Source organism: Lichenostomus cassidix, chromosome 7, assembly GCF_008360975.1.
Source record: "Lichenostomus cassidix isolate B80296 chromosome 7, HeHo_3.0, whole genome shotgun sequence".
Taxonomy (NCBI): domain Eukaryota; kingdom Metazoa; phylum Chordata; class Aves; order Passeriformes; family Meliphagidae; genus Lichenostomus; species Lichenostomus cassidix.
In genome coordinates, this window is record NC_139488.1 from 21333979 (window position 1) to 21478157 (window position 144179).

A 144179-nucleotide genomic window follows, 5' to 3' on the forward strand; every position below is an offset into this window, starting at 1 on the left:
CAAATTTCCAGTCACCTTCACAGATGTTTACCTTAAAAAAGTAGCTGCCAAGAAATATTCGCTCTTTTTTTCTTGCCTACCCTCATGGAAATACAGACATCTGTAAAGGACAGAACAGATCCACATTTACAATTGCTGTGAAAGACAGTTTATTTCAAAAGTACATCCTTTATGACCATAACAGAATTAAATACTAGACAAGAATCAATTCAGCTATTATTTTTCCATAGAACTTAAATGCTGACACAGGAGCTAGTCAATGTTACTAGCCAAATCTGCTAAATTTCTCAAGATTAAGATGGGAAAAAATGGAAAATTTTCACATTAAGGTGGTGGGCTATATTGTAGCTTAATTTATAATTTCCAGGCGTATAAGGCAAGCATAGACAGACCATATGTCTTTTCTTGGCCTTTAAATGCTCCTATTTTCCACTAGACTTGCCTTTTTCTCCATCTATTGGCAACCATACCATTTGCTATTCAGGTGATTGGCTGTAATGAGCCAACTCCTGTTTCCATATGAATAACCACTTTTTTCCCCAATTACTTAAGCTGCCAGCAAGTCACTGGTGTCATGTTCTTTGATGCAAATCTGACTGTCAATAGAGAACAGGACTACATAAAGGGAGAATTTATGATGATACCCTTAGCTTAATATTTTTTGTAAATGCTATTCAGTATAGCTTCCAAGGAACATGGGGAAGGCAGCAATGGTCCACAGTAAGAAATAAGAATATCTTTAATTGGCTTTGTGCTCCACATGCCCTTGTAATCAGCCTTCCCATATGGTAGTCTGAAATAAATTTATCAATCTCAATTTATGTATTTATGTCATTTTAAAAGGTCCATTTTAGTCAATATCAAAATCTAGAAAATGTCACATTTAATTTTAAAATTGTAATTAAAAAAGTTAGGACACTGAATACATAGTTTGATATTTATAATTTTATGAAATAAGCAGACACACAGAAAAGCATGGGAGAGGGGATATTCTAAGGCAAATGAACACCAGTTATTAACAATTCAAGAACTAAATACGTAATTTTAACTTACTTTTTTTAAAGGACACTTCTTATTAAATCATTCTTAAGTGGGCTTGGGTATTTTTTCCCTTAAAGGGGAACAGCTTACATTTTTCAAGCCAGGAGACCTTATTCATGAAATGCACCATGATAAGTGTGATCATGGGGTAAGGGGCAGATTCCTTGCTAGTGTTGGCACTCCTGACTGCAAGCACCACGTCTGACTGTAAATAGCTACAGACTGAACTATTTTCCATTTTAAAAAACTGTGATATTAAAATTCTAATGCAGAGCAGTAAAAGCAATATTACCCACTATTCAAAGCTTTGTCTATTTACTGCCTACCTTCAAACCTGTATCATTTCAGGATGCCTCTCCAGATCTCCCTCAAGTAGATTTTCCAAGTGTTGCTCGTTTTTTCCAGGTGATTCCAGTTAAACACCAGTTTAAGCAGCTGAGTAATTTTGTGAACACCTGCTTCTGTAATATAGACACCAGCAGCCAATCTAAAGAGAAAGACAAATTCAGTACATATTTAAAACTGCTATTGGTACTACAAACCTCAGTTTCAGTTCTGCATGTTTCCAGGTGCTTTCAACTGGGACTTTACCTATGAACTAATTAGCTCCTGTAGGAAGTTCTTTTGTAACAGCAGGTGTCCTTAACAACCACTGCTCTTTTGCTGAAAGGGTTTCTGGATCCATTTTTTATCATTGAAAACACAATAATAAATTATTGTTTACATAAGGTTGACAGCACTTTTCACAGAGCTGAGACAAAACAAGAAGCCAGCAAAGGGAAGAAAGATAAAAAGTAAAAATATTTCTTTAACAGTCTGCTAAGAAGTATATCATCTTTGATTGTGCTCGTTTACAAACAGGAAAAGTCCTGTCTAAGCTCTGTAAGCAAAAAGAAAAAACAACTGCTAAAACTGATATTCATTAGTGAAATAGATTTAATACCCAATGAAACAAAGCAGTAAAGTTAAATTCAGTGGTCTTAATTAACCTCAAAAATGGAAATATCTTTTAAAGTTTAAAGTTGTTGTTGAATGACAACCTGGTTTTATTACTATTATTGGGCTAAAACCTGATTTTAGGAGCACATAAAGTCAGAGCAGCTCACAGGTTCCTCTGATTATTCAAGACCAGGATTGGATTTGACTCGGTACTCATCAGGGTTTTCTCCCCCCCATGCAGAATAGCACATAAATAAAAATGTATGGATGTTGTTATTCATTAACTTTGGTACAGAAATTAACTAGGATTTGTACAAGTAATTTTCTATAAGCTTTTTCTCCAATGTGTTTTCAAAGGTGCTTTAAGAGTATTGCCTGTTATAAGGTATATACTCAAGCAAAGCTGGCGGCCACAAGCTCTAAAGGAGCACTGCTGATCAGGTACCAGAGCAGGGGCATTTAGGCCCTGGAAGGAACAAAGAGATGCCTGATTGGATTTCCCAAAATCAAGGTACCTGCCTGCTCTCTAGTTGCCTAAATGCTTTCAAATCTTTTAAATACTAATGGACTAATGCAAGGCACAGACTAGCTGGTGCCTACATTTGAAATCTGCTCTCAAACCTCATTTGCAGATTGGCCAGATGGTCATTAGTGTGGAGGTGTTCTCCAGGCAGACTTGCTTTCAGGGCAGGGTTTTTTAAATTTTGGAGGGGGTTGGGGAAGCAGAAAAGGAAATCTTTTTTGGGGGTTGATTTGGTTTTGTTTTTTTTAATTGGGGAGGAGGGTTTTTGGGTTTTTGTTTTTCAGTTAAGATTAGTAACAGCTAGGAAAGGGTGAATAAAAGCTGAGCTACAACAGAATATTCTCTAGTTTGATGTATTTTAAAAAGTGCTTGCAATTTAATCCAGAGAGACCAATAAACAGAAGACTAAAATAAAAAGGCAGAAGGCTGCAGTGTCAAAGTGCTGTTAAAGTACATGAGAAAAGCAATTCACTTGGGGTTCACTGTAACACTTCTAATAATGAGCTTCCCATATTTAGACACAAGAGATAGCAAATTCAAACCCCCTGGAAAGGATACAATACAGTTATACAACAACATAGCAAACTGTATTTGTTTTGTTATTACTACCTATGCACCCTATGGTTTCTTTAGGGAAGATGATATGATATCTTTATACCGTAGTGTGTAAAACAGTCTGAAATCTCTCTTTGACACCAGTAATGCACCAAAATCCTTCCTAAATATTGAAAGACCTCCAACTTGATGCTAAGCTTGATCTTACTCATCACTTAAAAAAATAAATGTTTTGTTACTGCATTTCTCTCTGAGAGGTTTTCAAAATCCTTCCAGTCAGTACATGAGATAGGATACATATTGTCGGGGATAAGTTGTTAAAGTGAATTTGAAATGTGCTTCTCAAAATATCGTTTACACATTTACCAGATGGTAAAATAAACATGTAAATTGTTATCGAGTATACACCAACTTTATACTACAATTTTACCCACTGTAGAAATGGTGTAAAAATGTTGAATATAGTGTTACTTGTTCATTTAATAGTTTATTAACATTTTAAATACATTTGGAGAATAGGTTTACTTTCCCAAAAAAACCCCAATACTTACAAAAGCAGCATTTTAAGCCATTAATCAGGCCAAATTAATGTACTGACTTCTACATTTATCATTTATCTTATCAATAATATGATTAACATAATTATAGTAGGTTTCTAAGTATTTGTATATGCATAGATGTTACACATCTTTAATGGTATGGGTTTTAAAAGATAAATTTAAGTTGAACAAAGTGCTAAAAAAGGAATTTTAAGAAGTATAGTTACCAACATCTTAGTTAAATGGTGTGGGTTTTGGGGGTTCTCCTGGGGAGACTCAGGATTTGGACTCAATGGTCCTTTTGGGTCCCCTCCAACTGAGGATATTCTATGATTCTGTGATTCATAGGTAGCTGCTATTAGACCAACAGGTCACTTTGTCACTGGAATTCATTCTTTCAAGACCCACCATACACATTGAGAAATAGGAAGATGTGAATACTTTATGTGTGACAAAGAAAGTGTGTGTTAAAAACCCTCTCTCAAGGAAGAGAGTAATGCAACAATTTAGTAAAAGGCAGGAATTAAAATCTTCAGGTCAAGGAGTTACCATTGTCCTTCTCTAAAACAAGAGGTCCCATGCATGTAATCACTTGCTAGTGATCCTGGTAGAAGACAACAGACAAAGGAGTTGGATGGAAGACTGTTGCTTGTACTAATTATGATTGCTCTCTCTTTTTGTAATTCTATTTCTACCAACCCAGCTCATCAATCACTGTGTTTTAGCATTTTCTTTCTCACCTTTCAGACTGTGCCAGCTCCCTTTTTTCAGAAAAATAACTTTATTATTTTGCTGTCTTAGATTTGGGATCTTTCCTCACCTATGATGACATATATTGACTCAGCATATATTCAGACTCAGGCCCCCAGCAGACTCTGAATTATTTACTCCTTAGATACGAGTGTATCAACCAGTCTTCAAAATATCTAATGGCTTCTTTGGTCATTCCACGATAGGGGCTTAGCTTCTCACACATCTTGTGGGAATTATTTTTTTCAGAGGCTTTTCACAGCACCTGAATTCAGTCTGACACCTGCCATGAAGCTCCTGTTTATGTTACATTGTGGCTTTACTATCATATGCCCTCAGCAGTAAGGGGTTGCCACATAAATATAAAAGGTACATGATTCTCAAAAGTACTAGCACAGAGCTAACTTAAGAGATAAGTTAAAATTATTAATGAATTCTGGAGGAACTTCCATATCTAACAAATATCCTCTATTAGTAGGTGTCACAACTCTTAACCAAAATTAGCTTTAAATTATCTTTAATCACTCCTATACGGAGCTAGCAGAAAAGTAATAGACAACAGGCTTTAACTAACCTATCTGGTTTTCTGACTCAGACTAGGAAAGTTTTTAATTTAAGGTTCAGAAGTCAACAGCTGGTCCACACTGGTGCTTTATCAGTGCTCCAGAAGAATGTTCTAGGGAAAGCCAAAAAGCAAACCAGTTGCCACGTGAGCATTTTTAAAACACCACTTGGAATATCCTGCTTCACAGAATCACAGAATCATCAAGGTTGGAAGAAACCTTAAAGATCATCTGCTGCAATCACCAACCCAGCACCACCGTAATCACCCCTAAACCACAAACCCACGTGATACATCCTGACTCCTCTTGAGTATTTCCAGAAGCAATTCCACCGCCTCCCTGGACAACTTATTTCAATGCCTAACCACTATTTCAGTGAAATTTTTTTTCCAGTATCTAATCTGAACTTTCCCTGGTGCAAATTAAGGCCATTTACTCTCATCTTTTCACTTGGGACATGGCAGAAGAGACCAACCCCCACCTCACTACCACCTCCTTTCAGGCAGTTGTAGAGAGCAACCTACCTTTTGGATTACACTCTGTGGCTGACGTATTTTGCAAAAATAAGCAGAAATATTTGAAGATATTGAAAAGACTGCAATAACAAGCGTTTCATATGGGAACAAATTATAATTTAACTTAAATACCCCAAAATCTTTGGAAAGGGCTGGTTTAGAAATCATTAGGCAGAAACACAATTTCAAACTTGAAGAAATAGTCTAAGTGGAATAGGGAAAAGATGGATGTACAGAGAAGGGAGGTGTTCAATTGCACACAATTACCAGTATACTTCTATTATGAATCAAGAAATACATGGGGAAGCTTAAGAGTCTGAATACCAAAATCCCTCATGCATTCAAGGCATGCATTGGCTTTGGTGTACACACAGGTACTATAGGCTGAAACACTAAACATGAGAGGGAGCTGCTGAAGAAAGCAAAGCCTTCAAAGCCTGAGCCATGGAGCACCAAACACCTCTGCCAACTAACTTCGAAGCAGAGCCTGAGCCAACACTTCTGTAAAGACAGGGTGAGCACTGAAAACTTGTAGCATATGCTGCTATTTACATAACTAATTGTAGCATGCACAGTCAAAAAACAGCCTCTAGCTTTAGCATATACATGCAAAATAATTGATTTTATTATGTACAGAAAATTAGAAGCTGTCAGAAACAAAGCCACTAGTAACAGCCGCGAGGAAGAATTTCGAAGATTCATCGCCTAGATTGCAGAGGCTAGTCTTCACACAGTTGTGAGGTTTACAGCTAGAATATAAATCTAGACAAGATTCAGTGACAGCTGATACCCTATCCAAGCTTTCAGTAAAACTGACATACACACACCATAGACTGATGGTGGAGACACTCAAGGAAAATATTCCCAGTCTCAGACTAGCTGTAGTATGTCATTGCAGGCATTGTAATACAAGAGGAAACTTTGTAAAGGATATTGCAAATGGAATAACAACAACCTAATCTTACACAAAATAAAAAGGAAGAAAAATGTGATGGCATGGAATAAAAGCGCTAGCTGAGTTGCTCCTAAATCTCCTTTATAAAAAATAGAAGGACAGCAAGATGGGGAAAAATATGGAAGATAAAACTGCATTACACTGAGTACTTTTCTATGGAAAAAGAAAACAAACCAAAAATCTCAGTATTTCTCAGGCAAAACAGTGCTTACTTGTGCCAAAAAATGTGGGCATTAGTTATAGAATGTTCTTCTATTATTCAGTAATAATATTATTTGATCCAATATTTAATCCTATAGATTAATTCTATATTGGCTAAACTTGACACGCTTTTCTTGCAATTACAGAGTGGACTAGAATTTTTACAAGTTTAAACATTTTTATATAATATTAAATTTTAAGTAGGTTATTTTAAGATATCCTCTTGCCAGTAACCTTCTTGAAAATGGTGTTAAAATTCTAATTTTCTTTTTTTTAATCAAAAAACTATTACAAATCAAAGTTAGATGAGCAGAGGCCCCATAAATTATAATGCAACACCCATAAAAGTAGGAGTTCACCTGTTACATGCTGCTGAAGGAAAAGCTCAGAAACGGACACTGATTATACAACTACAAAAAACTGTTTTACATTGTAGCTTCTTAAAAAATGAGTAATGTTAAATATTTTATATGAGTTAAACCTTTTACAATCACAAGAAAATGTACGTAGATGTGAATTTAGAAGTTTGGGTACAAAAAAAAGCAGCCTTGCATGGATCTCATCCTCTTCACTAATCCTGAGCAAGGCTTTCCTTGTTTGAGCATCCTCCGCAGCAGGAGTTAAAGGAGAAAGCACTCATCTACATGCTCAGGTCCTAAACACAGCAAGCCATGGAAGAGCCAGTGAAATGCACCCAGTAAGGAAAAGGGTGGTGGAGAGAAAGGCAGAGGCTGGTGCTCCTGGTTCGGAGAGCTACCAGGGGAAGACACCAGAGGCTACCTGGGAACTACTGGTGTAGATGCATCAGCTTGGAGCTCTCCTGTTTCACCACCCAGGAATTCAGCGATCGTCTGCATCATCCAAGCAACTCTCAGAGAGGAGGTTTCAGGTTAGAGATAAGCCCTTCTCCTACCTGCCTGTGAAAGGGATCACCAGCTTCCTGCTGCCCTGCCCTTGCACCCACCAGCCTGGCAGCCTTTCCCATGCAATAGCACCATCACCATCCAAGTGACTTCAGAGAGCTGAGCTGACAGCAAAACAACCCTCGTGAAAAGGGTTGAGTACACAGAACTACACTTGAAATCTCCTAGATCCTTATCCTGAGGCAACTGTAGATATTAAAACAAAGCCAAAATTAAATATAGCTACTGTTCAGCACGTTGTGTATTTAGCACAGGCATCGCCCTTGTCCCTCTATAACTGGGAAATGTGACCGCAGTGACAGAACTGCATTTTAATTACCGGGTGGGAAAAAACCAAAACCGCCCCAAAACCCACAACAAAGAGCGCTGCCAAAACAGAACAGACTTGGGTCCTGATCCTACAGAGACTTACTTGCACACATACACTAAACTTTACACTGTTACAGGACAATCATTTATGGTGTTTCTCCCATTACAGTGTATTTGGAATATACTGGTAATGGACTACTTGGGGGTTTGGCCCTTCATGTTCACCTGACTAAATGGCCTATGGGGTCATATAGTCCTGAAGAAATCTTACATTCACATGTCATAAAAATAATTTTTATGTTAATTTTTATAGGCCCATGTTTTATTTCTGCCATTACATTTCACATTACTTTAGTTTACATCTGCTTATATGAAGGAACGAGTTTGTGACTTTAAAAAACCACAGTTTTAAAATAATTTGCATTTTTATCATGATCGAGAAGTTATAAGTGAACAATATATGGAAATAAAACAACTTAAATACTGAAATGTTTAAAAATACAATACTAAATGTGAACATCAGAGTGGTTTTTAGTATATAACACAAAGGAAAAAATGAGCTACACTAGAGAACACTTCAAAGAAGGTGAAAAGGATTTGGGCATTACAAAATCCTAAATACTTATAAAAAGAATTGAAATATCTGGTTAACTTCTTTCCATTCAATTTCTGAACAATGATTTTATATTAAAAGAATATAGCTGGGCTAAATATTTCCCCCAAAAAGGGGACAAATTCTTGTATTGCACACACCAAACAAATTGCGTTTGATTCAATTATTAAGACAATTAAATCATCAGAATCAACCTGGACAATAAGCAGAAAGGAAGCTTCAATTATGCTTACAATCTAAATAGAGAGAACAAAAATGTAAGTAGAGTAAGATATCCATTGATATTTTCATAATTATTTTAACACGGGAGAAACAAATTTGTATATCAGTTTATATATCAATTAGTACTTGGTCCTATTCTTTCCATCAAGCAGCACCTGCTTTGGATAATATCTAAACCACAAGAGGAGACAATCAGATTGTTTCAATACAAAGCATCACTGAACCACTGAAGCCCATGAAATAACATAACTATACACCAGCTGAGGATTTAATCCATGCTATTCTGACCCTAACTCTGCAACAAATGCCATCCTCAATGCATAACTGAAATAACTGCTCGATGATGTGCCCAAGAATAAAGCCGTAAAAAGTGTGAAAGTCATTTAGAACCACAAGCACTGGAGATTTTTCAGTGAGATTTTCATAATTTCTAAATACAGGTGACTAAAGCACTTGGAGATTTTTGAGAAATGTCCCTACCCCTCATCACTTATGCACGGTGGATTCCATAGGAAAGTCAGGAACTGACAGCAGAAAGCAAAGCCTTTTACCTCTTCCTCAATACCTTGCATCTAATTCAAGGGAAATGTCCCTTCTCCTAATGTAAGTGTAAACTGAGGTTCCAGGAGAGAGCTTACACAAAGCCTAAAGCAACACCAATGTACAAAACCCTCACACTTTAGAAATATAGTGGGAAAGCAGTGGGAATGTGGGGAGAAGGGAGATGCCTCAAGGGTTTGCTGAGGGGGGATGCAGTGAGAGGAGCAGTTCTTTCTCTGTGTCACTGCACGGCAGATCTCAGTTAGTGACGTGCAGGCACTGAACACAGAGCAAGAGGCAAGACAGGAGGTGCTCCTGCCAGGCCCTCGAGTGGACTCCCCAGACAATGTGGGATGAGCCCCAACTTTCCCCAGGGCCAGAGAGCAGCCACCATATTTCCGTAGTGTCTCCAGCAGGAGGTCTGGGACTGAAGGGTGAGGGAGCAACGCCGATATTTTGAGTTGGACGTCAAAACTGTGACAGCAAACATTTCCACAAAGGGAAATAAACTGTAATCAGGGTGTTGATCAATCGCAAAATACATTTTTTAGCTTACATTTCTGATTTCAGTTTAATTCTCAGTGGGTGGGTGGGTGTCTTCATCTAAACTAGGACACCTTTCAGCAGCATAAAATTTCTCTCAACTCAAAATATCCATGCTGCTCTTTCACCCTTCAGTCTCAGACCATTATCTGCTTTCTGGATATACAAAAGCAGCCAATGTGTAAATAAATGTGGTTTAAGAAAGAAGCTTACTTACAAAACTGAATCCCATAGCATGGCACACAGAAACTGACATGACTTTTAGAAAGTTTAAATTATGTGCCAGTGCCGTCAGCTAAAAAAAAATTACCTAAACAAGCCAAAAAATTATCTTTCGAATTACTGAAGTGGGAGCTTGAATGATGTGCTTTGGTAACTCATCAATGCAATGTTTCTGCTATATTAAAAAAAAATCAAATTATTAAGTGTATCTTAAATCAGTCAGTCACTTCAAGGTACATGACTATCACAATTATTGAAAAAGGCCTTGATCCTGAAAACATTTATGTCTGTGAATTTTTAGACAAGTGAATAGTCTTTGTAGGACTGACCTCTTACTTTACGTTGTTCACACATATGAACTTGTATGCACGATCAGAGACTAAGGCAGAAATACACATTTACAAGCTATCAACATTTTACCTAAAATGTCTCTTAAAACAGATTCAAAGTCATTACCAGCTGTTTCTTATTTAAAGCTTAATATCAGTGTAATAGTATAGACAGTTTTACACAGAAGTAAAGTACCTGAAGTTTACATCCTTTTTGCCTTCGGTTTAAAAAAAAAAAATTGCCTAAAAAGTCAACTTAAGACCAAGAAGATCATTCATACTCATATCAGCCCCTTAGAATTAGAAACACTCCAACTATGACAAATCACAGTGATAGCATGAATAAAATATCACAGGTTTTATTGTGTAATATATTTTATAAGGTCAAAAGTTACATCAAATCAGCAATGGCAGCCTTGGATTCTAATGGATTCATAATTATTCTACATCCAAGAAGTAAAATATTATGTATGCTCAAAAATTCAAGAGTTACATATATATATTTCAACCAATATCTGTTTTTTTCAGACGTATATATTTGAACAAATGGGCAGCTTTCAAGGGACCATGCTCTGAAATAAGCGATGCTTTTGTTTGCATTTCCAGATAAATACGCATTCTGATAAAAGCAGGAAATGTTACCAGTAAGTGGTGAGGCTCTCTAGACCTACAACAAATATATTATCTGGAAAGAGCTCGGTACTGAACGCAAACAGTCTGCTGCCTTCCCTCTACTTATCACTCTGCTGTTTCAGTATTTTTTTCTTTGACTTTGCCCCCATATCTCAGCAAGTGACACATTCCCTACTGAAAACCATATTTATGACAAGTTTTAATACTTAGAATGAAAACTCGTGTCCATTCTGCACAGAAAGCACCTGGAAAGTGTACTTTCATGCAAATTTTTTTTTCTGCTTTTCCCAATACACACACATTCTTTTTTTGTATCACAGAGATTTAAAAATTGTCCTATGCAATTTAAATAAGATTTCCAAAAACAGTAACCTTTTTACAGGGAAAAATCAGAGCATTTTCAGTTGACAAAGTAATTTGCGAAGGACATGCAAAGCACCTGAGAAAACAGACTGTGAAGAAAACCATTTTAACTATAGCAACAGCACTCACTGCATAATGTTAAAAGGAAAATTATGCAATTAGGTCTCTTATCAGACTTATGAAAATTCAGATTATGCCATTTGGGGAAAAAAAAAAAAAAAAATCATTGTTCACCACGTCTCTCTTGAGCACTACCTAGGGGAGGGTAGTGATGACCAGACAGTGAAAATTAAGAAGAACGTGTCCCACCTTACGCCTATTCTGCCAATCTGTCGCAGTTGTTCTTCTAAGCTCCATAGGTTTACATGATTTTTTCCCTAATTTTTTTTTTTTATGACAAGTAATACAAGACAGATTCTTGCCTTCTTAGGATCTTGCAATCTAGTTTAGACATAGCACGTCAAGTGGTGATGAAAGAAGGTTAGGGTGGGTTTGAAAAGATGAGGATTCCAACAGTAAACGATGCAGAGACATCAGTTTGGTAATGTACACATGTTTTGCATGATTCATTGGACCAAAATGGCCAAAGGAACTTAAAAAGCTGTCAAAGGCATCTTTACCTCTGACCTACCTAGTCATCCATCTGCTTCCTCATACTGTCAATCAAAACCCTCCCATCCTTATCACTATTCTATTACACACATTTTCCACAACCATTTCTCCTCCAGCTCTTAAAAAATATCTTAGCAAACATTTCAATCAGTCATTAAAAACCTTGTTAAAATATGCAATGTGTCATCAAATATGCATAGCGTACTCGTGCAAAATCTGTAGAGCGTAAATCACTGTATTACATTTGATATAGTATTAATGTGAAACATCATAGAAAGTATTACCAATAGGAACTTTGATTTACTTTCTACAGATTGGAGCTTGATTTTATGTTCTATTAAATAAAGGAAGGGCAATTGAATATACTGTTTTACACAATAATCAAATTAAAACCCATTCAGCATGCCTAGAATAATGATACAAATTATACTTCTCATAAAATTCATGCAATTAATTGCTGTTCTAACAAATTCGTACACGGGGGTTTGCTTCTACAAAACTGCACACGCTGCAATTTATACACACTGGGTCAAAACCCGCGCATTTGCTCTCCGGTGAACGGAAACGCTTTAACGTGTTGGTAAACATATGTTTAGCAGATACACAGGTGCACCTCTAAAAATAATTTTCTAAAAAATTATAATAGTAGTAAAGTGACCTACCGACAGGAAATAGCCTTTTTAACTTCTGCAGCCCTTATCTCTTCCAGTCTCTCGCACAAATAGTTATGGAATTATCCTGTCGAAATAGTTATGGAATAACATCAACCACTCACGCACTGGAAAGAATTTTGTTCAGACCTGTCACACGTTACGTATTTATTCCAGACCCGCTGGATAACCCCCACTAAATAAAGCCTGGCGGAAGCTCCCCGAGGAGCGGTCTGCCCGGGGTGACTGCCCGACGGGCGCGGCGGCAGCACCGGGGAGGCGGGAGGGAGCGCCGCGGTGCCTCGGGCAGCTCCTTTGCCCACTCGGGGGGCAGCGCGGCGGGACTGGCGGCGGAGGGGGGAGAAGGGGCGGCTTTTGCTGGCCGAGAGAGGAGACGGAGGGCCGGGAACATGCCATGGTTTATTTGGGGTGCGGGAAGCCCGGGGAGGCGGCCGGGACAGCCCCTCACAGAGCCGCTGAGGGGGCAGCCGGGGCCCGCGGGAGGCGGAGAGGTGCGGGCGATGCGCGGGGGGACGCGTGCGGCACCCCGGCCCCCGCCGCTCGGGGAGAGGCGGCTGGGGAAGGGCGCGCACCGCCCGCGCTCCTCCGAGGGGCGTTCCGGGGGGCACTGTCCCCACGGCTCCTCTCCCGGAGGGGTCCCGGGGCAGCGCCTGGAGCCCGACGGCACGGCGGGGCCGGCACAGATCGGCGGGGGCTCTGGGTGCGCAGGGCCCCGCAGCTCGGCGGGAGTGGAGCGGAGGGGAGGCAATGGGGCTCCTCAGGTGTCCCCCGTCAATACCGCGGCAGGACAGGATCCTTCTGACGGCTCCGCACCGCGCTCACCCCACCGCGGTATCGAGAGCAAACCAGGCCTGCTACCCTCAGCCCCTGAGGCCTCGGTCCACGCAGGAGCCGGGCGGGCGCCTGCTCCAGAGCCCACAGGTGGTTGTCTCTGAAGGGGACAGAGTCCCGGGGAGGTCGCAGAGGGAGAGGCAGTGCTGCACGAGTGGGGACTCCGCTCCCGTGCAATGGGGCGAGCTGCTCCCCCGAAAGGGCGCCCGCCTCGGGGGCACCGAGGGCCCTGCCAGCGCAGCCCCCGCCCGGGGAAGGCGAAGGGAGCTGAGGGCGGGCAGCGCTGCGTCCCTCGCCTCTGCTCTGCCAGCGATGGCACCCCCCGCCCCGCGCCAGGCACCTCTCCCGCCTGCAAAGTGCTGTCAGGGTTTTTAAGCGTCAAACACAGGGATAATTATAAACCTCTCAAAACCGACGGGGTTTCATCTCCCTCTTTCACCGACTGCAAACCTCCACGCTTGGCCACGCGGTGTAAGCACTATCCCCTACGCTCTTCCACCCCCCCAAAAAAAGGACAAACGCGGGGCAAGCGGACCAGCTCCGCCAGGGAGGGCGGCGGAGGGACTCCCGCTGCAGATCCCCGCGGCGGGCCGAGAGCGGGCGAGTCCGCCAGCCCTTCCCCTCGGCCTCATCCGATCTCTTACTTGCAAAACGGCGAAGCGCCTTTTCCAACACGACGTTAACGTTTTGCCAGGTTTATTTTACTTGTTATACACAGACGATACAAACGGGCAAAAACCGAAACATTTCTCAATGGAGCATGTACTGGTATAAATTATTCAGTTCCACAGACGTAACAGAACAAATATAAAAATCACAACATTCGATTTACAGGAGAGTCAAAAATATACACACGTTTATGACCCTGAATTTCTATTAGGAAATTTCCCCGTCGAGTGTAATCTAGACTGAATATTAAGCCTGATGCATATTTCAGTTTGTAATTTTTTTTTTTTTTCTTTCTTCCATATAAAAACGCGTTAATTTTATAGATTTGCTACTCAAAATTCGAAGACTTACTATTCTGCTTCGCCGGGGGGGGAGTCCTGGAGGGATACTAGTTCTCCTTCAGTAGTATAATAAGAGGTTTACAAGAATGATCACTCTTACTCGATGTGCATTTGATTCCCCAGGAAGTCAGATCTCGGTTAGCTACTTTATGAAAAAGTCAATTCCAAAACTAAATGCAGTAAAATATACAACTCACAACTCATCTTCACTGGACTACACTATGGTTACCAACAATTCAGTCGTCTATATCTTTTTTCTTTTTTTTTCTTTTTTTTTTTTTTTAAGATTATTCATTACAAAGATTTACAGCAATATAAAGAAAGAGGGGGGAACTGCAAAGAAATTTGAAAATAGTTTGTCAGCATATTTGGCACCTGCGGGGACCAGTAATGGATTTGGCACTTGGGGGCAGGGGAAGAGGGATATCACAAAAATAATAATATTGCTGATACCGAGCTATTCCTTTTAAAGAAAAATAAGAGGCAGTTAATTTTGGGTTTGGAAGGCGTTATGCTCCTTTAATCGACTTTCCTATGAGACGTATTTCTGTTCTTTTGAAGGGAAAGCTGAGCTATTCCTTAGCTGTGTTAGCCCAGGGCACTGCGTAATTATTTCATGCGAGGAATTGGAGAGAAAGTGAGAAACCCATTACTCGCTGCTACAGCTATGGACCACTTACATTTCCAGAGGCATTTAGGAAGTGTTTACCTGGGGAGGGGCACAAGGAAGAGGGAGCAGAGAGCGGGGAATGGGGTAAAGAAATTTAAACAGGATCTAAGTTTTCTGACTTAACAATGAAAACAAAACCAAAAAAATCCAAACAAATAATAAATAAACTGAACCAAAGAAAAGTAATCTGTTACAATAAAATAAATACTATGTACAGGCATTTCACAGGCTGTTTTCCCCACTATTACTGTTTCCCCTACAATCCATCCGTGGTAAAAGGAAGGAAGCGCTGTACGGTTTGAGAGTCTAAGCATCCTACTGATCAGTGGGTTTCGGTGCGGCAGTGCCCCCCACGCCCCCGGGGCGCCGCCGGACCGGGCCGGGCGGGGAGCGGGGCGGGGGGGCGGCGGCGGCCGCGGCTCAGCCTGCCTGCCTGCCTCCCTGCCGGGCCGGGCCGGGCCGGGCCGGGGCACGGATGGGGCAGCTAGGGGCGGGGGTCAGTGCGCTAACGCGGAGGAGTTATTGTGCAAAAGGACGGCGGGCCGGCGGCCGCGCCTAGCTGTGCGAGTAGAAGCCGTAATAGCCGATGTCCTTGGCGCAGGTCTTTTCGCAGTCCCGCTGGGTGAGCACCTCGCTCTTGAGGGGCGAGGAGCTCTCGGACACCGGGGTGTCCGAGGGAGAGATCCGCCTCCTTTTGGCCTGCTCGTAAATCCCAGAATCGGAGGAGTCGATGGACTTAATGGACGACGGCGTCTCGATCCAGCTGGAGTCGGACAAATCTTTGGGCTTGGAGTCCTCGGCGCCCGGCAAGGGAGACCGCTCGGGGGCCAGGCTCTCCGCCTCCTCCCCCAGGTAGGGGTTGCCGGCGGCCATGCGCGCCGCCGCCGCGCTGTTGGGCCAGCAGGAGAGCACGGAGCCCGACTTGCTGCAGTACTGCGGGGGGCTGCGGGCCCCCCAGCCCGAGGGGTCGGCGTAGTAGCCCAGCGGCCGCCCGGCGCAGCCGGCCGCCTGCAGCGGCAGCGCCTTGACGCCCGCGGCCGCGTAGGACAGCAGCGTGGCCGCGTTGCCGGCGAAGTCGGTGGCCGTGTCGTAGGCGGAGGCGGCGAAGTCGAGGCGGTTGTTGGCGGGGGCGACGAACCAGCGCTGCGGCGAGGGGGCCCCCGGGTCCTCGGCTTGCTGTGGGGAGAGCAGCCCGTTGGTGTGGGGCACGCTGCGGTCCGCGCCGGGCCCCGGGCCGGCTCCTGCCCCGGGGTGGAAGCGGGACTTGGCGTAGTTACTCACGAACTGGTCCTGGAGGAAGGAGCCGGCCATGGCGTAGCGGGCCCCGGGCACGATCTGCGAGCGGGGCGAGTCGTTGGGGGAAGGTGTCAGCCTGTCCATGTCGCAGCCCGTGTAGATCCTGCCCAAGAGAAGGGGAGAGAGCTGGGTGTCCGCCGCAGCCCGGCGCCCTCCTCGGCGCTACCCGGCCGAACGCGGCCCTCGGGGGACGAACGGGACGGCGCCGTCCCAGCGCGCTTCTGCCCGGCCCGGGAGCCTGCGCTCCTCTCCGGGCTTGGCCTCCGGCATCAGTAGCGCCGAGGGCCTTTAAGGGGGAAGAGGAAAGACGGGGGCAAGCATGGGGAACAAATCATTCGGAACCGGATGGCCATTCCTTGACGGGGCTGAGATGCCTCTCTCCGGTCCGAACCCACAACCCAAAGGCGTGGAATCCCGCGCGGTGACACATTGACCGGTCCCACCACATGCGCAACAGGCAGCCCGGTCATTTGCCGCGAACAGCATGAGTGGCAGACTACGGAATTCTATCGGCTGTTTAACACTTATTATTGGGAGTCACAGACGAACCATCAACATTTTACTGAGTTTAAATTAAGCTAATCTTTAAACACCTACTGTAGGAAATGTAAAGCCAGACACTTCCAGTGTTCCCTGCGTGGCCTATATATAATTCTCCCATGCTGGGCTGCAATTTGCGATTATAAAAACTTTAATGGATGAATAACTACTATCTGTATTTAATTCAGGCTAAAACTGTGCTTTAATTAACCCTCCACGCCTCCTGGAATTTCTTATCCAAAATAAACTTGGCCCTTAAACAAATTCAACGTGCTAGACAACATTGAAGCTTCCCCCTCCCCCCGTCTCCTTTCAAGTGACGCCCTATAAAGTTTTTTCCCTATCAAAAAGAGAAGAGCACTTTTGCCTGGGGGCGAAGGCCACGCCGCCTTTCCAAAGGCCTCACATACTCTCGCAGAGCCCCCGGAGAGCGGGCACGCTCGGTTGCCTCCCTCCGTGGCACCGGGGACCGCCGCTGCCCTCCCGGCGGCGGCCCTGCTCTCCGCCACAGCCTACGCGACCCCCTCCCCTGAGGGAGAGCGACCGCACCACAGGCTGCTCCCTGGGGAGAGCTGGAGCTCGGCCCCTGGGCTCTCTCGCACTAGTTCAGCTCTTAGCGTCGTTTCCACCCTTGTCCCGAGAGCCTGCTGCTGGTGGCTGCTGGACCGCGGTCCGGCGGGTGGAGGCTGGAGCAGCCGCTGAAAATACGCTTGGGATGAGGCGCTCGAGGCCAAGTGAGGCCGCTCCCCGCCACAGTTAAGAGAGGAAAAGGTTTTCCTCCTCAAAGCCAGGGGCCCGTCCCACAGACCCGAAGCTTGTGGTGAGACAGGCAAGCTCACAAGCCGCCTGCTCCCCCGGGTGTATGGGCCGTCCTTGCGGCCGCCACATGCCGCTGCCCCAAGCTGGGCAGGGGGATACCAGGCGGGCATCCAGGGCATCCCCCGGGCCAGAGGAAGCCTGCCTTCAGGGCCTGCAGGCCGGGATATCCCCGTTTGAGTCCCGAGGGCCCGGAAAGGCGACGGCGGGGGCCGAGTGTTGATGCCGCACCGGAGCCGCACTCGGAGGAGCATCAGCCGCGTGTGGCGCGGGGGTCACGGCCGGGGGTCAAACGGCTGGGAACGCCTCGGAGGCGGCCGGGCAGAGGCAGAACAGGGACAAACCGCGGTTAAAACTTCAGAGGTTTTCGCTCCACCCAAAAGGGAGAAGGAAAAAAAAAATCCAACCCCGGAGAAGAATAAAACGAGACGAAGACATTTCCCTGCAGACAGCGGCTCTGCGTACCCCGGGATGATGCAGACCCGGTGGGTTGCCGGGGACTGAGCCCCTACTGCTCGGGTGCTTCTTTCGGAGCCCTTGCGCGCAAGTGAAACGGAAGCTTGGAAAGAGGCGCCAAGATACGTGCCAGGAAAAGCCAACAACAAAACCGCCGCAAGTGCCAAAGCGAGATGCGGACTCAGGTGCGGGCAGCGCGGCCCCAGGCGTGGAAGCGGCCTCAGGGCTGCGCAGGGCCTCGCCGCAGGGACAGCCCCTCTGCGGGAGCGGGAGTGTGCTTCCCTCCCGGAGGGCTCTGGAAAAGCCTGACACTACACATCTCGGTGTGAAATGATGCCCTCATCCTGAATATCCCCCCCTCTGACATGTGTGTGCAGCCGGCAGAAGGGTAGTAAAAATCCGGTTTACTTACGTGTCATAATTGTCTCGGAATCCTTTTGCGAAAGGGTTGTGATCTATTTTCAGCTGTGTGATCTAGGGAAAGAGAGAAGCAGAGCACACGGTTTGAAAGCCTGAAAAAATACCCCACTGCAGCCAACACATTTTTAAAGGACCAGGCTTTACTCTAGTCAATCATATTGCCTTTAAACCGTGAAAAATAAGCTCTGGCATGCTTATAGACATCACAGTCTAATTTTAAGATTTACGTTGTAAAAAGTACGAAAAAATTCAATATTTAACCCCATGTTTTGAGGCGTGTTCACCATTCCTAGTGCATGGGTATATGAATATGTTGAAATCTAGAAATTAGGCAAAATGTACCGCAGAACGGTAACTAGGAGTTTGCATTTGCATCGAGCAAAATAATTAAAGCGAGAATGTGGACTGAACATATGTCATTTGAAAAGGGGGCACCAGTCTGTAGCAAAGCCAGACCACTCCGAAACGCATCCAGGCATTAACGAGCTTTTAATTTGAGGAAGTTGCTCCGTCACCCCCGGCGCAATCAATGAGGATGTTAATTGATCTTTGCAGACTTATAGCTTAAGCTAACAGCTTAACAGCTAACTAAGCTGTTTCCGACCCGGAGAGAAACGCCGCGGGCCAGCGCCTAGCCCCGGGCGGAGGGGCAGGATCGCGCCCGTCTTGGCAGGGAGGGCGATGCCGCTGCGGGCGCCCGGCGGGGGCTCCTGGGGCGAAGGCGGCCCGAGCGACTGCGGCCGCCCTCGGGATGGCCATGGAGGGATGGCTCAAAGTGGGGGACAGGGAGCCCCATGTCCCAGGGAGCCCCGGGAACCCGGGGCAGGGTGAGCAGCAGCCGGGCCGTCCCTGGTGGGATGCCGTGCGGGGAGCGCGGGGATCGCGAGGGGAATAAACCAGGGAGCTCTTTACATCGGTGTTTTGGTAGGCGGTGACCGCAATGAACTGCGTCTCGGGGAACGTGAATGTCTGCACTCTGCCCGGCTGGTTGGTATCCTCTGTCCCGTCTTCGTTCACCTCCACCACATGCAAGCGAGGTTGGTACTTGTGAAGGGACTGCAAAACCACCATCTGTCAGGCATGGCAAAAGGAGGGAGGGGGACGCGGGGAAAAAAGAAGAAATTAGAGCGAGAAGGACGAAGAGAGCGATCCCCGCTGGTCGCCGTCTCCCCGGGACGGTTGCGGACTTCCCCGGCAGCACCGGACAGCGGTGTCAGCTTGGGCAACGTGCTCAGGGCCGCCGAGGCCCGTGGCAAATTAAAATGGGAGGACTTTCTCACCACCACCCCCCTTATATTTTCACCTAACGACATGATCTAATAATAAAAAAAATACACGTCCTTTCGGAAACGGTAGGATTTTAACTGCAGCAATAAAAATAATTGTGGCAGCGTCTGCGTTCCCCCACTGACCTGCCCGTTGTTGTTTGATGCTCCTTTATTGTTCGTAAGTTTTAGTTTCCCAAAGGAGATTTCCTGACGCATCCAGTGGGCTCCCGTGTTGGGGGAGTCGGGATGCATGTACACCCGGTTTCCTAAGCAAAACAACAAAAAACACAACCACATCACAATTCTCGCCGGTACCCCGGTTCTGCCGCTGCACCCGCACACGAGGGCGAAGGACCCCGTCAAGTAACCGATATTTTACTGCCAAAACTCCCTTCATTTTAAACGAAAAAGATTAAAACAGCTTTTTCCGAACACCTATTACTTTCTCCTCCACCCTCTTTTTTTTTTTTTATTTAATATAAAAAAAACATCGTTGGCCCATTCGCGTTTAAGAAGTCGCCAGAGCCAGTCCGCAAAGGCATTAATTAATCATTCTCACCTACATATGTGTCGGGAAAAGTGTTAATTGGAGGAACTTGCCTTGTACATTGGTGTCCGCCTTGCCGCAAGGAACCCATTTGCCTCCCTGAAATCTCCAGTGATTGGGATCCGCCAAAATTACATCCACAAAAATATTGTAGTGAGCCGTAGGGTCGAGACCAGAAATATTAAAGCTTAGGAAAGGGAACATGCGCCTATGAAAAAAAAATAGAAAAAAGAAATGGGGAAAAAAAGAAAAATAAAGGGAAGAAGGAAAGCGAACCACCGGCAGCGACAGGCACACGCGGAGGAAGCAGCCGTTGTGCTTTATCCTCACGGCTCCCGATAGCGACCGGGAAATAAAAATCAAAAGAAACCCCCTCCTCGCAGCGTCGAGCTTTCCGCGGGGAAGGGATGAGGGCAGCGGGCGCGGGAACTTGCGGGCAGGAAGAGAGGGCTGCCCCGGCTGGAGCCGGCTCAGGCGGGGACCGACTCCGGCGGGGAGCGGCACCGGAGCTCCCGGCGACAAGGGCAAGGGCCCCGGTGACGGGCGGATGGCCCCGCCGGGGCGGCGGAGGCTCCAGGCGGCTCCCCCGGCGAAGTCCGCGGCTCAGCCCCGACACCCAGAAAGGTCCGCGCGGTGGCTTACCTTCCCTGCTTCGTGATGATCATCTCCGTCTGGTGCCGGTGAAATTTCAGCCAGAGTGGCCTGTTGCACAGGTAGACCTGAGCCTTGCCGGGAACCAGCCCCGGCTGTGTGGAGGAGAACTGGTAGAAAGGTGCCCCTTGGTAGGAATGGCCATACTGCTGGGGGTACGGGTAGCCCGCCGTGGGGTAGCCTTGCGGAGAAGAGTTGGACAGGAGGCTGTTATAAGCTCCGTTGGTGATCACAGGATGATGAGCCATGTAGCGGCTGGGGCTGGCGATGGAGAAGGCTGGGTGAGCAGGTCCATGCTGGCTGGGATAAGGGAACATGGTACTAGGAGCAGAGGCAGCAGACTGGGGCTGGCTGGACTGAGAGAGCAGATAGCGATCTGCAGCAGATCCATCGAAACTGTGACGAAGCTCAGAGACCCCGTCCAAGACGGGAGAGAGTTTATTTCTCTGGACGTCCCCTGGTGTGTCCTTGGAGTCAGGAAAATTGTCTGTATCTGACTGATTCGTCATCCCCCTGGTAATTTTTTTCAAAGGTGAACTTCTCTCCAGGTTGTCAGTGGTCGAGATAATGGGATGATCATGCAAGGCAAGCTCAGATCCGCCTGCATGTGGGTAACTGCTGCTCACATTGAGAAATTTCTTGGAGAGCATGATAGAGGGAGAAAGACAATGCTCCAGCTGCATAGCTCTAGCACCACAGTAATAACCCTTCAGTCCCTGGATCTGAAAGGGCTTCTTAGTATCAGAAGCTAGACATCCTGGGACCCACACTAGGCAGAAAGCACTTCATCTACCAAATGCTTCCCAAACGTTTGATTTACTTTTTTTTTTTTTTTTTTTTTTTTTTTTTTTTTTCTTCCTCCCTTCCCAGGGAGAAGAGATTGGCCAATTGACACTATGCAGCAATCAGGAAAGACTCACTTTTGATCTTGCTGCTTGTGGAGAGGATGAAACGGCTTCTGCCATTGGTTAACCGCTGACAGTAATTTAATTAGATAGACATTAATTAGGATAATCACCTGGCTCCTGGTCGCGACGATCATGGCAAATTGAAGGAGATGATTTTATTGTGAGATAGAAGGAAGGGAAAGGGGGAAGGGAAGAGTGTGTTTGCTGTGAGAGCTCATTATTATGTGACCTTTCTAGCTTTTTTGCTTTTTTTTTTTTTTTTTGACTAGGGCTGGAAAATAAATCCAAACCTTGCGATTCCCCAAATATTGCGTCCATGCACCCCACCTTTGTGCGCCAGGGAGGAAAGCGGGTCCTGGGCGCTTTGGGGAGCGATTGCGAGGGGAGCGCGGGGCCGGGCGGCCACTGCCCTCGGCTCACCCCCGCCGTTTGTCCCCAGCGGGGCGCAGCCCCTCTCCCCCGGCTCTTCTGAGCCATCCCCGGCGCATCGCCCCCACCCTTCCCACCCGTGCCTGTTTCGCGGGGGAACATACACCCTCCGTCCCCGCTGACAGCGGCCGCGTATCATCTCTTTTAACTTCTGAAATAATCATAAGCTCCGCAGCCGAAGTGCCCTAATGTATTTGCCGCGATGTTTACGGGTTCTTTAGTAAATAAATATTTTATCTGGGAGCCGTAATGCCGGAGATTATCAGCAAAACAGCGTGGAAGGCATCCGTCTCCCCATCCGGCTCCGGATTTCTTCCCTCTCGGTGCCCGCTTTCCCTCAGCGACTCAGTCCCGCGGGCACCTCTCGGGAGGGGCAGATTTTTGGTAGCACCTTTGCCAGGGGCCGCGGCCCGCCCCGACAGCGGGGCGATGGGAGCCGAGAAACGCAAAGCACGAAGGTGCTGCGGCAGGAGCCGCCGGCACCCTCTGCCCGGGGAGGTCTCCGGGAGAGCCGCGGCCCGGGCTGCGCTCCCAGGCGGGCGGGGGCGAAGCCTGCGAGCCTTCGGGGGGGCTGCGGGCACTCCCAGGTAGCGGAGGGCTCGGCCGGCAGGGCCCGCGCTGTGCCCGGGCGAGCCTCGGGCTGGTGAGAGCGGGACCCTCCAAGGCGCCAAGATGCCCCTGGAAAGTTCAGGGGGGCCCGCTCGCCACCCCGCCTTTGCCAAGCACCACTCTCAATTTCTCTTCCTAGAGAAGCCTGAGAATTTAAAAGCACGGGGTTTGTTTTTCGGGGTTTTGTGGGTTTGGGGTTTAGCTGGGTTTGGGATTTTTTGCCTGGGGAGGAGCTCTCCTGTTCCATTTTTCTTAATGTTGCCCCCTCAGTGGTTTGGACTTCAGGTATTTTACAGACCACATCTCTTCCCAGGTGACATCAGCAGCCGGCTTCAAATTTCACTGACAGATAATGCAGCCTGAACCACCACATAATAAAACTAAACCACTGTATAACTGCCTGAAGCCAGACTGAAACTTTGAAAACTCAAATCCAGAGAAGACTAGAACCGTGATGACTTGTCAGAATGTGTATTTCAATGCTCTCAGATCCCATGGCCATTTATTTTGCTGTTGCTTAACCATGAGCTATTTCGGTTTTTTGGTATTTCATAGATGCTGACTTACACACACTCTCTGCAAGGAAATTATTCTAATAAGATAATTTATGAAGCAAAAAGCAAGCAGTTTACTGTTCTACTCGAGTGGTACAGCACATGCAACTTTCCATACACCACCTTCTTTCAGTGCTAAGAAAACAGTTTCATTATTATCAGTTCTAACTAATGTTTCCAACACTTATTTCACCAGTGCTCACCCTTCCCCTGTTTGAAACACCAGAACCATAATGGACTTATATAGGCAGGAGATGGATCGAAATGCAGATAAACCCTCAGAAACGCTGCCCTGAATTACAGAGCTACACCCATATAGATGCGGAGCTGCAATGAATTCAGTGGTATACTGCCAATCACATGGAAGTGCTAATATATGCCAAAAATCTTCAGTGCACAACTCCTAAACTGGTATAATAGGGGGGATATGCAATGGCAGGTGGTGTTACAGAATCGTCATAGAATGGAGTGAGGTTTGCTAATACAATATGCCCGTCCTTCGCGCTGACAGGTGACAAGGGGTCACGCTGCTAATGAAGGTCTGCTCCGTTGCGGCTGGAGGCTCAGAAGGTGGCTGCTTGAAAATCTCTTTCTTCCTCCAACATGGTATACGGGCTGCTGCTTTTCGGGTTACGGCATACACACATTCTTCCAAATCCTCTGTGTAGCTCCTAAAGCACTGGACAAAAATAAGGAAGAATGCCCCAAAAAACTGCCTTTTTATTATTCATGTAACATCTTGGTAAATGGAAAATTGTGCCTCCAAGTTAAACTGAGGATTGAATAGAAAGCAGGGTACCACAGCACAATCTTATACTACGGGAGATCTGCGTCTCCAACAGACTCCCTTCAGCTACCCTCTGCAAGATGTACATTTGTCAAAATTAATTTAGAATATGTAAGACTCACTGGTTTGTCTCCCTGCTTACACCAGCCTCTCACGCATGTAAACACTGCAGCACTGCGCTAGCTCCTCTCCTGTTCTGCAGTGCCATGTTACCCACGACCTGCCAAACTCTGTCTCCCTCGTGGTGTTACACGTGTGTGTGGGAGTAGAGAGCGGCAGGGATGCAGAGCCCCCCTGGCAGACGAGCCCCAGGGCAGGTCCCTGGATCAGCTCCTGCCCCACCTCACCCCAGGCGTGCGCATCTGGCAGCGGCGAGGCCCAAACAGAGCCCTCCTCAACCACCCGCAGGTTTGCCGTGGGAATCGCCAGAAAGAACTTCCATTTAACTACATGCAGGCAAATGTGGTTTGGTATGTCTCCATTTTGCCAGTCTGATATTCCACTGCCTACTGTGGGGGCAGAGGGAAGGCCATAAGGAGGGCAGCTGCAAAAATCTGCATGTTTCCCTCTGAAGTAAGTGCACGCTAAATATACTTTAAGAGAGAGTTAGTCTAAAATAGTAAATTAAAAGGCCTAAATAAGAAATTTCAAACAAAAGAAGAATCTTTGAATGGCAAAGAGTAAGTAAATATGGGCATAAACTGGAAAATAAGACAATTTATGGGTTATTTATTTAGTATGCAAATAAGAAGTCAATTTTTTAAAAATTATCTTTAACAAGAGATGTAGATAGTTTTAAAATCTTTGCCTGTCACTACTGTTGCTGTTTATTAAAAAAATCCCCAAACCAACAGTAAACAGAAAAACTTCTGCCCAGACAAAAGAATCAAATCAGCCTAGGCAACATCCAATACTTGAAAAAAAAAAAAACCTAACAAAAATTTCCAATCAGCCTCTGCCCAAAACCCAGAGCTGCTCCCCAAACTCAGTTATTTGGCTTTGCCTGCTTCAAACCAAGCAGCCAAACCTCCTGTCCTCCTGCGAGTGTTTCCAGTCTGTGGAAATGGTTTTAAATGTCATACTCTAGTTGGGACTCTTTCCATATACCCATATATATGGACATCTCATGTATGTTCTCTTTCACAGGCGGGTGGGTTCATGTAACCTAGAACAACCTCTGTCACTTTAATGTTTATTCTCAGAATACTGCTATTTATGACACCGCTTGTGAGAGTTCCGTGATTCAGTTATCAGCAACTGAATTAATTTTCTTAAGGTCAGTTGTCTTCTGTAGATATTAGGGTTTGAGTAATATTCAAAGGGAGCTGACAGAGGAATTTTCAGCATTTTTGGTTTTGTACATCCTCAGAATTTAGCACTACAATTTTTTTGTTTTAATCTCCACGAGGGTAACTGGTAATCAATGGAAGCCAAATTCCAGTAGAGAATTTTTGCATTCCTAGCAATTAGTATCTCAGTAGCTTTACAGTGGGGAGAAACAAATGTTTACTAGCACTTTTTCTAGTCTGTTAATTCCTGCTGTCTTTGCTCAAAAAAGACTGTCCAGACCTTGAGACAGATTTGTAAATGTATTTTTATTATGTGGCAACAATCAAAATATATATGTACTACTGATTTTTTCCCCAAATATTAAATGAAAACGTAATACATTTTTCCCACATTGTGTTCTTGAATGCTTTGGAATCTGTGAGGACCCTGACATAAAGAAACTGAAGCAAATGCACAATTAGAGACTGAAAGGTGTTATAGTGCTGCACTTACATTGCAAATGAAGTCAGATGTCTCCGTTTAATCAACTAGAGCCTCAACAGTCTCTGTTTTGTGAGAATGAGAAACAATAAACAAATATACACAGAAAGCATCACAAACGGTAATTCCGTTATTTAAATACAACTGTATCCAACATAGCAGCTAAACACTGGACAATGTTTGAGGTCATCAGCACATCCACATGCTCTTCTAAATGACGTTTAGGGTCCTGAAACACAAAGGATGCCATGAGAGGAATGACTGAAACACATCTCTGAAAGATTTCATTTACTTCAAGTCTATTTAAGATGTCTGTGAGTTAATGAGCACAGGCCAGTAACGCTCCTAAGTTTTCCATTCTAGGAAGACCTAGCACATGACTGAATTTCCATGAACATTTTATTAATTCATACTAACAGTTAGGTTTAGGATAGGTTTAGGAACTAAATTTCTATCCAGCATATTAAGAGTAACTGTGGCAGCTGTGAGTTAGTTTTAAGGACAACACACAACATGTGAATTTTACTATACATCTCACTAAGGCGAATATTTTAATCTTAGTTCTGGTACATTGCAATTTGTTTTCAGATCTTTGCACAAATGTGTGTTCTAATCCTGTAAAGTTTCAAGCATCATCTAACACAGTTTTTGAATAGTTGTGTTGACTGCAAGAAAATTAGCATATCTATACCCATAAAACATGCAATGTCCTGTTTAAATGCTCTGAGGAAGTGAATGTTAAGCCTGAGCAGGTTTCTGAAAATACATATCCCTACACACTATTACTCAATTGCATTTGTTGGCATCTGCATGCAACAATAAGATTATTTCTGGTTGAAAATCATCCCCGTGCACTTCTTCAGTTTCACCATTGATATTAAATAATTAATCTCCAAATACTGCAAAAATATCAGGCATATCTCAAAAACATGTCTAATCTTTATTCTAGTATTATTGTAATACTTCTTGTGTGCAAAGAAATTAAAATATGGAAGACAATCATTCATGGGAATTGTAACTTCTTTAAAAAATGGAATTATTGTCAAAATGTAACAATCCCATCTAAATTTATACAGAAGAGTGCTACTAAATCTGTGTAAGCTGTCCTTCTTAAAAAACTCATTTTCAAAGATCAGACAGTTCTCCAATATTCTTTCTGTTTGTAACAAATTATACACTTAATAACATAATATCCCTATTGTGAGCAGCTACTTGTTTACAAAGTTTTTTATCTACGTTGCATAAAAAAGCCCACTTGAAAATTACTTCACTGAACAATTTTTTAAATTTAAAGAAAACTTAAAAATTTTATCAGGAAAAGAATTCTTTTCTTTTTGAAGAACTGTATCAAAACAGAGTTTTTTCATGTATGCGTAACAACTAGTGAAGCTCAAGTTCTGTTTGACATGACATCATAACCCTTAAAATACAACCCTTCTTACATATTTTATATGTATATATTTATGTATGTGTAGGTGTGCATAAACTCCATTGTTCTGAATGCTACAGAAATACATGAGTGACTGAACAATAGTGCAGATGTGTTATGACATTGCTGCTAGAAGCTGACACATAAGAGCAATCCAGAATCTTTTAAATGCTTCTGCTGTTACTAGCAATACAATAAGTACTGGTTCTTTAAGGACACACTAGATAATTTAAGAGCTATTTTTTGTTTCCATTGCTCTTCTTGAACTTGAACACAAGCTCTTACAAATTTGCTTTGCTCTCCTCTTGCTCACAAAAGCTCATTTCCTCAACCTTTATGTTGAAATCAAATGTAGAAATAGTTTCCTGTTGAGTCTAAAGACATTATATCCTGACATTGCAAAGGGATGGAATGAATTGAGTGGGTGTTTCTGGTTTCAGCTGTGGTCCTAATCAGTTCTCCTCAAACACCAATACAAAGGAACTCAGCCTACCTGCCTAGGTGTGTATGAGAACTAAGCACTGCCAGTATGTTCATGAACTGAGGGTAGGGGTGAGCTGGCTCTTTAGCCATGATAATGTACGAACACCTCCCCCTCTGTTTCCATGATTGCCATATTTTAGGTATCTCCATAGTTTGAGACTCTCTGACACAGACTTGGATATCTTTATGGCTCTTAGAAGAAGTTAAAACAAATGAAGAAGGGAAAAGGAAAAACTACTAAATCTCAACATTCATCCTCAGCATGTAATAAAAACACACATATAACATGGCTTGCAGATATTCTGCCAATTACCTACAAAGGCCCTGTTCCTTGCACAGCCTCCAACAAAAATAAATTTATTATCTGAAGCATTGAGAATATCATGCACGTAGAACTAAAATCACCTACGTACATGTAAAAAATTAGTATTTAGAATGAACGAAGCATATCATTCCACCTCACTCTAATTCATCACACCTCACCTGCTTGCCAACATTTTTTATTGCCAGCTGTTCAGGTGTCATCTTATCTTCTTCTTCAACAGCCTGTGAAAGAAACACAGAAAAGGTCAGTGTTTCAGATTTCGTTTACTTTTTCCCCAAGCCACAGATTCTCAAAATACAATTCTGTTCCTAAAAAAAAAAAAAGAAAAGAAAAAAAATCTAACAGCAACACATTTCAGAAAGTCAAAAGGAAATTTTAATTACTGAGTGTTAGTGCAAAAGATCAAGGCAAATACTTATGAATGGTTTTATTGTCAGATATTCACCAAAATGTTATTAAGCAAAAAACTTAAAATGAGTGGTATCAATAGTTAAAGACAGTTGAAAACAGTTAAAATAGTAAAACAGAAGAAAACCCAACATTATCTATACTGCTTAAGCTACAGGAGATTTGATATCAATACACGCTTACACTGTTCAAAGTAATTTATTTTAATACATTTTGATACTGTTCTATTGCCTTCAAATACAGTGCCTTTATAAAGTTCATCCACTAACTTAACAAGAGAATGTAATACTGAATTTTGGTTTTAAGGACATCTAAGGAGCTAAAAAAATAACACTTGTTAAGAAATACTGACATGATTACTACTCATAGAATGCTTGTTGAGATCTAGTGTTTGTAAGAAGTATTTTTAAGTGTGTCAGTATTAAAACAGTACAAGTAGGTGTGATTCCCTTACAACACCAATAACAAATTTTTAATCTAAACAGAACACTGAATTGGGCTCTGGAATGTGTTCTAAATCCTTATAACCTATCTGCTAGACTGACACAGGTAGATAACCTTTACTCTGCTACAGTGATCAAACAGTCCTTGACTGAAGGATTGAAAAGTACGACTAACTGCTCATTTTGATCTACACAAATCTTATATTCTCTTCACGAAGCAAAAATACAAAATCAATAAATTTCAAAGCAAAGCATATAACTAAACACTTTGACAGTTTAGGGAAAAAAGTCTGGTCCTGCTGCCTGAGGAGCTAGTGTGGCAACTTCACACAGAAACCATATGTAGTCGATTAGTAGGAACTACAGTCATGCTGAACAAAGCTTGTGATAATCAATCCCTTCTGAAGTTAAGCAACTAATTTCTTCACTTCATAAACACAGCTACAGTTATACTATCATTATGGGATATGAATACCTTGTTATAATTCTTAGCTAATTCTAACATCTCCTTCACTACTGTTTCATTGAGTTTGCAATGTTCACTGTAGTCCTGAAGTGTCAAACCTTCCATCCAACTCTTCTTATGCAAATTTAGCAGCATCTGCAAAACAAAACCTCTTTAGAGCATTCATCATAAAATACTTTCAGAATACTGTGAAGATCTCTTTGACAGAAAACAAATTTATAGTAAGAAGAATATAATAAAAAGATATTGATCTCACAATGTCAATGTTTAAATAGAGGAAATACAATCATCAACTATTCTGCTAGAGCAGATGATAGACTCTGCATACTTTTTAAAGATTGAACTTCTTGAACCCTAAATATGAAAATGAGGCATGGAAATGTGGGTCACATTTACTTTGACGGGAATATGTAGATTTGTTTTCTGTGATTTGTTATTTTTGCTGCAGGTTGAGAATACACAATTGCCTTGAAGCAGGACTAAGAGAAAATTGAATATTTTAGCCGCCATATGAGGAATAGTTGAAGCTTTTGGCCTCTGACGAAGTTGAAAAATATTTTAATGCTTGGATTAAATTCATTAAGTAGTTATTTAGGCTTCACTGATTATCTCATCTGTATGCAAGCAACTGACAGAGTTATGATAAAATAAACTTTGAAAGTGACCAAAGCATGGCTTGTGTGTCTTTGCCTCATACAAAACAAACAGACATAAAAACAGTAAGATAAATTGTATAGAGACTTGATGGTGATAAATGCAGGCATTATTACAATATTTGAAAGGTTTTACTTGATACTTTGATGTCATTCTTGAAAGAGTAAAGGGATAGCTACAACGGCAATTTATTTTGATGGATAAAGAAAGTGTATTTTGTGGATCTCCTGCACACTTGATGACTGTAGGGAGGACCCTTTCAGCAAACAGTTTCAGCTTGCCTTCAATTTGTGAACATTTACTAGACATTTTTGAGAACTGGTAAGCCCTGTAATTGTTATCACCTGAATAAAAGTACCTGTTTCATCCTATGTACAGCTTTCAAAGAAACCTGGCTTTGGAACACATGAACTGAGTTGAAAGTTAGTGTCATAATTTGTGTTAGCAAGATCTTAACTACTGACAGAAGGAGTCGTAGGCAAACTGCATATGGACAGTTTAGCTAGGCTATCTTGATTTTAGAATTATGGTTTGGTGTGATGAGCTCCTAATCTAATACATGAAGCATGTACTCTTCTTACTACAGATGGAGATAACAGATCACCACCACCATGAGGGGGGTTTGAGATATGTCTGAAGCTGCCTTATGAAAGATGTGAGAGATGGCTGTTGCCTCACAGATTAAAGTTTTCCTAACTTGGTCAAGATCATTTGCCTACTTGCAAAGGTAGTAACTTACTTATGTAAAGACATTGATGAAAATACACACTTGGAACTTCAAACCAGACTGGATTTGCCACATTGTTGCACTTGAATGGAAACATAACCCCTGGAAGCTTCCTGGACATTTCCTGAGAGAGCTGCTTTTGTTGAACCAGTTGCTCTTTTCAGTAACAGTGAGGTCTAAGAAGTCTGATACTACCCAAAAAGGGTTGTGCATTTCACACATTCTTTCAACTCCCTGATTTGCATACATATTCCTCCATTATTTGAAACCCTTTTTTTTTTTTTCCACTATTTGTAACTCTCTAAAAGTCCAAATTCTATGAATAAACTATTCCTACCATTAGATCATAAACTTTGAGATCAATTTATAACCCTAACAAGACCATGAAAATGCACAGATGTATCAGAGAACATACACAGAGGACAGAATCTGGCCTTTCAAGAATTAACTTCTGTAGATGATACCCTAAGCCTTTTTTCCCTGTTTGTCTTCTTGGTTGAGACTTAAGCTAGATTTTGCTTGTAAATTGAAGAATTTTGATGCAAAACTAACAGACAACATTCGTTGTCAGTAACTCCATAATATTTCTCTGTTAATGCAGGACATCACTTCTTCCTGATACTCAGTGATGTCTTGGGGAGTTCCAATCACACCAACTGGAAGTACCTTCTGTCAAAGTGATTATAGAAAATAAAACCCCAACATCCCTTGGTTATACATTCCATTTTGGAAAACACTGTCTCAGTAGCTTCAGGAATTCCAGCCTGAGAAAACTGAAGGCAGCTAGTATGTCTTTCAGCTTCAGGACTGAAAACATGAAACTTTGGACAAACTTAAGTACAGAGAACAGCATGACAACTTTCTATAAGGTGGACAAAAATGTCAAACTATTCACTTGGTCATTAGAATGTGGTTTTGGAAAGTTTCATCACCATGACTATACATCCAAATGCTTTCTGGAAGAACAGCCACCTACTCCAGGAGAGTTAAAACAACTACTGAAAGTAACAGCCATTGAAATCAGACTATTGCCACAAATCATAATAGTTTGTATAATATTCCTTGTACTCTGAATTACAGCAGAAACAATTACCTTCTGTTCTAGCTCATTCTTCCTGTAGTTGATGGTGATGGAATAGTAATGTCTGTTTAGTCCATGGATTAGTGCCTGCATAATTTAGGGGAGAAACTGAATTAAATCACCCACCACTGAAATGAAGAAATATTAGAAGGAGAAAGTTAATTTTGATACAAACATCTTTAAACATCACTCAAATACAAGAAAAAACATAAAGAAAAAAAAATACACAGAAGCTATATGGAGATAGGAAGTAAATATACCTGGTTCTATTTCCCTTTTCGTGTTCATTAACTAACAGTTACACTTTCTATTTCTAAACCACAGACTTTTTTCACACAGTAGCAACTATAATAAGAAAAAATGGTAACTGCCTGCAAACATTTGACCAATACATATGGACATATTTTTCTCAAATCTCTCAATAAATTTGGTTATCACTCCTATTAAAATATTCTGTTAAATCTTCTGTTACAAACAAAAGACTATTTGCTACCTATTTCTTTACAATCACTGTCAACATTCCCAAGGTACATTCTTCAGGGTACAACATGAAGAGAGAGTAACTGAAGCAAGTAAAAACCTCAGTTAGACAATGTGCGTCCAATTAACCTTGAATATTAAAGCTAATTTTATTTTTTAACTTTAAATGAAAAAAAAAAACACAACTCACCTTTTTCACTATAATTATGCCCTCTGCAAATCTGTTAAACTTGTAGGTCACATTCTGATCAACTGAGATTAGTTTTGGTGATAGCTTTATGCATGTATTTCCTATTTTGTTCATGTGTATTAGGTATTTCTTTTTACATTTATGACTTAGGGGTGAGTTGTATTAATATTGGGGAGTGTAAAATTCTATGATCAATCTTCATCACAATTAACAGTCTATTTTTCAAATAAAATTTTACATATGAAGTATGCATTTACAAATAATACAACAAATAATGCATAAAATATGCTGAATTAGTGATAATACTTCTGTTTCAAGCATTCCACCTACTTATGTTTAAATATATATTTAGAGCTATACAGAATGAATGTGTATTTGCTTTTCATGCAACTTAATATTTCAGCACTACAAAATTATTTACACGAAAGCTGAAAATGTTTTCATACATACATTTTAAACATTTCTTTTGCAGACACATATACAAAGATAAAAAGCTACTTGAAAAGTTATATTTATGAGAACCAGCACTTACAGAAAACCATTACCTGTGCAACTTATTTTAATTAAATTTGTAAAATACAGGTTTTATCATCCATAAAGAAATCTTTAGTTGAAACTATTAGCAGTAAGTAGTTTCCGTTGCCATTTTCTTATCACACTCAAAATTATTGCATATGAGGTTTTGGTGTTTGTGTATAAACTCATGTATAGATATTTAGGAAGCTTTCTCAAGCTCTTAAAATTTGACGAACATCTTTGCCTTCTCCCACTATCCTCTCCCTTTCCCCTTCCCTTCCAAAAACTACCTTTTAAAAGAGTGGGCAAAAGTAAACAACTGTAAAAAAGCTGTTGATAAGGGAATACAAGAAAAAAACACATCCAAAAAAAGAGAAAGAAGCCAAGGCATGTACTATTCTGTTATTCTTCTTGATGAGATTTTAAGTAATGACTTAAAATTCCTGCTTCTAGCCCAGCTGAAATCAGTATTTAGTTTGCTTCTGTCCTCAGCTGGGTCAGAATTTTATTCATGGCTTAAAATAAAAGCAAAACAACACTGCGAGAGCTCTTGCAGCTTTAAGAACAGAGTATCATTTAAAACTATGATTTTTATCTTAACAGTGACATTTGCAACACCTCATTGCTAGCTTGCAAAAAATCAACACAAATAAAAACTATCCTTTTAAACAACAGAAACCCAAAACTCCCATGGCCAAAAGATGCCACGCTGTAGTGGCAGTGATCTTAAAATAATGAAGCTCCACAATACTGCAGGGGCTTCCAAGGGAGAGCATTATACATGGTCTAGAAAAGCCCAGTTAGAAAAGCCCTGAAACATGCAAGCACGGGCTTGCCTACATCCAATCAAGAGTATTAGCTGCTTATTTCATACTCATTATTGTTGGTAATTTTTATCAATTCAAAAACCAAAAGTAAAACACAACCTTCCTGAGGCAGACACTGTAAGACTCTTTTTTGCTACCATTTTTATCAACAGCAAAGGGTTTCAATGTATTAGTTACAAAATAACAACTGATCTTTTGGAAGATAGGGGTATATGGTATATAGATGGTCTACTACCTCCCAAAGGATGGCTTTCTTAGAGCAGTTCAGCCCTTATTTTAGTTCTGCTCAGACTAGTGGATGGTCTGTTTACCTAGGAAATATTACTTCTACTGTTCAAGTAATGGAACAAAAAGCAGGAATTGGGCTTTATGGTTTCAAGGACACATGCCTTTTAGAATACATAGTAAGGGAAAAAAGTTTTTTTAAGTGAAAAACATGGAGGTAGAAGAATGACAGGGATAAAAGCAATTATCACTCCAGAGGATACTTGTTTCAGGACAGAAGCTATTTCTCAAAATAACGGCTTGCTTCAATGAAGACCAAAACTTTTGTCTTTCTAGAGAAAGCCAACTTCAGAAATCAAACTTTGAATATTTAGGTTTCACAAATGTGTTCAAAAGAAACATTACAGCAGAAGCAAATCAGCATCCATTTTATCCATTGAATATTCTCCTCCACCATTTTTTCAGCAAGTTACTGCATTACATAAAAATCAGAGATTAATTATTTAAGACACAATACAAGGTTTAATCTAGATTACATAATAAGCAAGAACTTCTATAAACTTAGAATAAAAAGACACGAGAGAACTTTTCCCATAATTTACTTAAGAGTAACTTATCTTGAAGAAAGCTAAGATGTTGATAAGCAGCAGTTTTTAAATTGCAGGATTGAAACTACTAACTGTCTTGCACCACATGTTAGGTCATCAATTGTCATTTCTAAAAGTTTGCATTTCCATACATATGTACTTGAATCTTTGTGGTACACATTAAATACATGCATTCACACCTAGGTAGCTAATTTAGGGCTCAATTTTAAACCCTTCACATATACATCTCCACTGATGGATCACATCAATTATAAATGCATGTGGAAAAATGCAATAGAGAGAACAATAAATAATTTGTAACCTACTGTTTTAAGAATCTTTCCAAAAAATTGGTAAATAAATCTTGCCGTTTACAGGACTATCAGCACTAGGTTTACCTGGATAGATGGCTTGTTTAAGTGACCCAGATTTGAAGTTGTTTGTCTTGGTTCATGTCCTAAGACCATCATATTAGCATTGATCAATCTGAAGGCATCAATAACAACCTGTAAAAACAAGATGTCAAGTCAATTCTTTTTAGAAAATGCAACTAATAGAGCCAAGCAACAGTGGACAAGGCACAATCAACTCTCATCTGTTTTTGGCCTTTATCCAGAGAATCATTTAATTATAATATTAATAAAAAAGAGCCTCCTGCTGGCTATGTGATCAGCACACTACACTACCTTGTATTGTAAGGTGACACCAATAACTATCTTTTCCATAGAACTTTTAAGTATAAGCTTAATATACCTTATATCATCATATAACATTGAATTTTATGTACACTTACTCTAAGCCTCAAAACTATGCATATGTTTGCCACCTAAATCTTACCCAATCAAAATGAATGACAGAGAGAGACTAAAACTGAAAGTGAGCACAAGCTAAGGGACCAAGTCTAAAGCCCAGTCCTGTCACATCAATTATACTACCACAATACTTGAAATGACAACAAAATTATAGCCAGCAAGGAACTTGCCCCATGTATTCCCTTCTAGTCAGATGCTTTTTGCTTCTTGTGACTACGAAAGGGTCTATAAACTGTCTGATGGATTAAAAAGTCCTTGTCAGTGTCATGCTCAGGAGTAAAAAATAGAGTAAAAGAAAACCAAGGTCATTTATGATTTAAAGGTACATGGTAGGCAGTATTCAGTGCTATTTTATTGCAAATAATGTAAACCCATCTGATTCTTACTCTGTCCTATGCTGGATTTGTCTATGAAAATTTTTGGGAAGAGAAATTCATGGTCCCATGCAATAAAACCCCCAGCCCTATTGGAGGTGAAACAGACCAAATAACACACCAACAATATACACAAACCCACTTTTATTGTGTCCTTACCATTACAGGTTTGTAACTGCAAGATAAGAATTCTTATTTAGGTTCCAGTCTTTTAACTGGACCAGTGCAGGCACAGCCCTGCACATCCACAAAAGCAGTACTGTGCAGACTTTGCAGGCATCTTGTCTGCATGTTTGAAGAGTTATTAACTTAAATCTCCTTTTAACAGCTTTTCTATAATAATTTTTATTCTCTTCCTCTCTGTACTATGCGTTGGACAACAACAGATGCTTTACATGGCTGGTTTGATATTTTGAGGAATTAGACTTGAACTTTGTTTACATTGAACAAACAAGAAATCAACCACTGTCACTGAAAGTCTGCAGAGAAAGTGTCACTGAGTCTCCCACCTTGTTCCAGCATTTTCCTCTCCATTTACACAAATATTAATAACTACATAATGTTCAGTTTTTAGGATTACAAGATAAATATTGAGGTCCTTCATGTGGAAATAAAATTAAATGGCAAATATTTATAACAAAAAACCTATCAGTGTAAACTAAAAAAAAAACCCACAAACTTATCACCTGTTGTATTTACTTTTGAGACCCAAGTGAGACAGAGGTGTTGAGAGACTGAGTGCCACTAAGGGCTATTGCTTGGTCTCCCAGCTGCTGGCCAGATCCACCTGCATATGTCATGTTTTCCAATTGCATGCAGAAAATCTTCCAGAAAAGATCTTTATTAAAAATGTTCAGTGGTGACCCAATTAAAGTGAGCTACCAGTGATTTTTTTTCTGAACAATAAAAAAACCACAATTCAGACAAATTCAGATTTAATATGCAGCAGATGTACGCTGATACCAATGCTACAAAAAAGGAATTACATTTAGAACAATTTAATTCTCAAAAATATCTAAAAGAGTTTCTATATAGCTATACATTCTTTTCCATAATACAAAAAGTAATTGTTTTTTTCCTTTTTCACCATTTTTCTCTATCTCAGAACACTTGTGACAAGCTTTTGTATATATCTCTGTATTCCATTTTAACCAGATGCTCTAATTTATTAACATGTGGAAATGCCCAACCATAACAGGCAGTATAAATTAAAAAGTCAAGCAAAGCAAAAAAAAAAAAAAAAGGAAAAACAAAGCACACCACAGGTTCTCCAGAGACCAGATAGATAATGGAAAAAAAATTAAGCAAGCAAAAATTTTCTCTGGATCAAGCATGAACTTGGCAGTATACTATAATGACAAGGAGTTGCTTTAAAACTTACAAACAGTCACGCTTCTAGACCTGATAATGTTGAGCTTATCCAAAAAGAATGGCATTGTCCAGCATGGATGGATTTGTTTTGGGGCTTGAGCCACGTAAAATAAAAAGAGAATCCAAAAAAAAAAAAAAATTATTAAACTTTGTTTCAACAAGAAAATTCAACATTTCAGTTAGAGTTTTCAGATTAGTTAAATTTCACATTAAAATATGAGACCAAGTTGCCAAATTATTTATGAGTGATACTGAATATTGCTCAAACATCTTAATTCTGACCTGAAGTAACTTTCATTATGTTTCAGGTACAAGCTGCATGGGAATATACTGCACCCTTCATCTGTCCTCCTGAAGGAATGACATGCAAGTATTTCCTAAGCAGAATGAATATATATCCAACACAAAGCGGTATGAAAAACTGAAATCACAAATCACAACTATTATGCTTTTAAAAGGCATAAAACTGCAATTCCTACAATCTCAGAGGGGTACAAAAAGTATATGTGCAAATGCCACTTTTCATCTTAGTTGCACTCTGATGACCAGTGGTAACTAAATACTTTAACTACACTAAGATTAAAGGAATTTGCTGCTATCACTATAGCAACCGTCTTAAAGAAACTAACATGCTCAGCAACCTGGAGGCTAAATTTAGACCTAATACACAACAAAAACATAAATACAACAATAAATCCTACATATTCATTTCAGTGAAATGTAGTTGCTTTTTTCACAGCGAGCATAAATCAGTCCTGCCTTTAGAGGATTACATAAAAATAAATAGACTCATTAATGTCCAGTGTACTAATGAACAATGGGTGAAGTAGGTGTTAATTATGCCACAGTAAGATCCAAGAAAAAAGCCCCAGTGAGCACTTGGAGGTGTGTACAAGTTGAAGTCTCCTTTATGTGTTTGTGTATTTCGAAGTACAGAATGATGCAGGTGGATGACAGAAACATGGTCACCCCATATTCTATGATAGAAACTTTAGACACAGTATTTTGAACAAAGAACTTCTAAGGATTAATTAAAACCAGCACAAACCACCACTCAGTTGCTTAGATTCTTGTTGTAGTAAGTCAGTATTTCCCAACCAAAAATGTTAAGCTTTCATTGTACTTAAATTACCTATATAATATAATGCAGCATGTACTCTTTTGGTAAAAATTTGTTTCCAAGCTTCATGCTAAATTCCTTTTCTAAAAATACATTAAAAAGTTAACCAAAAGGCTATGCTATTGGGATGTTTTCCAGAAATTTGAAGGTAGAGTATTTTTTTAATACACTTCCATAGTGCAACTCTTTCACCACTCTGACCATTTAATTTTTCCTTGTGTAAGTGTCTCCAGACTTTTCAGAGGTCATTTCAACAGCAGACAGCTTATAACAAAACCATTAGCAGTTTGGCTAGCTTAAGGAAACCTCTTACTTTCCTTTTTTGTTTATTATCACTGCATGAATCTGCAGCATATGAGAGTTTATAATTTCTCAGGCTTGTTAAATTCATGTTAAAGGTCTGTTTTCTTGTTGAATAAATTTTGTTCATATAATGCTGCCTATTTCATATACTGAGTCTTTAATAGCACCTTTGGTCTATGCGCAACTCACAGATCAAAACAGAGGACTAAAATAGGGGTTGATGATGCTATTTACATGTGTGATTCCTGCTGTCTTCTTGTTAGTAGCTTTAATATAATAGAAGACCTTGTCTGTTTTGTAATTAACACATCTTTACTGGAGAGATATTTGGAAGTGATTGCTGTGAATATACTGGTTAGTAAAATAAACACAATCACACACCACTTTCTGTTATCAGACAAATTTGTGAATTGTACACATTATACTCCAGATCAACAAACTGTGATATAACAGCCAAGTAGAAGACACATTTATATAACCCTTTATTTTTCTGAAAATATGTATTCAATCTGACCTTGCAAATATAATTAGCTTGTGGGATGTGTGGATTTCAGTACCATGGATGCTTTACTAATTGCAGTTCTTGGAAATAGATACTAAATATTTGGAAGCTGCCAATACAAAATAAAAACTGCATCTTTTTGTACATCTGTCTTAGCTTCAAAATGCATAATAATCTAAAAAACAATAACTATACAGCATTTTTTTAGCATTTGTTGGGGGTCAGCAGCCCACACTAGGGTCCATGTAATGTATTTTTAGAAAGAAAATTTACAATTATGCTCAGTGTAAATTTCAGGACAGCTATAATTAATATGATTCAAATTTACTCACAGTCTAAGACAAGCACTGGACAGCTCAACTGCTAGCTAGATAAAAATCTGGCCTCTTATAGTTTCCACATAGTTATTAAAAATAATGGCTCAATTAAAATTTAAGGTGTTTAGTAGCCAGACTTCTTTTATTTAGCTTCTTCTAAGAGTGTGAATGTTTATATATATACAAAATCAGGTTTTTTAAAACAGTCTTCATAACTTCGTGGGGTATTTAAAAAAAAAACCCAAAACCCTAATTCAAGAGTACTTTACACACTTGATTCTTAAATCCCTCCAATATCAAATTTCCAAACAACACTGAATGAAATAGATCTGTTTTTCAAGTCCCACTTTATTTTAGTGGTAAACTTCAGTTAGGAGTAAGTCAGCCTTTATCATTTAAATTAAAAAAAAAATCTAACATCAATATTTTTCCAGTGAAGATTCTATGGCATATGGTGACTATCTTTAAAAATGCATTGTGTCCTTGGAATTCAAATAGTGATGTATTGTTTATGCCATATGTCTATGAACAAACATACCAGTGCTTAAAGACAACTGCAAAGGATAGAGTGTGGTTATGCCAGGTGTGGAAAAAGAAGTAATGTCCCATCTAAAATCTCTTTTATCACCTGCAACTGACCTGTTATCAACTGCTCAGTTTGTTTCTAGATTCTTTAAAAATGAAATGGAACATGTGACCAGAGAAGTGCAGCTCAGGTTTATGACCATTTCGTTATTTATGCTGCCATGCACTGTTAGACAACTACAAGTGAAGAACATCTTCTGTCCCCTGCAAGCCCACAACATAAAAAATTCAACGAAATCGTACTTTTTATGCCATTTCCAATGAAAAGCACTAAGAACTGAAACTGACTCATGCCAAATGCATATCACTGAATTGCTGTGATTGTGAGTTTGAAGTTTGCAACATGGAAATTATTTATAAAATGTCAATTTTGGCTCTGGAAAACATATTCCTGGGAGTATGTGCATTTTCCTTCTCTATCCTTGGAGAATTATTTACTTGTGGTCAAATCTACAGTACAACTTCAATATCCATACTGGAAGGGGAAGAGAACTACAGCATAATTCATTTATCTTGACAAGTGAGGGCATGCATCCATAACTCCCAAGTAGCTGAGCCACAAGTTTTAAAGCTATATGCCTTAATGAAGATAAATGGACTATTCTACATCCACCACAGCAAAAGGAAATTAAACATTTAATACTTTCCAACGAAGTCTTGAAACTTTCTGTTTTAGGGAAGGGCATGAACTGATGTAACCTGTGTTTAGTAGGTAAATATACATTACTTAATTAAATCACAAGTCCAAAGGACATTACATAACAAATTTAAGAACATTAGCATTGATATTAACAATTTCAGCACTCCATTAAAAAATTAGGAAGTAAAAAAAGCAAAATATGTTAATCTGGATACGTGTAACTACTCTAGAAAATGTAACAAAACAGTGGTGCACTGGCAGTAATAAAACTTTGTAGTTTATGCCTAGGTTTACATAGCCTGAACTGAAAACACCAAGTGGCCCACACTGTGATGCAGATGGAATTCATCTTCTACAAATATGATTCTCCAGGAAAAAGAACATCAACCTTTACTGAATTAACAGTGATCAATCTCAGCACAAACACAGAACTTCCTTACTCTCCAAACCAGCCTCCTATTGAAAGTTGGCTCTTGCCCAGATCAAACTAGGATGTTTCTGTCCAGTCAATGGTAAGAAATAGCACAGTACTGTGAGAGTATCTAAATGCATTATACACTGTGCAAAATGTTCAGAAATGTACTCTTGATACTTCAATCAAAATTACATACTGCAAAGTTATGATACCCATTTTACATTTTGTTCCCTTTACAATAGAAAAGTATTAGTAAATCCAATTCTAACAATGGAAGTTGTTCCAGGTATAAAAGATTCTGACACAAAATTGTAGGCATCACATTGTAAAACACATTTTCTTCTAAATGCTATCTGCATAATAATTCACAATAAACACACATGTGCCCAAAGCAGTAGTGACAATAGAGACAATTTACTGTATTGTTGTTTTAGTTATTAATTTCAAACTGTACCCTAAAGACTGTTGAATTCACTTGTGTCTAGGGAAGACTTGCTAAGGTAAAGACCAAGACAAATGCATGAGAGGGAAGGAGGACTTGGGTATATTAAAAAGGTCTTGTTAGGTGGCTCCAATCTGCTTAAAGTTCTCACAAACTTCATTCTTAATGGGCTATTTTGAATTTCAGACATTACATTAGTGTCTCCACACATCTCATTTCAAGGATTGCTCTTTTTCTGCCTTCTTAAAAAACAAAGTCTCTTTAAATCCTGTGGTTAATTCAAACAAATAAAGGAAAAAGGCAAATTCAAAGGAAAAAGAATAGCATTTTGATGAAAGACAGGAGGTTTAAAACCATGCAAACTTTCCAAAAACTACTGCAAGACATGTTCAGCTGAAGAAAATCTTAAAGCTAGATGGTAATTCCAATATTCAGGAAATTAATTGTTAAATTGCTGTTTGCTATTGGTTTCACTGTTTTAGACTAACAAGTAATTACCAAATTATGAAACCGTTCACATACATATTTGTCTTGATAAACTGGGAGGATCTGCAGCACAAAAACAGAAGTCACCACTCAAATGGTGTAATATATGGACAGTTTAATCTAAACTGGAACATGAAAGTAGCAAAGGAGATCAAAACTACTTGCAGATCACTATTTTTATGGTCAGCACTCAACAAAATGACCATCCATTACTCTGAAGAGTGAAAAACTGACATCAGGTATTACCAAACTGATAACGCTCATATACATGACTAATTACACACAGGTTGTCACCTAGATTTACAAGTACCAATGGACAAAAATGAGGAAAGAGGTTGCTGAAATAAGTCATCCAGCTCTCCTCAGGGTCTTCATTTGTATCAGGAGGATAAAACCAGCATGTATCTTTCTCTCTCTCCAGCTTGGTAAGAGTAATTTTTTTCATACTTCAAAAATGAGTAAAAGAACAAATTATAAAATTCAGCACATTTTTTACTCCTTTTAGAATAAAATTCTAAAGATCTCATAAGTTGAACAAAAGAAAGCAATTTTTGACTTCCAGTGAAAAGAAACTGAATGCAAAAAACCTTCCACTTTCAGATGAGGTTACTTGGACCACAGATAAGGTTTTTAATGATGTATGTGGCAGGAGACAGTAGTAATAAACTCAAAAGAGGAGCTGCTGATCATATGCATACAAGAGGAAAAACACAGCTGCAAGAAAAATAAAATATTGGAACAGGGATTGCCATGAGGCTGTTGAATCTCAAGACTCAAGTGGGCAAAATACTAAGTGAGCTGATCTGAACTCAGTATTGACACTGTGCTCAACACAAAGTTGGACTACAGAGATCACTTCCAGCTAGAATTACTTTGATTTACCAGGCTACCCAAATGTACATTTTTTTCTTCTTTTACTCTCTGAATGGGTTTAAGATAAGGATAAAGTACCACAGCAAAATCCTCTTATGAAAGTGGCAGGATCTGGTTTAAGCGCAAGATTAAGATGCATAGCATATTTGCTTTTATCTGTCAGAGGCAACTGAAACAGAATTTATACAAAGTTATTGCAAAGACTACTATTTTCCTCAGCAAACAATTAAAAAAAATTTGCCATAAACCAACAGATCTTCCTACAAATACTTCTGACAGTGCCTTGCTAAGAAAAATTATGGCTTAACAGAAATGAAACTTTGCTGTATGAGTAAGAGATTTTGCTACCAATCCTGCTAAACACCGCAAGTGCCAACAAGCTTCTCAGATGTACAAAATGGACTTTTGACGATTTTGGATATTTTACTGATCGTTATGCAAGCAATTAGTAATCAAGGGAAACCAGTTAACTGTCTCAGAAGAAGAAAAAATTTTAAATGGTGACTTTGTTATAATAAAGATCCAAAGTTTAAAACAGTTCAAAAAAGAAACTACCACCTTTTTTTTTTTATTTAACAACACAATGAGAGCAACGCAGTAAGTTAAGCTAAAGATACTATGTTGCAGTAGGTTTAGTGCAGTTATATTTTCCCTAAGAGGTGAAGAACAGCTGCTAAGTTAAGGTCCAAAAAAACACACTTATTTTTAACATTTGGCACAGGTTTATGGTTCTCTGTACAGACATTTCAAAGTGTATGTTGGAAATAAATATAAAATGTCAATATTTAGTTTTCTTCCAGATCTTTAATGAAATTACTGCTTCTGAGGAATATTCTAAATATGTATTAGAGCTTCCATTGAACAGATTGAAAAACTGGAGGGGATAAAAGAAAGGTTTATTAGTAAGTATAAAATGAAACAACAGCTAGGCGGGTTGCCCCACTGGCCATATTTCCGCATGTTCACTTTGACTTCATTCAAAGAAATCAAGCTGAAAAAAAAAAGTCAAACCAAAGCTTTTCCTTTCTGGCTTCTGAGAACACTGACCTTCAGTAAAAACTCACTGATCTGTTGTGAGTTTATTTTACAGACAACTGGAACATTATTAGCCTAAATATTGCAAAATATGGTACACAGTCATGAAAAAACATACTTTGTGTGCAAGAATATGTATGTAGAGAAGTAAGATCAGTAATTAGAATTACTTGTCCTTCATGTGTCCTACCATATTTATGCAAAAATATCCCAGTCCTAAAATGGTCATTAAAGCAGTTGGCATTTAATCCACTGATCTAAATGAGGGATTTATTTTTATATAAGGATTTTATGTGATTTTTTATTTTTGCTCATTGGCTTTAAGACATAAAATGATTTGGGGTTTTTTTGTTTGGTTTTTTTTTTAACTGATGAGAATTACAGGTATATTTATCTTTAAACTGCAATCACACGTCCCTGTCCTATGAAGTGTTTAGCAAACATGTATGGATATGAGGCAGTTAACAAAGAATTTAACAAGTTTTCATGTTCTATAGTAACAGAGCTAACTTCTTTTTAGTGCTGTAGCTAGTCAGGTGAACCTGAGGTTCCTCATCAAAATTCACTGCAACTCCCTGACACATGAAAATAACCTCTGCCTCAGTTATTCTTCACTAGCACAACCATGACTGCTTCACTGACCATAAACCATAGCAATTTATATGGGCATGGACCTGCCCTGAGGCAGGTTTAAAATTAGCTAATGTGTTATTTTTGACTTTGCTTTTAAATACATCTAATCTCACTCAAAACACACCATATTAAAATCTTCTATGCCACATGTTCACTATATTTTCTTGCCACACAGTCAAGCTAGTATAAGGTATAATGAGTAATGACCTTGGACTCATGTAGCTAAAACCCACCAGTACAGTGGTTACTACACCAGCAAAATTACCTCTGCAAGTGGTTCTTCATTTGCTGGCGCTGACAAAAGCAGATAGTTCCCTGAAATAGGCTGGGCTCAAGCTCTCTAGAACATTAAGACGTTCTGGGCACCATAGTAAGTTAGCCAGGCAAATGAAGCACTGAAAACTGACCCAAGAAACCCCCTTGAACTCTGATGTATCTGTTCTTCTCTCAATTCATCTAAAATCCAAACACATTTTAGTATAAGTGATCTTGCCAACCAGTATCATAAAAGTCGAATGCATTCCACATCTTCCAAATCAAGAAGTTAATTACAAGTGGTATTCATAATTTGGGAGATTCTTTTTATTTCTAAGCTTTAACGGATGCACTTGCCAGAAACATGACAGATGTAAATTTTTTTAATGTGAAACCTGAGAATGTAATTTAATCTGACTGTAACAGCTAAAAATGTGTATGAAAAACAAACATTACAAGACTTCCAGTAATCTCAAGTACTGGCAGCAATGCCATAAGAGCAGCTGTAACTGAGAAATGCTTAGATGGACAAAAATTTATTCACAATCAAAATAAATATGCCATATATTACTTTACTGAAGACCTCAAAGATCTCAAAGGTAGACATCTATGTCAAACAACAAAACTATTAAAAAATAAGCACTTAGTGAGCAAGTGTGTTATAACAGTAATGTGACTTACTGGGAGGCTTTTCCCCTTAATGGACTTAATAGCTAGTGAGGTCTAAATTAATTACTAGTAATAGTCTTGACAATTATATTTTGACAAAATAAAAAGAATTCTATTTCAACATTTCCACTAGAGTGGGAAAATAAAATTTCTAGAAAAAATAAGTTAGGAATAATTAAGTGTAGTACTGCATCTCTTTTTCCCCCCAGACTACCTGTATTTTCTTCTACCCTTTATGCAATTTAAAAAGGAACAAAATTTATACAGATGTCTAACAGCTTCCAAACAACCAGAAGCTATAAATTTTTCAATTGCCTGCTACATAAACATATTTGTTATAAAATTCAAAATTTAAAAAAAACCAACTGAAAATGCAACTGTAGATTCAGAACATTGTGCTATGAAATTAAGAGAACTCATAGTGTTTGGTAGCTTTAATAAGATCTGCCTCCCAGGAAATATGATACTACAGTTTTATAGAAGATGAACACTTTTAAAATATTTATACATTTACATGAATGTCATCCATATATACCATGACGCATTTCAATAATTATTCTACAATACAATGGGAGTGCATGCTCAAACAAAACACCTCAGCAGTATTTTAAAGCAGTAAACCACCTAGCCAATTTCTGTACGTTCTGTAGTTTTTCTAATCCACTCTCCCTGTGGTTGAGCAAAATCGAATTGCCTCTCACATTTGCAGACAGCTCTGTGAAGGTGATAATAGAGCTGCTCCCTGCTGTCATGAGGCAGGAAATAGGAAAATGGCATATGGGGCTAGAAAGAAATAAAAAGAGAACTAAACAAGAACAAAAGAGATTTCAACAAAGGACAACTATAACCCAATATGCTTTGCAAGTTAATCTCTTTTCATAATAATTTAACGTACTTAATCATTTATCTGCACACTTCTCAAAAATTCAAATGCTTGGTATCAACTCCTCTGTAAAGTTTTATTGCCCAAAACATTTGGAATAGAAATTTTAATAAAAATAATCATATGCAATGCCTGCAAATCAATGCATTCTTAGTACCCATGTTAAGGGTCTGAACCTATTCCAATCTGTTAGTAATTGATGTTAGATTTTGCAGCTAAAATGTAATATATAAAACAATGTATACTTGGATTATTAGTTGTAAACCTGTTGAGTGACACCTGAATAGCAAAACATTAAGAGAGGATTATGATTCGTTATGTGTACTGACAATATCAAAGACTTCCAGCCTGTTTAAGGACTACTGATGTAAGATGCAGAATAAACTGGAAATTAACTTTTCATTTACAATGTGATTTTGGTTTTAGTTTTTTTTTTAAACACAGTATGGGCCTCCAAAAATCAAGTATGTACACATATTTACAATGCTTCTATATTAAATCTTACTGAAGTACCTTAAAAATAAAAAGCAAGCCGACTGTACCTTTCCTTTTACACTCTGAATGGGATCCACCACCACAGCAACAGCTCTTTCTGATAAGGCTTCAAAGCTCTGCTGAGTATTGATATCTACACCAGACAACCAACAGCCAAAGCCAGGATGACTATGATACCAACCAACTACCATCTCAGGTCTGAAACAAAGAGGACATTGAGATTCTTAAAAATATAAACATGTATCACAAGAAGAAATAGGAACATATCAGGGCATAAATTAGGATGAGCTGTGAGAAAAACACCATTAGTAATATTTAAATTGCTTACTATAGCATAGTGAAAACATGGACGTGAATAAATGCAACGAAAGTGGGCTATCATTAAGGGATACACATTAGCAGTGGTAGATCATGCTTTCAGTTTTTCACCCTGTTACCACACCTTCCCTGAACCAGTTTTTACCCTTTCAGCACTTGAGTAAATATCTACTCTTTAACTCCTTGACGTCGAAGGTTGAATTTTCACGGCAGAAAGTCCATTTCAGACATGGACAACGGGAACCAACGGTGGGAAAGGATTAAATATCAATTAAACCAGCAGTAGAACTAGGAACTCAGTCAAAAAGCAATTTGCACTGTTCTGTTCAGCTGCTGAGCCTTTTGCTAACATTAATTTTGAAGTTTTTCCCACAGTAAAAGAATTTGAGCAAGCAGACGACAACTGTTGAGAGGTAGAAGTGAAATAAAAATTTGTTTAAATAGTAGGACCTTTTACAAAATTATTTTCCCTTTCTTTTCATTAAAATCGCTCATGAATAACCTCTAACTCCAAAATTTTGTAAAATCTTATTTAAAGGGTTAAATGAAAAAAAATCAATCTTTTAAGCAGGTACTGTGTAGTAATCGCCTATGCTAAACTGAGCAGCATTCTAATCTTTCTGAGCAATAATCAAAGCTGTAAGTTTAACAGAAAGGAGTCACAATCTGCTGACAACTGAAATGCACGAGGGGGATTGAATTACATGCTATGCTACTCATCTAATTTCTGGGGCAATTATTTATTTTTGAACACTATTAATAGTCCTTAGATGACTAGTTTTGCAGAAAGGCAGCTGTTCACAAAACCGTGGAGGGAGTACTTGTTACTGTCAGCTCTCCTCACAGTGACTTACCTTCCTGTCTGTTTCAGCATGTCCAACATTTTTGCTTGAAATACAGGATCAACTGCTTCCACACTGACACCCTGATTTAAAAAACAGACAAAAATCATAGTAGTTGTACATGAAGCAATATTATCTTTTAAACTTGTAACTTTCCACAAACAAAAATATTCATAAGCATCTGTTTAAAAAGGCAACCTGAATACTTTAGTATTACATGACAGAACTCCCTTAAATGCAAATATAATTTTTAGAAATGTATTTCAATGTGATTTTTAAAATGCTGAAATATTATTTTGAATTGTTATTCAAGAAATCTTTGCTATGGGTAAACATGATTAAATAGGCATAGGAATTCACCTTTTTCTCCTCTGTTTGGTCTGCAAACATTGGCCTATTGTCTCTCCCAAGTTCAGCTCTATAGGTTTTATTCAAGATAAATATCACATATTGGCTTTTTGCAGATTTTTATATTATACATATGTATAGAACAAACTCAGGACAAAAGAATTTGAAAATTTTATGGAGCTCTGAATTACAAAGGAATCATCCCATGCTTGTTTTAAGAACATTTCATTCTAGTGACACAAAATAAAGCATCATAAATTCCAATTATGCCCCCTGGACTCTTTGTCTCTTGAATCTCTTAATAAAATGGATATTCTTACTCAAAATTTAAATACATCATTTTTTCAAATCACAAAAGTATAATTTAAGAGACATGCAACTAGGATCTGTCAAAGACAGCCAGTTTGAAGTATATCTAGTTTGAAGTTTATCTACAGCACCATCACAATTAAGGGCATGATACACTTCTAATCAAACCTTTTACATTTTGAATCTTTCTGCTGGCTCATAGTATATGAGTTCTGAAAGCTACCAATTTATAAGTCTTGTAAGTCATGTTATACCGATATATTAATACATATGTAAGGACGTAACATCTGCATACATTGATATACACACTTAAGTACTAGCCTTTGATAAAAAAGAAGTTGACTGCTTTTTTCTCTTTTACTAAAATCCTTTAACCATTAGACTTGTTCGAATTATAACTCACAGGTTATTTCTTCAGATTGTTTCAATGAGGTAAAGCACAAAAAGCTTTTAAAAAATAAATTTACCATAAGGAAAATACAAACAAGCAAATAAAATTATCAAGGTCTAGATGCAAAGAACTCACCGTTCCGGACTGTGGCATTGCAAAAACATCAATCACTCTCACAGTATAATCATCAACAAATTCCCCAAGCATCAGACCCATAACTTCCATAGGGACACCAGCACGACCATGCTTCAACATCTGGAATTAAGACCAAATGACACCATATGTTTAACAGAAGGTTCAAGTTTGATTTGAGGTAGTTCTTTTAGTCTTTATTGATCTCTAGCTAATTTGCAACTTGCAGCACTTTTGGAAACTGTAACGAACTATAAAACAGTAAAAACAAAGCCAACAAAAGAGAACTAATTAGTAAGTTTCTGAGAGCTCCAATCAGTATTAATTTATTTTTAAAATTAGTCTGGCCAGCACTTAGGCAACACAAGTCCATTAACTTTGGACAGCTGCCAGGTGCTCTGTCTCCAGCATTATATTCAGACATAGTATGCATACAGAACACTTACTTTGAGCAGTGCAAGGGAAGAGATATAAACCTGTTCTGCTGTATCAACTGCAGGAGCATCTGTTGGTGGCCCCTATAAAAAGAATAAATAATTATTTTCACCATTGTTGTTATTCTGCAGTTTCCAAACATTTTGTTTTGTTTTGCGTATTGCAAAACTTATAGAAAAAAGCATACGTTATTGTGACCTTGTGGGTTAGATGCAGTTGTTACAAAATAAAAAAGCACATACCCAATACCCAAACCCTTGCTTACAGCACCTTCTTTTGCTATCATTTTGTTACAGGTCAGCATCATCCCGTCTCCCCCCACCCAAAACAATACAATCTATAGAGCAATCTTATCAGAATCAGTCAAATAGAAAGCAGGCAAGTACTGCACTGGATACAAACCTGTTACAAAGCCATTCAGGCTAAGAGTCAGATAAGTTTCCATTAGTCTGCCTTGCTGCAATGCTAACCTTCGTCAGCTGTAAAATATGGCCAGTTCTCCAATTAACTATGTGTTTCTTACAGTGGTGTGAATGTAAATGCTGCTGGGCTAGCATGATTAACTGGCACCAACACAAACAGCAATTTCCCTTTGCTTCATCAGCTTTCAGCTAAAGAGGACTTGCAGATAAAGGCTATGGGAGTACTTTGCAGATACACTGGTACAGTGAGAGAAAAAACGGACCTCTGATCCCTAGGTGGAAAAGCTGTGAACAAAATACTTTGCTCTTTGCCTTATGAGTAGTTATTCAAAAATTAGCACAACTGTCCCAGGTGTGAATGATTGGTTGAAACAGGTTCTGTGTACTGTTGAAATTGAAAAACACAGGAGGCAGCAGTTTAAATGCCCCTTTCTTGAGAAGCAAGAAAAATATTGCTCTTATATACAGAATTGCGTATCAGCATACCTCATTACAGCCAATTAACAACACATTCATTACTTTATTACCAAATTGCATACAACAAATTTCCACTGAAAAGACACAGCTTACTTCCGCATGAGGTGATGTAAACTTAGAAGGGCAGCAAAGCAACTACCGAGTATGGTAAAAAAAAAAAAAAACATACTCCACATCAAGTTAAAAGAGGAAAAATGGTGCCTTTACAAAAACACTTGGTAGATTTAGAACTTTGATTCCTCAGTTATAACCAAAACTGAGGGAAAAGAAGTTTTGAATAAATTCTTTGGTTTTAATTTTAAGTGAAAAAATTCAATACAATGTTCAACCACACGACATCAAACAAGACATAGTGATCAACACAATCCATTATATCCTGAAGATAAAACTGGATACTTAAGTAATCAACACATTACATTTATATAGGAATTATCCTTTCTGCATACTTTGATTTCTGCATACAGAGAAAAACATCAGTCTTCAGAATAAAGCTTTTAAGACAGTAAGAAAATTCAGTTGTGGGTTTTGCCCCCCTAAATTCAATCAATACCTTCTCTGTTAGTTCTAGATCCAATATTTATATTATGAATCAAATCTTTCTATTTTGGAACTCATATATATACGTGTATCTGTCAACCATACCCACTTCCTAGCACCTTCAGCCTCTATTTCCAACTTTGATACTGCTGACCAACATCTTTTGATATTTGCTCTTCTTCATTCCTTACTACTCATTGCTAGTTCTTCTTTCACTTTGGCCTTTTCATCACCAATCTTCCAGCAGGTTTAACTTCCCACCTTCCGAAGTATTCTCACCAAATGTCCATTTTTCATGAGCCTCACCCCTTCATCAAGTATTTCTCTGACCTAGCCCTAGCCTAACAGTGAGATGCTCCAGTGGAGAAGTGCTCCTCTAGCACTCACGTTGAAAAACTCTGTGAGCAGTTCTTCAGAACATTTCCCAGAACCAGATGGGCAAGGCACCTGCATCACTTATACTGAATTTTCTACAATTAAACTGCTTGACTGGCAAAGCTTCAAATGCCCAATCATTTTGTAATTCTGTTCCTATGCTTTTTTCTCTGTAAACATGTCAGTTTACTTTTTTAACCATATCTCTCCTGCTTTAAGTCTATTCACTTAGAAGTGTTCACTTAAAATTTGGAAAGCAAAAAGACTCATGTTTCCACTTAATCACAGCTAAGAATAAAGCCCAGACAAGTTGAGTTTTACTTTTAAAAGTAACTTACTAGTTTGTTAACAAAACCTTTTTTTCATACATAAAGCTCTCTCAATTTCCTATCAGTTCTAGACCAGAGATGCTCTGAAGGGAAGATAAAAATACAAACTAGTAATCTTATGCTTTAGGAAGAACCATAATACCTATACTGTACCAAGTGCATTCAACGTTTGTTCCAGATTTTGTTTAACATTTCACTGTAAGCAACCATCCCATTACACCATTCAGTAATTTTAAAAATAAAGAACAGCGTAATAAACATCTCACCCAGATTAGCACAAATAGTTCCATGATTTCTGGATGGCTAATCTTGATGTTTGACTGAGACTAGTTTCTCAAAAATCAGGAGCTTGAACTGAAGTTTACTCCACAGACTATGGCACTTGAATGAACCCTCCTCAATGGACTTTCTAGTGTCTGTTAAAATCACACTGACACCTGTCCTGCAGCTCAGGCATTAATCACAGCTCTGTCCCCTGTATAGATGCCTGTGTCCTCAATTTACAAGAGCTTATTGTTTGTAATTTTTCTCATTTTAAGGTCAGTAGATTCACCACTTGTAGAGAGGAAACAAAGACAAACATTTTGTTTCTGTAAAAAGGCAAATGAATCACCTTTAGTTTAAGCAAAGGTAGGAACTAAAGCGGGGTGTTCCTGATATTTCCTTATGATTTCTATGCTACTTGGAGCATCCAAATGCTCATTTGCCTTGATGATGGTCCAGAAGAGGGGATACTTTAAACTATACTTCATCAAATCTTTAGGCATTCTATGAGATAAAATGGTTTGTTTTCAAAACTTGCATTGAATTCCTGTTGCCAGCACCCACAGTCAACAATTTATTTTCAGCACAGGAAACATTGCTAATTCATAAAGGAATGCTTCATGGCGTAAACCAACTTGCTTAGCTTTTGCTATTTTTTTAAAGCCCCAGGATTCACTAAGAAGGATTTTACGTACTAAATGTGTTTAAATATATATAAAAATTACTACATTAAGGATTAAGAGGTATCAACTGCATACTTCACTGCTTCATTTTAAGCACATGCAGGAGATAGTAAAAATATTAAACATGAGCTTCCACTCTTACCATGCAGTTCAACCAATTTACCTGAACTTGTAAAAATTAGTTAATGGTAGTACACAAGACAGGTTTATGAATTCTCAGCCATCTTATAAATACACAGCACATACCAAGTATTTCCTTGGTCACTGATGCTTCTTTGTGTGACCTCACTGTCCCCTTTCCTTCTGCTCTGTGCTTCTTATAGATTTTAATTACTAGCTAAATTATGGGAAAATGAAAGTCCTCATTGCACCGTACCAATTACATGTATTAATTTTCATGTTAATATTCCTTTCTTTGTTTTGCATATTGACTACACTGAACTGCTCAGAGTACTGAAACCATTAATTTTGAGGAGGAAATAATCCATAGGCCAAGTTTCACATTATTTTTCTACCAAAGATAAACTGCCACATAAAATACTACAAGCACACATTTGTATTTCTACAGAAAATTCTAAACCAATGTTCACCAAATTCTTAACATAAAACTTTTAAAGGTTTAATAGATAAAGCCAAGAGAATGGAACTTGAGTCTTCCAAGTAGTTTACTTGACTTTAGATGATTTGAGAAAAAAGAGACATTTGGGAACTGAAACCAATTTCTGCCATCTCTGATCACCTCCTTTTCCATAAATGGCTGATAATCTAACACAGCCCTGGAGTCACAGCCCCAGCTTCTGCGTGTTAGTTACACAGTATGTGGGAGCCAGCTACGAGTTACAGGTCTTGAGATTTCTTTGGCCTGTTTCTGGTAGTCTTTCACAAAAGTTTATGCATTTCTTTCATCAAGCAAAGAAGAAAAAAGATTTTATTAGCTAATCTCTACATGGAGGCAAATATTTTACACTGACCCTCCACAGCATGTGCTATTACCACTGTTCATAAACTTCACTGCCTGCCAACTTTAACAAAGCAGCACCATCCTTACGAAGCAGAGCACCAAATTAAATTAACTGGTATCAGGAACCCAGACAAGAAAGTGTTTGTGTCTGCAAATGCAAAAGATCTGCTGGTATTTTTGGCCACATTATTGTATTCAAAGGACAGCTATCTCATTGCATAGTTTTGGAAGACTGTTCATCTCACTGCAAAACAGTGAATATTGCATACCTACAGGTTTACTGGATTATTTCTTGGGGAACTGGAGAAAAATTAGATTTGGAAACTGCAAGGAATACTGAATGTTTTTTTTCCCCAGTTATGCATGTATAAGCTGGATACTGTACCTATTAAAGAACTGCTATAAAAATACTGTTCTGTGTTACTGAAAAATTGATGTTTCTTGTTAATCAACTCTACATGCTTTCAGTCAGTGAAACGAGCTGTCTAATGGCCACCTCATAAAACCCAACCAAACTCTAGGCTTGTTTTTGTGGCAGAATTCCAAGTTCAGTAATAATTGATAAAATTAAGTTACCACTATTAAAATACATTTTTACTTTTGTTTTAATAAGTTTGTAAGGGAAAAAGAATCACATGCAAGCTATAAACAGAAAATCACCTTATAATATTAAATCATGCATGTTACTATTTCCATTTCAAATAGTTAAAGAGACGATCCAATATAAAAAGCAGTCCTTTACTTGGGCAGCCCCTGTTGACGAAGTGTTAAAGGCATTTGCCATTCTTACAGGATAAAAACTAACGCCTTGAAGTGTTACCTACTCGGGCCTTTTAGCAAATTTGTTAACACTTTTAGGTATATTACTTCACCTTTCTCTTAGTGTGAACTGATATCAATTATTTAGCCAATTTTATTATTAAATGTGAACTAAAGTGTCATTTTAGAGCACTGCTCTTTATTTGTACTATTTTACATTTATTCAAGTAGGTATAAAAAGTGGACTTGATTAATTACACAAGGAACTGAGAAATATTCCACAAATTAATACACTTTCCATTGTTTAAATGGATCTTAAACACTGCTCTGGTTTAATGCTAATAGCACAAAAGATGATTTTGAAATACATCATAGATGTTTCAAAGAAGCTCAGTTTTGCAGGGGCAAGTGTAATAAAAACCCAAAGGCAGTGAACTAAAGTGCTGTAAAGCACATCTCAGCTTTAATGCACCAAACAATGTATTACTGTGTAAAACAGAAGAATCATTACTATTACTTATTTATTTTTGCAACTGGAACAATTTAAACATGAATATAGGACACACAAGCAAACAATGACTGCTATCGTGTTTTATTTCTTTCCCAGTAAGCTAAGAAAGAACCTTTTAATAGTTTAATTTTGTGAGTATTAAACAACTAGTGTGAAAAACAAGCTGCATGTAAACTATTTCTACTGCCTCTGCTTCAATGACTAGCTGAGGCAACCTGTTATAGGAGGTGTTAATTGGCAATAGGAGTACAAGTCAGAAGCATGTTCCCCATCGTCCTAACCCAGCAAGGCTAGGTCATTAAAGTGGAAATGAATTCTTTCATGCCGACTTAACCCTTTCACTACATATTTTCAGCTGTTATATCCAAAGACAATTGAGAAAGATTAGCTAAAAAAAAACCCCAACAAAACAAAAAAAACCCTTGCATTACTTTTGAATTTATCTACCCCACATTTTTTCTTCATTACCCTTCTCTACCTCCTTCAGAACAAGTGCTTCAGGTAAAGATAACATTTCATTATGTAGGTAAGGGAAGGAAAGGCAAGTGAGGTATAAATGCAATAACAATCATTATAAAATAGTAATTTATCATATGAAAAGATGCATGGAAGGATGAGGCACTTAAAGTGAGCTGAAAGCTACCATTTTCTGGAGGTAAATTTAATTTTGTGTGTATAGCTTGGTACAAGGGAAAAAAAACCATTACAGAATACTACCTACAAAGAGGACACAAACAGGAGCAAACGTGCAGAGGAGATAGAGGTATTAATGACAGCAAGGCCTTAAAAGTTCACCAGAGTACCACTGCTCATCTCTACTTACCCTCTGCCAGTATGTGGCACAACCTGCTGATATATTGATATGAAGAATAAAAGATTTCTTAGATCAGCATAGTACTTTTTACACAGTGCTAAGCCTAGAAGTCTAAGCAGAGTTGGGATTGTGGAACAATTTTTTTCCTGTACTGAGACAATACACTTACAGAAATTACCAACTCATGTTCCATCAGTGGAAGTGGCAAATGGAGCAAGGCATATTCTGGGATCTCAATGATTCTAACAACTTTGTCATGACAAGCACCAGAAGCCATGTACTGCATTTTCTGCAGTACAGGAACTTAACGTGATCAGTCATGACAGAGAAAATTACTGAGGTCATACAAAAAGATTAAAAAATCAGAAAGCTCAATAAAAAAGGGAAAAATATATTACTTTCCACGGTGAATCACCCACTAATTAGTAGCAATTTGAAATTTTATTGCTCTTTTCAAGTTATTACACAGACAATTTTGCAGTTAGCTCCACATCAACAGGATTAGATTTCGAAACTAGCATTATGTCTAAACAGTTTGTATGTTTAGGTCCATTTTTATACCAATTATAATCAAGCACGCATAACAGACCACAAAATACCATAAGTCTCAACAAACAGCCTAGATTTTTCAAAGGATCACATTGTCTTGTTACACCATATGTCAGATGAAATAAAAATTGTGGCAATACGTTTAGTCTCATAGACTCCAAAATGAGGTAGGGATACTAAGAAAGTATTGTGGCATCAACTGCTACTGTAAATTGAAAAATCTCTGAAAAAAGCCCCACCTTAACAGGCTAGATAAAAGCTGTCTCAGTATGTTTTACAAAATTCTGTCTCCTAAAAAAGCTTACCCAGGTTCACATTTACAACAGAACTCTGCGAACTGCAATATAGATGGACTTGAAATATATAACATTTCCCATCTCCCTTCCTCTTCAAAACCAAAATTACAAAACACAGAACTTTGTATAGCTTTGAGCAGTTGGTTAAATGGGTTGGGATCATAAATTTGCCAACACCTCTTTGGTGCAGAGCCAGAACTTTACTGCTTAGTTTTTTCTGCTTGTTTAGGATTTCAGTTTCTGTGGGGTGGTTGTGTGGTTTTCTTTTTTTGTGTGCATAGAGTGGGTTTTAGTTTGTTTTTCTGCCTGGGTTTTGGGGGGGGGGGGGGTGCGTGGGTTTTTTGGTCAGTTCGTTTTGTTATTTAATTGTTTTTATTTAAGCAGAACTTCAAACAAAAATGGTCTCTAGTTTACTGGGACACTCAGAGAACTTTATTATTACAAATAAATGTTTACTACTCAATATTAGCATGTATTCATGATATAAAATTATTTACATCTATCACCTGGATGCAATTTGGAATAATCAGACTTCCTGCAATGTTCCCAACACAACCGTTGCATGAAATGGCTTCTTGAGTGTAATCTTTCCTGGGTTAGTATCTCCTCTATCTTTACCCCATTTAATTTACAAATTCATTGAGACACATGACACAAAAGCATAGGTATGCTGTATTACTGCAGTTAATATTCCTTATCAAGCATAAGGAGAACTTGGACTAGATCTTTAAATGTCCCTTCCAACACAAATCATTCTATGATTTGATGACAATGTTATGGTTAGCAAGAAGCCATAAGATCAAGGACACAAAACAGATCCTCAGTAACACTGTACATTTTTTTGAAAAGAACTATTATTTTTCACAGCCTCAATCTAGTGGAAAATAAAAGAAAATCCAGAAAATACAAAGGTGAATTTCATTCCAGGATAAAACCAGGATTAACCTGTTATCTATTCCTGTCAGCATTACAGAAGGTAATTTTTAACTGAGAGTCTCAAGGCAGATGATGAGTCAGCATTTTTAATTTCGTCTGCCTCCAGAAGTCTTGCTCTGACATGGATTTTTAATTACCTTACTCTAGACACAGTTCTGCCTAGAAGGCAGGGTAGCCCTCAGCAGGTTCTGCCTAAGCTCAGCCTAAAGTACACTTTGTGAAGCCAAGCAGTTAAAGGACACCTCCTCAATATGTTGAAGAATGCACCAGGTTCTATACGCCTACAGGTTCTCTGTTATGAAGAGCTGTCCTCTGGATACAAGCAGGTGAACTGGAAGACTCAGTGGCAATACACAGGAATGTTAGTTTGCAACACTTGTAAAAACAACCAATCAACCAACACCCCCCACAGACACAAACCACACTGCAGTAACACAAAAACATTTCAAACTTCCCAGAAAAACCCAAAGAGGACTCTTCTACACAGTAGGAAGAAAACAGAATCCCGTGTTCAAAGGTGCTGCATAGTAGCATTGCAACTTAATATTCAATAGCACGCGATTTCAGAAAGAAGATACAATTTCCAAGAGAAATATATCAATGACTATAAGGCGGCTGTTTCCGCTTGCAGAAAGGAACATTACAAGTGAATAGGTGTAATCCAAAAGGCACAAAGATGTCTCTTCTTCTTTAGTCGTTTTTTTGCATGCTCTTTCTCATTATGGCTACACTCATTTCCTTGTCCAAGATCCTTTGTCTCTTCTGGGGAAAGTCGAAAGTCAGCTGGACTACACCGGCAATTAAATTGAGGAGAGAGAATCTAATTGCCTAATTATTAGAAATACCGAAGTTTAAGATCTGAGGCCAAGAAGAGGCAGCAAAAAATGGTCTCCAGAGCAAAAGAGCAGATCAGAGGTAACTGTAATGCTCGGACACAATGCACTAGCTTTTTCAGGTTTAGTTCTATGTTTCTTTCTGATTAATATGTAAGATGGGTCTGTAGTGCAGCCATCCTACTTTAAGACAGCCTTTACAACATAAATTACATCAATGTTTAAGTACAATGATATGACTACTTCTAAACCAATTCTAGCAGGTTTCTCTTTCCCTCTCCCTTTAGCCCCTTAGGAGACAAATCACATTACAGTGACTCAACTGTGTTTCAAATGTGTGAGAACTATATTCTGTCTTTGCAATCCTCAGCAAATTTTAAACAAGCCTAACACAACTCATGAAGTTATCATCTCCAGTGAAACCAGACCCAAGCCACATCTGTACCCTAAATTTGATATAAAGCTTTTGTTGAACGGCTCTGTACTAAAACACTGATCAAAGCAGTAAAGCATTCATCCCAGACAATAAAGTGGCACAGTTTACTATCTCTAAGGTGTTTCTTTTTTCCTTAAAACAAAATCATGTATTTTGTAACTGATGCTGAGACTTTCCACAGAAGATAATGCAGGCAATTAATTAAGTCTTCTGAATTTTCTATGGGATTTCATGTTGGGTGTTTTAAATGGATGAATAATGTTTGTCACTGAGAAAATTTTTTTATTCCTTAAATGGGTTGACAGCTTCCAGGGAAAAAAAGTAGAACTGGAATAACCCACCCAAACTGCACACCATCTCATCTACTGGGAGTTACATTTGAGTTCTAGAAATAGTAACATTCTTCGTACTTGAGAACTTCGCTGGAAAATGTCTCAGAAGCAATGGCACAGAAACAAGGCACAATTTTAAGAGCTATAATTCAGATTTATTCCCCTGGCAAAATATTCTCAAAAGGTGTATTTGAAGCTTCAAATATATATGAGAAGCACACAACAGTGCATCACCACAATTCAAACCACATAAAGCAAACAGACCCAGGAGACACAGAAAGGAGAAAGTCATACAGCCAAACAGATACTGAGATACTAAAACACTATACAGCTTTACAAAGAAAAAGGCACTTCATTAAAGACAAGACATTTGCACCCTTTAAATTAAAACACAACCTGTTTCAAGAATCAATGAACCAAAATAATTTTCAGTAAGATGTTAAGGTGTTGCAGTTTTTCCTGGCTGAGCAGTCAGTATGTTTGTGGGTTTTTGTTGGGTTTTTTTTATTATTTTATTTTATTTGGTTTTTTTGTTTGTTTGGTTTGGGGTTTTGGTTTTTTTTTTTTTTTTTTGGAGAGGAGGGATGGGGGTGTCTGGGTTTGTTTTGGGTTTGAGGTTTTTTTATTGTCGTTGGATGTTTTTGTCCACATATGGAAGATGTAAGATGCAAGAAAAAGTCATGTACTTCAAATGACACATCAGCTTAATGAAGTAACTCAAGGAAATTTGCACCTAATTGTTAATTGGGAATGATCTACACTGAGCCTGACCCTCCTCTCTCTGCCAGACCACCAACTCCTATTTGGAAGCCTTGTAAAAGAGTGCACTGTGCTGTCCCCCAACAACCACCCCAACTAGATCAGCACATGAAACAGAACTTTAGATCAGCAGCAGGTCTCCCAAGCTCCCATGGTGCCACAGATTTACTAAATAGGATGAGCATATTCTAAAAACCCCAAGATCCTATGAGGGAAAAAAGGTTCCACAGCACCAAGCAGTGCAATATTTGAAACCTCCTAATCAAAGTGACAGTTTTCAAGTGCCATTTACAATGCCCTAATCTGGAAACATCCCAGCTAACCCATCTGATCAACTATTTCACAGATGGAAGCACTTGATGGCTAATTGGCAAGTCCATGATTCAAATAAAATAGCTATCTGTACTTCTATTTTCTATATTCCAAGTCAAGGTGTAAACACTCCTTTTAAGACACAGGTCAGTTCTCTGTCTCCCCCTCCCTTCCTACTGGAAGGTTTTCCCTTCCCCTCACTCATCAAATATGTTAATTCAAAAATACAGAATCGGTTTTATTTTTCATTTATTGTACTAGAACAGTTGTCTGCACTAACAGAGCAGTGTAAATTAATATTTTCAAAAATCTACCAAGTAATGAAAAATTACTTCAACAGTATTTTTTAAAAGTGTCAGTATTTCACTGCTTCCTATCACATCTGGATTCAGAAAAACAGACAGCATATGCTAGTATGGACAAGAACTTGCATAGCTTGAATTACTGTTCTGAAAGTGCTGAGGAGAGAAAGCTTGGCTACAAATGTACTTAATTTGCTCACACCCTTTGCAGTGGGATTGCCTAATAGAGGCATATGTGGAACTCATTTCACCAGCAAACAATAGTTCAGCATACAAAATGAAGAGGAGTGTTGCTCCAAATTCCTGCCTGCTACATAAGCAGAATGCTTTTACGTACCCCACAAACCTGTTCATTTGTCTGCAGCAAATGTACAATGCAAACTGAAGTACTAAACCACTAATGAAATTCTGTGGTAGGCAGTATTCCAGGGGGACAAACAGGGAGAGACAGAAAAGAATGAATCAGGAAAGAGAAGATAACTAAAAAAACCCAACATGACAAGGGGCAGAGGAGAAGGAGAACAATATAAGTGAAGAAAAACAATGGCATTGCCAAAGTTTTAATTCCCATGAACTACAGGAGGGAAATTGAATTACTAAGATTTTCTTTGAGACGTCACAACACTTTCAGTCTTTTAGAGTTCCCCTGCATCTTTTCTAATAGGCTTCAATCATTCATTCACCCATTCATCTTATGCATTTGTCACTTATCTCATGCTTGGTAAACATAAATTCAAGACAATATGAACTTATATACCAGGTCTACAACACCAGTCATGTAGGACACAAACAATTGTTGCATGAGCAGTGTTCCAAAGAAGGCCATACTTTTGGCATCAAGCTCAAAACTAAACACAGATACCATCCCATAAAAAGATCACACAGTTAATGACCAAGTGCACTGCTAGAAAATACTGTGAATGGCTTATGTGATGCCAGAAGCTGTAAGATTCTCTTCTCCTCTCTTGTCTACCACCTACCCCAATACGACAGCCCTTTGTCCATGCATGATTAAAAGAGAAGAAATTCCTCAAGATTTCTAAGCCACAAGTCACTGGAGGGAAAGTTTATAGCGGAAGTATCAGTTTAAGTTCACTTCCTTAAATATTTGTTTATTAGCCATACGAAAACAGGCTTAGGGTAGATGGGATTTAGTACTAACCACCTCTGGACAACTGAAGGCCAATCAACCACCCAATAGCATCCTGAAGGAGCAAGAAGTCAGAAAAGAGAACCACAAATTCAGTGACAGCAGTTCTCATGTGGAATACAGTACACTGAAAGACCTGAAAAGCATTTTGCAAAAACATGAATTTAAAGTGCATTTGGGACAACATACCTGAGTTTGGAAATTAAGAAGACCAAGAAAAGCTAAATGAGACAATAACCAGAAGAGGCAGTTTTGCCAAGGGGAAAGAGCCAAGTAAATGCTGCTGAAGAAGCTAAAGCAAGTCACTGAGAAAGAATGCCTTGGCAAAGATCAAATGGGAAATGTGCTGACCAAGCATCTGCCAGTACTTTAACATCAGGTACAAGGCAAATCAAACAGACTCTTAGCAGACCTTATGTGACACAGTCCTCTTGCTAAGCAGACCTGAAGTGACAAGAAATCTCCAAATCTCCAAACTATGTGATAAAATTACTTTGAAAATGCCTTTTTCTACCAGACAATATACACAGATGATTCTTATGCTGGCAAGAATGACTCAGTCAGATGTTTTTACTGTGTTCAACCTTTAGAACAACTGTGACACAGCAATAAAAAGATCAAAAGCTTCATACAATTGTTTAAAACACACTAGTGCAAACAAAGAGTAATAACTTTGTTTGCTTTCTAGCAGTACAAAATATATCCAAGAAATATCTTCCTCCTCTCTTCTATCTCAAAGACATCTCATTCATTTTGGATTATCTCTCAATTTCAGTTATCATAAATTGATACTTAGAACATAAGTGACCTCTGAAGGTCCACTGAAACACAGAATTTTAAGGACATAAAATATTCTATTTGAAAAGCCTTCCTGCTGATCCAATAAACCAAAAGACTACAAATGTAGTCAAGACATCCAGTGCAAGCAGCAACTTGAGTAAAAAGCAATTCAGCCTTATGCATTTTTTCCTTAATCCAACACACATACTCATCAATTCACTTAAGAGACAATGCCATATTTAAACAAACACAAAGCAGCTTTGCAGGCCAAAGCTACCAGAGGAGTTCAGCAAGCTTCCTCCGAATGTTATGCTCTATTGTGCCACAATTTTCTAGCAAGCATTAAGTTAAAGATGAAAAATTCAGAAAACAGCAGAGAGTTAACCGTAAATTTGAAAAACAGCTTTGATATGCGTCAAGTTCAGAGAGGACTAAGAAGTGAAAGCTTGAGAGATTAGACTGCACAGATGTTAAAAAAATGAAGAGTCATGAAGCAGGCTGGCAGCTCAGAGGAACAAGAGAAATAACTGTTTAAGAAAGTGAAACTAAAAATAACTGAGGGCGGCTTGAAGATTCACTAAGAGAACGTGAATAGAATTTTAGCTATAAAAAGGGAAAAAAATTATGCACCAAAAGTTACAGCTTATTTGGCAAAACATCTAGAGTCTGTAGATCAGCCTAGAATATTGCACCAAATGCTTCAGTATTAAACTGCTCCTGTAGTTATACTGGACACAAACACACTACACACAACCAAAAGAAGTTTTGGGTTTAGCAATTTCAACCATCCCAGAAACAACCCTGCACACACATCATGAAGCCCAAGACATACAGAACTGATTCTTCCAGAAGAACAAGAGTCTGGATTCTTGATTTAGAACAGAGCCCAGGAAGCAGATGAGGAAGCAGAGAAAGGCCAGCTACTGCAGCCAACCAAGACTACAAAAGAAACTACACTGGAGACCATTCCTTACAGAAATAATTCTTCCTACAAACCTCAAACAAAGAAGTTCCTAATTATTTTTTTGCCTATATCCAGAGTAACCAGCACAATGTAACATGATCAGATTGATTTTATTTTTGAAGACTGCTGGCCATACCAGACTGCTGGCCATACCAAGGAAAAAGCCCCTCGGACTTGCTGTAGAGGCAGGAGAAGCCATACAATACGAATAGGTCTCTCACTGGAACAGGACAGCTGCCAGGGAGGCCTTCTTGTTGTGAGTAGTTACAGAAGTGAGGACAGTCAGCAAGAAGAGACACAATAAAACACTCATAAAGGTAGGTACAACTACCCATAAAAGATAAATTCAACTCAAATTACCTCTTGAAATTTACTTATATTTCAGTGTCTTATAATGCCCCATCACAATTCAAGAACTTATAATACCCCATTGTGATTCAAGAACTGAAATATATAATTTATGATAGAGCAGTGGATATGCTCAACCATTTAGAACACCCTTCGTGTTCTGAAATTCCGTATTATTAGAAATTGGTTCTTTTTAAAATGTATTATGTGTTTCCAGTGCTTTTCAATTCAAACTTTAAAAAGTTCAGACACCAAAAGTAAGGTTTACAAACATTCTGTAAACTTAGTGCCAACGCAGGTATTCATACTTACAAAAAAAGTCAAGTTGTAATGATGATTTGCATAGACATATAGATTCTCTAGAGTCAAAGATTATTACTATGAACTCTGTCTTTTTAATGCTGTTTTAAAACATAATAGAAGGAATGTTCCAGAACTGATTAATTTTAAAGGAAAGATTGACAAGCTATATACTAACCTGTCCCAGCCCAGGCATACCTCCTCCCAGTCGCAGAAGTCTATCCATATTTCTAGAAAAACAGAAACAAAGGAAAAATGTTCCCAAGCTCTGAAATGTTTACTAAATTACTATCTATATAATTCACCTTCAGTCACTCAGTATGTCAAAAATATTGGTGGTAATTACAACACAACATCAGACTTCCTGTTAATTAACACCACATATTAATTCAAGAAGCTGTCTTCCATGCTAATTAACAGACTTTGTTTTATTGCTTTGGTTTTGGGTTATCCCCATTTCTGAAGATGAACACTCTTGTCAAACTTTTCAAAACTTTCCGGTCTTTTGATTAATTGGGGGATTTTTGTTGCTTATGATCAGTACCTACAGCCAGAAAGTTCCTAAAACTTATTAGATATACAATCGAATTTACTTCAGTTTGCTCAAAAATCATCAATAAAAATGTTGAAGTAAGGATTTTAGCATCCTCATTAGTAAGTTCTGCGCTAATTAACTTACAGCTTGTCAGTTATCATCAAAACTGCATGTGAAAGACACTAAGCAGATTATGGATCTCTGAATTAGCATCAAAAGCTTTTTTTTAATGAACTCATTATACTAAAAGAAATACTGTAAAGTAAACATTTAATGTGTATATAGTTAGAAGACTAGTGACAGTACAGTCATTTAATACATTTCCAGTGTTGCATGTGCCATTGCTTTAGTGCAAGATTATTCCAATCAATACAACTTCTTGCTTTAAAAAATAAAAGCAGTTTTTGTTTCCTGCAACTGTTAAAGGAGTGATCCCCAGGAATAAAGGCTGTTAAGGTGCCCAACCAAAAAAAAAATTACACTGATGTTTCTTTCTCTACTTCTCTACTTCACTGATGTTTCTTCACTTTCTACTGTTGAAAAGGCATCTCTATTTCAGGATGGATACCTAAGTACAAGTTCTGCCCCTGCTTTAACAAAACTATCATGCTTAATTGCCTTTTTCAGCTTCTTAGCTTTATACAACAGAACTCATGGATAAAATGGAAAAAAAGCCTACTGAATATTAATTTTTAAACAGCTGTGTTCAGCAAATCAAGCCATTTCAAAGGCTTACAGAAATCAGAACATTTTACTGGCTTATTTTATTTGTGAAATAGAAGGCATTAAGTACAGCATTGAAAATTATGGTCTTAATTGGACAAGTTTTAATACAATACAACAAAGCCTGTTTAGGTGACATAAAAGCAATTGAGAACACCAAGTATGATTTCCAAAATACGTTCATCCTTCAAGTGGATGTTACATTACACATAAGAGAGTAATATACATGATTTCAGATTACATTAACAATACTAATTCAATAGCCTTCTTTTAAAAGTAATTATACAAAAGAACCAGAAAAAGATATTTGCTTTGTACATGGAAAAATCTTCATGCTGAAGGTGAACATCACCACAATTTTCATAATTTCTTCTGAAATTTGCTAGAATTTTTACTGGCTAAAGATTAATAAGCTTTTTTTCAGTATAAGCTTATTTCAGTATTTCAAGTTTAAAACAAATAGTTAAAGCTTCTAAACACACAAAGAAGAAGCACTTTACTTCCTACTTTCATAACAATACCAAAGATACATTGATCAGTAATACTTGCTCTACTTGCTAATTTCACTTTCCCAGTTCAATGCACTATCAAGATATGAGTTTAATATGATTCACTCCCTTGATTTGATCAAACCTGCAAACCCAACAACTGCAGCCTCACCTAGCAGTAAGTACTTTTTTAAAGCTCCACTGGCACTGCATGAATCAGACAGGAGCTTATTAAAGGGTCAATGGTAATGTTTCACTTTTTCAGTAAGTCATTGAAGCCAAACTTTTTTGTTAGAGGCAAAAGCTGCACACAGTGTATATACTTTTCTACCCTGAACTACAATAAATGCTAAATCACGTTGTAGGATTTCCTTGGAAAGGTTAAGTTGCTGTTTAAAGCTATTATGTAAGCATATGTTAAATGGCTTCAATAAAACAGTCACAATGTTACCATAAATTAACACCAACTACATTTTGTTTTACCCCTCTGTGGTAGATACTCCTCCATTGAAACCCACAATGACTCATCTTCCATGACACTAAAGAGGGCTGAAGAGTAACTGAGAAGTAGATTTAAGCTACTAAAACTATTATGTTAATCTATCATGGTTGTTAATTTAAGAAATTCTCAGTCTCTACAACTGGTAACCATAAAACTGGTAGTTCCAACAACTACAGCAACTTTCATAAGCTGATGAGGTACATGACCTATGGACATTTAAGAAATAATATTGAGTAACAAATCCTGTAACACAAGTGAAAAGCAATGGATAGTACAAATTAATTAATATTTTATTCACACAGTTTATTCCAGTTTCTAATTTAACAGAATAGTACATCATTTATAGAAACATATTTTGCCATAATAAAGTTGGCTTAGATTAATGTATTAAACCGATTATTTATCAGCGTAACTTTACTACAAAACCTCACTGTCTTAGAGATCTGGAGGAACGTAACATTTCCCACCTATCTATTACAGACTAGTCACTGAACTGAAATATTCAGATTTTCAAGACAGCAGCACAGACAGAAAATCCACGAAACCCAATTCTAGATGCACTGCAAATTATTTTACTAGCTCCATGACTTGACTCTGGTTAGAGTTTTGGCAATTAATGCTTTACTTGTCTATTTGTAACAGAGTATGTTTTAGAAGGCTATAGTCTATATGGACCTAAACATATTTGTTTACTCTATATAAACATCTGAAGAATTTAGGTTAGTGAACCAAATCAAAACAAATTTTGTTAGTCTGCTGTATCTAAATATTATTTCAGCCATAAACTCCATTTATGAAACAATGCTTTTGTAAACCTTAAAAGAGCTTAAGCAAAATTTTTAGGCATTAATAAAGATAACTTTAGTCTTTACAGATAAAACAACTATACATTTCTAACCTGATGCTCAGTAAGAGGTCCTCACAGAACAAACTTGGCAGCAGCTCCCACTAAAGATGACACTAGTAGGTCTCTTTCCTGTAGAAGGAAATAGAAAGAAGGGAAAAAACCCAGTAAAATTTAGAAACAGTAGCACATGTAAAAAGAAATGTTACACTGATAAGCTGCAAAAGGACAAGGCACCATTGAAGAATAACACAAGGAATGTTTACTGGTTTTTTTTCCTTTTACCATACAATCTGTTAAGAAGTACATGCCACGTCTTGCTCAAGTATCTGCAATAGTGCAAGAAGCTTCCAATTTTCTCAAAATTACATGTCAAATATTTTAATAATTCATTTCAGCAATTTAAAGATAATTGATCATTTTAAATGCTGTTAGAAACTGAACTTTTTTTACTGTTGTAGAAGCTCTTGCTGCAGCGAAGATGCCCTAAACACCAAGAGTAAGAGCAGTCTGCAGGTACAGACAGTTTTCCTGTTTACTTCTGCAAGAGCAGTTGGTGTGACAGGAAAAGCCACAAAGACCTTTAGGTTTGCCTGAATTCAGGTTGAGAAAGGCTGCTTCACACTCCATTTAGGAGTTAAAACTCATGTTATCCTCCTCTCTGAGAACACTGCCCATTAATTGCATCCACTCAATCATTTGTAGAACACTGTTTTAAAACAGATCTGTGAAATGATCTGTGGCCATGATTTGATAGACGTTTTTTTCAATGTCAGTGTTAACATAAGGAGCAATGAGGAAGCTGCTGCTGCTCACCAACTTGATGCTGCTTTCTCAGTACTGCCAGGACAGCCATTTGTGCAGCCCTGCAGCAAACTGAGAGGCTAACAAAAACGCTGGGTTTAACCCTGTTCACTTCTCTGAGAGGCTTCACACCGCATCCCAGAAATAGTTGTCTTGGCATAACAGAAAAAGAGGTCTTGGAAGAACTGATTGCTTCTAACACTAATACAGGCTCCAGAAGACATTTCTGTCAAATCATTCTTTAAGCTAAAGCTGCCCAAAGAACGTCTATGGGTTTTGGGGGGTTGGTTTCGTGTTCTTGTTTGGGTAGGGGTTTGTTGTTTGGTTTTTCAGTAACTGAGGTAATTTAACAGAGACCCTTCTGAACCTTATCTCAAAGCAGTACAAGAGCAAAGGAAGATGTGGTTCACCTTCCCAGAAACTTGGAAGAGAGAGAACTAGTCAGAGTTTCTCAGTGCTGGCAGGCTGGGGTGGAATTCACTAACAAGTCGAATGAAAAGTTACTATCACTCTGCCAGCTTTGCAGAAGGAATGATCCAGGAGAGACCACACGAGCCAGTAGCATAGGCTACAACAGAACTGCAACCACTTCTTCAACTGGCCTTGAGGTACAACCCAATTCACCTTTGGTCACCTGACCACCCACAGGTCTTGCATTCCCTTCCCCACTTACTACAAGCATCTGAAAGAAACAAATCTCTGTGAGCTTGGTCTGTTTCCCAGGGAAGCACACACCACAATCTATGGCTGAGAATCTTACCTCTCTCTACTACAAAGTGAAAAAAGGTGCGTTTGATTAACAACTTATCTGTTTTTTTTTTCCCTATATTTGTGCATACACATGCATACGCTTGCGCTATATATACACATAAATAAAAGTCAGAAAAGTAAACAAACAGGTCACAGTAAATCTCACCTCTTTTCCTTCCAAAGTCGCCAAAAGGTGTTTTGATACTGTTTCCTTCTGTCTGGAAGAAGAGTTAACAGTCTCTATTTAAAGTGAAACATTAAGGAAGTAAATGTATCAAATAGTTCCATACCAGAAAAATGTAGAACAGTTATCATAATAAACTTGCATTTTGGTGCACTGCATCATTTGGATAACATGCACTTATCACTGAAATGAACATGGTTACTAATGGCTTTGAAAAAAAGAATTAAGTAGCTCCTCTGCTTACATTTGTCCATCATTGGAAACACCACAGCTAAGTAATCTTGGTCATGGGATGGTATCTAAAAATCCAAACTTCCATTACTGCAATTTTCTTTTAACTGTCCTTGCCTCAAAAGGGAAAGATCACTGGATATTAATAATGCACTGGAAGTATAGAGAGAGTATCTCAAAACTGATCTGAAAACAGGAATTTTAAAACCCATCTCTAATATTTGCTCCTAATACTAGTGTTAGGTAACTAATAATTGGAAAGAGTTGCCCATTTGGAGAGTTCTGGTTCATCATTCAGTTGTTCACTGGTATTTTCAAGTCACTTAAATGCTGGCTTTTAAGAATGAAAACATTTTTTATTAGGTAACATAGGAATGAAGGATAACAAAAGGATTATGCACAACTGTATACACACATATAGGTATAAACCAATAGCTACTGTGTTTATACTTGGCATGTTTCAGCATGTATTTTGAAATCAACTTGAAACAGTCACAAATTACTGTATCTCTGTGCATGAGATACATGAGTTTCACACTACAGTGCACTATTTTTATCTAGCATTAACACTCTATGATGTGATCCCTCAATAAAAGAGGGTTCTCCTGCTTTGGCAACTTTTGAGTTAGTAAGAAATAAATATCAAAATCAGCTTCGACATACATGGAAAACAATGGCTACTAAACTGCCCTATTAGTGGAGAGAGTATCAGGCCACATGCAGGTGACAGCAATTTACTTTGCAATTTGTACACTGAGTGACTTGAGGCAAATAATCTCATCTTCGGTAACTCAGTTTCTCTACCTGAGACCACACAGCAAGCTTTGCACAAGCACTTCCAGATCTCCTGTTGAGGAGTTACACGTAGCAGATGATCAACAATTTTATTAACAGCAATTAAAAAAGTGGCTCAAGGTTTTTGGTGCAACTGTAACTTACTGCAGTTAAAGTCACCTGACCTGAAAAGAAACTTCACATGTGAAAAGAATGAGGGGGTCATGGGGTAACACTACCTTCCTATATGTATATCTATTTTCTATGAAAACAATAATAAAAAAAAAATACTACTACCAATTCTAAGTAATCTGTTCATTAAAGCTAGAGATTAATCATCTCATGCATGAATGCAGTCTCAGTAGTGCAAGTCCAGAGTTACATGACTCTTTTGCTTCTATAACATGCTCAATTCTGTAAACCAAGACCCTGTTTCCGGATCATATAGACCCAAATCTCAACAGACATGAGCTGGACTAGGAGGTCTGCAGATCAGCTTCCCAGGGTCTGCTTTCTGACTTCCAGAAGTACAGTAAACCTAACTCTACTACATTCATTGCTGAGCTGGAGTTACTTCAGTAACACAAACAGACTGCTTTAAACCTACTTAAATACATTCACATAAAGCTTACAGACAAGCAAAGATTCATTAACAAGATGTGCCACCACAGAAACTGACAAAATTAATTTTAATTTTATGCAATATATTAAGTAATGGCCTTCTCTGAAGTCTGCAGAAAGGCAAGTAAACACACAACTACTGTGGAACTATCCTGTATCCAGCAAGTACTCATCACACCAGCTCTCTATTATTCAAGGTGCCCTTAATACCTGCCCTTTCCCATCATCCAAGATATTACAAGGTAGTGGTAGGTACTACTAGTTTATACTCCATAATTTTTGTCAGGAGTGAATTACTTCCAAGAAAGTTTACCAACTAATTTATATACAGGTATTACTTCATACCAATTTTAAAGTAGTCTCTAACTTATAATGTTCTAAACCATAGTTTTCAAATGAATATCACTGAAATGGCATGTTACAGCAGATGATGGAACACAACATTTTGCATTAAGCTACAGGCTAGAAACCCTGCTGCTCAAAGTCACACTAAGTGATTCAGAAGCAATTAATATGCAAGCCAATTTCTGAATTTCTTCACAAACAGATATTTTTCACTGTCTCAATAAAGTAATGAACAGTGAATGCTCTGCTCCACAGAATCTTCTTCCAAGTTTACCTGAGGCATTCAGGACACCTTGGACTCACAGGTCTGAGAGCTTTAAAGAGAACACAGATCTGCTGAACTTTTCAGCTTGCCTAGTGCCATTTCAGTTTATATAGCTTTGAGATACATTTACATAAAACTTCTTTTAAAAAGGTAACTCTCAATCCCTGTTGATTTTCTGTTTTTCCACAGCATACCGAAAACAACTGCACCTTTAAGACATGACGCCAGCACACAACCCGATTTGTCAACTGTTTACAAGTATCCAACTGTATGACACAAATTTGTTACAAAAACAGTACTTAAGTCAGCTGCATACTAGATATAGCGCTGTTAATTTTCAATTATCGCTCCTTTTCCACTCAATTCTGCTTCCTTCCCCTTCAGGTATCCCAGCCAGCGCTTTTCCTTCACTCCCCCCCGTCCCCCTCTAACTTCAGCTGCCCTGCTGGGATAGCAGCAATGCTGCGCTCCGGGAGCAGCAGCGCGGCGGCCGTGCGGTGCCTCTGGCCGGTGCAGAGCGCCGCTGCTGCCCGCAGCACGGACCGTGCCCGGCGCTACCCAGCGACGCCGGCCGCGGCAGGCCGGGCGGAGCGGCCGGGCCCTGGGGCCCGTGCGGCGCCGAGGCCCGCTCGGCTGCATCCCCCTGCGCCGCTGCCCGGCCCCTCTCGCCGCCTCCCCCCGGCCCGTTCAGCTGTCCTAACCGCCCTGAAGGACCGTGACCTCCCCCGCGGAAAGGCAAGGGGGCCCGGCGCGCTTCCCGCCCGGGCCGGTGCCGCCCGCCAGACCCACCCCGTCCCGTCCCGCTCCCGCCGCGGCCTTGCCCGGCGCTGGGCCGACTGCCCGGGCCGCGCTCCCGCCGCCCCACAGCCCGCCCTGGGCCCAGAGCTCTCCGGCGCGGAGGCGGCCGGGCCCTCACCTGGGCCGGAGCCGTCCGGGCCGCGGTGAATCAGCCGGATCTCATTCAAACCGAGCCCTTCCCGGTTCACAGGGCACCCGGCAGCGGCTTCCGGCCCCGCGGGCGGCGGGGAGGAGCTTCCGAGAGCCGAGACCTTCGGAGGGGTGCAGGCTGGAGTGGAACGGAGCGGAGTGCAGCGTTAAACTGCTCTGCTGTAAAGTGCTGTGGGGTAACTTTGTCCCTCTGCGGCCGAATGTCACCAATACTGAAACAACGACACGATAGGATGTCAGCAGAACCAACAAACGAGTCATCAAATCAATAAAAGAATGATTAATAGCAACGCTACCACATGTACTCCTCTCAAAAACAGTGTTGCAGAAAATACGAGGATTTAGGGAAGAGAAATACGAGTGACCATATGTATAAACCCAGCCCAAGCAGAAATGGAAAAGAGTGAGAATTTTGGTCAAACAAAGATAATAGGGAGAGAATCACATAAAAGCAGGCATGCTGATTTATGATGCAAACATCTGTGATGCAAACAGAGAAGCAAATTGGGATTTCTACTACCTGTGTGTTAACTCTGCAGCAAAAACTCTTGTAGATTAAAAGAGGAAAACACAAGGCCAAGGGAGCACGTTTTAAGACAGTGTGTGAGCAAGTTGTGGATCTCAGTGCCCCTTATGAACTTACTGAGGCTAACAGAATAAAAAAAAATTAGAAATTTATTTATATCTAGTTACTGAAATGCTGCATGTATTTTAGAAAGTATTGGGACAACTTAAGAATGTATAGAAGCAATTTATTAGGACGCTATATGGAGTTTCTGCCATGAACAACTAAGAAGAGCCTCATGGTTTATTTGAAAGCTCCTTTAAAGACTGAGAATGTCATAGAAGATGATCAGCATTTTCTGCTCACAGACCAACTACATGGAACCAGATGAAAAGGTACTAAGTTATATGGAAATAACCTTAGACATATATAGTCACCACTTCCACAACACTTCAGCAGACACAGAAGTCTTAGTTTTTTATACCATGAAGTATAAAATTAATCCAAAGAAAGAGACAGGGAATTACCATGATACGGTATTCTGCTTTTTAAGAGGGGAAGCCTTTTTGAAAAGCAATATAATTGTCTCTTCCATTCCTTTTCAGATCTTAATATGCTGAGGGAATCAGAAGAGTTAAAATTTCCAAAAGATTGTTAGACAGCTAAAGGCTTAAAATGTAGTTTAAATTGTGGGTCAGTAATTTCTTTTTCAAGTTACTAATGCAAAACCTATTAATGTAATTTATTGGTGTGCCCACAGCCAAATTACTCAGAAACAAAGAGTAAAATCTGTGTCTGTGTATATATTTATCTATGTATATTTGTCTCAAACAGAAGAAATCTTGCACCCTGCTTCAAAACAGGTTGTTACATTCCTTCCTGTTTTAACCTGGCAAAATTTAGCTCCTGTATCTTGAGACTGTATTTTGAGACTTCTGCATGCTTTAATGTTCTCGAAAGTCATTATAATAAATTATGTGGTCAAAGATTTTTCTTTAAATTAATGCGGTAAAGTTTTAGTTCAGTGAATTGAAATGCGTTATGTATTTTGCTGGTTTGTGCCATGATTTTGAGACCGATCCTTTTATTCTTCCATGTTCACTCGAATTCTGACACCTTAAGGAGAAATACCCATCATATTTGGGTTCTCACTCTGCAGTCATGTGTCTTTTAGGAACCCTGCACTTCTGAAAAAAGAAAGAAATACAAATATTTATGTAAAGTGAGCATTTCTCTGGGTTAATCTGTATAATAAAGAAAAACAGCATAGTTAAATCTTTTTAATATCCCTATACCTGGTGACTTAAATGAGCAATCTAATTTCAAACCATTTGAAGATTTGGCCCTTCTTTGAAATACAAAGTGAAACAGACTTTCATTGTTATTCCTAATTACATTTCAAGTCATAGTATTGACTTTTTAAATATATACATTTATTGAAATTTTATAAATAAATACAGTTACAGAAAAAAGAAAAAAAGAGAAAATAGGAGAAATATTTACACTAGAAAGTATAGGGAATTAATTGGATATATAGAGGCAGTATCATGGTTGGAACTTATGACAGATGGTATTTTATATTTTTATATAAGAGAGATATATTCTTAATCATATATGTCAAAGAAAAGAGACCATATGTTGTTAAACACTTCCAAATTGTCATTTAATCTGAAGGGCACTCTCTCGCATGCTACTGAATCCCTCATTGTTTTGGTCTAACCAGTGCTAATCTATAGAAGGTTTTATTATTGATTTGTAGTAATGCAGTGCAATAAAATTTTCAAGGTTTGTTCCCTTTTTTATTACTTGGATGGTTGTCATAAGTAGTAAAAACTTCCTTTGATTGGACCGTTATATTTTTCCTGATTTCCCCATGCTAACCTATCCTTGTTTGTAGTGAAGTGATCAACAGAGATCAGACTTGCTAACAAATCACACAATTTTTTCCTAACTCATGGTATATAATTTTCCCTTCAAATCACTTTGTGATTGGATTAAAGCAGCAATACAGATGAAGCTGTATAATTAAATAATTCAGTTTTACATAGCTAAGTGGCACAATTTAAGAGTGCTGTGTAGAACGTGAAAAATGCACAGAGAGATTTGACACAATTTTCTTGCAAATCATACAGAGAGTACTGTTTGTGCTAGGACAGTAGGAATTCTCCAGGACTGAGTTATAATATTTTAAAAAAAAAATCAACACCAAAAAACCTGAACAAACCCAATAGAAGATTAGTTTTAGAAAGCCTGGTATTAGAATACCCAATGCACTGTGGATGGCACAAAACATTAGACTTGTGGATATTTTTATTTTCTATGTTTAAACATGTAGAAGAGAGCATGGGAAATAAATATATATCGACTAGTACAAGAGCTGACATCATATTTGTGAGAGGGTAATAGAGCCAGAATCACACTATTTAATTTATTTATTTATGCATTTATTTATTGGTTTAGAACTATGTTTGGTAGTTAAATTAACAAAGGAATAATAGTTTTTTTAACTGCAGCCTTTCACCCTGGGAATGGACTGGAACTCTGTCTTGGCAAACCTGTATATGGGGAAATGGTTTTTTTTCTTATCCTTGGCAAGCACTCACTCAGAAGTGCTGATGGTGACCTCTGTAACATCCCCAACAGCTTGTACAATGCTTGATCAACTCCTTGCTGCATGCAGAGTAATAGCAAGTCTTGTCACAAACAATGAATAAAATTTTACAGGATTAGTTAAAGATAGTATATGAGTGAGATTACTTATTTTAGACTTCTCAACAATTCTACAATCAGCTGCAGAAGGCTGTTAGAGGCTTGAAAGAAGCTTCATTAATCATGAAACATATGATTATTGAAAACCTGCAAACAAAACTATTTGCATCTCTTTCAGAGCACAGACCTGCCCATTAAAGTATGACAAGTATAAACTCAGTTTAATTTGAGTGAGAAGAACGATAACAATGTATTTGGATGTAATCCATCCCAGTTAAGTAGGGAGAGGATGTTAAGAAAGCAAACATTCCTTACAGTGAGCCATAAACACAGCCCCAACCCCGCCTCCAGTTGGTGCCAAAAGATCTTGTTTCTATTGGAAGTTTCACCAGCCAATACAAGTTTCACATGCAGTCCTAAAGGAAACTGGACTTTTGTCTTTTTAAGTCTATTTAAAGTGATGGCTGAGTTGTGAGAACTATCTACAAACCATCTGGAGAAGATATGGCCAAGAAAAAATCAGTCTTGCTGGAAATGCTTGTGTTGGGGGTGTCTATGGAAAATTTTTATGAGGAAACAGAGAAGTGGGTTTGTGTCCCTGGCAATTGCAAAGGTGCTACTCTGTGAGAGACAGTTTATTTAAATAACTGTGTAGAAGACTGTAAATTGAAAACTGTAAATTAAGAGAAAGGTGGTATGTAAAGTGGACATACTGTGGGTTTTTTTCTGGATTGCTGTGGGATGGAACAATGCTACACTTTTTTTTTTTTCTTTATTCAGTGGGAGATTTCCCCCTTATTTATGACACAATAAAAATTAATTTTATACTTCCTTTAGTACTTAAGATATTTCCGATTGGGCTGAAATATTGCTTTTATGGAAGTGCTGTGTAACTGGTGTAATGCTTTTCACCAATTCCAGGTAGTGAGAGCCAACCAACAATGTTCAATTACTTCTGTGGTTATGTCTGTGTTAGGGAGTAGTAGAGACTGGGAGGAGCAAATGTGTGGGGCTAAATAGGCAACCATTTCTTTCAGTGCTTTTTACTTTGAATAGCTCCAATTGTGTCCCATAGAGTGAATACCCATTTGCAACCAAATTGTATTAAACATGTTTCTGCTCTGCCATTTTTCAATGAGAGGATCTACTTCCAGCGCTCACAAACTGCTTCATGGAGAAAACCAAAGCACCAAAGTGCTTTGAGAGTTTTGCTTTAACAGCACACGCTGGATGCAAACTTAAACAATCATGTAGATGCATGATATATGTAATCTTTTTTTTTTTTTTAATAAGAATTAACCAACAATATGTAAAGACAACATGCCAGAAAGCTGGAGAAAAATGAAATTAAATTGAAGAAGGTGAAGTCATCCACATTGCTACACATGGCATGCCCAAAGCACTGGGTATATACAATATGTTCTATGGAGAGCCTGAGGGACCTGTGAACTGCTAGATAAAAACCCATTCAGTGAATATTTTGATCCTCACAAGAATGTCACTTGGGAAAGGCACATTTTTTACAAGAAACCAGCTGCTAGATGAGACCATTGACCATTGTTAAGATCTTTAAAATAAAGCCAAGTAATGTGAATTGGAGCAGTTAACAGATGGATGAATTACTTGTGATATAAGTGATAACCAAGTCAAAGCAAGGTGAGAAAAGGACTTGACATTGCAAAGAACAGCGGATATTTGCAGGGCTAGTAAAGACTGCTTCCCAAATAAAAGTGTTAGCTGGTGGTGAAAGAACTGGAGTGTATCTAATTAAAAATGCATACCAAAGCATAAAGAGAGAATACAAGGGTAAACAAATGGCAGAGACCAGACTTGTTTTCAATAGATGTAAAATCAATCACAACATGGTGAAAAGGTCCTACACAAGAGGTTCGGTGTCCTGTATACAATGAAAGCAGCCATTTTGCTGAAATTAGATTGCTTTCAACTCAACATATAAAGATATGCCTAAGAAAAACTATTTGTGACTGTGCTGCTGGAGGACACAATGGATGACAACGGTGATTACAGTGGCTGATTTAAAGGATGGTGGGGATGACACTATTCTATAAAGTCAGATTTTCTGCTGGGCCAGAACATTTCCTTTTGAAATTACCTCACAAAGAGGATTTCATTACAGATTTTGAAAATTCTCTGATGATGCAAAAGTAATGGAGAATTCCTAAGTAGCTTCATTCCACAGAGCTCTACATAAATGAAATTAATCTATAGAGATTACATTACTAATCACAGAGATATAGTAGAGAATAAAGTATTTGCAATCTTGCTGCCCCTACTAAACAATGTGCTATTCATCATTTTTAATTTACTCTGTTACTCAGGATGTGAGGAACCTGTACTTTCTATTTAAATAGAAGCTGGAGCTAAAATACAAAATAATGTATCTAACTTAGACATTAAATTTGTGACTTCTACATAGTCTTCAGAGTTATGAAAGCTATTATTCAGATATATTGACTCTTCTCTTTAGGATGGTTTCTGTTCTTGCAGCCCTTCAAGAAACACCCCATGGCATTTTTTCCATCTTCATTACCCTGACTCTTTTTTTCTATGTCATCCTTTGTAGAATTCTCTACTGTGCTTATAAGCACTAAAGCATGATGGAGCCCAGTTGTGTTTGGAATTTTTCTGAGATAATACAAATTATTAATAGCTAGCTAAGATAAACCTAGATATTTCTCTTCCTTGGTTGGTTTAGAAAAATAGCTATTTTATTGACTAAACATATATATCATACTTCCAACAGTTCAGCTTTTTGTAACATGAGGCATTGGTAGAAGGAAGGGGAAAATAAAATAATTGTTTTTTGACTGTGCACATTCTATGGAGTTGTGATCATGCCTTGTTCTCTGTTTAGATCACAGGAAAAATACTAAAAGTACATAGAAAAGGTTAGTTTCATTTTTGTAGCCCCTGAATTGTCAGAAATATAATTCTTCCTGCCTTTAGTACTCTGAGTAGGCAAGCTTCTTACAAACAGTGAGAGAAATGTAATTTGGATAGTCACAGTACTTGCAATTGCCAATAAACTATTCAGGTAAGGCAATATCCTTATTTTAGCTACATTGGCTATGGGCCATAAATAAATACAGTAGCAATTTATCTCATCTCACTAGCTATCTTGATTTAGTTGATTAAAGGCTATAAACTGAGTTTAATTATATGTTGTAACAGTTGGTATTTGGAGACCTAAATATTTGGGTCCATGTGGTGGCAGTTTGAGTCTCCATTGTAGAAGGGATGTGAAGAAGCTTTTAGTACTGCTCAGATTTCTAATTTCTACCTTTTTTTTTTTTTAAATTCATATGCCTCCAGATTTTTTTAAATTCATTTAAGGGGTCTTTTAGCTTGACTGCTAAACACTTTTTTTCCCCCTCTCTTATTCCAGGTCCAGAGTTCATTTCAAGCACCTATTGAACCTAAGCCTTTTCTCTGCAAAGGTAGGATGTGGAAAATGCAATGCATTCGTGATATTTTTTGCTAAGATGATCAAAGAGTAAGACATTTTATCCATGCAGAAAAGGTAGATGCAAATATCACACTTACACATGCTATTGTTCTATAAAATGATTTGCATTTTTTTTGAGTTCCTGAGAACTGATGAGGCAACTCTCAGTATCAGGTGCTTAAGGCATCATTGATCTTTTCTTTAATTATTTTATTAAATTAAATGAAATGAATTTTAATCAAACACTATTATATTATTTTATTTCTTATTTAGTTACTCTGCTAAAAAGAGTAAATACTATTCCCTTGTTTATTCTTGCTGTTTAACTATTAGTCTCCACTGTCTAAGTTTTTATATTTTGTTTCGCAAATAAAAATGAGTCTAAATCCAGGTAAGAAGAATATTCAAGGCAAAAGTAAATACAAAAGCTTGTTGTAATGAAATAAAAATATTGAAACCAGATAATGAAAAATGAATATTCATTAGGTCTTATAAATTGTTGTATTACTGGTATTTAAGTTGCTGGGTTGCTAAAATATATTACAATATACATTCTTTAATTCTGGTATGGAGTCTTTTGAAGAAAGTGGATTTGAATTATTATCATAGAGAAATATCTTAAATTGTCTTGAGACCACTGATTTTTCTACCTACCTGATTAAGTCAGTGTAACTGGTTTAATACCTGAGATAACTTAATGCAATAATTTAAATGGCCAGTTACTGAAGTCTGAGAAAGTACTGCAGTATCTGCTATCTAGTTTTGGTCATATTCAGACTTAATAGTAGCCCAAACCTTAAAGTTTGCTTTGGCTTTTGTTTTATTTCCAGCTATGTATGTCAGTATATGGGAGTAGTTTTCAATCTCTTTTGAGTTGTGAGGTCATAAAATTTCAGTGGACTTGGAATTGCATTAGAAACGAGGTTTGAGGACAAAGAGTGCTGCACAGACACTTTTTTTCCATAGTCCACAGGTCACAAAGTTTGCACTCTAAAAATGCTTTGGAGTATTTTACTAGTTTTCATATATATGTTTAATATATCTCAAATGTAATATGATTCATATAGCATATTTGCAATAGGGAATTTGGGGTGGAATGAATGCAATTGTCGATCTAAAGAATCTTTTTCTAGCAGCAATTATACTCCCTAGTAACTACCTCATGCCACCAGTACCTTATACTATTCTTGTGTATTTTAGGAGCTTGGAGTTTTTGACTAGTGTTTGTGTACTTAGAACTTACACTATTGTCCTTTCTGTGGTACCCTTCTCAGTATTAGCCCAACAAGCTAATACAATTATTTGCTCCTTTCAGCTTAGTTTTACACTTATTATTGAGAACCTTTCCTTTCTCCACAAAACTTGGATATAAAAATTAATTAAATTACACATTTTCAATTTACCTGAAAAATATGTTTAAGCAAGAGCCATAATCTCCTCCAGCTAACAATTACCTTTTATATTCAACATCCCTCACTTGTTATTTTCAGGAACTGTGGATAGCCTCTAAAAAATCATCAGTCCTTTGTTGCATATTTCTTTATGGGCACAGATGCTTACAACGTCTATCGAGTGACTGTAAATAACATCATTTTTAATTAGAAATGCGCTGATTTAAAACTGCCTGCTCATCTTAGCTCCATCTTTCAGGTAACTGGAGCTGCTAATTACTTTCAAAAACCCAGGTCAAATGGTCAGTGTCTGAATTCATTAACCACTCAGCAAAATATCTCTCTTCCTCTAAAAAATGAGGAAAACTTTACAAATATTTTTAAAGGTCAGATGCTGTACTCCAGTTTATCCATTGACTTTGTTCTTGGTAATAGATCTGGGATTTTGTAGCAGTAGTAATACAAAAAGTTATTATTCTTTAAATAAGTGGTAGGTAAACCAGCTCTGTTCCTTTGTAATGGAAGACAGCAAAATCTATTGTTAATGCTGTACATAGGCAGTAACCTTTTAAGATCTCCATCCCTCTGTAAAACATTCAAACCAGTTCATTCAGATTTTCTCCTGACAATCTTTTATGTTTTGATTTTTCAAGTAAGTAAGAGAAAAATAATTACCAGTAGTGATCATCACATGTAGGCTATCAAATAATGTGTTCTAATAAGCATAAAAATTGGGTCTAAAGGCCAGGTGTTTCAAACCATGTCTTCTGACCATCTCCATGGGACACAATCTTTAAAGAAATGCTTTCTACTTTTCATTTTTGAGAAAAAAATTTGAAGCTATTGTAATTTTTAAATTTTGCTGGCAGTATGGAATTTGTCCAATCTAGATCTGTACTTTCATGTGACTGATGTTGTTACACACACAAATATTAAGGTATCCATTTTATAAATGCAAACAACTTTATCTTGAAGCACAGGAATAGACTGCCCAATGTGTGGAAAAATAATCATAGTCTTAATTCTTTGAAAATACTTTTGATACTGCAGTTAGTTTTCAAACAGCCATTATACTTAAAGTTGGTGAGCAATTTACATTATTAACATGGTGTAGGTCTTTAATCTTTTGGCATTTCATTCAGATCTTCCTTTCCTGAGCATTTGTTAAACTTTCTTCACTGCTTACTAGTAAAGTTCTACCTAGTTTAGAAACTTCCCTTGTAATTGAAACTTGGTTTCAGATATACTAGGCTGATACAGATTTTATTCATGTCATCAATAAAGTAGTGTAAGGTTTCTCTTACTCTACTTATGTGCTGTTATAATTTTGTTCTGTTATGATGTAGTTAAGTTTTGTTTCTCATTGGTTCTAGCATTTTTATTACACAAATAGAAAAAAATCCTTAATATCAAGTCTTGCTTGTGACAGAAAAAGCAGCTATCTCTTATATTTTGAATGTAGTGGTATTTTTATGAAGGAAGAATACACTCCACCTGAATTTTTACATTCAGATATTTTGCCTCTTGAGGTCTTTGTCATTTTAGTAGCTGAAGAAAGAGGGTGCTTTTTTTCCCCCAGAAGCTAAGAGTGCTAAATATGCTCTTTCATAGAGCTTCCTGAAGAACAATAGTTTTATTTTATTTTGCATTGACTGAGGCCAGTGGGAGGGGAAGGCATGTGTTTTTATGCAGTATTGCACACAAATTTATTTCATGTTTTCATTAAGTATATATTTCTATTTCTTTAATAAAAATGGTTCAGGTAGATCTTCAAACACAAGGAAACACTATGAGTAATGCTTTCTTTCCCTTCTGAGTTATAAACATATTCTATGTGACTCAAGTCATCCTTGCAAAAACCGTTCTACAATGCCCAAAGAACAAGATTCATAGAATCTTAGAATCATTTAGGTTGGAGAAGACCCCTAAGATTGAGCCCAACAGTAAACCAAACACCTTCATCACTAAAACATGTCCTCAACATCAACATGGTTTTGGATCAGTGATTGCACCACTGCCCTGGGCATCCTATTTCAGTGCTTGGCCACATTTCAGTGAAGACATTTTTCCTAATATTTTCCTAATATCCAATCTGAACCTTTCTTGGCAAAACATGAGACCAGTGTTTGGTCTTACTGATCTCTATTTGGTCAATATTGGTATTTAAAAGTTAGGCATTCCAGAGTAGCATGATCAGCTCAGTTGGCAGCCCTCTTATTTTAGACCAGAGGTGCCACTGGCTTTCAGAACAGCCCATAGTAAAGGGCTTGACTTCAAATGGTTATCAAAATTTTGGTGTTTTTTGTAGTAGCTGAACACAAAATTCTGCTTTAGTTAATGCTTCATCTAATTCATTATTATGTTATTACTCATATCAAGTAAGCAGGAGGATCTTTTTGGATACATTTTCCTTTTTGTACATTAAACAATTGCAGATAATGGCTATTGGACAGGTGTGTATTTGTATAGACAAAACTGTGCATTAATAGAGAGCATGTAAAAAACCCCAAAGCAATGGACCTTATTCTTGATCTGGATGAAAAAAAGAGATTGCAAATTCATTAGTATTTATTACCATTTACATTAAATATCTATGCTGGCTTCACGCATTTGTTCTGCAAATGTTGGTGGAAAATAAGGCCATGCATATTCCTACAACAAAGCTGTTCATTGTATAATTTAGTTTTTAGCTGACTCTGAACTTACTGCAGGTGAAAATAAGATGATCCAGATCTGTCAGCACTGATATACATGTAGGTGGTTCCATTATTATAATTTGTGAAATGCTCACAAGCTGTCTTTGTGAGGCTGCTTATATAGAGTAATGTATTAAAAAGAGGCAAGATGTTCTACCTTATGATGGTATTGCAGTTGTGCAGTTTGTGTAAAGTAATCAAATGTTTCTAAAATACACATGAAAAGTACTTGAAGAGGAAAATTGATTAATTTTCTTCTATGGTTTTGTGTGTAATGTAATACTACATACTTTAAGAAAGAATTTCCTGCTTTTTTAGGGGGCATATACATTCCAATCAAATGAACAGATAAGTATTTATAAACTAGATGCTCTTTTTATGAGTTGTGAGTTACTATAAGAATAACACCGCTATACTTATAGAGAACATTGATATTAGAACTGCTCCTCTGTTGAACAAAGAGTTGTTGCATTAATACTGGTGGAATTTCTGGACTTTTCTCACTATTTTGAGAAGACCACTCTGCTTTTTTCAACCTTTTCTTAAATTTTGCTTTCAGCTGTTGTTTAAATTTTCAGTGATGAGCTTGTATAGCATGTGGAATAGGTATTATAACCAGTCTGCAACTGATGAAAGTAAATTATTGGGGGGAAAAATACTTCAAATATCTACTTCTGATAAACTTATTTTTAAAAATTTTAATGTATAATAATAAAATAATCTAATGTAGCTGGATATAATCCAGTAATTTGTAAGCTGAATTTCAGTCCTCTCTCCTCCTCCCCTCCATGTTCAGAAAAGTAGCAAAATGGTATTATGAGGTTTTATTGAGATTGGCTGATGTACTTAGAAAGAAATAGAGGAGCTTTTGGACTCATATTGTTTTCATAAAGTAATTCAGCTTCACTTACTTTCAGTGAAGCAAAATGAAAAAAAAATCTGAAATTACATCAATTTATGCTTGTGCTCTTGTAACTCTATGGGTATGTAATTTTGGGGCTTTCTGTGGGGTCCACATATGAATCCATGTTTGAACTTGAAGAGTAGAAAATGGCCAGCTCTATGATGCAGTAAATTCTTAATGAAAAGAGAATGAGCTGTACTCACCTAAAATGTGCTAATCCTGTGAATGCTTGACCATATTCCCTACTTTGGTCACATGATTACAGATGGCTTTGGATGAATAGAGCATTCCTAATCTGAAGAAATCATTTGATGAGCACCTGAACAAGCAAGGTATTCCTCATTATGTGAAATGAAGGGCAAAAGTGTATTTTATATATACCTGGAAACAAAATTCCTACCTTCAAGCATAGTCAACTACATCACAAATAAAGTATTGTGCAGCCCTTTTTTTCTATCTGAAATCTGAGCATTGGAACCATCAAATTTTTTATAAGTAGCAGCTCTGCTTTTCTCCTCTTAAGTTCTGGCCAGTGTGCCATTTTTGAAATATTCAAACAAAGAAACCACAAACCGCTAGTCACACCACAATACCAGCTTGTGTTTACATTTTCAGCTCTCCAGATCATGATCCTATTGAGTGCACATAGAGCGAGTGCGTGTACACGCGCCCATCCACCATCAGGAGAAACGAAACTGTAAACACAAGCTGGTATTTTGGTGGGGGCACACTAATATGGCGGTTGGTGGGGTCGGAAGGTGGAGGGTGAATTATGGATCCAGAATTTCCTTGTATTTTTAAGTCAGGCTGCTTGCAGTATCTGCTTTTCAAAATGAAATGTTCAGTTGTTTTATAAGACTAAGGCCTAGTTTCGTTAATTTTAATCTATGCGTTCAGACTTGAAAGATGATGGATGAAAGTGCTAATGCTTGACAGATTTAAACTGGACAGTGACTTACAAACTGTGTTACAGGGAGTTCGGATTGCATGAGTGGAGGGTGGGCAAGAATGATCTCACAGTTATTACCATTTATGGAATTCTTTGCTGAACTAACTAGTGAATCATCTCGCTTAATATTAAACTAAACACTAAAGACATTGTTAAAAATAATGTGGTGAGACAAAAGTCACTATCTTTATATTTGCAGAATCTAAGATACATATTTGAATATAAACTCTTAAAATATAGAGCACTTGATGGGTAAACTGAGGAGATGAAACATATTTAATGAGATATCTCTGAGAACTTCTTCATGTTACATGTTGCTTAACTTAAATATGCCTGCAAGTCCCTATATTTTTTTTTTTAAATCAATAAAATGATATTATTTAACTAAAGCTAGTGTGCCTGAACAAAGCTTTTGTCTGTATAAGACTTGGTTTTGCTGCTTACAGATCAGCTGTTGCCATTAATCTCTGTGGGAATCTTATATTTGTGGCTATCTGAAGCCTTCTTTGCTGGCCATTTGCAGACACTTTCTCCTGCCTGCTCTTCTGAGAAGGAGAGCAGTAGGGCTGAAAGAAGAGTTAAATTGCTGTTTTGAGAAAACAGGATGCTGGAGTGCATGATCAAGTCATGGCCTTAAGGAACAGAAGAGAGACAAGAACAAAAGGGAGACTGTTTTCTTCAGAAGGAACATAGCCTCCCTCTAAAATCGAAATAGTCCAATAGCTTGTCCCAGTGTGAAAACAGCATGGCCTAATTTTCAGTCCTGCTCTGTATTAGCATGTTGTGTTAACAACAGCATTTTGGAGCTCACTGCTTTACATGCTATGTGTTGCTCTTTCCTCCATAGTAGACATTTTAAATCACTACTAATTAAATCACAATCACAGATACTAAAAGAGCTTATATATAAATTGATTGAAAATTTAAACCTTAAAAATAATAAAATGCAGCCACAATGTTTTTCTCTCAAAAGCCATAAATCCATTTTTTTAGTTGCAAGTTTGATTACTTAGCACACAATGCCCATATTTATCCGATCCTTAAAAAAAAAGTATGTTAGAGGGAACAACACAGTACTGAAAAAAAACATACCATAGGCTTTGTTGTGAACTGTCTACACTTTATGGAAATTACATAACATCTTAGTTCTTAGTACAAGTCTGGTTAAATAGAGTGAAAGAAGGCTGTTTACCTGCACTTAAAGGACTCCTGACATTTGATATATATTTATATTTCAAGCATTTGAAATTACTAACTGGAGGAGACTAAATATAATAATTGCTTCTCCTTATAACTGATGTGATCGTTTTGGAACAATAGTATTCAGAAAACTGTAATTCAACCACAAGATACCACAAAACTTTGAAAAAAAAAATCAGGCTGCTTAATGCAATTAAGTAAGTCTGAAACTCAGATATTTTCATCTGCCCCTTTAGATAGCTCATAGAATTTCAGAGAGAGATAAGAGAAAGAGCAAAAAAAGGATAAATTTTCATTCTTACTGCTGTCACACTTGTGCTATTAAATCACTGATATTTTTAATAAGTAAACTTCAAGTTATTTGTGTGAAAAATCATGTTTTGATTTGATTTAATGGTAGCTGAGGTTCTCAATGAAATCCATCACACAGCATTGGGAAATTTTCAGAAATATCATGAGGGTTAGCAAACAGCTGAAAGGTTTGTGAACTAAAGCTGCAGTAGAATGACTTGGTAGTTGGTGGGAGGTCTCATCTCACACTCTTATCTAAATAAATGGTTGATAATCTATTTTTTAATCAATTTTTTCTGTCTTTTTTTCCCTTTTTTTCATTTTTTATTCAGATCCCCTTCCTTTCATGCTGAAGGCAACAAAATTGCCCATTTTAGGGGTGACTTCCATCCATCTAGACTTGTTACTTATTTCTGTGGACCTTTCATCTCACTCTGATCTCTCTATTCATGGCCAGGAAAATCATTCAACAGCAATAAAGAGCTAACCTTTCAAAAAAGCTACATAGCCTCAAAGATGAAAAGTTCCTTGTTTGGTCAGGCAGAGCAGTAGAGCTCCATCAGGCAACCCATCATTACTGCAAGGAGATGTAGTTAGGAGAGAAAGATCGGCTCAGTGTTTTTCCCAGACCTTGTGAGAAGAGTAGCTAGCAAGAAGTGAGGAATACAAATACTGCTAATGTTTCTCCCATATGCATTTTTCCAGTAGTATGTTTTTTACTATGTTTTCCTCTAAAATTTTGCTACTATGAAATCTTGTTGATCCAGTCCATAATATTCTGATTTATGGATTAATAAATGTTTCTTTCAAAATTCTTAAATTATTGTGGTGTCATATGAATGAGCATTCAACTAAAACATTAGACCAGTAAAAATAGTACAGCTGAAATAGTAACCTTAACTGCATAGCCATTAGTATTATTAGTATTATACAGCTGCAGTCCTATCTTGGAATATTCCTGCTTCAATACAGAGGAGAAAGAAATTAAATTGGGAAGCTTTTATTCCTGAATGCCATGTCTGTGGAAACTGGCAGAGGTCAGGCACTCTTTAATTCCAGTTTAAAGTGCACAGAGATAAAAAAACCTAGTACTCAACTAATAAGAAGAAAATTCCTAGGGCTGATAGGCAATTGAAAGATTGGTGTAAATAGGAACACTGTTGCTGAATCCTACCTGTACACACTTTTGCCTTCTGCCAACATACTGCTATGACAGTTTTGCTTTATTTATTAATGTAAACAATTATTAGCATAATTTTTAATTGTCAGGCTGTGGATTGTCTTTCACATTTACTGTATATATGTGTGTCGCGTATATTTTGATGCAAAGTAACGAAGAAAACTGTTTTGAAGTTTTATCTCTTCACATAATTTCAGATTTTATATTAAGATTTAACAGTAGTACTGAAAATATTAACGAAGTATATAAATAGTATATAGTAAATAGTTTCATAATGTATAAACTGATTTTAATGTTATACCACCCAATAGAGGATTACTTTCAGAATTATTTAAATGGAAAATCTATTCCAGAGAGAGCTATTCTTTTAAGAGGCTTTTACTGCCATTTCAAAGCAATGTGACACATATTTGCACATAGTAAAGAGTAAAAAACTTTTAAAATGCATAGCTTTGCATTTACAGTTAAATATTTTTTAAATATTCTTCGAAGGGTCAGATTAAATCTTGCATAGGTAAAACTCAGTTCAGCATCAAGTATAATCAGCTGGTAGACTCACATGTATGCTAAGTGGCTGAAAATACATTACATGAAGTAAGTTACTATTACTATTACTATCACTGTAATTGATGTGCTTGTTGGGTTTCTTTTTCTTGGAGGAGGAGTATGAAATGACTTGCCTTATGTTTGTTTTGAGGAAGTTCCTTCAGAATTAGATCTTATTTACAGTAAATCCAAGCCTGTGGTTCCACTGAAGCTGAAGCCAATCTAAATGTTGATTGCTGCAAACCCTACTTTTGGCCATATGTTACCACCGCTTTCCCTTGAGCTCTCTTTGCTGTGCTCTTCTCCAGCATTTTCACTGGCACCTTCATTCATCTGACTTTAAACTGAATGCCTTGTAGCTCAGGGGCCTTCTTCTAGGATAGAGAAGTATGTTTTATAAGATTGTTTTTATGTCTCTTTGACTTCTCTGTGGGGCCAGATCATTACCTATGTCAGGGATGATGCAACCGGCTTTGGGGACAAAACAGAAGCTGTTATAAAAATAATATATATATGTTATATAAAAATAATTTCTTTTTATAGGGGATTGATTTTAGACCTGCCCAGTTGTATTGTCAGGCTTCACCCTGAATAGAATTCTGCCATGAAACAACTCATCTCTGTGGGAAAGCAGTGGGGGAGCAGTGGCCTCCAAACACTGATGCAAGAGAGAAGGCAGAAACACTTGGCACAAAGCACAGTGGCAACTCCAGAGTAGAGCAGTTCCAAGTGTCATGAAACTGCAGCTTTAACTAATGAAATTGTATAGTTGGCTACATGTTGCTCAGGATATGTTAGCTTTTAATTTTAAACAATGTCATGTTTATAATTAGACATAAATAGTGTAGTAATGTTTAAATGTGTTAATTTAGGATGGCACATTAGAACGATTTGAAATCAGTCTTGTAACATTATTCAGATTTTAAATTATTGTACAACAATTTCTTTGTAATTATTAAAATTAATGTTTTGTAAATATTTAAAAATGGGAATTGAAACCTGTTTTCCTTCACATCCATGGAAGTTCTGTTTCCCAGAGCAGGATTAGACATACTCACAAATTCCCTAAAAATCATTAGTGACAGCATCTTACTATACATGCCTAGCTATATGTTATAGCAGCATACCCCATCAGACTTTAAACGTTTAGATCTGTCTTCCATTGAGGTTGTCGTCTTATTTAAGAATGCCCTGTTATTGCATCAATTGTTCCAAGACTGGCTGTGCTTCTAAAATTATACACAGAGCCTTTTAAAAATTTAATAAATAAAGACTTAAATTTCCAAAGTATTTACAAGAAATAGAAAAGAAAATCAGTAGCTTAAATTGTATCATATTAGATGTGCAGTATTTCATAATTTTAATTATCCTTAGGCATTGTATCTAAATAGTATTAATGAGGTTAATATCCATAAGACAGATTTAGAATCTCATTGCTAAAACTGGTCAAATAATTCATAATGAATTATTCACCTTGTTTTTTTCATGAACTCTTGGTGAACAGATTGTGATTTTCTCAGAAGAATTAATTATTCAAAGTTATTCACCAAAAAACTTAATAGTTCTTGGGCTCAGTTTCTTGGTGAGCAATATATTGTGAACATCTGACCAGCTCCAGTATTTCAGATAATACAAAAGTGGATTTTTCCTGCTGTGACCTTTCCTGATCAGTTAAGGTCTCTCTGAGATGAAATGCTTATAATACTTTTTTTTCTCATACCATCTATGGAACTATCCCTTTAAATATGGCAGAGACATACCATAGCAGTTCTACAACTAATACAATATTGTTCTTGCCTTTCAGTTACTAAGTACTGTGTGCTGGATTATGTCTTTACCTACTTTCTCTTTACTTACTCTTGTAGAGATGATTTGTTGTCAGTTATGTATGAATGCTGTGGGTTTATATATTGAATTGTACATTCAAAATTTTCTTAGAATTATTGCTGAAAATGTTCTGTATGAGTGAATAATATTGCAAATATGTTTATACAAACCAAGTGAATTAATATTAATGTTTTAATATTACATTATCTAATTTGATTACTATTTGGAGGACTTCTTTTCCCTGTAGTGTTATATATCCATGGGCTCATTGCTTTCTTCATCTCTCAAATATGTAAATTATCAATCTCCACTGTGATCTCTTCACTTGCTGCAAAAACATCTTCAGTGAAATGGCTACAGTTGCTGAAATAGCCACAGATTAGCCAGGGTTAGTAAGGTTTTGCAAATATTATTTAGAAACGTTGGTTCTGTCTCATCTTCATTACTTTCCTTTATAGTTCATTATTTCGTTATTTCTTTCTCTCTCTCTCTCTTTCTCAAGAAAAATCAAATTCTGGAGTTTACTCTGTCTCACGGAGGAGCAACTTTACCTTCCAGTGAGCCAGTATTCTAGAGAAAGTCTTGTGGCTCTTCTTTTACAGAATTCTCCCTTCTTTTTTCCTTTTTTTTTAACTATCATAAGTAGTTTAGTCTACAGTGTTCAAATCACATCCTTCAAGTGCAATAACATTGCACGGCCTCTTAACATTAGAAGACTCTATATTACTAAAATGCTTAAATATCATAAGAAAAACAAAAGGAAGAAAACAATGTCTTTTGCATTGGTCTCTCAAATCAAATGGAAATAGCCAACATAGGAGCCTACTGACTTTGTGACTCTTCTTTTACCATCACATTTAGTGGACTTTGCTCTTCTTTAGCCTTTGCTGTTCGCAGCTTCTCTTTGGTAATGTCTGGAGAATGTACTTGTAAAAGTGCATCCAATTATCATCTGCCCCAATTAACTGCTGTACAAGTTGAAGGATTGCTTTCAGCAACACAAAAATTGATATACTGTTGTATCTAAAAATGGATACAGATTTTGATACTGACTGGACAAAGTTCTGAAATTCATGGTGAATGATTTCTTTCTTACCTGTTTCTGTCAGGACCATGGAAAACAGTTCAATAATGAAATATTAGAATACTTACAGTGAAAAGCTGTTCAATTAACATTAAAACAGATTTGTTCTGTTTCCTGTATCACCCTAGTTACTTGCATCTCTTTAGTATCCCAAGTTATCCTTAGGTTACTTCTATCTCTTAAGACCTCCAAGACATTATCTGTTTCTTTAATGGAACATCCCCAGAATATTTCTGGCTTTCCCCCAAACCCCTGAATTCTGGCCTGCCAGCTAGGTAAGAGATATCACATGGTGAGACTGGTCCAGGAGCTCATGTAGGTTTTTTGATCAACTAACTGCTGCCAAGTAGAGCAAATAATGGTTGGCTTCTTTGTGCCTTTCACGTAGTAGTAACAACAAAGTGTATTCTTATTTATAAAAATGAAAAAAATAGTACCTTAATGTGTATTTCCCAGTCAAATTGGTTGAACTTTGCCAACAAATTAAAAAATTACTAGGAAATAGGCCATAAACCCACTGTTTCCTTATTTTATCTCATACCAGAATTTAAAAAACCACCACAACATTGTCTCATAAAGTGAGTAAAATGAACACGTAAAAGTGTACAAGAGCAGACTACTCAGAATTTTTTTTTAATTCTGTTTGCACAGTTGCATGTCTGTGTATATCTGATGCAAAGGTTCCCAGATACCAATTATGTGGAAACCATACCCAAAGTTGAGAGAGAGAGGTTGTGTTCTGCAAGTCCAGATGTCACTGAACTCTCAAAGCAGTGCATGCAGTTGTACAGCACCACATGTTTTCCAGTATGCAGTTTTAATTAAGTGAACTCAGGATGAAGGTCCAAAGCCCATTCTCCTTAATAATGAAAATAACTGCATTATTTTTGCTCTGAATTTCCTGGATACAGTAGATTTACAAGAACTGTAAACATCAGGATTATTTTGATTAGGATATGCCTTGCATGGTATGAAATTATGTGTTCAATACTATCTAACCCTGTTTTTCAAATTTAGCAGATTGATGCCATCAGTAAAACAGAAGAACCAAAGGATTTGTGTGAATGCAAAATATTTTATTTATATGTACACAAACATAAATTCATGAGAAAAGTTGAAGGCCATGCTTTGTTCAAACTAAAACTTGAAAAGCAAATGATTTCATGGGAGAAATTATTAGATCCTATGATATGTTATATAAACTTTGGCATATTGATATGGCTTAATAGTAGGAAGCCTTAAAACAAACTAAAGCACTTTGAAAGGATGCCTGTGTTCTGTGTGCTTATGAGACACTGGGGAAAATAAGAGTGAATTGACAAAGGTGTTGCAATCTGGAAAAAAGCATCACAAATGATAATCCAGACAAGGAGGTGGATGGGAATCCATCTGAATGCAAAAACTGCTCGTTGAATATCCTACAAACAGATTTTCCTATCTGTGTCTGATTGAATTGATAATTTTGTCAAGCTAGTTTTCTTTTTGCTGTAGTCGACTTCAGGTGAGGATTTGTATCATTCTGCCTTTGGGACGCTGGTATTTCAGGGCAAATTGTCCTTCTCAAAGATCTGACAGTTTCAGAATCTGTGAATGTAAATGGGTGTTTTTTCCAGTTCCTGCTGAAAACCAGAACGTATAGATCTTTTTATATCCCCGCTTTCCTCTAAGTTATGTGTGATGTTGGTTTGATAACGGAGCAGAACGGTGAAGAATTAGCATCTAAATCTAAACGTACATTCTTTGTCGGAATTCCCGGGCGCTGCTTGGAAAGCCGCGGAGGGCCTGGATGGGGACCGGGAGGGCTGGAGGGCTGGAGGGAGGGCGGGAGGGCGCAGCCGGGCTGTGGCTCACCCCTCTCGCCGGGCTCCGTGCGCGGCTAGAGCGGCGCCGCTTGCGGTCCGCCGGCAGCGCCCGCTGAGCCAGCGCCGGGAGCCGGCAGAGCGGGGCGGCGTGTTCCCGCTGGCACGGGAATTACCGAGCCAGGAAATGGAAAGGGATCGCTACGGCAGTGTACGTGGCCGCGGGAAAAGACGGCAGAAGTGGCGGTGGTCGGAGGCAGGCTCCCGCCGCACGGCAGGCGCCGCACAAGCCGTTCCACGCAAATCCCTTCCTGAGGCTCCTGTCTCTACAGAGGAGCAAACTTTCTGGCCTGCCTTCGTGGAGAATCCTAATCCTAAAGACGCTGAGATATTTAATAGTGAAAATAAGACTATTAAGAATTCACAGATTATCGAAAACATCAGTTAATCACCCCACGCCTGTCCTAGAAGAGACAGACAGACATTGGGGAAAGCGCTGGGGACGGGCTGGTGTGAAATGCAGCAGCCTTGCAAAGCCTTTCCAGCTCCAGCCTGCTATTACAAGAAAAGGATCATGTGAGGATGCTTTGAAAGGCAATGTTCTGACTTAAGCAAGCAACTGCATTAATTGGGAGTCTTGTATTCATACATGCTGGGCTAAATAAAGCAAGCTGGTTTGCTGCGGCAGGCTGGGGAAAATATATAAAACTAATCCTTCAATTACTTTGTCGTTGATTCGAGTATCCATAACAAATGCACAGTCCTAAATGTCCCATGTAGCACGGAACATCTTTTCAGGGAACAGGACAAAAACCAAAATGACCTAACTTTTTAGGGGGATTTTTTTTGGACATTTGGTGGGGGGCGGAGGGAAGCGCGAATCGCCACAATTCCCTGCTTTCGAGAGTTGCAGCTACAAGGTATCCTCCTTTTTAAAAAAATCCCCTGAAGTTAACTTTCATGATGGAGACAAACTCGGCAGGACAACAAAGCTTTGATCTTTGTGTGAAGAAAGAAAGTAATAGAGTGAAAGTCTCTCCAGAGGGTAATTATTCTTTGGCCGCTCAGGCAAGAAGTTCCCTGTCACTCTTAAGGTTAATATTAAGGTAGGTCTGCTATACTTTCCGATATTAAAAAAAACCAAAAAAAAAAAAACCAAAAAAAAAAAACCCAACCAACAAACCAACCCTCCCCAGAATGTTATACTATTAATTGCCAATTTGCATATGTGTGCAGCTGCTGTTTTGGCTCCGATCTTCCATCCGATAAGCTTGCTGGAGGTATCACAGAGCACTTGGCAGCTTTCCTATTTGAAAAGAAAGCCTTCCTAACTACAGAACAGCTGATAGTCTATCAGTGATAGACCCTGATGGCGTGAATTACAATTACACTACTTTTCACACTAAATCTGGGTGATAGCTACTTGGAAAGAAGTTTCATCATTTTTTACCACAAACTGGAAAAAGAATTACATGGTCATGCTGTGCTTTTAAAGGCAGTTTGGTTCACTTTTGTCTATTTAACACCTAATTCCGAGGAGTCCATAGGCATCTGGAGATCTGAACGTCGCGTAATGAATTCACTGTTTAGATGGGAGATTTTTTAAATCTACCTCAAATTACATTTATTAACAAGGCGAGCAGGAAGTGTTAGAGTTGTTAGACGCTTCATTTATTAAATAATTTGTGGATATTTTCAGTTGTCATATCCAGAGTCATGGGGGTTTACTTGTTTTTTAATTAGCAATTCCAAAACAATGCTACCGCAATTTAACAATTCATCGCGTAATCTGGGGCTGTTCAGTTCAGCCACTAATGCCAGATAATTCAGATTGTTATTTTGATCTGTTGATAACTCATTTTGTTGTGATAAGAGAATTGCTGCCTTGAAATTAAATGGCATGATTTCCTATGGACCTTGTTGCGACCTAGAAACTAACTATATCATCTTTATGTACCTATTTCTTTACATTATACCTGGCATAGCAAAGCAATAGTAATTTTAAAATGTCACTTATTTGTTTTCGCACTTCTTGATTGGTCTTTATTTCACATTAATGTGTTTTCATATACCACTGTGGAGGAGGAGGTGGGGAGAAATGCAAGTGTCAAAGTAAATTTAATTGTATGAATAGGTCACCCACATTGATGCTGAGGTCACAATGTCTAAACTTTTTCCTTTATATGTCAGAATGTTAATTTAGTGAGGTGCTACCCTGATAGTTAAATGTAGCTGCTTAAATATCTTATAAAGGCATAGTGGAAAGCCTGACTCCTGACGCAGCTACCTAACAGAAAATAGACTTTGTTTTCCTTTTTTAGTTGCTTGCTTTATTAGATTTCTCACTCTCACAGATTATCCAAAAACTACCCATTGATTGATCGCCCGTAGAGCTGCATTTGGTGTAAAGAAAAACTTCACAGCTTTATTGGCTCCCAGGAGACAAAACAAACATAACAAGATATTCGTATTAATACAAACAATGCAACAAATGAGAAAACCATCACATTTAAATAAGATAGTAAAATCAGTCCAGTGTACATCCCAGCCTCTGATATAGCAGACATGGCACTTCAGCTATTCACCAGTGCTCTCAGGCACGGGTCCCTCTGGGAGATGCATTACTGCTCACTACATCTCATCACCGCAAACAGTTAACCTAAGAAAATGCCACTGAGTAAAACTTTAAGAACCCAGTTTATCGGTATTTTGCTGCAGCTTTGCAGCTGGGAATATAAAGGTTGAGTTTAGTCTGTTTCTTCAAAAATATTTTGAATAAGGTTTTTGTGTGTGTGTGTGTGTGTGTGTGTGTGTGTGTGTGCGTGCTTGGACCTGGAAGGTGTTGCTAAGTTTTTTTAGGGCATCACATATCTGATCTTAATAAGGTGTTTATTTTGGGAAAAGAAAGCGTGAAGATTCGAACTTTCTGACATTTCTTCTGAAAACAAAGAAAGGGATGTGTCCCTTTAGCCTTGGTTAAAAAAAAAAAAAATCGAAGGAACAGTTTTATTTTTAAAAAAGAAACTTTCCCTCCCAGCACAAAAACGCCCATGCATGCTATGAATATTTTTTTTAAAGAAAGCTAATGCCCTCTTAGCTTCATCTCAGAAAGGAAAGGTACTGGTTTTGAGGAAAGCAAGCTGGCAAGTCCACTCTCTGTGTTATTTCCTACAAAAGCTTAATCAAAAGATGCAACAAACCTGTTACATAGGAACATTTTCTTCACCTCATTTTAAAATAATAACCATTTTCTTCACTCTTTAATGGAAAAGTCACTTAGGCCCAGTGGGAAACACGGACCTTCTGAAATGCTGTGGGAGTCTCACAATCCTTAGCATCCTGCTACCCCCATGCAAAGGCTAGGAAATTGCCGTGCTGCCATTCCAATGATAACTTTTTCTGGTGATCTCTATGATGGGCTACTAAATGAAAGGGAAGCTGGACTTTGTGTTCATGTGATTCCTTTGAAGCCCATAAGAGGTCTGACAGGTCTGAGAATTGCATCACTTTCTAGGTCTTGTGTCCATTTTCCACTGGATGGTGAGGTTGAAAGAGGCTGAAGGGACTGCCTTTTCTCTCCATGTTTGTAGCATTCAATCAGCATTTCTTGGCGTTCCTGCTATTCTACATGAAAGCAAAAACAAGACTAACTTATAAATTCTTACTGCAGTTACACCTGTTACGTTTCAATGGGTTGTGAGCTTGTATGCATGACTATGGGCTCTCTGCTCATGACATCTCTCTTGGTCTTTTTGCACACATGACCATCGATCACCCCACATGCTCGCCATGGCAGAGCTTTGTGTGGAACGTCAGGCGCACAAGGTACACAGTGTCTGCTTGTGTGTGTGTGTGTGTGGGTATCGCTTAGATCGCCTCTTTCATGAGTAGGTCAGTGAGACACATAAAGGAGCAACGTGCACATGCTTAAATAATAAAATTTAAAAAGTAGGACTAAACTAACTTTAAAAGCATTTGTGTAGCATACAGCATTTTCTTCTCTCAGAACAGGCATTCACAGGTTACTACACATGTCTTCAAAGAGTTGCACTTGCAGTCATGGCATATAATGCCAAGTTAACACTACACAACGTAAATTTTAAAATGATGACTCTTAATTTCTTGCTAAAGTGTAGGAAGGTATTTCATAACCAACTGATAAAACATTTCATATTACTTTCCAGCTGTGAATTCTTCTCAGATTTACTTGTCTGAAATGCCTGTGTATACACACAAAATTATATGGAATAAAAACTTTGGGAAAATGCAGATGATAGTGTGCTGAAAGAGATATCAGAAATGATACATGAGAGGAAGTATGTTAGAAGTAATGGTAAAAGTAGGGAAGAAATAAATTAAAGGTAGAAGTAAATCTGCTGTTCCTCTTCCCTGGGCAAAAGGATGTCTAAACCTAGCAGCTTTATTCTGGAAGACTTTTATAATTCATTCAATACTTAGGGACACTAAACTCCCTGAATAAAGAAATCAGATGAATCCATTCTAATTAGGGATATTCCTGTTGCTAGTGTCTTGTTTCACTTGAGGCAACTGGGAATCTATAAGTAACAAGCTTATTTGATCTGTATTAACTGCAGTTAAATGGACACATGGATAAGAACTCTATTAAAAACTCAGTGTATGCGATTTTGGCTGCTGAGTCTCCGTGGGCTTTCACATCTCGGATGGCATGGAGCCCAAGGTTTCTCTCCCGTGATCCTATTGAGCTTGGACGTGGCTTTTTCTACGCCCCCACCCTTATGTCCAGAGTTATGTACATGTTTCCACATATTAAAAATGCAGTCTATACTGCTCAGATTTACAATGCTATCTAAGCCTCTGCAGACGTATCCATCACCAGGTCTATGTGCACTCTGAATGGCACCACTCCAGCCAGCTAGTTCTTCTGGGCTGGTTCTGTACTGGCAGAGAACTTGCATAAAACTACTGTGATATTTTTTTCCTGCTCACCTCACGTTCTGTACTTCCTCCTACAATTACTGTAATCCCTTTAACCCCACAGAAACCTCCAACACTCCACTGTTGATAAATGGGTAGGTCGGATGGCCTTTCACCTGGTTGTCACCGCTGGAAAAAGTGCTAATGGACATTTGTAGATAGGATTGTCACCTGACCAGAGGCTCAGTTTCTGCTGTGCAGGCATGGGCTTGTCACACAAAGCCTCGACTCCACACCACGTCTGTCTGTATACTCTTTTGCATGCACTGACCCCAGGAATAGTTTCTGTGTTTTTTCAAGGCAACTGTTATAAGCAGATGTTCTTATTAGAACATCTTATAGTCCGCAATCTCAAGGACTTGTTTCATTCTGTTATCCAGTGTACATGGAGTAATCCATGTACCAAAGGCTTATGATGGCAAGAAGGGCAGTTGATCAATTAAAAACAAACAAAAAACCTCCCAACAAATGACACCCCTCCCCAAAAAGAAAACCAAAACCCAAACCCCAACCGTTTTTTGTCACTCCTTTGCTGGCAGTCAATTATAAAGAAGAAACTTTGAAAGACTGCATGTCAGCAATGTCAGGAGGGGCAGCAGTGCAGCTGTACTGCCTTGGTTCATCCATCATTACCCAGCAAATGAGCTGACTAGCTTGTGGGCAGGTACAGAAAGCCCTGGCAGGCAAGCAAGAGAAGAGATTATTTTTGCATATCTTCTGTGAATCTCCAGGGAATTCAGTGGCGTTCCTGATCTCAAATGCTTGTAATTAAGAGGATGGCATCTTTGGGCTGGAGAATTCTGGAGAAAATCATTTTCACAGCACCTAGAGGGTTTGATGTTGTGCTTGATGACAGATGGGAAACCTTTATGAAAGCTCTGTAACCTTTTGCCCTCAGAGACCATACTTTTGACACTGCAGAAATTGGGAGGATATAGATGTTTTTACTCGGGTGATAGTGTGGTGATTTTTTTAAAACAACGAGTCATTTATTAAAGTATTTTAATGAACTATACAAACAGCGAAAACCTGACAAAGCTTGTGTCACTGCTGAGAGCGAAAACATAACTATTAACTATAGAGCGTTTTGCTTATGGAGACTTTTCTATTGCCCGCAAATAAGATATAGGAAAAGACTAGCAGATAGGATTTCATGTTTCATCTTTTCAGATCATGACCTCAGGAGTGTCATGCCACTTCCATTAATCCTTTTCTCAACTTAAAGATCCCTGTGAATATGAATAAAGTTGTATTTTAAAAACGAAAGAAAAAGAAAACAAGACTCATTCACATTCCGAGTCTGCTTTCTGTCTCACACGTATTACATTTCACAAAACAGATAGAAACAATAGAGCTTATTAAGAAAAACTTGTTTTGAATGGCAAATTAAGCATAATGAAAATACACACGTTTTTACAAGTAGTTATTTTTTACACCAATTGAATATTTTAAACCTTTTTAACCTATGTGCTTGTCTCTGCAAAACGTTTTTCTTTTAGCTCATTTGCACCATATCACCCTGCTATATATTTCTATTTAAAATTTTAATTCGGTCAGTTCAGAGACATGGATAAGCACAGCACCTTGTCTACGGCCAGACAGTAACCAATAGGGATGCCCTACCCTGGATATTTATAAGCAATATCAGTGTTGGTTTCCAGGCTGAACAGGCTGATGCATGGATTGCTCCACACTATGGCTTGTTAGGCAGGAAAAAAGTTATTATATTTGAGAAGATATCTTGGCATTCGTCTTTGATCCAAATACCTTTTTAGTGCAGTGTAAATCAACAAAATAGACATAACAAATTGTTTCCAGCTTGAAAAATTATGTGAAATCAAGAATCAATCCATGAACCTTTTAATGAAAAGTAAACTTGACCTAATGAAAACTTATTTCTGCCTTTCATCCTTATGTACTGTTTAAAAAAAATACAGATAATAGCAAAGACAAGTTTTTATCTCCATCCCCCATATCTCTAAATTCAGAAGCACAAAAAAAGGGCATAGAGTTTATCTCGAATTTTGCTTTATACTGTAAATGTTTTCCTGATATGCACAAACTTTTGTATCTAGTATATAAAATCTCTTAAAACATAAAGCACTCAGATGTAGAGCATTAAGGTGGACTGCATTTTTCTATCTCTTAGGTATTACAGCGATCTGGGAATTTATTTTTACAGCCTGAGATGTCAGTATGCCACAGAAGCATGAAAATCTCACCATCTGTATGCTCATGGACAATCTCATCAAGTACACTCAACGACAGACTTAGAATAACAAAATTTAAACGCTATTACTACCGCCTAGCCGTACATGCACTGAAATCTATTTTAAATAGCATTCAACCTGAGTTATCATGCTGCTTACCTCAGGCCTAAACCAGTTTATTCCCTTTCAGTATTTTCATATCCCCATGAATCCTGCTGAAAACCAGGCACATGCTATTTGAAATAACATTTGTTAAATTAAATGTGAGGTTACACACAGACTTACATCATTTAATTTGGCCAAGTGCTGATCCATAACCCAGTGAAAGTTCAGGAGTTGAGCAATGGCTTCACCTGGCAGTTTACCTAATGTGCTGGGCAATGTCCTTCTGGATATGTGTTACTTGTCAGTGCCAGAAAGCAAGGATATGTTTTAGTTGGAACTCTGTTATAGCAGACACTACATAGTTTAGATTAACTCCTTTCAGTAGTACAGCATCAATGTGTTATTGCCTTAACATAAAACATACAGATTATGTAAATCTGTAATAAATACTATTTTGAAGTGTATAGTAATCAAAAATCTTTCAGGGCAGGATGGAATGGAAACTGAGAAATATTGGAGAGTAAACATTCCAACGCTCATTCCTCTGCTTCTCCCTGGCAGAGCGGAGCACTTGCTGTAGCTGGGCTGCTAATGCTCCAGCCCTGGGGTTTGCCCTGTGAATCCTGCAGAGCATGGACTTTCTGGGAAAGCTAGGGCCAAAGAGATCCCTCAGAAAGCATTTCTGCTGTTTCTGCAGACCCTGTTGCACTGTTTGTGAAAGAGGATGGTTGTTCCTGGTGTGAGAGAGGGTCAGACTTTCAGACTTTTTAAGTACCTCCTCACAAGGCGCACACTGAGTACATGCAGAGTCATTCAGGCTTGCAAAGCCAAGCAATCCGAGAGGCAAAAGGCTGTGGCGGAAGAGAGGCCGTGCTGCTTGCTTACTGCATGTTTAGCATTCCGGACTCTAGTTCCTGTGCAGAGCTGAGAGGGCAGCGGAGCCCCTGGAATCCGTCAGTAATTGGCACAGCTCTGCACTTCCCTCACCTTTGCGGGCCTGCTCTGAGTGCGGCAGTAGATTGTCTCTCCCTGGGCAGCCTGCTGCGCTGCCGGCTATGGCCTGGCTTCTGGCGGGGAGCAGGGCCCGGGAGGTTAGCCCAGACAGCCCGCGGGACTCGTACGAAGAGCTCCTCGCCTCTGCCCCTTGCGGGGAGCGCACTGACGCTCCTGGCAGCCCGGGCGCCAAGGGCGAGGTCTGAAATGTACGACTGATACCCAGCAGCCTGCCAGGTCCCCCGGGTGCCGCCAGCCCCGCTGCGCGGTCCCGCTGGAGCTCCCCCTGGGTTACCACCTATGCCGGGTGCGGTGCCGCCTGCTGCAGAGGGGCCGGGTAGCGCTGGGCTTGCCATGCGGCCAGCGAGAAGGAGGGATCGCGGCAGGCAGGCAGGCGGAGGGAAGGAAGGAAGGAAGGAGGCCGGGCTGATTAGCATGCAGCAGCGCTCGCAAGCCCGGCTCCATTGTTTTAACACCTCCCCTCTCCTCCGCGCCAATCTGTCACCGTTCAGCAGGCGAACGCTGCTGCCTCGAATGCTGCTCTTCTCAAATGAGACGGATAATTAGCTGCCCCGCACGAATGGCGCACTCTTCTCACCCCTGATTGCTATCACCTTCTTGCTCCTGGCAGTTTTGACACCTCGTAATCAGCCTGCTGCTTTTTCTCTTTTCTTTCCCTATTTCTGATTTTTTCTCCCCCTTCCTTCTTTTTTTTCCCATTTTTTCTTTTTTTTTCTTCTTTTTTTTTAATGCAATCCCAGTTGCCATTTGGATTGAGACTCCTCTGTTGAGTTAACCTTGCATGATTGCGGGGGAAAGGGGAATGTACGGTAGGGAGGGGAAGAAATCGCCTCCTCTGAGTCTCATCTGCTGAGTGAACCATGGGTGGGGGTAGAAGCATCTCGGCTTGATCCTCCAGTGCTTTTGTTCGTAAGGGGGAACAGCCTCTCCTGAGCGTCCTCTGAATTAATATTATCTCGGATGGGGAAGGATCGTGTGTTGCGCGACTCCTCCGCTCAGTTAATGGAGAAAAGACTGCATTTTTATTAGCTGGTTAAATGCAGCCATACGGGGAAGAGATTTTAAAAGTAAGTTCACAAGGCCAGGAAGCTCCCTCTTCCTCCCGGGTAGGCAGGGGAAGGAAGGTAACTTCCTCAGCTTCTTAGAGCGAATTCACTATTTCACGGGAGTCGGAAGAGAGATCTGATTGGAGTGCGAGATGGCAGAGGGAACTTCTTTCCTTCTGATTCTAGAGAAATAAGAGATCTCAGTTAATACTCTAGCGATTTCTGCGAGATTTTAAAAAACAGAGGACTCGTGGAATCTGTCAGAGGAGCGTTTTCCTCTCCTCTAACAAGCACTGACAGTCTAATTACTGGAGCTACGAGCAGCTGTCGAGTTAGCCGGAGAGACAGAGGAGCTACATGTGTTCTAGCCGGCCGCCGGCACCGAGCCCTCGCAGCAGGCTGAGGCAGCCGTGCCGCCGCAGTGTCCCTCCGAGAGCTCCCGATAGGAAACGGGAGCAGTTTGTTTCCTTGCGAGCGCTGGCTGTGAGCACGGGGGGTTCACGCGTCGCGCACCGTCAGCGCGGGGCGGGGTGACAAGTGAGCTCGTACGGAGCCCTGAAACTGCTCTAGCCCCGGGGCTGCCCCGGGGCGGCGGGGCGGTTCCGCCGGCCCTGGCACAGGAGGAATTCGGCAGTACACCTTGGCACGAGTTTGTCGCTCTTCCTGTCCTCTCGAGTTCCTTCCACCATATTTATTATTTTTAATGACATTCTACTTCCCATTTGGACTCAACCTCCTCTGCGGAGTTGAGCTCGTGTGGAAGAGGGAGGGGAGGAATACTGAGCCTCCTCTGGTGAGTGTAATAAAGCAGATGTCCCTGCTGGCAGCAGCAGCCTCCTCCAGGAAAGCTGTATAAGTGAGGCCCATTCAGGGACCGCACTCGCCTCCCACTCCGAGTCGCTCACAACTACTTAGCGTGAGATTTATTTATTTTTTTAAATTTATTTGAAAACTAAACTGGTGCCCCTCGCAGTGGTCTGATCGGTGAGCCTATCTGGATGCCCTCAGGCAGCAACAGTTCTACGCACGCAGGATTAAACAGCTTCCTAAAACGCCGCACTAGGCAGGAGCCCTCGCAGTGGGAGATGGATGGGTTCTGCTGGTCGACGAGACTTTGGTCAACCGTGTTCCCCCCACCTCCTGCCTCCCTCCCCGCCGTGCCCTGGCTGCGGGGGACCCCAGGCTGCCTGCAGCAACAAAGAGCTGTCCCCGCGCGGGGACTCGGGCTCGGCGCTGGGCTCCCGGCTCTGCCGGCTCGAGGGCTGCTGGGGAAACCGCATCCACGCGTGGGGGCGGGGGGAGAAACAGATCACTTTATTTTCTTCGAAGGTGATTCGCAGTTTGTTCATCTCTTAATAACGTGAGCTCCTGAGCCCGAGTTTCACGGTTGAGAGGACGAATCGGTGCTGTGTGTCGAGCTGGTTGGAGATGTGCGAATCCCCTTGTCTCCTCTGAAGGCTGGAAGCTGTGCCTCTCCCGGGCACACCCCCAGCCTGCTCTCTGGGGAGGTTCTTCACACGCCGCACGGCGCGGCCGGGGCCGAGCATCGCCTCTTCAGCGCTGCGGAGCGGCGACGGTTCCGAGCTCCGAATAGCAACAAACTCTTCCTCCAGGTCGTGCAGCACACATGCACTGTACACTGCTGTTTATTACAGTACGCGCTCTGACAGCCCGTCACAAACATGACATGTTTAAAATAGAGAAGATAATTGCAGAAAAATCCATTTCTAAAAATTACGCAGGTGTAAATTCTTCCAGAAATTTGTCACCTGCAAACAAATCTTTAAAAAGTGTTGTGCTTTGCTGCTATGAAAATATTAATGCTAATTATCAATATCATGACTAAACTCTATATTCAGTTCAAATGCAAAAAGCAAGCACTCTTTATCATTAATTTAGAATACTTGGCAACACCCCTATTTTTAAATTTGATATCAGTAAATCCAGAAAATGTGCAAACTTCATCAGACTGCAATGTTTCAACTAAACACAAATTTTAATTGCATTGAGAAAGCCACTAAGCATATTCAGGTTAAAAATAAAGTCACTGAGATCTGGGTGATTAGGTTTTCCTCTTTCCTTCCTAGTCTGTACCAGACTTGGGTAATCCATCATAGCTGACCAGAAGGGTAGGCAAATAATCTTTGGTATTATTAGTTTGGGGGAAATTTTAACACTTTCAAACCTTCATACTAATATAACCTGTTCCCTGAAAGCATTTTTAGTAATTATTAATGCTATAAAGGTATATGAACAAGATTTTTTTTATTAACATGTAACAGATATTTGTAAAATCATTACTGTTTCATTTTGGCAAAAGGGTCATTTATGTGTTGCTTTTGATTACTCCCTTTAGTAAAAAATTCATATTGGAAAGTCAACCGTTCATTTATGTTACTAGTGAACAAGCCTATCCTAATTTTGGCACACCAGGCATTCAGCTGTGATAATTTCACAAGAATCTGAATTAAGAGGTTCACTATTGTAAATTAAATATGGAAATTATAAAACATAAATGAAAAATGAGGGCCTACTTCCCTTCCTGTTTACTTCAAAGAGAACGTAATCACATCACTGGGTATTGTAAAGAAAAATCCTAGCATTACGCCAATTTTTGCCAGCCAGATTAAGGCATTAATCCTGCAAGTCTGCATTCATAAATGTAATCACAACTTCAGGCCTCTTCAGGCAAAAATTAATTGGGAAAAAAAAGTGACATCACTCTCAAAGTTAATAGTGAAGCATAACAAGCAATAATGTGAATTACAGTACTGAGTGAGTTTCATTTTGCCTTGTCAAAAGACAACTAAAAATGTGCTAATCTGACAAACAATTTCAGTCATGAGTTCTTGTTACAAGAAGTCTTAATTCTTAAACTCTTATCATATCTATTGAATAAAAAAAGTATAAATGTATGCAAAAACAGTGAACCATTGAATTCTCATACATTAAGACTGTACTTTAAAGTGGGAATTGAGATGCCGGAGAAAATCTTCCTTAGATGTTAGAGATGGTGGGAAAACTTCTCGACAGAATTCACATATTCCACACTGATTCAGTTCAGAGTCTGCATATGCTTGTGCCAGCAAATCATTGTCTTGAGGCTGCCAAATGAGCTAAAAGAAACAGAAAATTATTACTGCTGAGGTTTACAATGTGGTTTACATTATGCTGTAGTTTATATTTATATTAAAAAAATACCTGCCTCTTTAAACTAGGATTCCTTTACAACTGCCTGGCCAGAGACATGAACTAGAGAGTTCTCACTTAAGAAAAACAAGACAGGACTTTGTTTTTTTTAAAGTTCTATAAACACACTACACTTGCAAATATTTAAAAATACCTTGGTATCTATTAACAATAAATGCTGCTGTAAGCAGAAGTCTGTAATATCAGTCTGGTATGTACTAAAGCTTTTCTTTAACTTTGCATTTCAGGATTTTATGGCAGAAGTCACAGTACACAATAGCAATTTAGCAGAAATGAGAAAATACGTTTTTATCTTAGAATAAAATGTTTCTTTTACAGAGTTACTAAGATTCATATTTCATTTCCATTCTTATTGACATATAACTAGTTTTCAATTTACTTCCAAAATGACTACATCAATGTCATAGCTGAAGGTACTTATTTGCTCTGATTGCTTTTTAGTATAAATGTGTCACAAGTAATCTTGTTTGGGTTTCCTTCTTCCATAACAGCATCAAACTCATTGGGACCATGTGAGTATCCATCCATGCATTCAGGCAATTCTGTGAACTCCGCTGGATTTGGTTCAGCAGCTGTACTGCCCTTGGTCCCTGAGTTAGTTTAAAGCCAGCAAGTCAGTTTATTCAAAAGTGGAATTCAAGGCACTTAAGCCTGGAGTCTAATTGTACACTATTTAGAATGATACCAACTAGGAAACAAAAAGTCTTCTATCGGTTTTCAAAATAAAGTTAAAAATTAAGTTTCATAACTTTAGTATTAGCAACACAAGATCAAATAGTTGTACATCCAGGGCAATCAGGTTTTGAGTAAATTGAAAACCAAATGCATACTGTTGTGACTACAAATTAGAAAGAATGGCAGCAAGCTGGTATGAGCTCTATGTGGGGATGGAACTTAGAAGAGAGAGCGCCCTACAGGGTTTTTTGGCTCAGTTTTTTCCTCTGGCTTCACTCACACATGGAAAGGCAAGCAAAATACTTTACAAAGTAGTTTCTTTAGAAGTTTTAAATTTCTTGCTACTGATACTTACCCAAGACTTTTAATTTTCAACTCTTCTTCAAATTTCATCAAGCCAAATAGTTAGAATCTATTGTTTATTTCTCCCGTGGTAACTCACTGTACAAATAAGCTGGCTTTCATAGCGGTTAAACCTTCTTTTTAAACCACCCTGAACTTCTTGGGAGTCAATTTCCTGCCCATTCTGTATTTAAACAGTGTTTAGCTTATCACATAGCAATAGCAGATTTACTGTCTTTCATTATGGTCAGCAATCCATATAATTAAATTGACTAATTAGTAATTAAGTGCAATCACACCACTTTTTTCAGCTCAAAGAGTCTACTTATTGTATGTTGCTGGTGTAAATTGCATATTAAATCTGTCCAGACACTGACACACTTAAACAAGTTAACATGCTTAAACACACTACATAAATGTGTTTAGAATTACTTGTTTCTGATATGATGTAAAGCACTGTTTAAAAAAAAATAAGATAGTATTGTAAAAACTATTTGTCATCTTGGAAACATAACAAGGGGAGGTACTCATCCAGCAACCCACACATGCAGGCTCTTAACTTCCATTTCTTGAGTGCTAAGCTCGTGCTTAATATCCTTGTCAGAATAGGGATCTATTTAAACAGACATTCCATTTCAAAAACATTAATATTCAGATTAATAGACTACTGATTTGCTTTTAAAACCATGAACAGACTTAGAAGTATTTTGGGTGGAAACAACTCCCTCAAACTGCAAATACCAATAAACATGTGCATCTATATGAAAATCTCAGCTAAATGTAGTCTGCAAAATCCTAGGTTCACTAATATTCATGTTTATTTTAATCTGCTGCTCTTTTCAGTCACTTTTTTTAAAGTTACATTCTAAGAAAACAGTACTGAGTTTTTAGATTTAGTATCCACATAGAAGGAAAGAGCTAAATTTATTACACCAACTGAGAGCAGTTCCAAGAACTTACTGTTGCCAAATCTATTGCATTTATGGGGTTTTCCATTTTATAAGTTAACATATGTAGTAAATACTTGAAAGTTTTATCTACACTAGGAAAAAAAAAAGAGGTATATAATTCTTTCCTTTTTGGCTCTTCCCTCATTTTTGGAAGGGATGATAGAAGCTGTAAGCAGCATAACCACCCCTTAGAAAGGTGGTAAAAATACTAAGAACAAGTTTATGCATAAATTTTGCTAAGGTTAACACAGTGAAAAGAGCATGTATACAAGTAACTTTAAAAAAAATAGTATTTTAATCTACATATATATTATCTGTGAATCAAATCTTTAGAACAATTTACGGCCGGAAAAACCCCCTAGAGCTGGGTACAGTTAATTGGGAAAAATACTTGAAGACCTATTTTGAAGGTAGCTGAATAAAGGTGATGGATATTTAAATATACTGATATACACAGATGTATGTTTAATGGATTCTAAAGTAATATAGGCTTGTTTCAAACAAGCTTCTGGATAAAAAATAACATTTTAATCAGTGCAGTGCTATTGTAGATATGACTTTCAAATACTGAAACAGTTCACCATTTGCTTTTTTTTCTTCGTGTGTTAGCATTAGTATATTTTCCGCCACAAAACAGATAATTCACATTTTAAATGCTGGCTCCAAATTAAATTCCTTATTTTGCAGAAATACCAGTGGTCTAAGGTTTATTGCTATTCAACCACTGTTCTGTACTTTTTAAGCTGCATATTCCCCTATCAATTTATAACCACATACCAGCTGTTTCACTTGCTGTAATGTACAATGCAGGGTGCCATCTATTGAAAAATGAATACACAGACTAACTAGTAAAAGAACAGGCTGGAGAGGGAATACAGAAAAGGAAGATAGTTACAAGCAATGGAGTGAATGCTTCACAGTTCCACAGGAATTCTACTAGCAATAAAATAAATGTGTTGTTAGCTTAGTCACAACTTTAACTGAGCACCCAATGAAAAATACAATAAAAACTGTAATTAATAATTTGGTATAGAATTGAGATCTCCTACATTACAAATAGATACTTAAAATAGCTCTTGAAAAAAATCAACCTTATAGTTTAAAACAGCAATTTTTCAGGGCTTTAAAATTTTCACTCCAAAGTGGTTTGCAATAGAAAATTAAACTAGACTGGGTAAATTATAGGAGAAGAAAACATTAAAGCTATCATGTCCTACAAGCACTTTCCAAATGCTAGTTTTACATGTCATGCAGTGACCAAATGGAGAGGTAAAGCTCTTCTGCTGCATGTACCTTGCCATTAGGAAAGAACACAAAATTTCATCCATGTAAATAGTAAAAAATACGTGAATTCCACCCTCAGAGAATTCCTAATAATCACTATTTGCTTATTCTTGAAAATCTGTCCTTTCACAAGGTACAAGAAAAGCCACAGAAGCAAAAAACCAAACACAAACTCAGGCTATAAAGCTCCATAATTTTACCAGCTTTCAGCTGACACAGGATGTTACACAAAAGAAACAAAGTATTCAGAGATGTAAGTGTCAGAACATGCCAAAATGTTTTTCTGCATTATACAACAACTGGGCCTTATATTCAGTAGCTTCCATGACTTCAGGCTATAACCGAAATTTAAGCCCAAATTTAAGCGAAATTTAAGTCCTAAATAAACCTAAAATTATTTTAGTGAACTTTCCTTCATGCAAAAAAATAATTATGCTTTCTTCCTACAATGACAAAAATTTAAATTTCTTAGAGCAGAGGAATAAGGTGTTGTTGGTACCTTAGATTACGACAAAAAGTAGATATTTTTTCATAGTGGAAGTATTTATCAGTTTAGCTTTTTAACTGGTCCATTTTTCATATTCTCTGCTGTACATGAAAAACAATTAAAACAAATGTGTGCCCTCTTCAACTGAGATCAAGGGTAGAAAGAAAGCAATCTAGGAGGCAATTTAGGATTAATGACAGCTTTGAAACAGATATAGAAGCAATTAATATCTCGATGAACTGAAATTTGTACAAGCATCCAGTACAAACTTATGTCTGCTTATATTCCTGATGTTTCACTGGAAAAGTGTCTTGTATACATTCTCCAGTATTAGGAAGAAGAACTGACAAGAGATATTGTCTTAAAAAAAGACTGATGAGGTATCTTATAGAATATATTAATCCCGTTTCAAAGATCTTTGCAAAATGTGTGTCTTAATCATTATCATTTTTTGAAATGTAGAGTATTTATAGAAAGATACCTGATGAGGACCTCTGACGGTTGTTCCAGTAGCTTCTAAAGAAAAAATTGCTTCAGGTACACCCTGGTTTGTGTGCTTAGGTACAAATGTGAAACCATGGTCTGTTGTTTTCAAACATGGTTTGTCACGGGCATTTTCTATGGGCATCTTTGCATGATCTGGGGGGTTTGTTTTGTCAACAGTAGTTAAGCTTTCTAAAGCTGAGGTCATGAGATCAATGCCATGAGATTCAAATGATTTAGGTTCCAATTTGCTGAGGTTAACAGCACAGTCTCTGTGCTCCAGGTTAAAATGATGATCTTGAAGCATGTTTTCAGATATACCGGCACAAGGAACTGTTGGTTTTTCCTGAGTGCTCTGCAAGAAAGCAGAGTCATTGTCTGTAGGTGGAAACTTGACATTAAATTTAGAAAGTGATTCTACAGAGTTGTTGTCCTCATCTTGGCCCACTCCTCTTGGTGTGATAGATGTGATGCATGATGCACCTCTATTTATATCCTTTATAACCCGAGGCTTAAAAAGCTCTTCTGCTTGTTCATCAGTTTTATCAGTGCACTGTATCGGCATGGAAAACTGTATTTCTGCGAAGAAAGAATGAAGAAAATATTAAATAGTCCATTGAAATCTAGTTATTAAAAATGTGGTATTGGGGTATTTTTTTTTGTTCTTTCCCTGCTTTTTAAATTGTTATTTTTTTCTCTTTAAAATCAGATTGAGGTGTAGTTCTCTTTCACAATCATTAGTTCTGACATAAAAACTATCAGAACAGAAATAAAAGGAAATAATTCTGTACTAGAATTATATTTCTCTTTAATTTATGGCTGTAAGTGTTTTCATTTTATTGAAAATTATGTTGTCCCATACTCTTAACACATACTTGCATATTTACTGAAGTGTTCTGGCAGAAATAGAAGCTGGAACCCAAACCATTTCACACAGTGCCAAGAACATGCTAGGCACCATGAGCACGATTTTAGAAGGTATTCAGGTAGCAAACTCCTACTGGTTTCCAAATTAGTTAAATATTTAAACTGTCTAACTGTTCAGAAATGGGACCATATTTCCCCTTTGTTTTTAGAATTTACCTTTCATTTTTGGCACTATATTAACAAAAATGGTAATGGTTACTCCTAATCAGGTGAGAGAAAAACCTCAGTAAAAACTGATTGTACAGCAGCCTTCTGACATCAATCAGATGGTGTAGTAAAGTGGAACACAGAAGTAACAAATCAAACATAAATCTATATAGCCTTTGTCATGTATACCTTTACACACAGTTGACTTAGGCACTTCTTTTATCATCTGTATAGCTTATACCATGTATAGCTTTTCACACAGTTGAGTTAGGCACTTCTTTAGGGAAATCAAAACCATTCCGAAGTAAGTTGCCAAACACGCTTCCTCCAAAATTTCCACCCCCAACAATGAAGTTATTAGCATACAATCAGAATATCACAGTACAGTTCAGACAGAGCAATGTGAAGTTATAAGATACACGTCAGCACTTCATGTAACAAAACTTCAGTAATGGATGACCTAAATTAAAATCAAGTGCTGAAATCAGCTTCTTTTGCTTCAGCTGTGTGAGTTTGGCAGGTGTTTATTGAAATCATTTAAGAGTCTGATCCTACTATTAAAACCTAGTAGAGAACACCCATAGTAGCTTACATTATATTACAGGTAAGCATTAGCACAACTGGACATTCAGGATCTCTCATAGTTTCAACAAAAATCAAGCCATCCCATTGTGTTCAGGAAGTGTTGGATTAAGCTCTTGTCCCACATAACAAAACAATATCCAAAAGTCTGCACAAGGAAGTCTAGAAAATAAGTCCTCTCAGTCTCCTCAGTCCGGCAGTTTTCTTCTAACAGATATGGGGCTAGAGGCATTCATAGCAGATATCTTTTGAACTGACAGCTAAATTAAAAGCAAGCAAGTGCTGTCATTCACACAGTATGATGGGATATCACATGTAGTAAGTGCCTGCCTCTCACTCCAAGGGACAAAACAATTACAAGAGCCATTGATGTGATGACTGTCTTTTATAGCATGTGATTTGGAGCATTCGTCATAGAATGCCAAAACTGGCGGTGCGTTTTCTTGGTGAAATACTGAGCACCATGTGAACAGACTTGAAAAAGGCAGATGGTAAACAGTGGAAGTACTTCTATGTATGTGTAATTTGCAGTATTTTCAAATATAAAGCAAAGCTTTCAAACAGTTGAATCACAATAAGAGCTTAAGTATGATATTACCAGTTTCAGGTTCTGGCTTTATCCTAAATTTACTCAGTTGGTCTGTTTGTTCTCTGGCTAGCATACATATTCGATGACACTCTTCTTTCATGTCTTGGAAAATACTCTCTGGTGTCTCTCTGGAAGATCAAAATTGTAAATTAAAGAGTCAACCAATGCAGCTTGTTGTGACCTTTAATCTAGTCACACCCACAAACCAGAGAAAAACAATAGTATAAGCTACTTTTCTTGGATATCTTGTTCCTCAACATATGTATACATATTTTTGTTCTCAGTAAAAGCAAGCAGAAAAAAAGAAAAGAAAATGTTGTCAAAGAACTGTTTAGCCATATCATGCACATATATGTTTGAACACAGGAACTGACCCTGCAAGGACCACCCCCAAAAACCCAGCCTTTCGGGTATTTTGTGGAAGAGTTCATCTTTCCCAAAGGTATTGATTCTACCTCATTCTAGGGAAAATAAGATGCTGCCACTATGAACAGTAATTGTTTTCTGTTGTTGTCAGCGCACTTCAGACTGCAGAACAAGGAATACATAAGCATTTGTTACTGCTCTTTCCTTCTCTGTCTACCTGGCATTTTGGAGAGGAGTTTGTGAACTCATTCCCTCTGGTTTCATACAATATCATATGACTTTTCTTTTATTTTGAGGACTTTATTGTATTATATATTTTCCAGAGTATCATATGGGAATCTGATATTTAGTTATCTGCGCTGAGAATGGTAAAAATAGGTTATGCTGCTGTGAGTTTATTTGCCCAAGGGTAAATTTAGTTATTTAGTTACTAATGCATCCATAACATTCCACTGTGAAATTCTGATAAACTTGCTGAGTAATTTATATTTTTAAGCACAATATAATGGATTTATAAAATGAACTTCGAGGATGAAAAAGTGAAGTTGGATTTGTGCTCTCATTTGCATCTTTACATCAAAAGATCTCAAAAAGGATTTTCCTTTAATCCAGTGAATTGTTTTCCTTTTTTATTGCTTATTCATTTAGCATTTAGACTGTGTTCCTACTTCTGTTGTGTTTCTCTTTTTGAAGACACAAATAGAAAAGGAGTTAAAATTGCTACTGTTAACACATTCTGATGATTTTTCAGATGTTTTGATAAGTAAGAAATAAAAAAAGATTTAAGTTTCTAATTAGAACTTTAAAATATAGAAATTATTAGATGAAGCAGTCCTTATTTGCTTGACATTTGTGATACTAGTGTAAGATTACCAGTAATCTTACCAGTCACATACCTCTTTCCAAGAAAACAGTAAAGTAAGGGAGCTATTTGAGAGCAGGGAGACAGAAGACAGGTAAAGGTTTTTCATTTGTTACATATAAATCCAAAAGACAAACAAGTCTTTCTCACATTACAGTCTTATTTCCTCTCTTTCTTATCATAAAAGATAAGACTAAAGATGCATGTAGTTCACCTAGCCTATGTCTGGGAGTGGTCAAAAGCAGATGCCTAGGCAAGAGAATAAGAAGACAGCAAGAATTTATTATCCTTTCCATTAATACTCCCCTAAACTCACCTTAGAGAATCTTTTTATCTGACCTCAGCAAAGTTGTTAAAAGTGGCATTACTGCCTATCCTATGAAAAATGCAAACCTAAGATTTTGGTCAGTATTTTTCCAAAATCACTGTCAGAAGAGGAAATTTACTGCTTTTGACCCCTTAGTCATAGCAGGGGCTTGCTGGCTTCAGTTTACAGATAAACTTGGTTTCAAACTCTCTCATTTAGGATGGATCAGACCAAGAATTATTTCTTCGTGCTGACTATCAGACCTCTTCCTGGCAGCACAGCAGGCTCCTCTGCTGTGCTGTCATCAGTTAATCCATTATGGCTGTACATTCCTGTCCTGAAGAGTTAATGCAAGGCAGTTGGTGCTTATCCAAACCCCAGCACTAACATCCACTACTGCTTCCCAGAGCTAACATCCTGCTGAACCAAGTGGCTATCTTTCTTCCTCCCAACTTATCCTTGCATACTTGTAAAGCCCCAGCTAAAATTCACATAGTTGCTGGTTCTATTACCTTCCCACATTAGCTCTTTGACCTTTGATGCTCCCCCCTCCTGCCTCCCTGCCCAGCCAGTTAAGGAATTGTATAGAAAAGAGGGGAATAGCTGGCCTTGCTTAATTGCAGAAAAGACAAAAGCAAATTTGAAAAATGCTGCAGAAGTATTTACCTTTCAAGCATAGGTGAAATATCAGAGATCCCTAGACATAATTCAGGCTTATCTTGAACAACTTTCTTACTTTTCACCTTGAAGTAGAATATGAAAATATTGAGCATGTTAGCATATTAATTTTGCGCTTCACCTTGATATGAATAAAAACGTCATGGGGTCCTTCACCTAGTCCTGTTGAAAGCTCTCAAAGCATTCTCAAAATGACAAAAGCAGTTTGTGTGAAATTCCTAGCTCCTTTTAGTTTAACTTATCAACTTAGTGTGGCATTTCTCTGCTCATACTCCCTTGACAGGGAACCAGTTCTAAGACTATTGCTCGATTGTAATTCTTTTTCAGTCATGTATAAGATAAGGTTCTGTCTTTTGTGTAAGCTTGTTATCCAGCTATTTTAGCTCTTAAAAATCAATTTATTCACTGAAAATTTCAATGAACACATTGGAAGCTAATATGTCAGGAGTTCTAGCAGTTTTTAAAATAAGTTATTAACTTTGACTACCACCGTGTGGTTCACTCCAGTATTACATAGTTTTACATCTGCCAGGCATTAAGGGAAGTTTTCATAATAACCAGTCATTAAGCTGCAGTTCCACTAGAGCTACATTACCAGATGGCCTGGGTAGTTCATATGTGCTCCAAGTCAGACACGAACTTGAGCATGCTTGCCAAATCAGCTGATTTCAAAGATGTATAAGCTTAGAAATCTGTATAAGCTGATACATTGCTTATGACCACAGATCCACAGCCTACAGGTGTGTCTTACCCGTAGGGCTGCAACTGCAGCTCCTGTAGATGTGTTTTGCTGCCTTACACCCAACAACATGGGATACAAGTGCTTGCCTCAGTAAATTAAGCAATGCTCAGGAAGTCTAACAGCAACAAGTTACGTGTTGCTGTGCTCCTACTCTTACCTGTGCTCAATTTAAATTAACAAATTAGCTAATATCACTAAATTAACAAGGTAGCTGATATGTGTATACATGGTTAGATTGACATCAGTGACTGCACTCTAGCTATCCCACAAGGACAGACTACTACCCTGGATGCTATTCTGTAATAAAAATAGGGTGGCATAAAAATGAAAAAAATCAACTCAGTCTTGGTGAAAACTTCCAACTGAAAATCATAAACCAGAAATGCTAATCTGGAGTTTGAAATATGAAAACATGAAAATTTTAAAGACATACCATAAAATAATTAACAAATACAAACCAACCAATATGTATTTAATGGTGTTCCTTATGTGCTTTATACACTTTGACAATTTCCCAGTAATTATAGAATGCTGAAATTTAAAATAAGTTTATTAGAACAATTAGTATGAATTCCAAACATCTTATGTTTGAAAGATGTGTTAATTTATAAATGTTTGTCTTTTTATCTCTACTTGATTTGTTATCTTACCTCCCTTTTATACGTTGGCATCTGTACACCCTTTTGTGCTTCATTTAAAAAATGCAATTTGCTTTCCAGATTTCTTATTTTATCATCTTGATTGGAAATAATAGATAACAGCTTCCTTTCCTTTTGATTGCTTTTGTCCTCCAGTTGCTTCAATTTCATGCTCTCACTGTCTAACTGTTCCTAAAAAATAATTTTAGAAACACCAGTACAATTAATAAATTGAGGCTTGTGGAATATCACTATTCAGCAGTCTATAATAAGATAAATTTAGGTTTAGTAAAGGTCAGTCTGGTTTATTACATTATCAATTTTCAATTGATAGTAAAGACCTTCTACCACTACACATAGATGTAACTGGTCAGAGGTGATTACTCATAATAGCTGTATCTTCTGAACTTCTGAAAGTCATATTAGTGTTTGAACAAAATAAAGATTCAGTTCACTTACTGTATAATTTACATTAACATTTTATGTATAATATTTTGCATATATTATACATTAAATAGTATTTAATTAATTGCAATCTTATACCATTTTGAAGATGGTGATAATTCTGCAAATCGAGCAAACCCAAGAACACAATCACACGATCACAGGATCATGTTCTGTGATTCACTCTTCAAATTCTGACAGGCTCAGTGCCATGACAGCTTCCCTGGAGAGCCTGTTCAGTGACCAACAACCCTCGCAGTGAAGGACCCTTTCCTACTGTCCAACTTGAACTTCCCCTGAGGTAATTTCATTCTGTTGCCTCATGTCCTGTCGCTGGTCACCGGAGAGAGGAGAGCAGCACCTCCCCATCCACTGCTGCCCTTGAGGGGGTTGTCAGCTGAGAGGAGGTTACCCTTGAGCCTTCTCTTTTCCAGGCTCAACAAACAAGTGACCTCAGCTGCTCTTCCTAAATCTAGCCCTTGAAACCTTTCACCATCTTGGTCACCCTACTCTGGACATGCTCTAGTAGTCTGATGTCCTTGTGGCACCCAGAACTGCACACAGTGCTCGAGGTGGGGCTGCCCCAGTGCAGAGCAGAGCAGGGCATTCCCCTCCCTGGCCTGGCTGGCAATGCTGTCCCTGATGCCCCCCAGGACACAGTTGGCCATTCTGGCTGCCAAGGCACACTGTTGACTCCTATCAACTTGTCATCAGCCCAAACTCTTTCTGCAGGGCTGCTCTCCAGCCTCTCATCCTCCAATTTTTATGTATAACCAGGACGGTATTGCAAATATTTCTGTTCTATAAAGATTTGTGGAATAAAAAGCACTGGTTGGTCTCACTTTATTGATCCATCTAGTAATTCATGGAACTTTTAACTATCTGGGATTTTTGTGAAATAAAAAAGAAAGTAACAAACAGTTTTTTTAATATGCTCAAAGACAGTAGTTGCAAAAATTTTCAAGGAACAATCCACAGTTAAAAACTACTGCTATGATAACCTTATCATTGTTAGTTTATGAAATCTAGAGAAACACTGATCTAGTGTCACAAAAGGTGTCCCCAAGCCCCATGACTGTCTCTGCAAGAGAAGTAAGCCTAAAGGGTTAACTCGTCAAGAAGAATATTTGAACTGCAGTCAAATATTCTGCAGGCAGGTATGGAAAGATGAAGAAGAAAGAAGCAACTAAGTGCTTTTTCAAGATCTTTTGTTTGATTTTGAAATGGAACCTAAATAGGGTGACGTTGTGCGTTGGGAGAATAGCTAGGTAAGGGTTACTCTGCCAGACAAGGACAGCCATGCTCGGATAGGTCCAGAGCTGGTTTACCAAGACACCAGCTGGCTAAGCATGGGTGTGCATACATGCAGCTGACACAACTGTTTAGCCTCAAAAAGTTATACTGGCTGGATAAAAAAGAAAAATCTGCAGAAAAATAGCTTTGAAGGCATTGATTTATAGTCTAAATTATGACTTTGAATAGCAAATCCTCAGTAAGAGCTTCAGTGCAACTCTGGACTTGGGTGATATCTTAGGGATCCAGATTAAGCCTCTTCTGCTCAGTGACTTCGAAACATTGTCTAAAAATAGCATGTTTCAATCCCAGCAAAATTCCTTAATCCTAACCCTTCTATGCTTTGCATTTCTGACAGGTCAAATTCAATTTCCCATTTAAAAAAGCTAAGGGGATACAGCTTATCCTGTATTTTCCTTTACCATTATTTGCTGAAAATCCAAACACCTATGAAAAAGCTTTCATCAAAATAACACTTGCCCTTGAAGAACAATTGTATCTTAAGGACACTAAAATAACTCACTGAGCCTGTGATACAGCATAATTTATCTCTTTGAGACTATTACAGCTCCAATTCACATGTGGGCTTTCAAAAGCCTTCAGATAACTGGAGGCCCTGCAGTAATAGCCAGTAGTTCTCTTCCATTTCTTCTACATCTGCAGGAAGTGAGGACAAGATGTAAGCAAGGAGGGAAAAAAGCCACATGACAAGAGCCATGCAAGGTTACAATAAAGACTTAGCAGTACATACTGATGGAAATCATCATTCTTGTGCACCATCAAGATACCAGGAAAACCACTGGAGAAACAATTACACCTTTTGGGATCTTTCAACAGTACAACCCTTCATAGTCTGATGATTTTAAGTTTCCAATACTGTGTCTGGTGGTTTGCAATGATGTGGTAACCCTTATAAACAGGCATTAGCTTCATAAACTTAGTAAGCTTTATAAACTTTATAAATATGTCACACAGGTGATACCTGCTCAGTTAAGTATTTGGCAACACAATGGATCTTTTAAGCACGCTAGTATTAGCTGCCAGCAAAGTAGTTAAATATGTATTATGAACAGATCAGTATCTTTTCTTTTGCAGAGTCTTTATAGGATCAGAGAATGACTGAAGTTGGAAGGGATTTCAAAGGTTCTCTAGCTTCTAATCAAATCAAGTCTGATCAGGCTACTCAGTTTGGTCTTGAATTTCCCAAGGATGGAGGCTGCACAACCTCTCTGGGCAACCTTTTCCAATGCCTGGCTGTCCTCATGGTGAAGTGTTTTCCCCTGTGTTCAGTCTGAACCTTTCCTGTGTCATCTGCCCATTGTATCTTACCCTCTTGCCATGCCCCACCCTAGAGAGCCTAGCTCTATCTGCCTGATAACCTGAATGTAGGTATGGGAATGCTGTTAGCTTCCCCTGAAACCACCTCTTCTCCAGGCTGGACAAGTGCAGTTTCCACAGCTTCTCATGGGCTATGTACTCAAGCCTCCACTTATCTCAGTGGGGCTTCTTCTGAACTCACTGCAGTTTGTCAGTGTTTTTCCTCTACTGGAGGTCCCTAAACCCAATATAGTAGATGCAGTCCAGTGAATGCTGAACAGAGGGAGATACTCACTTCCCTGGGTGTGCTAGCTGTGCTCCTGTTAATACAACACAGGAAGCTGTTGCCCTTCTTTTCTGCCAGGACACACTCCTGGCTCATGCTCAGCTTGCTGTCTAACAAGATCCCAGCTCCTTTCCAGTAGAGCTGCTGTCCCCAGACTGCACTGCAGCAAAGGCAGGTCCTTTAATTTTTCCCTGAAGTGTGCTATAATGGCTGTTTCAGTGGCTTCCTAAAACAAACAAATGGTCAGGTTGTTTCAAGGAAAAACACAATTCAACTGATGAACTGTAAGTGGTCTCAAGGAATATTAACTGTGACTTTTAACAGTTTCCCCACAAACTCTTCTCTATTATTGGGTAGAGATAGATTAAACAGATGAAGCAATGGGAGAAAAGGCTATCAATACCAGAATTTCTTATATCTTATATTAAGGCCTAATCCTACTGCATACATCATACCAGCAGCAAAGAACAGCTAAATGCACAAAATTATCAGCCAGCAAAAAATCCAGTACAGCTTTCTTTGCATTAAGGACAGGAAACAAAGTGACACTAGAGAAGCTGTTATGGACTGGAATATGTAACTCTACAAGACTGTTGCAGTAGCTGCTCTTAGTTATGTAAGTCATTTTAGCACCATAATTTAGAACATAAAGATGGCTACCATACATCCGCCATTCCTCTGCTTATGTCCTGCACAAAAAAGAAGACCTAAACATTTATTGCAGGATGAACAGTTTTGTATAACATATGCATCATTCCTTCCGGACACAAAGTTTCCTCCACGTTTTCATGGGACAAGACACTCTGATGAACAAATTCCACACAGTGTTTAATACTGAGATTCTTGAACCAGCAAAAAGGGATCATGAGCATGTTTTCTTGTCACAGGCATTGACTTTAGCTTCATGTCTTATTGAGTTGACAAGAATTCTGATGTCTGACTGTACTAAAAAGTAGAAGCTTGACATGTCTAAGGTTTTTGTTTGCTGCACAGCTTTGGCTCTGAGACAGTAGCTGGATCCAAATTCTTCCCACTTGACAAAATTTAGCCAAGGTCTCAAAACCAGGCAACAATATAGGTCCCTTTGGTCTTCTCAAGCAGAGGGCTGAAAAATTTTGGTACTCTTGTATATAGTTTGGTACTGACCACCATGCCAATCTGGTCCACTCACCTCTTTCAGTGAAGACAAATGTGAACAAAAAAAAAATCTTAAAACATTTTATGACACATAGGCAACAGAACTTGAAAACAGCATTTAAAATACAGAAGTTTGGTCACCTACTAGAAAAAATTAAAATGATAGCCCCTCCCTCATTTTATACCTCTGGAAGTTAAGCTCTAATCATGCACCTATTACAGTCAATTCAGGATTTCTATTAACTTTACAGCAGGACAGAATACAGGCCACTGAAAAATCCCACTGGACTTAGCAAATGACAGTTTCAAAAGGTATCAGTAAACCCAGGCACCTCCAGCCACGGGAGAGACACTGAATTTCAAGGACACGGTAGAGGACACTGGCTGTAGGACTAGTTTATTTGATTTAGAGCAGAATGTAGATAGAATATGATTAGAAAAGTGCAGGCTTTCAAATAGAATATTTGAACTTCAGATTTCAGTACCTGAAAAAGCCAATACTTTATTGAATTAGGTACAAGAAAACTATACTGGGTCAGTGACAGGATGATGGATTTTCAGTCTAAGAGGTGTCAAAATGTGACATCTGGGGCGAAAAAAAAGTGCAAGAAAACAGGAGACATGCATGATACATCCATTAATAAATTCCCAGATCTTTGCTGTAATAGTTTCTATGTATTTATTAACTCTCAACAGATGTCTTTTCCATCGAGTTGTCCAATTTTCCCTTGAAGCATGAATTCCACTGGCTGACTACTGTGGGGTTTTTTTTATTCAATAAAATGAGAACTTGTGTAGAGAGACTGCTGTGTATCTTCACTCATAGCCATGAATGGCATGGCCAAGACACAGCCAGAGCTAACAGAAGTGTGTGTGCCTCGGCTGTGCTATCTGGACATTTTTGTATCACCCTTGCCTGATTAGTGCAAGTTTACTAGACACAATACCAAACATTAGAGTCCTCCTTGCATCGGACAGATGGTGCAAATATATCCCCTTGCCTCTGCAGAAGGCAGCCTTTGTCCAGTTAAACATGTTTTCCTCAAGATCCATGCTTTTTCCCAGCAACAGGAACATAGAATAGGCTGGGTCAACCCAAATTTGCATGGGTTTAAATATCTATACATCCCCTCTGAAAAGACCTTATTTGAATAGCAATGTGCCTGGGTTTAAATGCAGATAGACTTATATAGTTGATTCTGCAAGAGGATATTTCAGAAATATTTCTGTTCATGGAACAGAAGCAGCAAAATCCAGATAAAATACCTGTTGCTGAAAGGTAACTGCAGTAACTGGCAAAATCCAGATAAAATACCTGTTGCTGAGAGGTAACTGCAGTAACTGGCAACACAAAACAAATATGCAGATAAATAAAATAACCTACATTCCATTAGGAAAATAGCTCCTGAAATAATGACTCCAGCTTCTCCTGCATTGCCTATAATCTCCTGTATAGATCACATAATTTCAGTGTCATGTTCCCCATAAGAAGAACAGATAACACAGCTTTCTTTCATTTCTAGCTCATTATATGACTAAGTTGCTTTAAACAATTTTCTTTAGTAAGCATTCAGAAACAAGAGTATGAAATATTAGAGTTGGTCAGATCTTCATGTGCAACTGTAAGACATAATTTTTATCCACCTCAAGACAGTGAGCTCCAAAAATAGGCAAATATGTTCCATCCAAGAATTAACCCTTCAGCTGTGTTTTAATCCAAGTAAGTGAAAAGATTAAGAAAGAAATGACATCTTATTATTACAGATTCTAGTGTAGAAAAATTATATAAGGACTTTCTTTTAAATAGAAAAGGAGCATATATAAATATTTGCGGACAATATGTTTACAACATTTGCAAAGGCTTAGTCTCATATAAGATTCCTTGAGGATAATTAAGCAAGCACCAGTAATCCAATCAAATTACTTTTTGATTAACATTTCTGATAAAAAATGTGTTTCTGAGAATTTAGCATAATTAATTTGTTTGTAGCATAGGAAAGAAAACCTGAAATTGATTCTTTTTAATTCTAATGCCTGATTTCTCACAAGGGTCTTTTTACGACCCTTACAGAGTCTCTGCTATGGAGCTATGGAGATTCACATTCAAAAATAAGAGACTTTATGTTATAAGATAGTTGTCAAAAGCATCAGTGAGATGATTTACGATAAGAACAACGCAACTTTGTGCATCTCTGTCACTGTCTTTTCTCAATACGTAAAATCCATTTCCCAGCTATTCTGCGCTATTACTTTACTCTTATTCCTGTTATACTCAATAGGCTGTAGTGAAAATCTTAATGTTACTTCAGTGAGGAGAGGCAAAAGACACATCATCTTAGCAGTGGCTATTTAAAAAACCCAAACAAATCAGCATCTCTGGAGCAATGGATCATTCACTTTCCACTCCACCACTTTTTGAGTGCAGAGTCCCCATTTCTTGCAAAAATACAGAGACCATTTGCAATGTGAAATGCTCTTGTGAGAAAGAAAAAGCCCTTTTTTGGGTTTTGGCAAGTTAATAAATAAGCAACTAAGTTCCTGCTTTATGATCAAAACTGTTCTAGGGAGCTTGATGGCCAAACAGAGATTTCACTGGGAAGGACTGAAGATAATGCTTAGTGCACCTAAAAAGGCTGCAGGGGCACAACACTCATGCACTTCACATGCAGTTCAAAGGCACCAGTAAAAATCTCACTTATCTTTTAGGTTTTCACAGTATAATCACAGCACAAAGTGAACTTACGTTAAACATACTGCAGGTGACATACCTTTAAGTGTTTTTCTCTTTGCTTTGCTATGTTCAGTTTTTCAGAGAGCTGGATGAAAGTTAAGTTGGATGTTTCGATGTCTTCATGCATCAGAATGTAAGGATGCGCATTGCCTTAAATTAAAAAAAAAAAAAAGCAACTGACTTTCACTACATTTTTCACAGCCAGCTTCTAAGTACAAGAAAAATTAAAAGAAGCTAGACTTACATTAACTTCTTTATGTTCTTTGAGCAAGCCTTCATATGAAACAAGCAAGAGAACTCAAATTCTGTGCTTAGAGACAATGCAAGACTAAATCGGCAATAAAGAAATGTACATGTACTCTTAAAAATAAAAGTCAGCCACTTTGCTAGTATTTATGAAAACCAGGAGTGTTAGGCTAGTGTGAATAAATATTTAATGAGCATGGCAGATTAACACATGGTTACTTTGACTCTTTTCTCTTATTTGTGTAATACAGTCAAACAGTGAAAAATTATCCATCAATGACTATTTCATTTGAAAGAGAATTACCTGCTTATAAAGCTCTAGTTATGCAATATGATTAGCATCACAAGATTCATCTCATATAAAAGACATATAATCATAGCACTCACATCTAGAACAACCCAAGATAAACTTCTTAACAGATACGTGTAAAATTAATTACGTGACAATTTTTAAAAATTGTGAACTATTTGAACCTATATTTTCATAACTTTTATTGGCTTCAGTGTAAGCAGGTTCTACCTCTAAAGAAAATCTCACAATTTCTTGAAGAGGATAAAGAGAGACCCCAGAAGTGTTGGATTTTATAAATAGATCTTGAAACAGCACATTTGTGTTAACTCTCACATTCACAGGAAAGTATGATACTCATTTGAAATATGTATATTGTAAAAACTGAAGCAACAAAGTCAGAAGTATTCATCAGTGCAACACAGCATAAAAAGCAATAATGTGCAAACTGGAGTACATACCTCTATTAGCATTCTGAGCAGCCAACTGTGAATTCAGTTCTGCAATAATGCTGTTTTGAAGCTCTATCTTTTCCTGCTGTTCACGTATTTGCTGCATGTAGTTTTCTGTCTGCAAATATAATTTAATTAGCATTAATCTTTCTCTGTTTTGACTAGGGGTCTCCTATTTGGCATATAAAAAGCAGCTCTGATTTTTAAAGATAACTGTGGTTGTGGTCCTCTGTGTAAAAACCTTTGCCAAGTCCATCTTTTTGGGACTGTACAGATTAGAAAAGGTATTATAGGAAATAAACCCTGAGTTTTAATAACTTTCAGCTGTGGCAGTTGTAAAGGGTAACTTTTAGGTTAGGATTCTTCATTTACAGACAGAATACATCATGCTTAAAATTAAAATTTTCATATTCTTCAGAATGCTTGTCAGTTAGCTTATCTACAGAAAGAAGTAATTTCCACCCCCCCATATTTTCTAACGAATTATATAAAAATAGGCTTTTAAAAAGAAAGATTTCAAATGGAAAACAACAACATTGTTTATTCCATACAACGGATATTCTGTAAATCATTTTGACTGCCTGTGAACAGTTTTTTCCATTTCTTTGAACGTAGTGGACTTGTTTTTCTAACCTAATGGGGCTGGGGAGGATGGTAAGCAAAAAACCCCATCCTTTGTCTCCAATACTACAACTCATGCTATAACAGGCCACATAGACTCCTCTAACAATACTGCTTGTATTTCACCAGACTGTATAAATTTTGCTAGACAGTCCATTAATTGAATGAATGGCCAGTTGGCAGGAAGATGCTAATATTCAAAATTACTATTTCATTAGCACATGCCTAATGCTGCAGTTACAGCAGTGCTAAAAACAAGCAAGAAAACTTGTGAAATCCCAACAAGAAAACTTTCAGGAATGCACTGAATTTTTCTGATATTAGGAATATGTCTATTACTGAACAGGTCACCACGTGTCACCATCTGGGACAAGACTCAGCATTGTTTACATGTCTGTTCATAGTTTATCCATAGTGCTATCTACTTCTCAAGTCTCAGCCAGGTTTAAATTCCATACCCTCCTCCTGTCCGCTGTGTTTGTCTGTAAAGCAGGCAGGAAAAAAATCTACAAGAAAAATTTATTTTAAAAGGCCAGGTAGTAGTTGTACTATGAGAGAGTTTTTTTGTTGGGTTTAAAAAAAAAAAAAGAGAAAAAAAAGAGTGATCAAAGAGCAGTACACTCCAGCAGCTATAAGAGACCTCATGAAGCAGAAAAATCACTGAGAACCAAATTGAAAATGTACAACAGCAATGTCTTGTCAACACTTCTGTACAGAGCACAGACATGACAGCTAAAACAGACAGAAGAGAAGATGCTTTTGACAGCCAGTGTGCACAAATTATTCCTTGAGTCAGATGGCAGCAACAAGTTACCAACTAGAAGATCTGCATGACAACCAACCATCCATCTGTATCAAACACCATCTGGCCGAGATGACTCTGGCTTCTGTGTGCTTGACATGGCTCCCAGCTCTAGAGACTGGCAAAACAAGTGGCCTATCGGTAACTTAAGTAGTAAACTGTTAACAACAGCATGGTGGACAATCCAACAGTGCGTGGAGGCCACACAATGAACAGAGGAAGTAACTAGAGTAAAGCACTGTACAAAGGTCATTCAAAAACCAGGAGTTTGGTTTAAAAAGCCAGCAACACAAATTTAAAAACCCAAGTAATTTTAGTATCAATTCTTCTTGAAAAAATACTTTTGTTCTCTTTTGAAATCATAAAATTCAATGACTGAAAGTTTGATTAGGACAAAGATTTAAACTAGTAGTAATCCTTTATGAAAAGCTTAGATTTTTAATTTCTGAACCAGTGAAAACACAGAGAGCAATCTTGCAAGCATGTAGTTCACTTAGCACTGATGATCTCACACTTCTCTGCTTTTCTTGCATAGACCTTAGAAGGACTATCTGATCTTGTAATCGATGCCTTGTTTCTTGGTCAGAAGATTTCTTTCACGTACTTTTAGATGATTCAGGAGTATTAACTTAACTGGCTTTCCTTCAAATAGTTAATAGTTCATCCTAAGAGACAGAATTTAAAAGATCCCTAAACATTCAAAAATGTCTTGCCTTTAGTTAATTAGTTGCAATTTCAGCACAAAATCACACTACTTATGCTTGTTATGTATAGAAACCTCTACAGATTTACACCAGCACTGCTGCAAGACTATGAATAGAGACAGACTGCACAGTGGATGACTGCACTCATGACTGACTTGAATGTGTTCTGTGATGCCTTGGCTAGTTTATTTTGCCATGCAAGGAGATGGCAATATTGGTTCCAGATATCAGAATATTCTCTATTAAATCCTTCCCTGCTTCCAATTCTACTACTGCTCCATAACTTGACATGGAACATGGTTCATCAGGCCCTGAACAAAGTCCCAGCCTACCAATTCTACTAAGTATCAGAAAGTTCTGTAGCACCAAAAACATTCAAATCTTCCTGTAGCAGAGGTTCCATTGCCGGGCAGAATATGCATGATAAAATGACTGTGACAAAGCCCTAACCTGATAGCTTTGCAATATGCTGTCCTACTTGAGAAGTTCTAGAGGAGTTTTGACTGAACTAATGTTTTCTGCAACAGACTAAGTAAAAATTCAAAGGTGCTTCTTGCTGGTCAGAATGCCTTCAAAATCTTTTACTTCACAATTGAAGAATAAATGTACAGGCTATTATTTTTAAAAGAGGAATATTTATTCTAGCAACTTTCAGGTACATTTAAAAAAACTGTTTAAGCTATTTATATTAATAATATAAAATAATTTTTAAGAATGCAAATTAAATTTCAAAAAGTACTTCACTGAAGTTAGGTAAATTTCATATATATATAGTGCTGTTTATATTAGAAGTCTTCATTAATTGCCCAAAACAGACAACACTTTTCCAACCTTTAAAACTAATAAAAAACCCCAAAAATTCAAGGTCAAAAAACGGAAACTCATTTACTAAATTCAAAGCCTAATGAATTACTCTGCAGTGTACTGGCATGGTTTCATAATGGCAATTTCCAACTTTAACAGATGCACTAAATGGTGCATAGCTAAAGTATCTTCATGTACTACCATCCTCCATGGGGGAAGGATGGCTTTAAAGATAGAACTCAGATCCCAACACTTACTTTTTGCTGTAATTCTTTCACAGCATGGTCCCTATCCATGCACGCTTGTCGATATGCTTCGTAAGCTTTGTTAAGCTGCTCTCCAATGTTTTTGTCCATAATTCCCAATGTTGTTTCATCACTGGAAAGATGGTCAAGTTAGCAGACCTGAAAAGTAATCAGAAGAAAAAAGAGAGAACACTAAGAAGCAGTAGTATGTAACTAAAAACATATATAGCATGACTTGTACCACTATTGTATTCAAGTAATACGTGCAGTGTGTTTAGCATAGAATGTGTAAATGTATATGTAGTTACAGTGTTTAAGACTGACACTTAAAATTGGCACAGATCACCAGTTACCTGATTTTATGTGATCTCCAAAAGTTTAATGTTTGCATAACTATGAAATTAAGACAGCATTAACTAACAAAACTAAATTCAGCTTTTGGCATTGTGCAGAAAAATGACACTATGAAAAGCCAGTGTCCATACAGGAGAGAGAGGAGTCCGGCAATTTTAGTCAGATGAAGAGAGAGAGTCATAAGACTGCGGGGTTTTCTCTCTCAAGGTGTTGGAGGACGCAGCCTCCTTTTATCCCAAACTCCTGGCCTCATGTTGCCCTCTTCCTTTCCCCATTGGCTGAGGTACTAGGAAGGTACAGCCTTCCTAAACTACCTACCACATATTCCCCCCTTGACCTCATCATCTTCCCCCAAAGTTCAGAAACTCAGGCTTGTGGGGCCCATTTGTCTAATCCAGGAGTCAAACTATCTGGGCTCTGTAACAAACCAGAGGCTTGAAGTTGGTAGAGACATTAAACCTCATTTCAAAGACGTTAATACCCATACCTTCACCCGTGGAATTGTTTGTAAAGACATTAGCACACATCTTTCCTATCAGCATTAAGAAATAAAAAGATAAAAACTCAATTAGGTCATACAAACCTATCCTATTCCATGCCAAACTTGAAAATGTCAACACAAGCTACCCTACAAGGCGAGTTAAAACCTCTTTTATCTAAAAATCAATAATGCTAACCAGTATGAATTATCAAGACTTGGACCTTTTCACACAATATTATGAACTTTTTACACTTTGTGTACAATTTCAGTGACACTTCCAAAAGTACAGCTTATGAACTTTGACACATAAGACTACAACACTATTAAATGTCACAGACTCTAATTTCAAGAACTTTGCAAAGACAGGTCATTTTTTACAGCTTCTATAGTAATATATGATACTAATTTTAAGATCAAAATTTAGCATAAATACAGCAGAGAACAAGTTAGTGAAGTCTCACTCCCCCCCCCCCAAAAAAAAAAGAAGAAAATCATCTCTCCTAGTATTTAAAGCAGTGTGGACTATCAGTATCATCTCTCACTATCTTCTGGGACTATGCATGAACCACAAATACTACTAAAGAAAGTGGTGCAGTCACATGAGGATAAGCCAAGCAAGAAGAGAATGAGGATAACTTGCCTTGGACCCTGCTCAAAATTCCGAAGCCTGAAGCTTGAAGATTTTGTTAACATTTCCTTGCTTTTGAGTATCTTCCTTATCTTAGGGCTTGAATACAGAAATGTGGCCTGACCTTTCTAGAATGTTCAACAGACTACTGTGTGGACAAATTTTATTTTTTGTCCTGCAAATTTTATTTTACCAATGTGTTCCTACAGGAAAAGCGACTGTATCTCAACTCTGACATGGCTGTACTTTAACAGCAGGAAAGTGAATTCTTTAATAACTTGGAATCTTTTAGGGATCATTTGATGTGACAAGTGTTACTGAAATCCAAGTTGATAAGTTTTTCATAAAAGGACTGCATTGTTTCATATGAAAGGGTTTGTTTTGACTTGTTTTGTTTTCCTAAACGAGGTTCAGTCATTTATAATCTCAGTCTGTGCATACTGTCTCAAAGCATTGTTAGTAACACAGGCTATTTCATCCACCTCCTTCCTTCTCCAAATGCTATTCCTTTACTAAATGGAATATTCATTCTCATACCTGGGTCACAACTTTAACTAAATGGGGTAGGCTTTCTTTCAGTCAAATGAAGGACTGTTCTATGTAGTTCAGTGAATAAAATCAGACATTACATCTGCCTTTGGGGACAGATGCTAGACTGCAGAGGACACTGTTATTGCTGAAAGTGACTGAGAGTGACTAAAAGGGTATTCTCACATTCTTTAAAAGCTTGCAAAGTTTGCATCAGTATTGATTTTGTACTCTTCTGAAATCCTCCACTGTTAACACTTTACCTAGTAAATGGCATGTCCTGTACTGTCCCTGAAAGGGAACTTCAAAAAATGAGTGCAATGAGATTTAAGAAATTATGTTAAGCTTCTAATGGAGGAAATAGGGCTCAGCTCCATGTGACTCAGAGTTAACAGAAAATGAAGATTAATTTAATTTCATGAATTCAAATTCAAACCTCCATTTGAAAAACAGTATTTAAAATTTATACCAAATGTTCCCAGTCTCAGTAAATTACTCATTTATTGAGACTGGGAACATTAACAAAGAGTACTACTGTCATCTGGACTAATGGTATCAAAAGTAATTGATCCAACAGCAGAACTGTAGCACTGCACCTGATTTTCTACTTTGTATGCAAAACCAATTTACTGGTAGCTCCCTAAAATTCAGACTCCATGCAGTAAGAAAGGGTCAGTGAAAATCAGTATCAGTGACAATTTAAGATGGCATTGTAACTAGAAGAATTTGTCCTATATTTGCCCCATACCCTAGACATTCATTTTTTCTTTGACCTTGCCCCTTCCTTTCTTCCAGCACAAGCAACCTTAATGTAAACCATATCAGCAAATCAATCTAGTGTAAAACTAAATACAAAATGTACTTTTGCTGCATTAGTTTTAATGCAGATCAGATCCACAGATCATTTCAGATGGCACAGTAACACAAGGAAGCCTGCACAGGAACAGGAAACATCAGCAACAGGCAGAAACACAAGGAAGCCTGCACAGGAACAGGAAACATCGGCAACAGGCAGACAGAACTCCTGTGTTCAACAACAGCACTGGCTTCGAATTGTAACATGAAGTCACAGTTATGTAACAGTGTCACAAGTCTGCACTGCCACTGAGAAGGATAGGCTGGCCTTCCCCCATCTCTGGCCGGGTATTTTTGCTGCTTACTGGTACTGCTATTAGTATTTCTATGCTACACAGTTGAGTATGCCAAAGTAGCTCCCTACTTCCTCAAAAAAGCATCAACAAACCCCCTAAAAAAAACAACCTCGAAATTAAAACTGGAGCTAGCTCACTGCAAGGCTGCTGGAGCACTACTACCAGCACAAGGAGGCAGTGGGAACATGCGACTAGCCGTGGGCAGGACTGCCGCAGTCTAGATTTAGATTGGATTAAACTACTCTGTAGTCACACCCTGGATTGCCTGCTGCTGGAATAAATAACTGCTTCTTATGTTATCTGTCTCATATCCAGAACTCCTTGCAGTTAGAAAAACTGGCTCATTTTCCTGCTTCTCCTCCATAGGCATCAATATTTATCAGGGAATTTGCCAACTGTTCCTTGTCATTTACCCTTCTCCCTGCATCCAACTTGGGAGGAAAAAAACCTCCTCTGAACAGCCCTAAAAAACCCCCCTGAAAACCAACAAACTAAAAAACCTCAACCCAAATATCCCTGCTATTTTAATCAGCTATGCTTAGTTATGCTGTATCCAAACAGAAACTGGAACATAATTCAGCCCAAAGCTGACAACCCTGATCTTTAGCAACTTACATTCTGGATATTCATTAGATCCTAACGACTTTCACAATCATTAACAGCAAATGTAGACAGCGGAGATGCAGCATTACAAAATGCTGCATTTATTCTAATAGGGCTAGAACTAGAGGAAGAGATTACTTCCAGAGGTTGTCCTGCAAATGAGAATACCTGTGACTGCTGTGCTGCTGGAGCTATGGCAGTGAGAACTGGAATTTCATATTGGAGTAAAGATTTGAACACTGGATAACCACTGGGTACTGCAAATGTTGTAAAACAAACTTTTAAGTAAACAAACCAAATGAAACCTGCAGATTATCTTAAAATACTTCCTTGAAATCAGAAACATTTTGCTCATAAAGGTGGGGGAAAAAAAGGAACAATAATATGCATTTTCTGAGGCAATATCAAAAAGGCTCCAACACAAAGATCAGCAACATATTTCTGCTGCAATCCTAGCTCCACAGTGCACTAGTTTTCATACTAGTTTTCATACTGCCTCAGAAAACAGCTTAAATTTTAAAAAAAGTTTTAGCTAATCATGTGTATATACACATTAATTCATAATACCAATTCCTACCTCTCATAGGTTCATGAGAGATGAGAACACAGATGCCATCCAGCTGCAAGTACTTCTCTACATATTTCTGCTTTCAAAACAGATTTTTTGGTTGAACTACTTTGTAAGTTACACTACCATCTTCTTGGGAACTGGAAACCTGTTGAGGTAATCATTTGTGAGAGACTGAGAGCTCACTGAACCTTCCTTCTGTTAAGTTTTTTTCCCTTATTTTTTCTGAGTAGAAAAACGCAATTCCTGCTTTGCCCGACTGCGGGACGCGTCGCTAGCACAGCAGGAGCCCCTCAGGGCACAGCAGGTCCCGGCTGGACAGCCCCTGTGCGCTCAGGGCTGGGGACGGTGATTCCCGCAGCGCTGGGCTTCGCTCCCCGCCTCTTCCTGCCCCTGCGCTCGCCCCCCGGCCATGGCCTGCCGCCAGCGAGCCCGCCGATCCCGTCCCCGGCTCCCCGCTCCCGGAGCGCCTCCGCACGCAAGCGACGCGCCCCCGGCCCCGCTCCCGAGCCGGGCCGAGCGGCAGCCCGGGGGCAGCGGCAGCCCCGGCAGCGAGGGGCGGAAGCGCAGCCCGGGAGCGCCCGGTCCGCACTCCGGCCCCGGCCGAGCCCCGCCGCTCCCGCGGGAGGGCGAGGAGCGCCTGGGTGCCAAAGCCACTCGGACTTACGAGCGCCTCACGGAGCCCGCGGCCGCTCCCGGCACAGGGCGCTCGCTCCTGCCCGGGCGCCTTAACCCAGGAACCAGAACCGACTTCCTGCCGTGCCTCTCCCCGCCCTGTGACGGGGTGCTGCCCGCGCCGGCCGCGGGTCGGGGCAGGGCAGGGCAGGGCAGGGCAGGGCAGCAGCCGCCGGACGCGCCGGGTTCGCGCGATGGCACCTTCCTCGTCCGCCCCACCCCGAGCAAGGATGGGAGCCTGTCCGCTCGGCTCCGGCTGTCGTGCGCTGCCTCTTCTGCCTGGCTGCAGAAGACCTCTCGAGCAGGGTCTGTGCTGCTCCCGACTTCCACACCCCTCTCCTATTTCTGTCTTTCCATGACTTAGAGTGATTCGTAAATAACAATAGTCACATTTGTTATATACTTTTCATGCTCAGGTAGTTTCTGTCTGAAGGGACTGTTGTAAGTTACTACAGTGGCGTTTTCCCCCGCTGCATTTATTGCATGCAGGCAATGAATTTTATGGGTAAGAATATAATGGATTTAAACACAGTTTTAATTTTGCTACTGCTACAAGTCCTTCTTTCTTTAGGTCACACGTAAAACTTTTTTTCCTGAAGGTGTGTAGGAGGATGGGCGCTGATGGGAGAACATGAGGCGTTTGTTACATGCTTGCCCAGGATCCCGTCACAGAGCCAGCAGCAGAGAAGCACTACAGATTTTGAATTAATCCCGGCCGTCTCTGAACCCCAGTGAACATATCCAGGCAGCCAAGCTGTGGTGTTTCTGCTGCTAGGGCAGAGCTTTTCCCTTTGCCAATCACAGATCAGAACCTGCATTCCAGCTGTCATAACCCACCTATCCCGGGTGCCTGCCCTTGGAAGTCTGAGGAATGAGCTCAAACATTGCCACAGAAAAAGTAGCCAGGTGTTGCTCTCTGTGCTCTTTTGAAGATGATTTCCATTATGATTTATCTTTCCTGCTATGTCTTTAGCAACTCTTTTGGTCTGTTCTGGCCTGTACGAAGGGTAAAGAGACTTTCAGGCAGACAGCTTAATGAGCCTATAAATGTACTTCCTGTTTGGCCACTTTTAAGCATTTCAGGTGAGGTCCTAATGAACTATTAAGGTTCAGAGGGAGTTTGCTCTTTCAACGTTTCCAAGAAAGGGGCATTCAATTTCCTTTTTCAGAGACAGTGTTTGAGATAACCAAGTTAAGTTTTCGTTCAATCAGGTTTTAAGAATATAAAGTAGGGTGTGGGCAAAAAAGACTATAGTTTCCTTTAATTCTACATGTTACGTTTTTATTCAGTCTTCGCAAGTAGTTATGCAGTTAAAATTCTAATGCATATCTCAGCTGAAATAAAACCCGCATTTCTTAAATTCAGATCCATATATGCAACATAATTTAACTGATGCTATATTTAAAAAGGGATAATGTACAGAAAAGTACAAGTGGGTGTTATCTGATGATGATATCTGATGATGCATCAACTAAGATTATGGCTACCTGAATTCAAAAAGAGCCATAACATGTGTACCAGCTCTGAAACACTATTAAAGTCTAGAAATGTACTTAATGAAAATTTGCTGTCAAGGACTCAAACTCAGCAGAGCAAAACTGGCAACCATCAACAAACATGACTTTTCAAATCACATACATTAACCTCAGTGCTTTATCAGTAATATTCCTTCACAGTAAAGCACAAGAGAAGTTGTTCTTTCCTCTGTCTTCATTATTTAGTGCCTTCTTGCTTTATATTTCCTCCCCCAATACAATAAGGTGTATATTACAAGCTTTACAGTAACCCATCTTGATATTCTTAGATTCCTCCAACCTTTGAATAAATTAAATAGAAGAAAATAAAAATACCCATGAAAATAATACAAAACCTCTATTTCATAGCTAACTTGATCTCTGACTTTGATCTTTTAGAGTGTTTTTCTGCTTTACAGTCAATTACTTAATTACTTTTTGTTCTTTTCTTCCTCATCTTTCTTTCTTTTTCTTTGTTTTTCTGCTTCCTCCTCTTCTGTTTCTGTATTCCCTTCCATACAGCTATTCCAGGAACAACTTTCTATATTTCTGCCCCACATCAATATTTCACAATTTTATTTCACTGTCAAGGCAGGATTGCTTTCCTGTATGTAGTCCTCACAAGGTAGCTGGAAAGAAGATGCATATGTCGGTGTATTTAAAAATTATTTAAGATTTTTGGAGTTTACTAATCTTAAAAACAGTTGCAAACCACATAACTAGGGTTCAGTAGTGGTGGTGAAGAGCTTCTTGTTTTTTACTATTTTATTTCACTTTGTCTTCAGAGTCAGACAAAGTCTTATTTTGACTACGTATGCTTAGAAAGTCAGGGTGGGGTTTTTTGTTGTTATTGGGAGGGGGTTTGGTTTTTTTCTTGGTGCTTGGGAATTAGCAAGTTGATACTTTTTTCATTGCGAATATTCAGGTTTACTCTCAGTGGGTCAAGCAGCCTATTTAAAAGCTATATCTATCATCTATATGCAGTTTGCTGTTTGACATTGCTTTCTGAAATGGTATTTTAACAGGAATTTTCCTTAGTCTGTGCTGATGTGTTAACACTGTGCTCGTTGGTTACACTGCGCGGTCTCAGGAGGAACTCACTGCTTTCAGGGGAGGCTGGTGCTGGAGCAGCTGACAAAAGGCTGTAGCTCATCAAAGGTTTCACCTGATTGCTTTGTATCATTTTGAAAGCTTATAAATGCAAATTGGCTTCTAACAGAAAGAGGTTAAAATGTTTCTTGCAAGTTGTTAATGTAGCCATTCGTTTAGACACTAGGTGGCTCACGTAAGATGTTAAACCTTTTCCAGGACTTAGAAACTGTGGTCCCAAAGGAGTGTGCTGGGTGCTGAAAGAGTCTCTGCTCCTCTGTGCTGTTTTGCGGTTCTTTTAATCGGTCGTTGCTGCTTTAACTGAACAAAAAGCGTGTTTTGATCTCGAAACGCCTTTCCTGGTCAGAAAATGAGAACTGTGGATTAATTAAGACCAAATGTTGTTGTTCCTTAATGTGAATGAAATGCGAGGCTGATTATTTTTTCCCCACATCAGGAGTAGTTACTTGATGAGCCTGTGTAAACGTTAGTATGTAATTTGTCCATAGGTTGTAACAGACAAAGCCTGGGTTTAGAAATTAAAGGATATTTAATCAAAATGCAGAGATACAGATTAAGAGCTCTATAAGGAACATAAAGGTAGTGTCTGATACTTTTTCTGTGTATCTGAATGCTGAAGTTGATAGGTGTAATTTGCTCATTGTCTTTACAAAGAGTAGGAGCAAAAAGTTTGGATTTTCATACCTCTGGTAACAGTATAAGAAATCTTTATGTTGCCTGGAGGAGTGTCGACAGGATTATGAAATGTGGTTTTGTACTTCAGTACTTCTTATGACTAATATTATCTGGGAACTTCCACTGAGAAATACCCAACTGAAGAACTTCCTTAAATGCAACTGTGAGCAGACAGTCATTCTCTGAAACAAAGACTTTAGCAGAAACAGCCTGCAAACTGGTTTTGGACCCAGTGCAACATTCTTTATTTCCATAAATGATGTTGATGATTTCTGGAGTCTCCCTACCCTGGAGAAAGGTTACCCTGCATGAAAAGGGAGCAGTGCATGAACAGGCAACCCTGCATGCGTGGGAACAGTTAACATACATAGCAACTGTTGTACCAAATATAATACATACTTTTTAATATGTTGTGAAGAAAGAGCCCGGGATGATAATGACACCAAAAGAAAGTAGCAACAGCTTTGTAAAACAAATGCTATTCCTCTATATAGAATATAACCTGTGTTACACAGAGAGGCAGTACAAGATGGGGAGTGTAATACATCTTTGAGAAGAGTAGCCAATCCACTGATCCTTAGTTAGGCTCCAAAGAAACTTAATTAAGCAGACCCCTGAGCTCTGTTTCAATCTTATCATAACTGTGTCTCTCCCCACTTGCCCTCAAACCACTGTGTAGTTGAAACTGTGTTCTGTAGGACAATGTAGGGAAAACACATTGAAAAATTTGTGTTCTAGCATGAGTGCCTTTTTGCCACAGAAACAAGTGTTCAGGAAATTAAACATTCATTCATTAATTCCTTAGATCTGTCAATGTCAAAAAGTGAGCTATTTTGATATCAACTACATTACATAGGCCTTCTCCCTTTGTTACATGTTCAAATTCATTTAATCTTGATAGCTGATTTATATAGAACTACATTATATACAGTATCTAATTTAAGAAAATGTGATTGATATACAGAACCTTTGTACTATTTATTGCATGGTTTTTTCATCCCAAGCCTCTATGAAGGTTTTCAGTGTAGAGTAAGAGCGGAAGAAATCAAGGAAGATGTATTTGGAATGACACATTTAATTTCTGGAATCTTATGACCTCTTTTCCTCTCCTGCAAAAAGGGGAGCTGTGTCGTGCAGCAAGATCACAGATTCCGTAGTATTATTTTTGTTTTCATAGTGTCATAGAATTCCAAAGTTTGGAGAGAAGGAGGAGACAGGTGTTGATGCAAAGTCATTACATTAATGGACCTCTGTTAGTATACCTATGGAACTTCTTGTCAGAACCATTCAGAATGTGAAAATATTGGTGTTCAGGAGGAGATTGGACAAGTAAATACTTGAGAGATTCACTGAGGGAAACTAAAGAGACAGGCAGCATCAATCTCAGGAAGTTCTCTGACCTGAAAATAGCTGGCAGCTGGGAGAAGACTCTGAGGAAGTATTACATATGCTTGCCCTGTTCTTATTCTTCCCAGGGCATTGATTTCTAGCCACTGCTGAAGAGAATATGGGTCTGAACCAATGTGGCATATGTTCTGATGTTAATGACTTCATGCTGATACAAATGTGTAGGAATTTCTCTACATTAAACAATCTCCTGTAAAAGACAGGATTCTGTAGAAGTATAGGGAACGTTACTATTGCAAAAGCCCCAAAAGATCTTGGAAAATCCATTCAGAATTATTTCTTATCATTTTGAGAATATCAAATTCAAAGATAAAACCTTTGGGCAAGTTTATTAAAGATAACCAGTGTGTTTTATCTGGTTTCTCAAAGACATTGTGTATAATTTGACTATGTTTCTAATTAAATTATGATGACCAATGGATCAGCTGCATAATATCATTCTAACTGCTCACAAAACTTAATAGAAAGTATGTCTATATAAATACACAGCAAGGTGACCTTCTTCTGTGTAATCTTTTAACAAAACCTCTAGTCTTCCTTAAGGATTTTTACAAGATGATAAAGCAACTGAAACCATATCCATAATTTCCCTGACACATGGAGTTTATATAAATTATTTCAACATTATTTGATTGCATGTTATAGTGGAATTTAAAAATAAATATTTCTGTTTATCTGCAGAGTGAAAAAAAAATTTGGAATTATTAATCCATGTCATCTATATTTTGTGATGTAGTTGTTCTAGCTCCTTGTGTTAATTTAAAAATATTTTTATTAATGTAAAGGTGGTTTTGAGACTTCAACAAAGCACTTTTCTTGATACTTACTCACAACCTTCCTATGAGAGTTTGGTTGGTCTAACCTTGATCAGAGTGGCAAGACAGAATAATGCTCAGATGAATGTTTCTGTAAGTCTTAAAAAGTACCGTTGCAGTGAAGTTGTGTAGCCTTCCCCCCCTCCAAAAAAAACCAAACAAAAAAAAAAGCAGTCGTTGAGCAGTTAGGCTGCTTAAGTTTTAACTAAATTTCTTGATATCTGTATGCACCAAAGATAAATCAGTAGCCGTGCCTGCTGAATGTTGCGGTAAATCTTTCCCAACTTTAAGCAAAGAAACCATGTGCCGTATAGCTCACTGTGTGTTGACACTGTGCTGGGTTGAATAAAGCCTCATTGTCTGTGATGCTAAGAGGAGTTAAAGGTAATAAAAGTTCGGACCAGCTTCTTGCAAATGGTATTTGCTCTTACCGTGCGGTAAACAGGAATAAATATACAAAACGTAAAGGAAAAAAAAGGATTATTCATTGTGTGTTGTCAGTTCTAATACAGAAATTACATCACTGGTAATAACTGACTTTCTGGAAGAGCTGTCACACTTCAAGATTTATTCTCGGTGAAGTAGGGAGAGAAACACATGATCAATGGGTTTGGGCCTTTTTGCATAATTAGTGGCAAAATGCGTGTGCACACACACATGCACACACTCACTTCGTCTGGCACAGCTTCAGTCTACTGATACACCAGCTGCTAAGACATTTTCCTATCTGTAGCTGCTTCCTCTGAGTGAAAACACACCTGCTCTTCTAGCATTGTATCCACTTATTGTTGGCTTTCTGGAAGCAAAAGATGTAAGAGAGAGATCTGAATTAGAATGGGATAACTCAAAAGAGTCTTATAAAATCAAGGATACATTATTTTGTATTTATTAATTACCAATTTGCTTCAGTAGATACAGACCAAGGGTCTAGAATGACATGTTTGAAGTGGCATTTTGCTCATATTATTTTCTGCCTTTGTATAATTTGGAAATACTCTTGTTTGAACAGGTTTTGACCATTGCCATAGGATTATCACATACCTGCCAGTGCTCTTAAATTACACTGCAATCAGTTTATTGTGTATTAAATCAAATGGGAGAGTTCTACACGGAACAGAAAAATAATTCCCTGCAACCGTGAGTAACAACTGCATTTTAGATTGCAAAAGGATATCAGGCAAAAAGAACATTATGGAAGGCAACTCTTAATAGGAGGGATAAAATCAGGAAAGTTAAAATCATAGATGTAATGTTAGTTGGGAATAAGAAAACTAAGTACCAGAGGCTCTCCTCCCCTTATGCTTGGTTTTACCTTTCTGTCCATACTCTGAAGCACAGCCAAACTGACAGCTGTCTCTAAACCTCTCTTTTAAAATGTTTGATCTACACTATGGCCTGGAACTTAAAGAAGTGTTCTTGGGTTTTTTCTCCAAATTCTTCAGAGGCAATGGACAGATATTTTTCTATCAGTCCAAGCCCTGACACACCTCTGTCTTCCAACCTATCCCTTCCTATTTTGTTGACAGACAGTAGAGTAGCTAAAGACAAGAATCACAAAAGGAATTTAGGGTTATGATACCAGTAGCTTCACGGAGGCTGCTACTGCCTCTGGTACAGAACTTTGCTATGCAGAATATGGAGCTTGCTGAAATCAATGTTTCAAGTATAGCTTCTGTCTCTGGGTAATACTCTGTAGTTCTGAATACTTTCTAGTCACATCTCCTGGAGATGAAAATTAGATCGTGTGGACTAATTTGTACAGATCACAGAGATCATATTTCTCTAGCCTCATGGCTACAACAGTCTTTGGGTTCCAGTCTCCTTTTAACAGTGTTTGCATGTTTTTTGGCACAGTAGACAGTAGGTCATTCCCGCATTGCTGCTTTTGACAATCAGTTTTACTGACTGATTTTCTGCTTTACTGGTGCCTAGAACAGCCCTCTGAAGATACCATCCTTGCCAAAGGCAGCATCAGCTTTACCTAAACCATTTCTAACATATGTTTCCCTGTTTTGAAGATCTATATTGGTGATAAAGATTTCACAGCCTCCCAAGGGACCTTCTGTTCTTTCTTACAGGTTTTTTTTCAAAATCTCTAATTATTCTTCAGTTGAACCACATTTCCCACAAGGCACAATGAACAAACTGGACAACATGATCCAGCTGACTTTCCACCATAGTTTTCAACAAATATATGCTGACTGTTTTATATCCTTAAAACGGGACAAAAACTTAAGCTTTTAAGCAAACTTGTTCAGTTATTTGCTCCAGTATTTTTCTCAGAAGGAAAGACAGAACAGTATGTAATTTCCTGATTTCTTCTGTTCTCTGCTCTTAAAGATAAACATGACATCTGTCCTTTTTCATTCATTTAGAAGCTCATCTGTTCTCCACAAGTTCCCAAAGATTGTTGCTAATGACTCCAAAATGTCTTTATTCTCTTCTCCAAGTATCCTGAAAGGAATTTCTTCAAGCTCAGCTGGTTTGAAATTATTTTATCTAAGTTATTGTCCTATCTTGTATTCTCTCTCCTTTTCTCTGATACTAATTATTTTAGCCAGCTGATCAAGGCTGACCCTTCTACAGAAGAAAAGTAATAAAAGGTATCAACTTTTTTGACAACATCTCTAATCATATTTTTTCTCCACTGAGTAGCAGATCTCCCTTTCCCTTGTCTTTGTCTTGCTACAAATGTATTACAGGAATACATATTTTTTCTGCATTGCTATTTATCCCATTTTGACTTTTCCAATTTTTTCTTTTTTATTACATCCTTTTACACTCCTCAGTAACTTTATTGAGCTTAATTTAGCTAGAATGAGCTTAATTTAGCTTCTTATTGTTATTTAGCATGTTGAGATTTTTTAAAGCATATTTCTTACTTTGTCCCTAGCATGGGGGTGGTTTGTGTTATCTCCTCTTTTATTAAAGGAGATGGAAAATCTTTTAAACTCCTTGATTTATTATTTTCATGATAATAAAATGTCTCTGTAGATCTAGTCCTGACTGACTTACCAGAAATCACACTGTACATTTGTGTTAGAGATGGGTCTGAAGCATAGAAATGTCTTGCTCACATCAGTGGCTTCTGATTCCTGCTTAATTTTTGGTCTGATTAAAGCAGAATTGTTTGGTTACTATCTGATTTTTGTAGGTTTATTTTATGCTAGCAAGTTTCCTTACATAGCAGCTCTCTGCGTGCCCTTCATTGTCCTTGATTATTTCTACATTGTATTGTGGGGGAAAAAAAAAGAACTAATGAAAGAAAAAAAGTTTCAGTATGTATTTTTCCCATCTGGTTAGTCCAGCACTCTTCTTAATTAGTAAAATGCCATCCTGTCAGATTCTCTCCTGCCAGGAAGTCATTCAGCTCCGAAATCACTTCTTCACCTCCATCATATATTTTAACATTTGAAAAAAGCAAAAGTCTAAGATATTGTATTCTTACTTACAGCAGAAAAAGCAAAATCAGAAAAAGCAATGCTAATTAAGTGTGGTTTAGGATTAATTTGTATTTAAACAAGGCCTCATGGGATTTCAGAACATGTACTCAGAGTGTCATAAAATATGTAACAGCACTTCTCAATTAATATTCATTCATTTGGGAACAATAAAAAGCAGCAAAATAGGTACAACCTCTTCCTTACCCTTTCCCCAGAGTTTATGCAATGCCTATTCTGCTTTCCCAAGTCCAAAGGTCAACTCGTTCTTCGTTTTGGGCAATACCAGACTGGATCAAGAATCGTTGTATTCCTTTTCTTGAGTATTAAACCTCTTTTTCCACTATAAAGCCACATAAAGACAATGAAATGTGTATTAACTCATAACCCAAATGTTTGACTACAGCAAGTGTGTTGCAAAGACATAATTATTGTGCTTCTTTTTCATTGTGTCCAGGGAAAAGCCCACCATTTTAAAATTAGTGGATGGTTTAATTGTTTTATTTTTTAAATTATTGTCATATCAATACAAATATTTAAATCAGTCAAAACCATCTTGCTGATTATGGGTAACAAGGTAAATAAACGTTAAAATTGAAAGATCAGATTTCTTTCAATAAAAGAAAGGACAGTCTCAAGGAGAAATTGAAACTACATCTGTATTCAGAATAACTAAACATATTTGAATAGTTTGTAAGCAATTAGGAAGCATAGAAAAAACCCACAAAGTTACAAACCTTCATGTACAATTTTAAATCGAATTTTTTGTAGAGGAGTTAAATAGGAGAGAATTATATGCATATTCACATAATTTTAAAGTAGATTATAGCATTTTTCTATCTTTATTAGCTTCTTGGTAATTGCTATAAAATATGTAATCTTTTATGTTTCTTTTAAATTCTGTAGGATTTTTTTCCTTTGGAAGTAATCTGAAATCTAATATTATCAATAATTATGCCAGCTGGGTATTTCTCCCAAAATATTTCTGCTGTATTCTGACTCCTCTGTGGTGGGGACTTTCCTATGTTTTCTGGACAGCTGGCAGGTGTGTTAAGATGAGCTTTGAATAAAACGGAGCAAAACTAGGAAGAGTGAAGTAAACTACTCAGAGAATCTTCTGTGCATAGAGCTCACTTCCCTAGGTATCCATTCCTATTTGCTCTTGGGGTCTCTGAATCATTTAGGAACTTCTATTATGCAGGAACTTCTACTTTTGTGGAAGAAAGTGAGGGAAGATGAGCTGATTGTGACTTAGCAAAAGGTAATCAGTTCTGTAGGTGTGACTGTTCCCAAGGTGTGAGAAACCTGGCTGAGATCATTGTACAGACATACCAGGTTTTAGGTTTTACCACAAGTATCCCAGCAGAGAATGAACGCAATTATGGTTTTTGTTCCATAGTGTGGCTTGTGAAAATGGAGGTTAATTGAATGATACAAATTCTCTTTGAGTGAAGGACATATCCATAGTGTGAAGCCAGGATAAAATGTTATACAAATGTTATACAAATGAAATGCAAAATGTAATACTTGTTCAACATAATTCTTATTTATGCTTCAACCCCAGCTAAAGACGCTTAAGACACCCAGGCATCACAGTAACTAAGCAAAGCTTCCTTCTTGTTTCCAGCAATATAGCCATGTAAGATGTCAGCAATTCAGCCAGTAGGCAGAGACTGAGTGAATATTCCTCGGTTCCCTGAAGCTCTCCCTAGTATGCTTACACTGTTTTCTCATACTGGATTCACTCCAAAAAATAAGTATATCAAAGCCAGTATTTTAGAACATGGAAACAACACTCCCCCCAACTGGTCTTTATTAATCACTGTCTCTTTGGACAGCATTTTGCTTCCCTAAGTGTTTGTCAGATTTGTGCCCCAGGCATGCATACTTGAGAAATAGAGTTTTATTTGGGTATTAAATAACATAATACATCTCATTAGTAATAAGCTGCTTTTTCTGACAGAACATAAGACTTATTAAACATGACTGTTGGGTTCATTCTATGTCTAAACAGGACCTTGCTGCAAATCCCAATCTACTTGAGCAGACATTCAGTAAAGTGCCATGGGTAATACCTCATCATATCATTAGGAATAATGATAATAAACAGTGATAATGAATCTCTTGGCCACTTTTATATTAAAAGAAATGAGAGGGTAATATCTCACTATAGGAAAAAACAGTAGTTGAAGAGAGGTTAATATGGTTATATAGTATAATGAAAAAGGTTAATTATTGAGAGATGTCAGACAGCAATATTTAATCAATAATAGTAGTATTTTGTTATATTTCAAATACAGCTTTTACTCCTATTCCTACATTTGGTGACTAATCAATATGCAAAGCTTCTCAGGAAGGCTGCTGTATATTGGGAATATTTTGCCAACAAAGCTGGGCAATGCTAGGTAAAGCTTCCTTCCTTTCAGCATGCATTGACATTTCTGTTCATTCTTTTTCTCTTAGAATCACTTCCATTCCTTCTAGATGTTCCTGTCTTCATCCTCTGCTGCTTCTGCATGTCTTATCAGAGCTTCTCAGTTTTTGCTCTGCCTTTGCCCAGACTCCACCAACTCTAACTCAGCCACTCCTTCCTATTTTGCTTCTTATACCTCAGAAACCTCCTGGCCTTTGAATGGTATAGCCGCTGCAGCTTTTTCTGGTTAAATATTTTGTCACAGTGGCTTGCATATGTTTCTAGCCTATGTGTTCTGGCATGGCAAACACCAGCCCCATAAACTGGCAGTATCAAGGAGCTTCCCCGGTGCTTGAGATGAGGAAACATGGAGATTTTCTTCTTTTGCTGCTTTAATACTTTAGTAGAGAAATACATGAAGTGGAAAAGTAGTGAAAAAAGTAGTATGGAAACCAGGAATTTATCTGCCCTTAAAGAGATGACCAAAAAGGAAGAAAAATAATGAGATGAAGAAAACTTTCTTGCAGCAAGGTATTCATAGGCACAGACTGAGAAAAATGTGGCAAGATCCACCTTGATGATGAATCTGATTTTTCAACCAGCAACCTGAAGGAGCCATGATTTTTGTCAGCATTAGGGTTTTCTGAAGAGTGGCTGTAGTTGTAAAAAGAGAAATTCTATTTGCCAAGATGCTGTCTTGCTCTTGACTATAAAAATAACAAAGGACACTGGATCGTGATAATAAAATAAAAGATCTTGAAGCATTTTCTAGAAGTGATAGAAGGTAAAGAGAGGAGTTCTTTGGTCCTAGCCTGCATAGTGCTTGTTACCTTTCTGGCCATCCTTGCCGTTTCCCTGTAGTGCAAATTTTTCACTGTCTGATCTCATTCCCTTCACAACATCCAA

At 38.4% G+C, this 144179-nt stretch overlaps 4 protein-coding genes across 10 annotated transcripts; 1 reads left to right on the forward strand and 3 right to left on the reverse strand.

Moving 5' to 3' along the window:
- Positions 1–14071: 14071 nt before the first annotated feature.
- Positions 14072–22427, reverse strand: TBR1 (T-box brain transcription factor 1). Of its 2 annotated transcripts, XM_085066651.1 has the most exons (7): positions 21058–22427; positions 20469–20623; positions 20013–20134; positions 19513–19671; positions 18593–18654; positions 16354–16471; positions 14072–16248 (listed from the first exon to the last, which is right to left on the reverse strand). In XM_085066651.1, exons 1-7 carry the CDS (start codon positions 21747–21749, stop codon positions 15628–15630), a joined length of 1929 nt encoding a protein of 642 aa, XP_084922777.1. In that variant the 5' UTR covers positions 21750–22427; the 3' UTR covers positions 14072–15627. The 2 variants fall into 2 exon arrangements, with proteins under 2 accessions (XP_084922777.1, XP_084922775.1); XM_085066649.1 differs by having other exon boundaries at positions 14072–16471.
- Positions 22428–25929: 3502 nt separating this feature from the next.
- On the reverse strand, positions 25930–72484 carry PSMD14 (proteasome 26S subunit, non-ATPase 14). 2 transcript variants are annotated; one of them, XM_085066652.1, is made up of 13 exons: positions 72361–72484; positions 69191–69242; positions 67525–67602; positions 64557–64608; positions 49961–50032; positions 49518–49637; positions 48347–48417; positions 47222–47372; positions 35363–35470; positions 32152–32226; positions 29687–29812; positions 28519–28581; positions 25930–26352 (listed from the first exon to the last, which is right to left on the reverse strand). In XM_085066652.1, the coding sequence occupies exons 4-13, from the start codon at positions 64602–64604 to the stop codon at positions 26254–26256; spliced, it is 933 nt and encodes a 310-aa protein (XP_084922778.1). In that variant the 5' UTR covers positions 64605–64608; positions 67525–67602; positions 69191–69242; positions 72361–72484; the 3' UTR covers positions 25930–26253. The 2 variants fall into 2 exon arrangements, with proteins under 2 accessions (XP_084922778.1, XP_084922779.1); XM_085066653.1 differs by lacking the exon at positions 69191–69242 and having other exon boundaries at positions 72361–72442.
- On the forward strand, positions 71679–75632 carry LOC146434723 (uncharacterized). The gene is made up of 3 exons (XM_085066654.1): positions 71679–73292; positions 74020–74119; positions 75411–75632. Exon 1 carries the CDS (start codon positions 71904–71906, stop codon positions 72387–72389), a length of 486 nt encoding a protein of 161 aa, XP_084922780.1. The 5' UTR covers positions 71679–71903; the 3' UTR covers positions 72390–73292; positions 74020–74119; positions 75411–75632.
- A 28266-nt stretch (positions 75633–103898) lies between these two features.
- Positions 103899–132030, reverse strand: TANK (TRAF family member associated NFKB activator). 5 transcript variants are annotated; one of them, XM_085066644.1, is made up of 10 exons: positions 131891–132030; positions 131233–131371; positions 126923–127069; positions 123744–123852; positions 122785–122897; positions 115552–115731; positions 114148–114224; positions 111956–112074; positions 109700–110280; positions 103899–105386 (listed from the first exon to the last, which is right to left on the reverse strand). In XM_085066644.1, the coding sequence occupies exons 3-10, from the start codon at positions 127019–127021 to the stop codon at positions 105219–105221; spliced, it is 1446 nt and encodes a 481-aa protein (XP_084922770.1). In that variant the 5' UTR covers positions 127022–127069; positions 131233–131371; positions 131891–132030; the 3' UTR covers positions 103899–105218. The 5 variants fall into 5 exon arrangements, with proteins under 5 accessions (XP_084922770.1, XP_084922771.1, XP_084922772.1 ...); XM_085066645.1 differs by lacking the exon at positions 131233–131371 and having other exon boundaries at positions 131891–131993; XM_085066646.1 differs by lacking the exons at positions 131233–131371; positions 131891–132030 and adding an exon at positions 125695–125822 and having other exon boundaries at positions 126923–127056.
- Positions 132031–144179: the final 12149 nt, after the last annotated feature.

What these genes read in the sequence shown, in the direction of transcription:
- TBR1 (XM_085066649.1), bottom strand. Translation starts at nt 21,749, where the DNA reads ATGCAGCTGGAGCATTGTCTTTCTCCCTCTATCATGCTCTCCAAGAAA. An exon ending in GGCGGACACCAATGTACAAG is followed by an intron (nt 20,135 to 20,468) that starts GCAAGTTCCTCC and finishes TGTTTTGCTTAG; the next exon opens with GAAACCGGGTGTACATGCAT. An exon ending in CATCAAACAACAACGGGCAG is followed by an intron (nt 19,672 to 20,012) that starts GTCAGTGGGGGA and finishes CATGCCTGACAG; the next exon opens with ATGGTGGTTTTGCAGTCCCT.
- LOC146434723 (XM_085066654.1), top strand. Translation starts at nt 71,904, where the DNA reads ATGCTGCGCTCCGGGAGCAGCAGCGCGGCGGCCGTGCGGTGCCTCTGG.
- TANK (XM_085066644.1), bottom strand. Translation starts at nt 127,021, where the DNA reads ATGGACAAAAACATTGGAGAGCAGCTTAACAAAGCTTACGAAGCATAT. An exon ending in AAAGAGAAAAACACTTAAAG is followed by an intron (nt 115,732 to 122,784) that starts GTATGTCACCTG and finishes ATTATTTTTTAG; the next exon opens with GAACAGTTAGACAGTGAGAG. An exon ending in AAAGCCAGAACCTGAAACTG is followed by an intron (nt 110,281 to 111,955) that starts GTAATATCATAC and finishes CTTTCTTCGCAG; the next exon opens with AAATACAGTTTTCCATGCCG.
- PSMD14 (XM_085066652.1), bottom strand. Translation starts at nt 64,604, where the DNA reads ATGGATAGACTTCTGCGACTGGGAGGAGGTATGCCTGGGCTGGGACAG. An exon ending in CTTCCCTTGCACTGCTCAAA is followed by an intron (nt 49,638 to 49,960) that starts GTAAGTGTTCTG and finishes TCTTAATTCCAG; the next exon opens with ATGTTGAAGCATGGTCGTGC. An exon ending in AGAATGAGCTAGAACAGAAG is followed by an intron (nt 29,813 to 32,151) that starts GTAATTGTTTCT and finishes TTTGTTTTGCAG; the next exon opens with ATGCTGCTAAATTTGCATAA.